General features: G+C 26.2%; 5 protein-coding genes across 5 annotated transcripts; 4 read left to right on the top strand and 1 right to left on the bottom strand.

The window, feature by feature from the left end:
* Positions 1–1,032: 1,032 nt before the first annotated feature.
* Positions 1,033–24,986, bottom strand: LOC145833072 (cyclic nucleotide-gated channel alpha-3-like). The gene is made up of 18 exons (XM_082940271.1): positions 24,702–24,986; positions 24,381–24,548; positions 23,787–23,923; positions 23,148–23,289; positions 21,038–21,177; positions 19,565–19,702; positions 16,848–16,984; positions 14,311–14,461; positions 12,882–12,940; positions 12,221–12,282; positions 9,438–9,629; positions 7,971–8,125; positions 6,108–6,283; positions 5,578–5,671; positions 4,829–5,043; positions 3,493–3,584; positions 2,617–2,757; positions 1,033–1,146 (listed from the first exon to the last, which is right to left on the bottom strand). Exons 1-18 carry the CDS (start codon positions 24,984–24,986, stop codon positions 1,033–1,035), a joined length of 2,598 nt encoding a protein of 865 aa, XP_082796397.1.
* Positions 24,987–48,634: 23,648 nt separating this feature from the next.
* Positions 48,635–50,105, top strand: LOC145835258 (M-phase phosphoprotein 6-like). Its single transcript, XM_082942830.1, has one exon. The coding sequence runs from the start codon at positions 48,655–48,657 to the stop codon at positions 49,126–49,128; it is 474 nt and encodes a 157-aa protein (XP_082798956.1). The 5' UTR covers positions 48,635–48,654; the 3' UTR covers positions 49,129–50,105.
* A 3-nt stretch (positions 50,106–50,108) lies between these two features.
* Positions 50,109–57,172, top strand: LOC145835257 (U3 small nucleolar ribonucleoprotein IMP4-like). The gene is made up of 8 exons (XM_082942829.1): positions 50,109–50,163; positions 50,701–50,818; positions 51,726–51,840; positions 52,682–52,760; positions 54,140–54,272; positions 54,819–54,976; positions 55,798–55,966; positions 56,870–57,172. Exons 1-8 carry the CDS (start codon positions 50,161–50,163, stop codon positions 56,983–56,985), a joined length of 891 nt encoding a protein of 296 aa, XP_082798955.1. The 5' UTR covers positions 50,109–50,160; the 3' UTR covers positions 56,986–57,172.
* Positions 57,173–68,347: 11,175 nt separating this feature from the next.
* On the top strand, positions 68,348–70,101 carry LOC145833071 (uncharacterized). The gene is made up of 2 exons (XM_082940270.1): positions 68,348–68,694; positions 68,973–70,101. The coding sequence occupies exons 1-2, from the start codon at positions 68,360–68,362 to the stop codon at positions 70,099–70,101; spliced, it is 1,464 nt and encodes a 487-aa protein (XP_082796396.1). The 5' UTR covers positions 68,348–68,359.
* Positions 70,102–70,849: 748 nt separating this feature from the next.
* On the top strand, positions 70,850–138,672 carry LOC145833070 (calcineurin-binding protein cabin-1-like). Its single transcript, XM_082940269.1, has 48 exons — positions 70,850–70,904; positions 71,699–71,764; positions 71,979–72,092; positions 72,396–72,548; positions 73,328–73,508; positions 74,072–74,201; positions 74,457–74,505; positions 74,851–74,952; positions 75,369–75,519; positions 77,996–78,229; positions 78,455–78,545; positions 78,778–78,850; positions 79,868–79,991; positions 80,280–80,473; positions 81,000–81,112; positions 81,398–81,474; positions 81,795–82,019; positions 82,527–82,647; positions 82,903–83,155; positions 83,387–83,471; positions 84,442–84,522; positions 84,788–84,947; positions 85,353–85,450; positions 85,984–86,059; positions 86,295–86,420; positions 86,889–87,045; positions 87,593–87,837; positions 88,084–88,174; positions 88,627–88,778; positions 89,157–89,373; positions 89,800–89,939; positions 90,147–90,325; positions 90,514–90,593; positions 91,133–91,256; positions 91,583–91,708; positions 93,014–93,168; positions 95,643–95,791; positions 96,998–97,126; positions 101,420–101,539; positions 102,014–102,153; positions 105,664–105,710; positions 130,286–130,525; positions 131,772–131,879; positions 135,282–135,467; positions 136,886–136,997; positions 137,267–137,390; positions 137,637–137,698; positions 137,952–138,672. Exons 1-48 carry the CDS (start codon positions 70,902–70,904, stop codon positions 138,182–138,184), a joined length of 6,396 nt encoding a protein of 2,131 aa, XP_082796395.1. The 5' UTR covers positions 70,850–70,901; the 3' UTR covers positions 138,185–138,672.
* The last annotated feature ends 5,507 nt before the right edge of the window (positions 138,673–144,179 follow it).

Genomic DNA, 144,179 nt, shown 5'->3' with positions numbered 1-144,179 from the left:
AACAAACTGTATTTGTTGTGACAGGCCACATCTACTAAACGTAAAGTGTACATTACCAGACGATACTTGCATGCTCGCTTAGATTAGTAACCAGTTGACTCTCTGTACAGTTCACTTTTGTATCAGTTACTTTAACATTAGTGTTAAGAATTTTAGATTGTTCTCGTTTAGATCGCATATATTAAGTTCTTCAGTTTATATTAAGTAAAAGCAATTTAGGAAAGTACTCAGACTATTAAAAAAAAGACACTAATCTTTTGCTTCAGTAGCACAGTTAGCAAGGACTTTTGTAAACATTTTAGTAATATAAATGATGATTTTGAAGTTTTAGTTGATAAATGAATGAATAAAGTTTGTTTTTATTTAACTCAACTACTTGTGTATTAAAAATGTTTAAATTGCAGCTAATTAGTGTATCGTAAGTAAATTCTCATTTTTAATACAGAATTTTTTTTTCAATCAACTTACTTTACTTAGTATGTAACTTTAACTAGCACTCTAGCTCAAAATTTTTCAAATACTCAAGTTTTTTAGAGTGTAAATTTAGTTTTGATACAGCTTAGATACAGGTTTTTATATAGAAATAGTTTTGAAATTTTATTAAAAAGCGTAAAAAAGCAGAATATTTACATATGATTTACACAGTTTCACTGCCATCTCTAAAAGTAATCACATAAAAAAATATTATAAAGTTGATAAAAACAAGAAAAGTAAAAACAATTTGGACAGTATAAAAAAGCTGTAAAAATTTCAAAACGGTAGAGCACATACGTATAAAGAATCAAAAAACAATTAAAACACATGGTTCATACTTTCAAAACAAAAGTTTTCAATTAGTACGTTATAATTACTTAAAACGATTCTTTAAAACAGTAGAAAATATCGTTTCATTTTGGAGCGTGGCATAATTAAAACACAGCTTTGTTTAACAATGAAGAATTACTTGTAACTTTTCTTAAAGTCGTAACAGCCAAATACACCTTTTCATCTCAAAAAATCTTCAAAATATCAATTTGGTACTGTGTTTTTACTTTAAACAGGCAACACAGACGGCTTTCTGTTTCCGTTGGTCTTCGAAGATCTTTTGTAAACTGATCGGTTCCCGCTCTTTTCAGGATTCAGGTTCATCGCTTCGTGCAGTTTGTCCTAAAAAATAGTTTAACTAGAAAATAACAATAGTAAGCAAAATATTGGTGAGTAATTTTAAGAAAAAAAAAAGTAATACAAAAAATTAAAAACCTAACATAAGTTCAAACTAAATTTAATACTTATTTTTGTTTCTAAAAGCATATGATTGTCAATTAACTCCTTTTGTTGATAAGTGTTTTATTCTTGGTAATGGTTTTTGCTTGGTAAGGATAAAACGTAGAATAAATACGATAATCAATCATAATGTACTTCATAACGAATGCTCATAATGAAGCACAAATAACGTAATTCAAGTTTATTTATTTATTTCCAATTTGAATTACCTTGGAGTATCTTTTTCAATAGCGCATATGTTCACTATTTGAAAAAGATTGTAACATAGATTGACTAATTCCAAACCCACATAACGGTAGAACACAGTAAAATATATGTTTGTGAAATTGATATACACGTTTATAATCTATTGACACTTATATGATTTTTGACTTTTTATTTGATTACCTAAATGCTCATAAAACGACCACAAATGTTTGAAATCACACTTAATATCTTACTTAATTTATTGTCCTGTAGCTTAATATATATTTAAGATAGTTTTAAGTAAGAATGCTTATTAACTGATTTCTAATGCAATTTTTGATGAATACTCAAGTTTGGTTAGTTGCCAGTTTAAAAAAACTTTAATTCTCGCTTTATTGGATACTTCCAATAACTTTATACAATATATTTTTTTAAGTTTTGAAATAGAAAGCAACACATGTCTATGATGTTAAAATGATACATTGTGAAATATTAGAACCTTGATTAAAACTTGAGAGCTGTTTTCTTCACGGACTACTTCGTTTAATGCCTGGTTAAAGTGTTTATTTTAATTTCTATTATTGTCGACATAAAAGAAAACAATATTTAAAAAAAATTATCCGCTTGAACACCAGTAATGTACTGTTTTATGTTCTTTTATACCTTTTAAAATCAAATAAAAAGTTTCATCAAAACTAAGTTTTTCTATTTTTAATATCAAAACAACTATCTCAACAGTCTAGCTTTGAAAACGCAACTAACACATCCAGTGTTTACAAAATATATACCAAACACAAAACAAAATTAAAAATTAATTTTATAAAACAAGTTCGTACTTATACTGAATAGAAGTATATGTTTTGATTAATCGAAAAATAATAAAAAGATTTCAACTTCCAGAGGAGAAATAATATTCATTAAACTCTTTCAAGACGTTTCAAAGCAGACTCAGTTCAAACTGCCTAAAAGTTAAAACTGAGTCTGTTTCGAAACATCTTGAAAGAGTTTAATAAATTCAAATAATGCAAAAATACGCACCATAAACTAAAACGTTTGAAAACGCAACTAACACATCCAATGTTTACAAAATATATACCAAATACAAAACAAAATTGAGTATTAGCTTTATAAAAGAAGTTATTATTTGCTTCCAAACAATGTGAAAACACGCACCACCAACAGCTTGATGTCGTCCTTCAGGGTCTCGATCGTCTCCTCCCGCTCCTTCAGCTCCTCCTGCATCCTCTCCACCTCGTGGTTGTGCTTCGCCGTGATGCTCGCCAGCTCGTGGTTCCTCTCCATCTTGAACTGTGGGCAAGTTTGTAGGTTTGAAACAGAGATAAAAACTGAAAAACTAATTTGTTTGAAACTTAACGAACAGCGTTTTGAACTGTGGAATATTGAACCGTTTAAAGTTGATAGCGTCTATCTATAACTTATTAAAATAAGTAAACCGAGATGCAAAAATAGTTGGACGATAGTACTTTCGTTGGTAGTTGACAGTAAAGTGCGTTGTTTTAAACGGTTTATTTCGATTTGAAGTTTGTTCGGTCGACTTTCAATCTAATTTCGTGTAGATTAAGTTTGATATTTTACTCCACTGCTAAACCTCACATGTGCGAACATATTTGGTGAAGTTCAATCATTATTTTTTAAAAGTTTTAGAGTAAGAAGGTTCGTTGAGCTCCGTTTTTGCTCTAAACCAGGGTTTCCCAAACTTTTTTCAAGTGGCCCCCTTTAAGGAAATTAAAAAAGCTATGACCTTCTCCGACGAGATTCCTCAAAAAACTACCGTTAAAAACGCCTAAAACTTTTTTTTTTTTGCTTCTCATCATCAACACCAGAATATCTAGAGTAAGTTTCAAATTACAACTTCACGGCCCCACAAGGGGGTCACTCGGTCCGCTTTGGGAAACCCTGCTCCAAACGCGCAGGTAGTGAAGTTTAGCAAAATATTGAGACTTTTATTTTTTAATAGACCGAGTTGTTTCGAACGGTCGATACTTGTTCGGTTACTTTAGTAGCGTTGTAAGACAAACTCACCTCTTTGTTGCTGTCTGGCGATTTGAACACATCGTCCGTCATGATTGAGCTTTCGGTTGTCAAACTCGACTTCGGTATTTGCTGACAGCTACCTAAAAGCATGAGTTTAACTGTTTAAAAAGCCATGTAGCAAAAAATGATTTAGGCTTTTACAAAACCTTTTATAACTATGATTGAATTCTTATTTCTCAAAAGTAAAGAAAACAGTATTTACCACTCACTGTTTAAGCACATGTCTTTAAATATTCAGTTGTCAAAAAATTCATTTATTATTTATATCTTAGGTCTTTAAAATAAAGATGTGCAAATTGAATATTTTAGTTACAACAAAGGTTCGGTGGCAAAAAATTGCGACCTTTTTAAGTATAATAAAATAATAAAATTCTATTTTATTATACTTAAAAAGGTCGCAATTTTTTGCCACCGAAACTTGGTTGTAAATAAAATATTAAATTTGCACATCTTAATTTAAATAAGCTCTTTAAATTTCAGTTAATTGAGCAACCTTTTTTAGTTAAGAAAAATAATTATATATCATAGGTTATTGTAAAAGCTTTAAAAATTTAGTAAAACTGGTTGAAACGCATATTACTAAAGCAAAGTTTCTGCTTAACTAGAATGTTTTTGAAATCTTAATTAACTATCTAAAGTTTTAATTTCTAACCAATCACCTTGTTAACTACTTACAAAAACTACAATACACAAGTATATTAATGATTTCGTTCATTAAATTGAGTTAAAAATCATCAGAATCGAATAATTTTACATCGCGAATGACGGTTTTAACAAAACACAAAATAATGTTTAGGATATATCAAAAACGTTCGCATATCTCTATAATATGTTGATACTAACATGCATACTAGTAAATAGATTGGTTCTTATAAGTTATTTACAAAAAATAATACAAAAGCAAACAAACAAGAATATTAAATAAAATAAAGTTTTCCTCTTAACTGTTTTTTTAATCAACAAAATTCAGGTACTAACCTACATTTTAGCAAATATTAAAAAAAAGAACAAGATATTTAAAAGCTGTTTATAAATATAGTTCTCGAAACAAGAAAAAAATGTTTTAAAAGCTAATTTTGATGATAGCGTAAACTTCATTAGCTAGATTGTTTACAAAATATAAACACTAAAACTAAAATAAATTAACAATATTGAAAAAGACAGTACCCATTATCCTCTTAATTTTTTCTATATTAATATTGAAAAAAGCGCCGTCTGAAAACTAATTCTGATATCAACCTAAATTCCAGCAACCAGATAAAAATAAGCCAACTGTTACCTTTTTAATTATTTTTTTCTTAAAATATTAGTAGAAACTACCAACCGTTTTGCTCCTTCATTTCATTTTCCAACCGCTGGGTGGCATCTTGCTGCTGCAAAGTGGCGGGAATGAAGTCCAGCCCGCACTGCGACATCACCGACGCGATCGACGACGGGGTATTTTCCCCATTCTGAGAAGTTTTGAAGGAGTTCTGGTTGGAGGAGTTGAGGGACTTGATGCGCAACGATCTGCTGTATATCGACGACGTCCGTGACGACCTGCGATTTTGGCTTTTTAATAGAAGAATATACTTAACTGTGCTTAATGCTGCTAAGTATGATGTTTAGTTTATTGTTAATATTTAGCTTGTTAAGTCAAACTTAGTTTCATAAAATAGTGTATGTATATTCCTACCTAAATTCAATATTAATTATGGTTTTTTTTGACTTTTGTAGAACATAGTTTCCTAATTCATTTCATAAAATCATATACTTATAACTTAGGGGAGGTACTTATTAGCGCCCCCACTCACTACAATTTCCAGAATATCTAACGTAAGTTTCAAACCTCCCGTAAATTGTGTCTATGAACTTTTTTTTTACTCTCATCACAAACCTTGAATGTTTAACGTAGGTTTCGACTATTTTATGAAATGTATTAAAGTACTTCCCTATGATACGGCCAGGTATCTGCACTATGCTCCTTTTGCAGCTTATCGGCCCCTAACCTGCTAAGATGGCCCATTTTGGGAAACTGTGACGTAAAACTTAATTTATTATTACCTCTTTACTTAACACTTTTAAACGACTCACTTGGACAGTCTTGAGTTTTTGTTTAGTTCTCTCAGTTTGTGCGACGATTTCAGAAGCCTCTGTCTCCCATACAGCAGTAGCAGATCTTTCGCTTCTACAAAGCATAAGTATTTGTACTGTGTTCTACTTACGTTTACGTAGTAAGAAAACAAGTAGTTTAATGATGTGATAAAGCTTGTTGCGTTATAAATTTCAGGTGATTAAATAAAATTGTATGCAGTTGTATTTGTTATATTTCAGCTGAATGTGAATGAAACGTGTAAGTGCTGGGTAACCAACAGAACATACGGGGAAGTAAATATTTTAACGGAAACAGTCAAAGTAGTTCGTAGATCTGTAAATAGAGTAAGGCGATGTGAAGTATGGTATTTTCAAAATTAAATGTTGAATAAAATTATAAAAAGATCCTTAAATTGTTTCAAAACAACTTTTTTTAAACAAATATTATTCTCCCAAATGAACACATCGAAAATTTCAACGACCTCTGCAAGTAGTCAAATTTTTTTGTTCTACTTAAAACATCCACCTACCCGGGTAATACTCCATGGCCTGCAGAACGTGTTCTCTGCTCAGGGAAAACACCTCGGAGTAGCCGACGCTCCGAACGTTCGCCATCCTCTTGTTGAACCCCTTGTCGTAGTTCAGTATTCCGATCTCCCCGAAAAAATCCCCCGAGTTGAGCTGCGCTATCACCGCCCCCGAGTCGCTGTGAAAATAAAAAATGTATTTGCCATACTAATGAAAGCATTTTTGTTTTATTGTTTATAGATACGCTATGAATAAGAGTTTTAAATCAATATAAAGTTTTGCAGTTTAGTTTGTATCACTGTTTTCAAACTAGTAACTTTGTTTGATAGTTTTTATTTTGTTTTTAAAAGACTGAAAATGAAATAAAAACTACGTGCATGTTTAATAAAACTAACTGTAACAGCAATCAGGGTGGCTATCATTGTAAGTTAAAAATAATTTTCAGTTTACAACTACTCATAATATATGATTTTTAAAGAATGCTCAATTCAACGACCATGCCTGAGTCGTTGTTTGAAACTTTAAAATTCAAAATAAGTGAAAGTTAGAAAACAAACTGATTCGTATTGCTTTGCAAAAAATGTATTTGAACTTGACGTTAAAAAGCATATATTTATACAAATATAATACATAAATGTTTTTTGTACTAGTTGTAAATCAGTGTTTGTTTGTTCGTAGCACATTTGGTCGTGTATTTTAGTTTAAAAAAAAAAAGCTTATAGCAAAACTATACCAAAAGTTGTGAATTTTTGCTAACAAATTTAAAGCTTCTCAAAATTAATTGTAAGTTTTTATTTTAGTAAACTTATGATGAACACTGAAAAAACTAAAAATATATTTCTTTAAGCTTTAAACTAAAACAGATTTTTTTCACTGTTGTTTTACTTCTCAAACTTACATAACCTTAAAAGTAAAATATTTATATGAATGAAATTGATTTTTAATTTTGATCAGTACTTACGTCATAAGAAATTTAATTTAAAAAATCCGAATAACAAAACCACTCATTTTTGATAAGTAATGTATTTAAAATTTACATATAGTAGCTTATGTGTGCATTAGTTCAGTAGTTCCCAAAGTTCCAAAAATACTATTTTATATGAGTCATTACGTAGCTATATTTTCCTATTTATTAAATTAGTATATGTGCCACATTTGCACTAAGTTTCTACTGTTATAAAATAAACAAAAATAACTTCTTGCTGGAACTATGCTATTATATAATCCATTTGTTTATATAACTTTATAACCGTTAAAAATACTACCTTAAATGCTGTAACCTTGAACAAAAACGCTTATAAATTTGAGTAAATGGGTATTAATTTTCCTTGCGCATTGTTTAGCAATATGAGTTTAACACAACGATTAGTATTTAGTATTTTATATTTTATGGTTTTTAATTTTTTGTTTAGTATTTGTATTAGTACATTAGTCAATGTGATTTTTTCTATTCGATAAACTAGAAACTTTTTTTTTTTTAATTTACTTACACTAAGTAAAATGTATTGAAGTGGTTAAAAAAATACAAAAGCTACGAATTCTACCACTCTGTTTCTGAATGCTATCAGTTGAAAGTATGCGATTCCTAATAAACTTTCAACAAGTAAAGCATACACTAAAACCAAAACATTTTGTAATTTTTTTAACGACTGTTCTATATGTTACAATGCACAAGAAACACTGCTTTTTTTTTCTTAGAAAAAAAGTTTACAGTTGTCAATCAAAGCTTAAACTTAGCAAAAAAAATTAATTAATTTTCAAATCTCGAACGTAATATTGTGTGACGTGAACACACTTCTGCCTACGGTCGTTGTCATGTATAGAACTAGCAAATTTAAAAAAACATTAAAAAAACAGCTTCCAACCTGACAACTTCGAGGACCCCGTGGTTGATGATGTACATCTCCCTGGCAACCTCTCCCTGACGACAGACCAGGTCCCCGGGAGTGAAGATGAAGGATTTCAGGTGGAGGACCAAGTGATAGAGGAATTCAGGTTGGACCAACCTGAATATTGATACCTGAAAAGTTTTACAAGGTTGAACTTTTTGTTTCAACTTGAGTATAGTTCATTTTGACATTGTTGGAAACACATGGTAGTCTTAATTTAGTTGTTATTGACAAAAACATAATATCGGAAAAACATCCGGCATGCCAAAACATTTAATTCAATGACATAACTTATAGAAAAAAGCTATTTCCTACCATAAAAAAAAAAGATTATAAGCTCTTATTTTGACATTAATTAAAACTAAGTTTAAAACTTTTTACAAATATTTTACAAACTATGACCGTAAAGACACCTAATTTTATTTTAACAGTTTGAAATAACTATAATAAGTAATTAAAGTTTTATGTAACTTTCAAAAAGTTTAATGCACAAATCGCTAGTAATTTAAACTAACGCTTCCCAAAACAAAGACTATTAAGTTTTTGTGAACTTTTAATTACAATAAAATTAAAACTGTTTATTGTAGTTACAAAAAAATACACTAAACAAAAAATTCTTCCCTCCCTTTCTAACTATTTAGATTCATCATACTACGATTTTGACATTCAACGTTCACTCAGTAAAAAAGTATACAAAGTTATTCACTAAAATTATACAACTTTTACCTTTTTCAACTTTTTTTGTTACTTTTGTCAATTTGACATTCTACGCTTTTATATGCTAGATAAGCAGTTATACAAAATTCAACGCTAACTAAAAAACTTTAAACCTTTATTAACATCACTTGTTTTAAGACTTCGACATTCAAAATTAATATATATATATATATATACATATGTATATATCTATTAAAACAACTGTTCTACTAATTTTCTTTTAATTGTTTAGATACTTTTTTCAGTGTAGACGAAGCTTACAAAACTAATTAACATAAGACAACTTTGTAAATTTAAAATTTTTCAAGACTTAAATTTTACAGAGCTAAGGATTGCTTTTCAATAAGTAAGCCTTGATAAACCTTACCAAGTTTTAATTAAAATAGACAGCATCATTTCTTTAAAACTCGCGTTTTAATAAACTTAAAAGTTGCTGTATTTACATTTATATTTTTTTTCATAATTAAGCAAAACATTTAAATTAAACTCAAACATCATTAACCTTTCCCAGTGTATTTAGACTAGTTTTTATTACAAATCCAACATTAAATGTATATTTATACTTCATAAACAACTTTACAAAATTAAATACTAAAACACACAACGCTTTTCTCAGAAAATGAGGCTTATGTGTGTTGGCTGAAAATAACTTCAATACAGTTTATGGAGCTAGTTTTTTTAAAAAAGGGTTTTTTTTTCTACTGATTAACAAAACAATCATCTCACCTTTCTCAGCGTGTTCAGGTTCATGTGAATCGCCAGCTCGACCTTCAAGGTTTCGGGCATCATCCCCAGGTTGCTCACGTCGTTGATGCCCCGGATGGTGCCGTGGGACCACGAGTAGTCGTACCACCTCAACACGCGGTTCTGCATCTCCGCGGGGATGCTCTTCGCCTTCATGAATGTCTTCGCTTGGTCCTGGTGTGGAGTGGTTGTTAGTTCGGAAATGATAGTTCGAACAGTTGTGTTTCATGCACTCACGCTTGCTCAAGTTTTTACATGCTGACTTATACTTGCCGTACATGGTTTTCACGAGCGATTTGTTAAGTTTTGCGGTAATAAAAAAAAAAGATAATTACAAGCAACCTTGACTTTGCCAGAATTTTATAACAAACTGAAATAATGTTAAACCTGCCTGGGTTAGTCTGAGTGGCACAGAAATTTAAAACAAAAAAAAAATAAACAGTATTTATTTTTTTGTCTTTGTTGTTTCATATGGTTGCTTTCAGGGGCGAAACACAGTAGGCGGTATTAAGAAATTTAAACATTCTAGAATGCAATTGGTTTTTATATTAGTTTATGGCAGCTGTGTAAAAACCGCCAAAAAAAAAAAGAGCATTTAAGTATGTGACAACTGCTTTTTTAAGTTTATGACGCTTTGATGACGTCATCGCTCGTCGCCACTGACTGCTTCAGTTTTTGTGAACTGATCAGTATTTGCATTGACGAACGTTTTGGTGAACTAAGAGCTATTTGAGAAGAGTTTTAATGAAAGATATCATGTGTTTATTAAATGGCTAAAGATTTCAAATAACAGAAAAACATTGAGAAGAAATGTATAGGAATTACAGTATTAATTTATTGTTTATATGCTACTTAATTTTTTTTAGTAGCAAATTATGCTTTTTACTTTTAATTCTGCTTCTTTTAAACTGTACATAAATGTTTTATAAGAATCTAACTGTTAGTTAAAAAAAAACTCTTAAACAGTTACCCAGATTTTGAAGAGCTGTTTTAGATTTTGTTATACTACAACTTTTAAAATCAAGATGACTTGACACACTTCAATTTTATCAGCTAGGCAAGCTAATCTGTATTTGTTACTAAAACAGCAATAAACAACGTTGATATTAACTTTTTTCTATTTTTGTTTTTATGTTCAATGGTAAAACCAATATCCTAATAAACACAAAAGGTAAGCTAGTTGTTGGTTTGTTTTAATTAAACAAAGATTGCTCTTAATTTGTCACTAAATTTTCCTGTTGCTCGTAAATCTGATATTTTCAAAGATATGGTAGTTTTAAAACACGATTATTTGTTGGTACTTCATTAGTAGATTGAAATAGTCTCAAAATTTCAAAAACAAATCTATATGTATGGTCAGTTATGGTTTTTATATTTCATAAGGTATTGATTTAGAGTATACAAATATTAGAAAGCTTGGGAAATTTATAAACATTTCTATTTAATTTATAGTTAATTGAAAGCAATTAGTTTTATAAAAATTTATGTTAACTATTGAAACATTTACAGATAAAAAAAAAACAATTAAGTAGTTACAGTTTTTATTTCATTAATATATAAACTTATTTTAACTAAACTAGTTTTTACAACTAAAACTAAATTTATTTCAAAGTTACTTTAATAGGTTGGTTATGTATTTGAAAAAGATATTTCATTGATAAAAACTACAACTAGACGAGATAAACTTTTTTACACTTTAATTATCGATTGGTGATTAGTTGTAAATGAATTCAGCGTGAAAATTGAAAGAATATAGTAATACAATGAACTCAATAGGTTCTTAGTAGTCGAAGTTAGTAATGTTAATTTAAAGTACTAACTTCAAAACTGTTGCAGTTTACCTTAAAAATACAAACTAAGTATATGATGTCTTTTTTTTTTTTTTTTCGTGTGTTTAAAAAATTTTTGTTTTGTTTTTTGTTTTTTAGTATAAAATTAGTATTTGTTTAAACACAAAAACAGTAAAAAAACTTTTTTATAAAAAACAAGCTAAAGTTAGTCTATCCAACGTATTAATAATTTTAAAAGATTTAAAATTTAAGAAGTTTAGAATAACCTCTAGACAGTTTAAAAAAATCAAAAGCAAAACTTAGTTAGGTTTTAGTTTGTAAGGAAAAAAATAAGTAGATTATATACAAATTTGACGCAAAAAGTTCTCATGGGGCTTTCAAAACCTTAACTTGTATCAAGCACAATTTTATTAGCAAAAGTTAAGTTTCGTTTGTTCAAATTTTGTTTCTGAAGTTATATAACTTTTAAAGTTGCTCTTTACAATACAATGATATATAAAAGATAGAAAAAGTTTGTTTTGTTTTTCAATATATTAAATTAATGCTGTGTAGACAACACAACTTTGAGTTTAACCGTATTAATCGTAGTCTTTTGTATATTTTTGTAAGAAGCTAGAATTAAAACTTAAAAAGTATGTTTTAGCAAGTGTTTTTTAGTATATTGTTTAACAACTATGAATACAAAATATAATTTATTTACCGATCAGTTAATTATACTTACTGAGTTGTCTATAACATTTACACTGCGAAATTGCTTAATTACTTATATTTCTAATTTTGTGTAGTAACTAATTACATTTCTTTTTTTTTTCTACCAATACAACAGATAAACTATTTTTCTATAGGCAAACTTTGCCTGCTACAAGTTAAATGATTAATTAAATTTAAAAAATCGAAACTACAGTTTCAACATTGATTAAGCACTATCAGTACTGGCAGATTTTTTATTTAAGTTTTTTCAATCAATACACTCACCACCATTTTCTCGTACTCCAGTCTTTCTGTGTTCTTGTTTGCAATAACGTTTCCCACTTGGCCTGAAAGCATAAATAAGCTTCAGTTCTAGTTAAACACTGTAATACTGTATAGGAATTTGTTTGTAAGTTTATTGATTGTTTCAAGAATAAAAAATTTCATGTGAATTGCTGGTTTTAGCTAAAAAAAGCTAGTTTGTTTAAGAAAATACAAAGTTAAAAACTAGCTTAATGGTAGTAAGAACAAGTAGAGTATGTACTTAAAAACTTTTATTTGACCGTTTTTCTTGTTATGTTTAAACATAGCTAACATAAAAAAAAACTTTGTATACAAAATATTGATCTTTGAACGGAAAATTTTCCTAAAACAAATAATTTGAAACAAATGTTTAAATCCTTTTATAGTATGAGAATAAAAAAAAGTTGTTAGTTACGAAAAAGCGTTTTTAGTTCAGCTAATTTGGGGTTTGTAATGAACAAAAAACTGACAAAGTTTGCTTTAAAATAGAAATTACTTGCCGAGTAAAACAAAGAAAACAATTTCTTATCATAAAAATGACTGTCTAGCAAGTTAACATGAGTTTTTGACAAATTGACCAAGCGAGCATCGCACTCTAAAAGTTTTAGTTTTAATTAATTTTTTGTATATAAAACAAACTAACCGACAACGGTGGCAAACGCGAATATTCCGAGGAAGTAAGCGAATAAGGTGCACAGGTATCTGTTTGCATAAACAAAAAGTTAACAGGTAAAAACAAAAAATGACAAGCTTTTAGCGGGTTTAATACTGGTGTAAGCAAACGTGATTGAAACACCGAAAGTTTATTCGGGTTTATGAGTGATTTTCCGACTGGAAAAGTCAGATTAGTCAGCAAAACTCGAATTTTGAGTGAAATTTGTCACAAAGTTTTTGTTTAGTCTACAAGCTTAGTGAGTAAAGAAAAGTTTAAGTGAGTTTGTTTGAATATTTAGACACTGACTCAACAGGCTTAAGTTTCTAGCTGGATGAAAAATAGTTAGTTCAATTCATATAATGATGTATATCAGTCTTGTTTGTTTTTTTTTTGTCGATGTTCTTATTATTAAAAAAAAAGTATTCTTTTGACTATGTAACGAAACAACTAGCAGTGAATAAAATTTTATTTTAAAAGTTAAAACTATTGGACAGGTTATGTTATTGTTAAATGAAAAATTAATAAAAATTATAAACTAAGAAATTTTAAAGTAACCTTGGCGGTTTACTTAAGATGTTTTATTGCGTGAAAATACAATTATGAGAAGTTTGCCTCATAAAGGCGCTACTTGTTTAAAGAGCTTACATTAATAAACCACTAGAAATAAACTTTAACTAACTTTTATTAATCAAATTTTACTTTAAAGTATGTATGTTTGTGAACTGACATTTTTATAAAAAAACACCAAGTAACTTTATAAGATTAATATAAGTATTTTAAACAACTCAACAATAAAATATTAACTACTAATAAAAACTATACTAGTTACATAAGAAATGGGCAAAGTATAAAGTTTGAAGGTTTTAAGTTTTACTCAGATAGCTAATAATGTTTTTCTGGTTTTTCTGTCAACTTGTCTAAAATATTTTTAGCTCAAAATTAGATGTAGTGTAATAATAAAAAACTTAACATTAAGATGTCACTACTTTTTCAACAGCATTAATTTTACAAAAACTTTTATTATCACGTAAAAATACTCCCCTAACTTTGCATGCCAACTTTTACACAAATAAGTAATCCAGTACTACTAAAAGTTAGCAAGGAATTTTTTACACGCCAACCAGTTGTTTAAAATTGTCAAGGAAGAAAAAGTTAGTCGAAAAAGCCTGTTTATGGCAATTGTACAAGTGAAAATAAAGTTGTAAGAAAAATTTAAAAAAGTATATTCATTACGACAAAAAATTTAATTGTTAGTACCAATATCACATTAAAGTTAATTAACTTAAAACAAAACAACAAAATAAATTATTTAAAAAAACAAAATAAAATATTTCAAATTAAATTTGAATTACTGCATACCAACGTGTAATAATTCAAATAATAGTTTAAATATTAAAATAAAATATTTCAAGCTCACTGCAGGTCGGTTTGTGGCGACTGCTTCTCGCCGATGGTGGTCAGGGTCAGGCAGGCCCAGTACACGGAATGGAGGTACTTCCTCCTCAAACTCGACCACTCCCCGCCGGAGGAGTTTCGGGGCAGGGGGTAGGCCCATCCCCTCGTTCCATCTGTTTGCATGGCAACAATTTTTTTTTCATGTTTTAACCTTTCAGGAATGTATTTTTCGTATTTAAAATTTTTTGTGCAAATTATTTAATGTTTATTATGTTGGGTTTTTTTTTAGGATAATTTAAAAATTGCAAATGTATGGGCGAAATATGTTTTTAGCGTTTGTTATGTTTGAAACATTTTCAGAAAAGTTTTTATTTTTTTCAACAAACAGGGCCAGTTTGTATTTATTGTGTTTTTTAATAAATAAGACGAATTTGTATTCGAAAGCGGTTTTTTTGTAGTTGTTAGCTTTACAATCCACATATTAAAGTGTATATCAAAGTGTTTTAAAACACATTTATTGCTAAAATGTTAAGATTTCAATGTTGAAAAATAGTATGGCAAAATATTTTTCTAACTTTTTTATACTTAATCGATTAACTGTAACATTTATCATTGCTGAGTAAGACAACTTCTAAAATAACCTAGTTTTTGACTCAAATGTGATAGCTGTTGAAAAAACTTTGACCACTTTTAAAATAATTTCGTAAACTAAAATTAATTGCATAAGGACAACCAAATTAAATTATTTAATATTTTTGTTTTATTACAGAGCAATATTTTAGTTTGTATGTTTTAAGATTTTATTTTAAAAGGGTATCTGGTTTTGTAAGCAACAAAAAAATAGTGTATTTTCATATAAGTAAACTTTTTGCTTAATTTACTGAACAACTTACTCTTGTTCAAAACTAGTTTGTTTAAGTATAGCAATATTAATACTTAATTTTTTGTTTTGCGAAAGTAAAAACTTATCAGTTTTATCAAATGTTAGAATGTTTACACTTGTGACTTTTCTGAAAACACTTTATTTCGTTTTTACTTTAATCTACATTTACACCGTGAATTAAGCGCGTTAACACCAAAACTAATTGTTTATCATTTTTCAATTAAGTTTTGTTTCTTTTTTGTTAATTATAGATTTTACTCAAAATCAGCAAAAACTCTTTATCTGTTCAACTCAATTAATTTTTGTCGGTGATTCTTATGATTCGCTCCTTTTTCCAGCAAATCGGTTTATGCTTGGTATTTCTCGATTAAAATTTTAAAGAAGTGTTGCATTATTGATGCGCATATGTGCACTTTATTTCCCATAAAACCAACCTTTTTATGCTGATGCGTTTTGCTAAAACTTAATTGGTCGCATCTTAAGGTGAAAAATCGTCTGATTGCATGTTTTAACAAGGAAAAGTTTAATTTTTTTAGAAATAAGTGTTCATAATGTTTATTTTGTTTAACTCAAGGTAAATAAATTTTTCTGTTTTACAAAATAAATGCCCAAATTTCAAAAAAAACTTAATTGCCCACATTTTATCAGTTAAGTTTTTGATTGTTACAAGTGAGCAAGATAGAGTTTTCAAAATTAAATAAACTTTAATAGGACTTCTATAAACTTAAATTTAATATAACTTTTATCACTTAAAAGAAATTTAAATGTTTTTCAATCAACAAAACGTAAAAATTTTAATTCAATCGGATAAAAATGTTAGTATTTTTATTTAAAATTCTTCTGCAAATTTAAAATGATGTCAGTTTTGTTGTAGTTTAGAAGCACAGTTTTAGCGATATACAGATAAATAACACAAACAAATATTAAAATGTTTGTCTAACTTATGTGACTTTTTTTTAATTTGATTCTTTCGTATTTTCGTCAAACAACATATTTTACTTTTCAATGTGCTAAATAACTTCTATAAAATCTGTTTCGACTCCATTCTCTAAACGTCCCTACTCAAGAAAGAAGGACAGTCAAGTCACGTGGTCTATTTGCACGTGACAAGCTTCCATTGCAGACGAGTTTGCTGCAATGGCAACAAAAAGCAACACAATGGTGTACGCACAAAAGTGTGCGTAACTTCTCAGCTTGATTTTTCAGCTTTTCTGTCCGGATGAACTATATTGATTAATCAAGTTTGATACGTATTAAATTTGATTACGTAAAAAAATTTCCATGATATTTTCATTCATATTTATCAAATTTTATGGCATGTGGTTTGTCTTTTGAGTTAGCTGGAGCTAATCATGCTGAATAAAGTGAGACATTGTTATAAAAACAGCTACTTTTATTCAAATGCTAGTTTTTCAACAATAACTTTTTTTTTTGAGTAACTTTTAATAATCAAAGTATATGAAAAAACTTTCGGTCGTACGTTATTTTTCAATTCTCACTTAACTTTAGTGCCAAGAATCATTATATTTTACTTTTATGTAATCACGAATACATATAAATGTGTAAGTTTTATATCTAAAACAAATCAAGGTAAATAACATACAAACAACCAAGCTGCACAAAATTAAAGATACACGGTAGCTATTGCAAAGGAAATATTTAGAATTCAAACTGACTGGGTCCGGTTTTGAAGTCTTCAATTTCGGATATCATGTAGTAGAAGCAGGCGAACCAGTGCATCAGCAGCAGCATGGCTTGGCACAACGCGATGACACGCCACATGTTCGGGTATGACGTCATAGACTCCATTTTCCTGTTTGAAACGACGACTTGATAAACAAAGGTGGTTGCTGAACATAGTATGAGGTAAGAACTAATACGCATATACACTTTACGTATGCATTAGTTCGTTTGTTTTAAGTTTATAAAATACTTTCTTCAATATAATGTAGTTTTTTTTTTTGAATTTAGAGCGAACTAAGTTAAAAATTCAACTGCTATAAAAGTTTTATTAAAAACTAGTACTCAAGCTTTTAAGTCTAAAAGCTTAATCAGGAGTTAACTCAAATAAATTCACATAATAATAGTAAAGAGAAAGTTGAACTTAAAATATATATAGAAGTGTAGTGATAGACTTTACATGCTTAATTCGAATAGGTTTTGTGAAAGAGACTTTATTAAATTTTTAAAATATGAATTAAAAATGATATTGAAATTTAAAAATTTAAAATATGACTTTATGAATACATCATAAGTCTTCGGGTACTTAAAATATGTGATTGCCATAAAAATATATTATTTCAATGATGTAATTGTTTACTAGCGGTTTCAACCTTTTTATTTTATTTCAAAGTAAAGCACGAGTCACAATCTAGTATTTTGATGTTATTTAATTCGTTTTTCGTTCTTTTAAGTTTCAATCAATTGGTATACGTTAAACAAACACAGTGTGTTTATACGATATTATACATCACAATTTAGATGAATACGTAGTATTATTTGAAAATAAGTTGAGTCATATATGCGTTTTTAAAAGGGGAATATATTCTCTATTCTTAGAAAAACACAGAAACATTAGGTTTACAAAACAATTTAAAAAGTTAATTTTGTTGATTCGAGGAAAAAATCTAAATGAAATTACTAATAAGTGCTTGTTTAGTTTTCTTTTTCATTTAAAATACTACTTTTAGTGGTTTAGGAAACTGTTGTACTTTGTTTGAAAGTAAACATAAACTATTTTCCAATAAAATTGGATTTTGTGTACACTAACACGAAATTCTTAACCCGCTTTCGTTTGTTAGAGAAAAGTTCTGTACGGGTATTAAAGAGCAGACTGCTAAATAAAACTTTACAAACTTGATCTTGACTTTAAATAAAACATTCTACTATTTACACTCTCACTTTCTCTCAGTATATTTACGTGTTTAACAGTAAGAAAAAGTCTAGTCAGCAGTGTTTGGTTAAGATAAAGGATTTTTAATTAGATTTCGCTGTAAACTGGTTAAAATACTTTTATGCTTAAAATTAAATAAAAATTACTTTTTTTAAGTAATTTTTGGCTTGGTGAATACATGCAGAAGAAAACAAGTACGAGAAAAAATTTATAAAATTCATTCAGAGAAATTTATAATAAAATTGAATAAATCTTGTTTGTAAGAAATAGGAGATGCTCATTTTCACTTAATAAATATTTTTGAATTTTAATATTAATTGAATCGAATTTTTAGCAGTTTTGTTTAGATTTTAAATTATTTCAAACTATTTCGGAAAAAAATTTATCTTAGTTTATTAATAGTTTTATTTAACTAAATGAACAAGTATTTTTAGGATAAAAGCAACCCAAGTTTAAACTACTTTAAAATAAGCTAATTTTATTAGATTAACTTATTTCTATCAACCTATTTTTATAAAGCTTACACGCAACACAACAAAACCTTTCAAACACCTTGGAAGCAACAATTATTTTCCAAACAGTTAAAATTCCGAAGAAAACAACAAAACTTCAACTCGACTAATGACTGATTTGTGAAAAAAACAACTATCAGAGCATTGCGTGTTTTAAAATTTGTTTGTTAAAAATTAAAACCGTGTTTTAACAGCTCAGTAAAACTGAGGTCACTGTAACGCACACGACCTACGTAGTGCTGTTTAAATTTTCATTTTGTTTCTGACCCATTTATTGATTTGCAATTTTGATCGAACTAATTTTCGTGCGCTAACCAATTTGTGGTGTGCACTTAATCGTTAGCTTTTTGACGTTGTTGAATTGTTTCATACAGATGCATGCAATACTTGTAGGCTTGTACTTAGGCAAGCAATTAGCTCAAGTATTTGAAAAAACAAATTTGGTTGCAATGCTGAGAAATTTTCTGAAAATTTTTCTTGTTTGTTTTGTTTAGAAATTAAAACTAGTTTTTTTTACTACTTGGTTTTTTTAACTGTAACTACTAGAATAATGTTTTTAAATAGATCGAAATATTAAGTAGCTTTATACAAGTTAGTTTTTGTATATGCTTATAAACTACTAAAACTTAAAATAAAAAACTACTATAACTTAAAAAAAGCTTTTTTTTGAGCTTTAATTTTTTTTTATTTAATTAATTTCACACTACTTAGGATATTGTTGATAATTTGAATGTAAAAAAAAACAAACACATTATGCCAACTAAAATAAAAGCTATCACTACAGCTAATGATGAAATTGTACTTTGTACATTAAATAAAAACTAAAATTGCTACTTTATAAGGCCTATATCTTAATTCCGAAAATTCTAGTTTAAACCTCTCTATTTATATAGTTTAATACAGTTATCCACAAGCTTTTCATGTTTGGAGTGTTCACAATACAACAAATTACAATTATTTTACGACTTGTTTCATCGTTCAAACTTACCGGTAGAACTTTTTTGCGCGGTAAATTTTGAGAAATCTGGCGGCAAAACACAACGGTTGGCTGGTCACGGATTTGCCCGTTGCTAGGAGGTACACGATGTCTCCTGGGAACAACGATGCCACGTCCAATACAAAGTTCCTGTTAAAATATAAACAAGTTTACAAAGTTTACAAAGTTTCTGCAGAAAAAATCATGAATTTTACAGCAACTATTTGGAAGGAAATAAAATATATGACAACTTTTAACACTGAACTAATGTCATATGTAAAATTTCTGTAAAAAAAATTTAATACAAAAAATTTAAGATTTTAAATATTTTTTTGTTGTTTCTAAATTTTTTTCATTTTTTAATTTAAACTGCAAAAGTTCTTGTAAAATAGATATAAGGTGTCAACAGTGTTATGACGAAAAAGTGAAACTTTTAAACTTTTGAGGTGTTTTAAAAAATGTGGTAACTTATTGATCTTAAACTTGAAGACAAAAAATTATTTTGCTTTATGTTTATACTTAACTTTTGTATTAAAAACTTATGCAATTTAAAGTGACTTGAATAGATACTACTTTTATTGATATAACGAAAACTTGGCATAACTTGACAATATATTTTGTTTAAGGTTATTCTAGAATGAATTATTTCTGTAGGTTTACTTGGCCAGTGGTTAATATAGCATTTTAAATTATGCTTTACTGCATTAAAGTATAAAACACAACTTTTTAAAATATTGAAAAAATAAGATAGATACAAAAAAAAGTTAATTTAGCTAAAGTTAAAAAACAAAAAGTAGTTTTATTAAAAATTGAAAATCAAAGTAGTTTTCAATAATTGATTTGAAAATGTTCCATAGTAAAACTAGCGAGTCAAGAGCAGTCAAGATATTAATCGGATTAAATAGTCTGTGCTTTGAGTAAATTCAAATTGAAATAAATATAATTTGACTGCTGTTGTTAAGTGTTTGCTATATTTGAGCAGTATTCAAAAAATGTACATACATATGTTCATCTTTTTTTAAGTATTGTTGAGTAAGGTTAAGTTTAATATGTAAACTACAATAGTTCAAGTATCCCATGTGGATATATACAGTTTACCTAGGAATACTATTAAACTACATAAAGCAAAACACTCATATTAAGTAAAAATTTAATGTAAAAATAAGTTTTAGTTTTATCATTTAAACATTCAAAAAACGTCAAATCTCCGAAAGCTTAGAGTTTAACAAATAAATAAGTTTAAAAAGTAGTGGCAAAAATGTATTTTTAAAATGAAAACAATAAAAATATTAATACTTATGTAAAATTAGACTTATAAGTTCCGGATTGTTTTTAAATCTAAAGAGATTTTGTAACTGTATTTTTCTTTAGTGTTTCTTATAAGAGCTTTTTGTTCAAAAAATACTCTTAAAAAAAGTTAAAAGTCATACATGTTTTTATATTTTAACAAAGACATTCCAAAAAAAGGCTTTATTAAAACACTACCTTGAAAATATGTAATTTTTGAGAAGTTTTTTGGAATTGAAGACGAGCAAACCGTTATCGAGGAATCCGGTTCTCAGCTGCACAACAATATCCAGTATGAATACGAAAACACACAAGTAGTCGAAAGCAAACCATATTCCCTGGTAATAAACAAGTAATAGTTATTATTATCTGATTAAGTAATTATTCTCCGGTAAAAAAAAAATTAGTTGCTTTTTCCTGGTAAACACAAATTAGTTTTTTTATTCCCTGGTAATAAAAAGGTATTATTTACTATTCCTTCAAATAAAAAGTAGTTTTATTATTTTTAGTTTTTATTCCCTAGTAATAGTTAAGTTACGGTCAATATTCCCTAAAATAAGTTTAGTTTTAATTTTATTATCTTCATATTTACCCTAAAATACAGAAGCTTTTATTAGTTTCAACATAAAATTTTACTCATGCTTTATTACTGGTTAGCCCATTAAATTTATCCAATTATTCGCTGACTACAAGCTGTTTGAAACAAAAACTTTTTCTTGGTAGAGATTATATTAAAAAATAGTTTTGTTTTATTTAGCTTCTTTGGCAGTAGAATGTTTGCCTCGCTTAAAAAAGTTTTTATTTGAGTTTAAATCAACTTCAAGTTCAAAACTGCAGCTTTTAGTCTCATTACATTTTTACTACTTTGTGTGTAATTAAGCATGTTAGAAAAATAACAACCAGCTTAAACGGATTTAATTAGAAAACATGCAATAAGTCTCAAAGTTTTTTCTTCAAGTGTACTCTTGTTTTTTTAAGTAATCTGTAATACAATAGTCCTTACGTTTATCGAACATTTTGACCTTAGTTAAGTTTGTTTTTACTTTTTCTTATTAGTTTGTTTGTTACTACTACAAAAAACGCAAACTTTTTCAACCTAGTTTCCAACAACTGTTAGTGTTTATATTGCACAAAAAAAAACAAACAAAATTCCTCGTATTGAAAGTAATCTTTCTGATGTTGGGAAGGATTTTATTATCAATCATACTCAATTTTGAGCTTACTGCTAAATAAACAGTGTGTTTAATTTCAAAACAAAATTACATTTTAAAGTTTTACAACTTTTAAATATGTTTTTTTTTATTAAAAAAAAAATATTTATACAACAAAGTTTTGTTTAAATACCTCTTTAAAGACTTTTTCTAGTAATATTGTGCCAAATAAAAGACAGTAAAATTCTTAAAAATCAAAAAAAAAATTTCAACAAATAAAATATTCAATGCAAGACTTAAGTTTTCAGTACTTTGTTGCAGTTATATTTTGTAAAACTTAAAGGAAGTTACATTTCGGTACTTAAATCTAAAAAAGGACTGAAAACGTGTTACTTTACACGAGTATGTTGAAAGTAGTTTTATTTAACGAAACCCCATGAAGATGTAGGTTTTTAGTTTTAGTGTAAAACTAAACTTTTCCCGCGTAAACCGTCAAAACTTTGAATTGTGACGCGTAAAACTTGTTTGTGTGAGCTCCCCACGTCAGACATTACTGTCAGAAGAAAAAAATTCAAGCTCTTTCAGTCGAATTCGACTTGTTAGTCGAATTTATTCTATTCATAGCTAAAAAAGGAAGTGGTGTGCAGCTTTTGTCTTTTAATTTTCTAATTTTTTGACACTAAACGTTTGTTTTGTTTTTGTTGCGATTGCTTTAACTTCTTAAAAAATAGTCAGAAGCAAAACATTGGTATTTTGGATGTGCTCTAACGGGAAGCAAGGCAATACAAAAGTCTCGTCGAATTAATCTTAAAATGTTCCAAAACAAAACGTCAAGAATTTGAATTTACGTAACATTTTCCACAAAATAAATTTACCCATTCAAAACAACAGTTGACTAAAAAATATAATCTCGTATTTAAAATTCCATTTTTGTTGGCTTTATCGCAAAAAGGTAAAATTACTTGATGATTTTCAAAACTTATACTTTACTACGTACTCTTGGTCAATTAAAAATATAATTTGTTGAAAAGTTCAATAAAGAACAATTACCTTGTATGAACCTTTTGAAAAATTTAAATTACGTATTTTTACACAATGAAAAGTGGATTTTTGTTACAACAAAAACAACAAGTCAAACAACAAAGTTGTAAACCAACCGGTGACTTCTCGTTGAGCTCTTCGAAGGCCTGCCTGACTATCAGGCTCCAAACGTTGTACAGCCAGGCAATGGTGACCACCCCCAACCACATGAACAGAACGTTGCTCTCAGGGTTGATCACTATCTTGTAGCAACCGTGTCTGTGTTTTAATATCAAGATTGTCAGTGAAGAGTTTTAAAGTCATGAATCTTCTCTACTATATTCATAGTTTGTTGAACGATAAGAAATACGCTCAAAATATTTGGTCGTAGGACCTGGTGAATTGTCGGTCTTAGTTATCGGGTCGCACACCACATGGTTTGCTTTTTAAACGTACACTTTTTAAACATATAGTTTGCTTTGTCAACCACGACTATAATGAAAAGGTAAATAAATTTACAAACTGTTTCAAAAGTAAGATTTTATGCGATTAAAAACTTGTAAGCGTAGTTATAAGAATTTATATTCTGACTTAGGTTTGTTCTTGAAATTATTCTGTAGCTATACTTCATTTTTCAAAGTTTATAAGTCCTTTATATGATACCAAAAAGTCTTATACAGTGACAACTTTCACAGTTTACTTTTTATCTAAACACAAAATATTAATTTAATATTTTAATGTGTGTTTGTTATTTTTATTCAAAACTTGAAACTAACGCGTCCATGTCGTTCTCATTGATGGGGAAACCCCTAGAAAGATCAAACTTCTGCTTCTTGTACTTGGCAACCGGGTCTCCGTCTCCATGGTGATCTTGGGCGATGGGTAGTTGCCGTAGCTTCTCGAGAAGGCAATCCTGCGAGGTTTTTAAAATAATTAATGAAGCATGTCGCTTTATTTTCAAGGTAAGGTTTACGAGTGTACTTCAGTTAAGAGTTGAAGAACAAATTAAAAAAAAAAACTTTTTAAAATCTTAGTGTTTGAAAGTATTCTACAAAGTACTATAAAGACTGCAACGCGTTTAATTATAAGTCAAATTGATATGTATTTTAAATTAAGAAGTATTTTATAAGATAAATTTTTCTCAGAAGTTAATTTTTTGCACATGTCTTTGTTTTATGCATTTTTAAAAACTTTAAAAATGTTTTTTAAGATAAAAAAAAACTTTTTGATCAACAAATGGTAAAAGTTAACCGATATTTAACTTTGTGAATATTCGTGCATCAAATTTTTTAAAGACAAATTATATACAGTACTTTTTATCTTACTAACCGACCAATTTTATCCTAATAATTTTCAACTAATCGACATACCGGTTTAATCATGGACTGCTTTCTTTCGTGCTTTGTAGACCCGAAGTGCTTTCCGTTGGGCAGCTTTCCATTCGTGTTGTTGTGCGAATTGTTGGAAGTTTGATTGTCAGATGTGCACTGGTCTCTACTGCTGTTGTTGGAACCAACTGGCAGGATCTTTTGCGTTGCCTGAAACATGACAAGTTTTAAATAAAAAGTCGGAACAAAACCTTTTGTTGTTTGAATTTGAATTGGAAGGTATTTGACATTTAAAATCATTTAAAAACATTCTAGTTTTTATGCTGTTGTTGAGATAAAAAGTCTAAATTACAAATTTCCGACCCGCCACACGTTGGTGATCTTCTTCCACTTTTTTGCGGCGGGCGACATGAGCTTCGGGGTGACGATCAGCTCCTCGCTCTCCTCCTTGCACTCCGTCGTCTTTATGACGTCACAGCTCTTCGCGTCGCTTTTCTTTACGACGTCACGACCGATCGCGTCGCCGTTCTTCGTCGCGTCGCAACCCTGCCGCTCGAAGGTCTCCATCGCGAGCTCCTCCTCCTCGACCCGGACCTCCTCGATCGGTTCCTCCTCCTCCAGCACGTCGGGCAGCCCTCCGGATTGCATCGTTTCAGTGATGAGTATTTATTAATTAAATTAAATAAATTTTACGGAAGAAATTTAAACTTTTTTCTGCGGATACTAATTGTTAGTTTTTCGAAAGAGAGAAAAAGTATAAAAATTTTAGTAAAAATGTTGTTTGTTTTAGTAATCTTAATAAACATATTATCAGCATTTAGTTGTTAGTTGTGGAAAAAACATATGTCTGTTTAGATAAAACAAAAACTAAATCCTGATTTTTTTTTTCTATTCGATACTTTTAAAAAGTAAGTCAAGCTCAATATTTGTTAATAAAACTAAATTGATGGTTTTTTGTTTAGTAATAAAACTAAGGACTGTTTGATTAATCTATACGATTTTTATATTACTTTAACTTGTTTAAAAATCAAGCAAAAGCAGTTTTTATAAATAACATTATGTTTGATAGGTTTATAATTACAGTTTTCAGCAGAATCTATTTGGTTTGAAACGTTTGTAACTTAGTGAAAAGCCTAGTTCTAAACTTTCGCATATAGATGTCAGAATAAACCACTTAACTTATGAAGAAAACATGTAGAAACAATTATAAATTCAGTTAGAATCCATTTATGACTTATTAGATATGTGGTTCCAAAAGTTTAAAAGGTAACTTTGAGTACCTATCAAGTTTTATAGTAAAGTAAAGTTGTGTTTATGTTTATTAGTTTGTAATAAATCACATCATATTCCTTTAACCGTTTTACAAGAAGAGCTTTGATATTTTTAATAAGCCAGATAAAACAAAAGTAAATTAATAAAACTAGTTGTAGTACTTTATGAGTTTCTAAAACAACTTGAATAAACATTTGAAAAAGTATAATTTTAACTAAACACATTTTACTACGTAACTCAATATAATTTTAACACTATTTCATACTTTTATTTTTTTAAATGCTTTAAAACACTTACTAACTTTAGGACTCTAGTTGAACTTAAACTTCACTTTATCCAATACTATCGCTTGCAAGTAAGATTTTAAAAGGCTCTAAGCACTTTTATTTAAAGAAGCCTCACAGACAAAATGTCAATAAAGAGATTGAGCAGATTTAAAGCTCGATGACTCTGACCACTGTTGTTCTTCTGAGTAGCAGTATTTATACACAACTAGAAATTATAAAAAAATTGAGTTTTCTTCGCAAAAAATGTGCTAAATATCTCCAGCTAGGAAAATTCCGTAAAATTTATTTAAAATATGAAAACTATCACAAAATTCGGTATCATGAACATGCTAATTTTTAAAGATTTTGGAACAAAAGTAACTCAACTTTAATTTTTTTACAAGTCTCTTAAAACTTAAGTCTGTATAAGCCTTACCATTTGTTAACCACTAATTATGTCTATCTTTTTAACAACCTTATGCAGAAGTTTAGTGCTATATATATTTTTTTCAATCTTTAAAAAACGTGGGTACTTATCTTACAAAGTCAACATTATCTCTGAAAAGTAGTTGTTAAGCTGTATAGTTTGGTAATAATTATGGCTTGAACTTTAGGCTCATGTAGCCGTCAATATTCGCCTTTTAATTATTCAAAGCGTTTCGCAGATGAACGCGTTATAGACCTAAGATATAAACAATAAGCTTTTGTTTGAGTTATGCTGATAAATAATACATGATGAAGGCTGCGGTTTTTAAATTAGCATTCAGCTCAAACAGTTTAGACTGCTTAAGGAAATTAAGCTTAACAATTTAAAATCAGTATAGCACGCGTCCAACAAAATAAAAAACAGTAACAACTGTTTTGAAGCAAAATAAAGTTTTTAAAAGTAAATGAAAATTTGGTGTTGAAGGAGTTTATCCAAACATTATAATTTATAAACTTTTAAAAAATTTTATAACGTTTTCTAATTTAAATTCAAGTTAGTTATGATAGTAATAGAAATAAAGAAAAAAATATTACTTAAAAAAAAAGTTGGAACACTATAAAAGTAAGAATAATAGTACTTAATACTGAAGTTTATAAATTTATAATTAAAAATTCAAGTTACCCAACATACATAAACAATAGGTGTTTTTGTTAGAAAAACCAAGTAGTTATTTTTTTTTAACTAAAAACATCGACGATGTTTGTTGTGACTTAAATAAAAATAAAAAAAATTTAAAAAATTATAAAAAATTTAAACTGTCAATTGAAAAATTCCAAGGTTTTTAATTGACAGTTTAAATGACAGAAAAAACATTTGGAAGTTTTACGAACGTAGATGTACGATCTGAAAGTTTAATTTAAACATTATGCTATTTTTCGTTTCAATTATTTTTTTATTTGGTCATAAAACTATTTGGTTGCTGTTTGCACAAATTGTGAAGTTAAAAATATCAACTATATTTTAATTGGTCAATGTTCATATTTATATTAGTAGATTTCTGATATAATATAACAAATTTATACAGATTTTTCATAGCTTTTGAGTACAACTTTTAATAAAGCTAGGTTTAAAGTAGCCTACAAAGTTTTGTATAAAGCTTTTGTTTTTCCCAAAGGTAAGGTCTTTATATTGATCATATTTTTTTATTTGGTTGCTTAAGTAAAATAACATGCTAAAGAATCAAATCAATCACTGAAATTGCCCTTTGAAAGCACAATACACCGTTAGATGATTGAATTTATAAAACAAAAACAAATGATTGATAACCGCTAGTCAAAAAAGATTAATTGTTAGTGATCTAAATAAAAAATTCAAAGTAAGCACCTTAGACAAAATTTGCATAAAGCGCCGAACTTGAGAGTTTTGTATAAACTAATTTTAGGCGTATAACTTTTATTATAAATCGATAAGCACACTTTATTTTTTAATTTTTAAGTATTTTTATTTATCCTAATTAAGCCATAATGTATCAACTGATTGTAGAGAAAGTAGTACAAATAATTTTTTTTAATTTAACATTTTAGTGAAACTCCTTTTACTTTAATATATTTAAACTAAAGACAATTCAAACTAAAACTAAAACTAAAAATTCAAGCAATTATTTTATAATTTTATATCACATGTTTTTCAACAGTATACCTTTTAAAAGCAGTTCAAATTTTCATAAATCCATGCGAATATCACAAGCTTAAGCAGTGCTTTTCACACAAAGTTGAAATTCATATAAATAAACATATGTCTCGGTAGATATTGCAAAATTTTTGTGACTGGGAGAAACATAAAGTTTTAAATTCAATCAGCCTTATGTCGTTCGAACTTGCATAAAACTGTGTTTGAAGCGAAATCGTTTTATTGAAATATGTATATATGTTTTCGGTGTTTTAACTTGTTTTGTTGTGGCTTTTAATTTTTTTATTTTATTTTCTTATGATGTTGAAATTTCACCTAATTTTCAGAGATTTCGGTTTTAACTTAATATTAAAATTAAGCTAAATTTGACTTTCTATTTAATTTAAACTCTGACGCAACTATGATGTTACAAAAATTTTAAATTTTTCATAATTTATAACTGAAATTTTTTTTTTTTCTGAACAATATATCTAAATTTTATTGTACGTTCAAATTATACATACATACTTTTTTTTTATTAGGTAGTATTGTAGCTTCAAAACTTGTTTACGTTTACTACTTAATAAAGTATATCATACACTCTTAAACTACTATTCAAACAAAACTTAAGTTAAAGCTTGGCTACTGTTAAACCTAAACTTATTTTATTAGTTTAAAATAGTCATAGCTTTATCGGTATTAAAATAGTGTTTCTAAATTTTAAATAAAATACTTGAACAGCTGTTTTTTAAATCAAAATAAATCATGTATTTTTTGTTGGGCGCAGACTATTTAAGTATTCTTTTGATAAAAAAAAAATCTTACGCCTGTTACTTAAGTATGGTTTTACAGGTAATGATAAAACCTTATGAAAAAACAGTTTCAGTTCTTTTATAAAAACAAAAAAACAACAGGTACAAATATCTTTCGTTTATTGTATAAACATTTTCAATGCTTATTTGCAGTTTCATTACCTGAAGGTTACAATTTTCAATACTGTCCAATCTCAACTATAAAAAAGGCAGGCTACCTCCAAAAAATTCTTTTTAAATATGATTTTAATATTTTTTGGCAAATTAGTTTCTTTGATATAAAATACAGACCGAAAGAACTTTGAAATCTATCATTGTAACTATTAATGTATGTGGCATTCACAGATCGATTAAATATTCACGTGAGAAACTACCTAGCGACAATGGTACACAAGATGGACTTACAACAGTGTCACTTTAGCGTGACAAAAATAACATATTGATCGGTAGTTTGTAAATGTTGATACACTTTTTACAAATGTCAATATTAAAAAATAACTAAAACTGTGTTTTGGAATCGATATAGCAGACGCAACATAAATGTATAGACATATATTGTCAGTTATGTTAACCTATTAGTAGCTTTTTTGAAAGTTTTTAGTTTTTGTAATGTTACGTTTATTTTGCTTTTTGACGTTTTCCCAGTTAAAAAGACAGCTAATGGTTGATAAAGTATTTTTATACAATACATTTTAACTTATCAAAATAACAAAAACAGTTATAAAGCTTAACTTGGCTTACAACCACAAAAATAAGTTTTGATAAATGTGTACAAAATTTATTTAATATTTTACAAAAACAAATATAAAAACTTTGGTTTTGTAGAAAAAGCTTTTACTCTACAATTTGTGTCCAGTAGTACATTTATTTAGCTGAGAAATTTTGATAACTATAGAATAACATTATTACTTTGTTTATGTTAATTTAAGTTAAGCTTTTACTAAGATTACTGTAAAGTTTTACAGAAAAAAAGAAGAAGATTATAACGATATATATATATTAACGTTTGTATTATACTTTATATATTTGAGAATGTAAAAACTTACTCAGGAACAGAACACTTTTATTTTTATTGACTACGTTTGCTTAAAAAACTTTAATTCAACATAATTCGAAGAAAGCTAAAACAAAAGCTTTATTTAAAGTATTCTTGATTATAATTCTACTGCCATAACCAAACAATACTTACGTTTTTAACTAATCCATTCCAAACAACAACAAAAAAAAACTTTGTCTCATCTACCCTTAAACCTTAAACTTAAACCTTAAACTATTGTTTTTCTACATTGAAGTTAGCTGGACAGCATACTATTGTAATAAAAACAACAAAATTCAATCAGCGTTCAATGTCATTGTCAACAGTAATTTCGCATATTAACGACGCTATAGTAGCTTGCTTTATAAGTTTTTATGACACATTTTAATTGTTAATTACTCTTCAAATTTCAAAATCGACTATTGTTGTCAAATTTCGCACTTAGCCTTTATAGCACTAATATTTTGAATGATTTTTAAAACGCTTTTTAAATTTTACCGAAATTTAGTAACAAAAACCTATGTTTTCTTTATAGTATATACTTTTTTTGTTTCACTTGTTTTATTCTAGATATTTAAAAATAATCACTATAATTCAAACTCGTTTAAGTATAAAAATTATATTAAACAATGCTTACAGTTTAATATTTAATACTATTAATTTTAAATATTCCTGAAAACTAATTTTAATTCATAATTAAATTAGTAGTTTGGGGTAAACTACTAAGAAATATTTTTAGTTTGTTTAGTTGTTTTGTTCAACTAAAAATAATTAAAATAAAATATCACAAGTTAACAATAATGAGAACATATAAATATTTGTTAATATTTTCTTATTTCACTAAGATTCTGTGCACAGTAAACAATACTATACGTACTTTAAAAGCCTGTAAAACCTACTTTTTTAATTTTAATCTTTAACCAAGCAAAAGATTGATTTTGTTTTAGTTCTTAACCAGAAGTTTTCCATGCCAGTTTGGACTGACTCATTAACTATTTTTGAAGCGGTAACTAGTTTAAACGCTTTTTACGTAGATATCAGACAATAAGAATAATAATTATTTTTCAAACTCAAGTAGTACAAAAACTATGTCTGAAAAACAACAAGCTGACTGCAAACTGAACTGAGCTAGCATCTACTATTTGTTAACGCCAAGCACAACTAGAACTAAAATGAAACAGCTTAACCTAAATAACTTGCTTTGCATGCAAACAAGAAGTGACTAAACTGGCCGAACTTGAATCTGGCTTCTGACCAACAATTGCTGCTCACAACTCAACTCTTTCTGAAAAACGTTGTAAATAAAACTGCTTGAATTCGAATGACTTGATTCGAGAGATGCTTGATTGCGTACAAAAAAAGTGCGCAATTTTTTCAGCAGCAAGATTTTTTCCTAATTTTTTTTTGAACTTGACTAAATTAAAATTTTTTAGATTCTATTTGTAATTTTTCTTGCGGAGTTTTAATTTTTAATTCTTTTTGATTAATACACGATGACTCATAAAATTACAAATACAAAAAGTCCTACTATTAAGTATCAAAAATACGTATCTAAAATCAAAATATATTTATTTTTTGATGATTTACAAGTCTTTCTAAACTATGACTACATGAACTAAACTTATAAAAACAAAATTTATTTTAAATGAACAAAATTTTTATTCTAGTAATCAGCTATTTATGAATTTAGATTGATTTTAAAGGTGACTGTGTCAGTTTTTTTCTGTCCCAATATTTTCCCTTAATTTTCTATCAAACTTCACACTTTTAAGTTTGTTTGTTTATTTACGTTTTGAAACAATCAACAAAATCTGTAAAGTTAAAATGTTTTAAAACTTAAATTAACTGTCTTTTTAAGTACTTTTTCAAAGTTTGTCTACTTGCTTTTAATATGCAAACTTTATGAGATATGCATCAAGTTATGACCTTTAAATCTTTCGTTAGTGTTAATTCATAAATGTATTTTATTTAAGCTTACAACCAAATGCTATTTATTTTGGCTTTAGTTTGTGAATAAAATAAAGAAATTGAATATTGAAGTTTTGCTACGTTTATAAATTTATTAGAAGCAATACAAACATTTAAAACAATTGTATTTCAAGTTATAACTTTGTAAGCATAATTTTAATAGATATTGAAGTTGAATCTTTAAACTTTTAAATTATCTTTTTCAATAATAACAAAAGTTTTAACTTAATATTATAATTTTAGTAAAGCAAAACTAAAGAATCGTGTTTAGCTATTAATATTTCTGCGATGTAAACAAAAATGACTATTAGCTTTGAATAAAAATGTAAAAATGATTTCTAAGTATCGATTTAGGACTTGTTTATTAATAGCAATTTAAGGAAGCTTCGACAAACCACTATTGTGATGTCATAATGCTGAGTTTGTACGACGTCATAGAATGAAATTGAACTTGAAGATGTTTCAAACTAATTTTTGTTACTGTTACAATTTATCTTTTGATCGGGTAATTTTTCATTTATAGTAATACTTTTATTGAATCTTTTAAAATAATTCAACTTTATTTCAAACATCTTAACACTATTTATTTGATTCTTAATGTTACATTTCAATTTTTGGCCACTATTTTCTCATTTAAATTTTCAAGTTTGAAAAAAAATTTAAGTGTTAAGTTATTTGTCGCTGCATTTCACTTAATTTTTTTTATACACTTAACCACATATGTGATGCACTAAAACTTTATTAAAACTTTATATTCTATTTATAAATTAAAAGGCTACAAAATATTTTACTTAAAAGAAGTATTAAAAATAAAAGTTTAAATCGTAAATCTATAAACCTGCAGAAAGTATTAGTTAAACAGTAATGTTTTTTATAAAACCTTGTTTATTATTTTAAAACTTTATCAGACTGAAATACTGTATAACAAACATGTTTTGTTAAATTACATTATAACTGTCTCTGTTTTTATTTTTTGGGTTATTTTGATGTTTTGTAGGCTTACAATGCAGTAAACCTTTATTTAAATAGTGTTGACTATATCAAATATCTTCAATAAAATGGACCAAAACTATAATAATAAAAATAACAGTATATTCAACAATAAATATGTTTTTGAAGGAAAGGAAGCATTAGTGATGAATTTAATTTACTTCAATCGCAGAAATATAGAACCTTTTCATCATCGAAACTGTATTTATTAGGTTGTTTAGATCTATGAAAGATAGGCTAAAACACACAATAATTAACTTGTAGTAAGCTAAGTAACTATTAAAAAGTTTTAGTACATTTTGTTAGCTTTTTTTTGCATTTTTTTCATACGCTTCTTTTCAGACACTAAAAAAATTAAACAATAGACGTAAGATGCGAAACAAATAAATAAACATTTTTTTTTAATTACCTCGACTTAGTTATCTAAGGTAATCACATCAAAAGTTAGACTTATAATAGTCTACAACTGTAGAGCTCACTAAAGCTATGCTTAGTAGTATATATCTATATTAGAGGTTTTTTTTATGGATTTTGATCTCGAAGCCAAGTTTACTCAAGTGAACATAAAATCAAAAAAAAAGAAAATTAATTTAAAAAAAGAACGTGTCAAATCATAAAAAACTAACGTCGAGTTTTCAACGTAAAATTAAATTGTTTTTGTTTTCTGATTTTCTAAATTTTTAAACACTTTTAAACAGTTTTGTAGTTAATTAAAGTTGATTAGAGCATCATAAATTAAACCAGCAAAATTTTTAAAACTATAGTACTTAAAAAACGATTGATTCTCTCAATTAATTTTTTGAAGAGGTATAACTTAATTTAGTAGAAATAAGAAAAAAAAAACATTAAAGTTAATTATTGAAACACTTAAAATCTATGAATCTCTTAAATTTTAGTTTTAAACATTCAGTTTTGTTTGCTTTTTGCATCTTATAAGTTTAATTACAATTAAAAGCATACGAATTTCTATTTAATATTTCTAAGGTGCTGAAACTATGTAACATACACTTCTTACTGTACTTTAAATTAGTTGATATACACTGTAATCTTTTAAGTAAAACAAATAAAGCTTTGTTCAGCGAGATTACTAAATGAGTTGAAAGAAAATTAGTATGATTATTCCAACATTTTTTTTGTTTTAAAGATATCAGCTGTAGTTAAATCACATATTTTTAATTGTTACTTTTACCAACGTGTAGAAATCCCTATAATTACTGACGATTCATTTCCAATAGTTTAAGAACATTTTTGTTTTGGGATAAAGGTTTTGTTAAAAACTATTTTTGAATTTTGATAGAAAAATTTTCGGATCAATATTTACAAAATATTTGTTATTTAACAGTTGCGACGTCTAAACGTAATTAAAAAATTATTTTGCCATGTTAAACAGACATTTATTTAAGATGCGTGAAAATAGGTTTTATATGGTATTTTATATATAACTTTTTTTTTATTAGGTTAATAACCCCTGAGAACTATCTAACTATACTATTCACTCTATAATAATAGTTGTATGTTCTTTTTTTTATACATTAAGACTGTAACTGTCATTTTTTACTTTAAATATATACAACAAAACATCTATTTAGTACTGAAATAAAAAACAATAAACTAAACCACCGGGGTGTAATAAAACAGTTAGAGTAAAATTATAAATAGTTCAAAAGTTAACGTTTTCCACCAACCAATAAAACATGTGTACTTGGCTTTTGACAAGAAAATTTGCTAATGTCTTATTTTTGTAAGAAACTTGTTCAATTTTTTTTTACTTTGTTTTGAAACTTTTAAAGGTAAAACTATCTTTCTATATTTTTAACTATACTAAAAATGAGTATTAAAACATTATTATAATTTCAATTTTTTTACCAGTTTGAAATAACCTAAATCGTGATGAATCGAATTACACAAATACTTTTCAGGTAACTTAAACAGTAATAGTAATTCTTTACATGTTTGTAACACAAGCTCTCTAAGCTAAACTTCTAAGTACTTTTCAAAAAAAATATTTACTAAAAGAAGACAAAGTTTGTACTAATTAGATACTAAAATTGGTTTTAAAATAGAAGATTTACTTAGAGCTAGTAAAATTCATGACATGATCATTCAATATTAAACACTACAATGCTGTTGTATACACAGAATTTGTTTACAAAAAATAATATTAATAGTTTGTCAGGTTTACTTAATCTTTTAATATAACTATAAACTAGTACAGCAGTATTAGATATCAAAAGCTTTTACCAGTATTCTTATAATTATATTTTTAATATCTTTTACAAAACAAAACACTTTACTCAATCAGAACAATCAAATAAAAATTTTCAACATTAAAATACAATGAAAACTAAGTAATTTAACAATAAGTAATATCAAAAAACTTTTTCGCTAGTCTAAACATTTTTTACACTTAGTAAAATTTTTAAAAGTTATTATGGTTTATTTATTTTTTAGGTGTTATAACAGTCGATACATAAGTTTGAAAAAAAAAACTGTAGTGATTTATTAGTTGTATATTAACTATAAAATTTATAGCTATGTGCTAATCAAGTGGTAAGGTAAATAACAAGGCGAAAATCTGCAGCCTGCGATCTACTTTTTAAGAAGAAACAAATTTTTTTTTATTAAATTAATAAAAAGTTTTCGAGGTTAAAACTTATATTTAAATACTTAATTCATCAAGTACTATTTACTAGTGCTTTATAGTTTGACTTATTTGTTTACTAGACTATTTTGTTGCATTTTTGTTTTAAATTATTTTTTAGTTGGTTACTAAAAATAATTTAAATAAGTTTAGCCTAAAAAAAACGTTTTTCTATAGAACGCGGCTTGCAAACAACTAATATTCTGGGAAATTTTGCCTGTTACTTATAAAAGGCTGCCGAGTGCCGACCCCTGAGTCAATCATTAGATATAGAACTTTCTAACTTAACATTGTATATTTAGGTATTTGTTAAAAATTGTAAAAATTAAGTAACAAGTTTTGATAATTTCAATACTAGTACAGCTAAAAGTACAAAAAGTTAAGTAATTGTTACAATAATCTGGGGTAAATTTACCATTGGGGGTAAACTCCAAAATTGAACAATGTTTTGTATATTGGCGGTAAAATTGCTAATTATTTTCCAAAAAGAGGTAAAATTGGTAATAAATATCCAAAAAGGGGTAAAACATGAACAAAAAGGTTAAGAACCGCTGCTCTAAAGGAATTAAAGTATTTTATACTTTATTGTTTATTCTTATTTTTGAGCTATTCATTTTTGTAAAGGAAATAAAACATATGAACAAGTTAACCAAAATAAGTAAATAAACACTTTTGAGATAATAAAACAATCTAAAGCTAAAATAAATTATATCACTAAAAGAACTGTTTAAAAAAAGGTGTCGGTATAAGTAGACGTTATAATTTTTTTTTCCCGTTAATTTTAGAATTTCTTAGAATTGTTGTTGCTTTTTATTTTATTTTTAGAGGTTAAACAAAGTTTGTATGTAAGTTCAACTATTTTTTTTAAATATAAGTGTTGGAGTTTTATATATACTCACTCAGATATAACGTATTTTGACTTGAGTTTATTTTTTTTTGCAATGTTTATTTTTACTTTTTTTAAACATTGTATGTAAAAAAGAGTAAATGTTACATTTTACGATTGTCAAGTAGTAGGTACATTAACAAACTCATGACTAGTACAATGCAAAAAATTTTTTAATAAATATTGCAATATCTATAGTAATCACATTTTAATATGTTTTGGTAAAACTATGACTTTTAATTGAGTAATAATAAGATTAGGATATATTTTATAAATTATTTTTACTTCAATTTAAGCTTTTTATTTTTACAGTACAAATAATATACATAAAATAATAACAAACCTTAGTGAACCAAAATAACTAAACAAAAACTTTTTAAGACTACAAAAGAATGTAAAATTTAAAAAAAAACAATATGTCTAGATTTTTATTATCATTTATGAGTGGTTGGGAATAGTAACAATTTACAAATTTTTTTCTAATAGTTATCTTTAATTTTTATAATTTGTTTTACGTGCATAAAGATATTTGATGCAAAGTTTTTAAAATAATGTACTGATCATTATTTATTATTATACAGTATTCTATTTTAACTTTAAGATTTTTCGAAATTTTAAATAGTTAATATTATAATATTAATACTAATATAACGCGAAAAACAACTTTAAGTAATTGTCTTATGTAAAACAATCAAAGTATTTACAAGTTTTGTCAATTATATTTTGTACTGTGTAATTCAAAAGGAGTAAAATTTGTAAAATCAAAAAGGAGTAAAACATGAAAAACAGGTTAAGAACCGCTATTTTAAAGCAAATACAGTATTTCATACGTTTTAGTTTAACAATTCCTTTTTTCAAACTAATACTACAGTATTTTATTTATTACTCTTAATTTTTAGCTATATATTTTTGTTAAAAAAATAAAACATACGAACAAGTAAACCAAAACACGTAAATAAAAATTTTTGAGATAATAAAACAATCTAAAGCTTAAAAAAATTATACTACTAAAAAACTGTTTTAAAAAAGGTGTCGGCATAAGTAGACGTTATAAATTTTCTTAACGTTAATTTTAGAATTTCTTAGAATTGTTGTTGCTTTTTTTTATTTTTAGAGGTTAAACAAAGTTTTTATGCAAGTTCAATTGATTTTTTTAAATATAAGTGTTTGAGTTTTATATTACTCACTCAGATATAACGTATTTAATTTGAGTTTAATATTTTTTGCAATATTTATTTTTACTTTTTTTAAACATTGTATGTAAAAAAGAGTAAATGTTACATTTTACGATTGTCAAGTAGTAGGTACATTAACAGACTCATGACTAGTACAATGCAAAAATTTTTCTTTTAATAAATGTTGCAATATCTACAGCAATCACATTTTAATATATGTTGGTAAGACTATTACTATCTATTGTGTAATAATAAGATTAGGATATATTTTATAATTTTTTTTTTTTAATTTAAGCTTTTTATTTCTACAATACAAATAATATACATTAAAAAAATAACAAACTTTAGTGAACCAAAATAACTAAACAAAAACTTTTTATGACTACAAAAGAATGTAAAACTAAAAAAAAACAATATTTTTAGATTTTTATTAACATTTATGAGTGGTTGGGAATAGTTACAATTTACAAAAGTTTTTCCAATAATTATTTTTAATTTATTATAACTTGTTTAAGGTGCATAAAGATATTTGATGCAAAGTTTTTAAAATAATGTACTGATCATTATTTTAAAAATAAGCTTTAACTTTGAAGTTCTATGTTATTTATTACTATACAGTATTCTATTTAAATTTTAAGATTTTTTGCAATTTTCTATAGTTAATATTATAATATTAATACCAATATAACGCGAAAAACAACTTTAAGTAATTGTCTTATGTAAAACAATCAAAATATTTACAAGTTTTGTCAATAAGATTTTGTACTGTGTAATTATGGTTATAATATTTAATCAGTTTCTCAAAAAAGCTACTTGAACAGTATAATTTAAACTGGAGTTAAAAAGCGGTTAGTAACAAATCAATGTTTTTAAATAATAACTTTTATGGATATCGAGTTTTGAACTAAGAAAAATGTTTGTTATTACATATTAGAGATTCAAGCAAAACAATCAAAAAAATTTGTGTAATGGCAGGACACCACTTACTTACCTTAAAAATATAGGCATAGGTAAAGTATGAGTGAAAAATCTTTTTTTCATTTAGTCAATTAACACATCTGACTTTAAAATTTTTCCAACAATGATATTTACTAAAAAGATAATTATGGCGAGGTCGTTTTTTCTAACCAGTAAGAATGCTTGTTTTATACATTTATCTTAGTTGTTTTTATTATAGGATTAAAAAAAATTGCAAATATCGTGATATTGTTTAAATAGTTTGTATCAAGATTATAATTAAAACGACATTTATGTTTTTTGGGAATTTAATTAATAATTGCAGATGAGCTTTTTAAATGTTTGTCAATAAAAAGTATAACCAAAAGAACTAAATAAAAACTTGTATGATAATGATTATAATTGATATAATAATGTACTGATTACTCTTTTAAAACTAAGATTTAACTTTTAAGTTCTATGTTACTTACTAATATATAGCACTCTAACTTAAATTTAAGATTTTTTGAAATTTTTTAAAGTTAATATTAAAAAGGTCAATAAAAATATAATTTTAGGTAATTGTCTTACATAAAGCAAATAAATTTGTTCACAAGTTTTAGCAAGAATATTTTGTACTGTGTGATTGTGGCTATAATAATAATCAGTTCTTTTTTCTATGCAAACAAAAACAAATCACAATTAACAGCCTCAAAAAAAGTATTTGAACAATATAATTTAAACTGGAGTTAAAAAGCGATTAGTAACAAACTAATTTTTTTCAAATAATAACTTTTATGGATATCGAGTGTTAAACTAAGTAAAATGTTTGTTATTACATATTAAAGAAGCAAGCAAAACAATCAACAAAATTTGTGTCAAGGCAGGATACCACTTACTTACCCTTAAAATAAAAGTATAAGTAAAGTATAGTGAAACCGTTCCACATTTTTTGTTGATTTAATTACCGTCTAACACATCTGAGTTTTTTATATTATGAGCAATAGTATATACTAAAATGATTATTATAGCGAGGTCGATGTTTTTAAGCAATAAGAATGCTTGTTTTATACTTTTTTTGAGTATTTATTATGGTATAAAAAAAACTTTAAAAATATCGTGATATTGTTTTAATAATTTGTTTTAAGATTATTATTGAAACGACATTTATATATTTTTTCGAGTTTAATTAATAATTACAGATGAGATGTTCATAAAAAGTACAAGCCTCATTGACAGAAATATATGCATCTGGTTTTAAAGTATGAATAAATAAATAAATCAACTCCATCACTGGATTTGCTTTTTACAGAATAAAACTTATAACGCGATACAAATACACATAAGTTTGTTAAGAGTCTTGAAGTGAAGAATCCAACATTGCGCTATTATAATTGTTGTAATACTTATAAATGTTACAGAACCTACATATGCTAAACCACGCAGCTCCGAAAAATAATTTGTTATAGAAAAATGCATCTATTATAAGCCGCTTGCACAACTAAAATAATTTCATTATATTGAAGCCATCCTTAATTAAGATCTACAAAAATATAAGTTTGCTTTATCTAACTCTACGAAGCAATTTTTCATTATAAGATTTAATGATTAACATGATTTATTCGAGCATGAAGTTGTAAGTTTAAAAAACAAAAGTTAATTAAGTAGTCAGTAAGTATAGTTAATATTAAACATTCTATATTTATATACTATTAGTTTGTTCCAATAGTAACAATCCAAAACTTCCACAACAAAATTAAAGTTTTAATGACAAATATACACCGACTTTAGTATATCTTCGTCTAACGCAGTTTTAAATTTTTCACCTGTAGTTTTTACTTGTATTATTTTATTATTAATAGTTTATAAACTCTCAGTTCAACTTGATTTTCTGTTAATATTTTTTAGATTTAAGGTAAAAATTCCAAATTAACTTTGTAGCTAAAATTTGTTTGTTAGCGATCACTTAGTTTTTTTTAATCTCATTACCTAGGTTTATTCAATATATTTTTAACAGTTTTTTTAAAGTATTATTAAGTGTAGATTTATTAACGTTTAAGCATTTTATAGTTATATCAAACTTTGCCACAGTTTTAATAAATATTTTTGATATTAAATTAATGCTTTTTTTATATGTTTGTAGTTACTAGATAATTTTTTTTATGAGTTTTTATTTAGTTTTAAGTATCTTATTTTAAATCTTTAATAAATTTCTTCAAATAGTTTTAACTGTAGTTTATTAAAACTTTCTAACCAGTTTCCGTTAGTTCTTTATGCTGTGTTAAATACAACTTGTAAACGTAAGCTAAGTCTTAATGTCTTAATAAAGGTTTGTTTTGATCTTTAGAAGCTTATTGTAAGTGACGATAACATTAATCTCTTTAATTTGTTAAACAAGCTAGTTTTATTAACACATTTGTCAGTGAATAAGTTTGTAACATTCTATATATATTTTATGTAAAAAGTATGCTCTTACTTATAAACAATATACAATAGATTAAATAAAAACCTATGATAGTATTTCCTTAACTTTTTTTAAAATGGCCCCTTTAAAGAAATAAAAAATCATGACACCTTCCAACAAGATTACTCAAACAACTACCATTAAAATCACCTATAACTTTTTTTTCTTGCTTTTCATCATTAACTCCAGAACATATAGTGTAAGTTTTAAAACTACTACTATATACACCTAAGACCTTTTATTTTTGCTCTTCATTATTAACTCCAAAATATCCAATGTAAGTTTTCATGGCTTCCCTATATCTATTTTGCTGCTCATGACCCCCTAAATTTCTGTCATTGACCACTTTGGGCCAATTTAAAACCTGCGCCCACGTTTTCATTGGTTTCTTTAAATAATTTCATTTTTGTTACTTTAAATCAAAGTTGTGTTGGGATATTGTACTTTTGAATCAATCTAAGGCAGCTGAGCTGAATAAATTGCTAAGACAGCAATCAACTTTGTTTTTTATGATATTTAGAATTTTAGTTGTCAAAACTTTATTTTTAAATAATTTTATATGTTTGGCTAAAGTCGTTTAGGGATAAAGTTATGAAAAAAAATAAAACTTTTAAAATGTTTATAATTTTTTTTTTCAACTTATATTGACCTTTAAATATATTTTCCGTTGTGAAGAGTAAATTTGGTCGAAGAAATTATAACTTAAAATAGATGCGATAATTTTTGATAATTTTACTATTTTGAAAAATATTTACGATAGAAAAATTTCATAACATCAGTAATAACAGCAGTAAAAACTGCAAAAAATTGTTTTCTTTAATTAAGTATGTTTTTTTTAGTAAAACTATAGTGTTTTTAAAAATTATCTTAATATAACTTCTTATAGTTTAACCACAATTAAAAATAAGTTTTTTAGCAAGTAAAGGTTTGGTAGAAAAAAAAACAAAGATAATTTTAAAAATTTAATAGTTTTTAGATTATGTAATTTTTTCTAGAAGACCACAAACAGTTTTATTTCTTTGGACTTCTCCAGTTCTACTATCTACAAAACAACCCTGGTTTGTAATTAAGCATTATAAGCCTTGCATGTTTTGAATGTTGAGCTTAGAACCTACATGAGTGCAATTTTCACAGAATAGGATTAAAAAAGCATTAAACAATTAAAAACATTAAACTAGTGTTTCTAAAAAAAGGTGAAAATTGAATTTAATTTAAAAATACAAAGAAGTAATCACAAGTATTTAGTTGTTAGGATAGTTTATTGTAAAGCATCATGAAAAAATGGCCTGTTGGCATAGGGCTTTAACAACCAAATCCAAGTGGGTTGATTCTTAGACAAGAATAAGACTCTATCTTATGTATCTTATGGCTTATAGTGTTTACCAATTGAATAACTAATACTTGTAATTAAGTAATGATTATGTAATGCTTGAAATATTTTGTTGTTATTATTCTTAAAACTTTTGTTTTTATCACTGTAAAATTGAATATATTTCAAAACAGTGTTTACAAAGCAAATGCTGACCATCAAGTTTTTTTCCACATCAATGCATTGGTTGTAGTTGTAAGTGTTCATTCTTTTTTATATAATTTAGTTATTTAAAGATTTATATAAATTAAGTAGTAATTTACTTAAAAGGATGTTTTATTTTCTTTATTATTGTTTATTTCTTAAATACTATTTTTTTCCTACCAAGATTTTTAGTCAATATGGTCTTAAATTCCTGGCTTATCAAGGCTACAAGCTATTAATTGAAATAGCCTTTAAAGACTAGAACCATTTTGGAATTTTTGAGGTTGTTCAACTGATATTTTACTTATTAGCCAATTGAATAAGAAAAATAAATTTAGTTTGCAAATGGATATTATTTTAGTGTGCATTTGGGCATTAAGGGCATAGGTGGTCCACCTTGATTTATAGTTGATATAAATTTTACAAGTTGATCTTATTTTATTGAGTTTTATCTGAGCTATCAGACATTTTTAACCACTTGAAAAAGTTCAAAATAATTTTTGACATATGAGTGATCAAAGTGACTGACCTCAATAGGTTCCTAATAAATGGTACAAACTAAAAGCGCAAAAAAGGCCTTTTCACTATAAATCTATCTCCTCCTTCATTTTTAAGCAATCATCTTTAAGTTTTTACATAAAGTGTATAATCAAATTTTTAAAAGATTGAATGCATGAATTTTTTTAATTTTGAAATATAACTTTTTATTAAAAAAAAAAACCACCTATTTTTTTGGTTTTTTTTATCTGAAATTTTTATTTTTTATATTTTTAGAATTTCAACATTCAAAGTCTTTTAAACTATAAAAGGAACATATCCTAAAAGTTTGAAGTCTCTAGCTCAAAAAATGAAGAAGAGGATAGATATTAATAAAAATTTTAAATTTGCTAGAAAATTGACTCTGAAAAATGTCAGGTCTATACGTTTGTATTGAAATTATATTATAAAAATTACAATGTCTCTAAAGTTAAATAAGACTTATTAATTCTATAAAAACTGGCTTGTAGTTTGTACTTCAAGCTTTTATATAAAATTCAATGTTATTTTTAGTAAAAAAATGTCTGACTCCCCTTATGCTCTAAGTATAGGTACTTTAATGTTTGTGGCTAATTTATGAAAGTAAAGTTGATTGCAATGGTTTTGGTCCAGTTTAGGATGTAGTTATATTTTATTTTTGATTGGTTGTAGAAAACTTTATTTAATGCTCGATAAACCTTTCATGTAAAAGAAGTATAAAAATACCTCTTAAAAAAAATTGTATTTATACATCTGCTTAAGTTTGCAAATAAAATTTGGTAATCTTCTATTTTAGGATCACATGTTTTACTCATTAAGTTTATTATTTTTAGAGATAGTCTTTGATATTATATTAATTTTTTTATATTACAGCCTGCTATATATTATTATAATATAGCTACACCCTGCTAATATTTACAATTATTATCAAACTTATTAAATTTTTTTATTTTGTTTGTTTATTAATTTTACTTTTTTATAATTTTTTTTATTAACACTATTACCCCTCACCCTACCCTTGATTACTCGGTGGGTACCTTATTAAGATTATTTTTATATAATTTTTTTTAGTTATTATTTGTATTTAATATTTTATTTAACTATCACTGTTACCCTTACCCTTGGTCGGTAGCTTTTTTATTTATTTATTATTATTTACTTTTCTTGTTTATTTTATAATAATTATTATTAGTTATTTTTGACTTTTATTTTTACTGTCACCTGAACCCTTACCCTCGGTCGTTAGCTTTTATTCTTTTTTATTTATTTTTCTTGTTTTTATAATAATAATTTTTTTTATTAAGTTTTATAAATTGGTAGCCCTGCTAATATATAAAATTGAATATAATGTAGAAAAGTACCTCTGAAAATGATAAAGTTAGTCAGTATAGTACATTTTACTATACCAGAAGATAACCTAAAATTGTATATTGTTTATTGAACAACAAAAAAATAGGCACTCAAAGATTTGGTGTACAAAACCCTTAAATTATTGAGTCATACTCCATAAAGGTATAGTTTGATGTCTTGTCCAGGACAAAGTAGTAGTTGTAATTTAGCTTGTTGGTTTTTTTTTGTAGTTTTTTATCTAAGATACCTGATACATTTTACAAAATACTAGGTTAACAAAATTCAAGTTAGTTTTAATGAAACAAGGCGTCAAAGTTGGTAAAATTAATATGTACTGTATAGAAGGTATTTATAAGGAATAAAAAACAAGACATTTCTGTTTGTAATTTATCTTCTCCGAATCTTACCAATCTGCTACAAGTTTTAAAATGTATCTTTAAATTAATATTCTAAGATGTAAAAGTTAAAAAAGAGTTCAGAAAATTTTGGTAAATTAAAAAAAAATCCAACATCAAAAAGTTTTATTAATTAAACAGGTTAGCCATTTCATCTGTTTTTTAAGTTGGTCAAAAAGTCAGAAATTTGATAGTTTTTTAAAAAGTTAGAAAATTTTAAACAGACTTGTACTTCAAAAATCTGAAAATACATCAATAAACCTGAATATATTTCCAAAATTAAACAATTTGATTGAACAAGTATTGCTTGAAGTTTGAACTCTCTAGCTCAAAAAGTAAAAAGTATATATTTTTTAAAGAAAATTTTAATTTTAAGGAAAATAAAAATAAAAAATTGTAGGCCATGTGTTTATATTGATAAGTTCTTACAAAATTCACATGTCTCAAAAGTTAATTGAAGTTTCATATTTTCAACAAATGACTTATAATTTCTGATTTCATTTCAGACTGGGTGTTAATTTTTTCTAAATATGTGCTTCCTAAGCAGGGTTGGCCAACATTTCCAAAATAAATAATCTTGAATACTGAATAAACATTTTTTGTTTTGTAAATTATCATACTAGAGTATTTTTGATTTATAGCCACTCTTGCATCTATGTCCCTAATTTCTTGTTTTCAAATTAAAAAAAAAATAAAGTAAAGGATTAATTATTTTTTAATATATGTATAAAAAAAGATTTATTGCTTCATCCGGTTTCTGAAAATAAAGTTTCAACTTTAATTTTTTTTCAACTTAAACCTTTTTATTGAACTTATACCCCTACCCCAGAGGTAAAGCTGAATGATAATGAGGGAATGTAAAATGAAAAACTGTTGAACATTGTGCATAAATTGCATGATTTTATGGTGATTTTTCAAAAATCAAAAGGTTCTTTCCGAAGATAAAAGTATATGGGAATTTTATTAATTTATTAAGCTTAAACATATTTTAGTGATAAACTTTATGACTTGATTTTTTTTTATGAATTAAGAATTCTACATACATTTCTGCTAAATATACTTAAAAATTTACTTAATTCAAATTTTTGCATTTTATATTTTAAAGTCTTCTTTTCTGTTAAGAAATACTTCAGTATCTTTAATTAGTATAATTAGTGTTTACAGAGGTAAAACGTCTCAAGAAAATTTTAAGTAGTTTCAACAGTGATGGACTTTAAGTTAACTTGATTTTTTTATATATAACACAAAAAAATTATTTTCCCACACAGGGTTTTTTAATTTTAATATATATTTTATTAAATTTGGTTGGAATGTAAAAATATAAGAAGTTAATAATATTTTTTTACAAGCCAGAGCAGTTTATTAAAACTTTAAGAAAGTTTTAAAATTTATGATTTGGTTCTGTTGGTATGATCAGTAGTAAACATTTTAAATTGGAATCCTTAAAGAATAAAATAATATACAATTTTTCTTACGTTAAGAAGATTAGTAAAAGAAAAAAGTTGTGTTTCATTTTATTTAAATATTACAAAAATAAATTCAGTGTCAGTTTTTAACTTAAGAAGACTTTACCAAGAGACTTAATTTTTTGATTATTATTTTTTAGGTAGTTAAAGTTTTCACTATTTTATGTTTAAAAAAACTAAGCATTTTAAAGTGACAATAATTATTTTGTTAAAAGGTTTGCCACATAATCAAAATACTCAAGGTAACTCAGGATATTTTAAAGTTTTTGAAAATTTTATGGTATTTAAAAACTTTTAAACTTAAGCTGACTCAGGATAGTTTTTTTAACTCAGGATAATTTTATAATAAAATAAAAACTTAGGACAGTTTTTGTATGTTTTAAATGAGATTTAGTTGCAGTATTTTATTGTTTTATAACCAAATTTATTATTTTTTATTTGTTTTTAAAAGTTAAACACTTTTTAAGGTTTTTAAAAAGCATTAGGATGAGTTTTGACAATTTTTGGTCACTGAATGAGTGGCAACCCTGTATGGAAGAAGTTATCTAATTAACAATTTTTACTAAATTAACTATATTTTTAAATTTTTTAAACCTTAAAAATAATTCTCATAAAGAGGTAAATGTTTCTTATCAAAAAACTCTTTATAAAAAGTTAACTAAATTAAAATAATAAAAAAACTACAAAAAAATATTATTCTATACTTTTCAAATTGTTGTATAACATAGGAAAAACTAAATGTGTACAATTATTTTAAAAAATTATTTAACTTCATGAAAATTTTTATTTTGCAATGAGCTCATTTAATTACTAAGTTATGTATTAATAAAAGAACTTAAATGTAAACATATAAATATGTTTACATAATATTTTACAAAAAATAACAAACTTAAAAAATTAAAGTAAAGTTTTTAACTTTGTATAGTTTTTTCATTGCAAATACTATTTTATTATTTAATTTAATAAGTTAGAAATCACACAAAACTTAATTGTTTTTTGATTCTGATATAAATAGGTTGAAAAATAATTAGGTTCATATATTACTGTTATGTATTTTAATCCAAGCGTTTTTCAAAAGTTTTTTTTAACAAAATATAATGATAAAAGCAAAGTGTGATGCTAAGTATTTGTGGAACTTAACAATATCATTTAATTCTGTAACAATAAAATATAAATTATGTGTGTTTTTTACCACCATGCAATTTTGCATTTTATTCTGAGTAAGCAATAATCATGTAAATTTATAAAAACCTCACTAATTAAAATTTTTATACTACATCTAATATACAAAACTTTTCTATTACATAACAGTTTTTATTAATACTTGAATATGTGTTAGCAATAATAATTTTAAAGTGCATAAAAGTCTATTTATTACAAGCTATATAAACCAGTGATCTTTAACTTTTTCAAAAGCTTTGCATTCTAAATTACTTGTAAATGTGTTCTGTGCACAGTAGACTATAAAAAATTGTAAAGTTTTAAAGAATACTATTTTTATGTTTTGATTGCCAAAGTATATAAATAACAATTTAAAACTGTTATTGGATGTTATAACTAGCTTTTTTCTATAAATATAGACAGAACAAACGTCATCTAAAATTATTTATTCACCTTACTAAGTGCACAGTAAATTAAATTCTATTCACACTAGTGTGCACAGGTGCACACTTTGAGGACGACTGATTTAAATAACACTTTGACAAATAGTATAAAATATAAGTAAAAACTTCATGAAAATGAACATTAATCTATTCATAATGTTTTTGTTCATTTATTGGTACTAAAAAGTTACTATTTACAAATTTTTTTTACTAAAAATTAATTATAAATCTAAAGTTCTAAGTTTTTGTATAATTAAGATTAAAGAAAATTACTAAAATTTAGAAAAAAAAAACAAAGTCATCATAGTTATACTTAAAATTCACTTATTAACCAGATTTAAACAAAACCTTATTACTACTACTTCAATTAACTACTTGGATAGTTAATTATTAGATTTTGTTTGCATAAACCAAAAATGATTTTTGAAATTAAAAAAACTATAAAAAATGTTATAAGTAGTTAAGCGTAATGAACTAAAGAAGCATTATCATGGAATATACTGTGCATATTGTGCTTATGCTAAGTATTCTGTGTATCCAAACATAGAACTTGTTAAAATTAATTGTTGCTATTAAAAATATCATATGATAAATGTGTCAAGTAAATGTGTAAATTAGCCAAATTTGTGTTTAAAATATACATTATCATTATAGTTATCTTTAAATATATTAGCATTGTATAAAAACTGTATAAGAAAGCTTTATGATGCTATAACTGGGTTAAAAAGATAAAGTTTTTTATTAAATTTTTGTAAAAACCTGGCTTATATAAGGTATAACATATAGTTCAAATACGGTTTTCATATTTTTTATTATATAAATATGTTACGTTAAATCTACTCAAATATGAAGCAGCTCAACATAAATAACGTACATTATTGAAAAAAAAGTATCCTTTTAAAAACAGCAATTATATAAAAAAATATTGAAAATGTCAAACGTGCGCGTGAGGGAGCTTTCAAAGAACGTGTGCGCCATGAAGTTCATGATGCAGCGCGAGAACAAGCACGCTAAGGAAGACAAGCAGGAGGAGGAGTTTCAGGGGGAGGAGTGGTACCTGCAGATTCAGCCCATACCTGAGATAATCAGCAAGTACTCAACGTTTGCAACCTTCTATGAGAGCCACGACCTCAGGTACGGCAGGATGTCCTACGGGGGGTTCAACGACAAGCTGGAAAAGATGCTGAAGGAAAAGGAGGGGTCAGATGAGGAGGATCAGGATGGGAAAGACGTGGGTGACCTGGAGATGGCGGAGCGGCTGGGAGGGCTGAGCAAGACGGTTGGAAATAAATTGAAGAGGAAGAGTGACAAGATTGTTATTAGCAGCGATGAGGAGGGAGAAGAAGCAGCTAAGAAGCGGAGGATCTTGGAAACAGGGTCCAAGTTCAAGAAGCCAAAGTATTAGAATGAGACTTTAGTATGGAATTTTAGTCAAATGCAGTTTAGAACAATATGATTAGACACTCTTTTATTAATTATTATAATGTGTTATTAGCATGTGCATTTCAAGCTTATTATGGCTATTTTTAATAGGCTCTATTTAATGTGTATGCTTTTTAAGTAAATATTTTTGTACAATGACAACAGTACTAATTTAAGTATATTATGTTTACTTTTTTTTTTGATACTGGTTATTATTTTTAGCATAATTTTACAAATATTTCATTTAGTAACAAGTATTAGTTTTTGTAAACAATTTGTTAAACTTTTGAAAATAACTAGTTACTACAAGTTGCTTAGTATTAAGAAAAAACTTTGTTGAGTAGTTGAACTGCTTAGTTATTTGCTTAATATATATGTAAGCTTTGAGAACCCAAGTTTTTAAGCATGGTGGTTTCCAAGTTTTGAAAAGTTTTAGAATTACAAAGACTGCTTTAACCTTAAAACAACCTGTATGAATATATAACCTTTTTAAACATCTTAACCAGACAAATTTATTATAAAAAACTTAGAAACTTAAAAAGGGCATTACAAGAAATGTTAAGTTATATCAAACAAATAATTATCTATTGGTCTTATTGACTTTTTTGTTATTAAAATATTACTAGCTAGCACCTGATTTAAGACTTTTATAAGTTTTAATTGAGGATGCAATCTACTGCTAAGTACATTTCAACTTCAGTATATGGTTTACATTAAGTTACATGTTGATATGTTTATACATTATATTATCCATAGCTAGGATTTATAAAGGTATTTGGTAGTTCAACTAATGTAGATCAAAAGATTAGAAGTAGTGTTTTAAGAATAGTTATTTAATGTCTTGGGTTAAAGTGTTAGAATGAAAAAAAGTTTTTTAGTTTATAGTTTTTAATTACATATACACTTTCTTATAATATCCTTATAAACATCACACTAGATTAAAGCTGTTACTTAACACATTGCAGAAGGTATTGTAAAAAATTAAAATCTTGTTTTTCTTAAGCAAAGTCCAAATATGGTTAGTTGTTTGTTTTGTCATTTGTTTTAAACTTTGATAAAGTGATTGTATATTTAAAAATAAGTAAGTATAAAAGCTATTTTTAAAAAAAGTATTATATGATTAAAAAAGTATTTTTTCTTTTGGTTACTCATAAAATTAATGTGATTAAGATCGTGTTAGTTTTATTTTTTTTAATGAAACATTAAGTACACTTTTTATAATTTAGATAGATATAAATTTTCAGTTTTAAATTAATATTTTTAATTTTTGATTACTTTGATTGAGTCAGTACTCAATTTCTTATACAAAAACAAGTACAGATATTTAATTTTATTAATAAAACTTAAAATTATCAAAATAATTATACAGATTTTAATAGATTCCAAAATTTTTTGTGAAGTTCTTAGAGTTTCTAACATTTAAGTTATAATAAATTTTATTAGATACATCATGCTTAACAAATAACAATATATATAATGATTTTTATTTTTTTTATAGTATATATAGCTTTTTGTTAATATTGTAACTAAAAAGAAATTAACAAAATTTCAAAAGGTGTTCGTAAATAGAAAGCAGAATCGCCTGGAAAAGGAATATATTTACAGAAAAACAAAAGAAAATGAGGCCAGAAAAGTAAAGCAACAGAAAGAAAGAATTAAGCATGCACTAGCTAGTCAGTTTTACTAAATTGGGTATGATTAAATTAAACTTTTTCTAAATAAGAAACATAAATTTGTGAAAACAGTCATAACTGTTTTATAGCAAAAGTTAAATAGCTAATTATATCTAATTTTTATAAAATAAAGTAGTCAATTTGTAATATGAAATTTCTGTTTCTTGTTTGTTGAATTAGTTTGATAAAAACTTACTTTTGTCAGCTAGTATGCTGTTGTATTTAAAGTTAATTATATTAAAAAAATAAAAAAGTTGGAATGATTTTAAATATTTGGTAAAATAAATATTAGAATGCATTTATATAGAGTTTGTACAGGTGTACTCCTTATAGTATAGTTTAAGTAATTTTAATTAAAACTTCATACCAGTTCATAATCAAAATTTACCAATTTTTAAGTACTAATATCTTATTTTTTTAATAAAGTTAGTAGTAGTTTTTATTATTTATGTTTTATTAACTTTTTAGCTTTCTATTCTTTTAGTTTAGTCATTTAAAATTTTCAACAACAACTTACACTAGCTATACTAGAAGTTTTTTAATTACTTGCAAATCAAATGTTTAACAAGTAATCTTATCATAATTTTTCCTATCTCCATTTTACTCGTGTAATATGCTTGTAATTTCTTTTTATTTATTCGTTAAGCACTTTATATTTAGCTAAAAACTTAAGTTTTACTTTGAAAATATTGCTAAGTTCTTTTAGTCAAAATAAATAAATGTCCTTCAGTTTTATAAACTTTTATAACACAACTCCTAAACAATTAATTAAATTGTTTAAAAAATCCTCATTGCCTTTGCAAGATAAACTAAATAAAAAATCAAGCAAATGGATAAACATTCTTATAACATAATATAAGTTAGTTTTCAAGTCTTCAAGCTAATTGACAACAAAATATCTCAACAGACAACACAAGGGTCCCGAGCGACTTGAGGGGAAAAGCGTTGGAGCTGCAACGTCAAGCTGATTTCGATGACGCCGGTGGTGAGGGCGTGACGTCATCAATCGATGACGAGTACAGGTTTGATTTTTACTAGATTTACGGTTAAAAATTTTATTTTGTTTGTATACTTTGCATTAGTTGACCAATACTACTAATTCCACATTGTAATTCATGGGAGTTGTTGATAATAAAGTTAAAATATTTTTTTTTGCTAATTTGCAAAGGGTATTTATGCATTTTATTTGATGTTTTTTTTTAATTGACATTATCTGTTAGTAACAAATTTTGGTCTGGATATTTAGGATTTAACTCCATTATGCTAGTTTCTGGTTATATATTGTATACACACGGGGTTGCCAAAAAACCTATAATTTTAAATAATTTTTACATGTTAAGTAGCAAAATATCGATTTGACGCAAAAAGTCTATCATATAGATAAACATTTTTTGTCATCATCAGAAATTTTATTATTAAAAGCACATTTTAAATAGTTTTACAGTATCTTTTCAATTTTTATAAAATTAAACACAGTTTTTTACCTTAAACTTAACTTTAAACAAAAATAGACCCAAAAACGTGTACTTTTAAAGACCGGGATAAAATTTTGAAAACCTGGAAAAAATCTGTCAAAAGCATTTGGCAACCCTTATACAATAGTAACTGTTATAATTAGTACACAATCTAAAATATTTATTTTTTTATAAACTATTTTAAGCGGGTTTTACATTGTATATGCATTTAAAAGTATATGTACATGGTATTACAGATAATTGTTGTGTTTTTTAAGCAGTTTGATTTTTTTTTAATTTACTTTTATTATTACAGGTTGGTATTATATGTTATATACAATCTGAAATGCTATATTATACAGTTGGATAAAATATTTGTATACAATCTGAAATATTTTAAATATTACAGGTGGGTAGGTGTCGAAGACCCTAACATACTGATTACTACAAGTAGAAGTCCTAGCAGTAAATTGCAAGAATTCATTAAGGTTTGTTGAAATAAAAACTATATTTCAGTTTTAATTATGACATTATTGTGTTGTGAAAATCCATATAAGTTCTGCTATATTTTAACTACTACTTTAATTTGTGATAGTTTTTATTCTTTTTGTTCATTTTATAAACTTGAAACAAAATTATCAACTAAATTTTTTTATTTGCGGCTATCTCTACTCGAATTTCTAATTTATATAAATTTGATATATAATGCTAAATTATTACTTAAATGAGTTTCTGGAATATTTTATGTACTTAAAAGTTTAACTTTTGTTAAATTGTTTAAACTTTAAGTAATTAAGCCATTTCTAGTCATTTTGCAAATTTTGGTAAGTAGTTAAGTTGTTAGTAAATCGTAGAAGTTTATTTTGTATATTTTAAATACTCGCCCAATAAATAAAGTTTCTAATATGTGTAAAGAACTTTTGGTATAAAACTTTTGATTTATTAAATTTTCGGAATAATGTATACAAGTGCACCAGAGAACAATGGTTTTAAGTGGGTTTTAAGTGCTTGCAAAACATGCTTGAATTTTTGTTTACGGATGCAAAATAATCTATAAAATGCCACACTTAATTTTTGTAAAATAAACTATTTAAACTTATATAAAACCTTTACCAGTAATATCTTTTCTTGTCTACTATGTTAACAATATTTCTCAAACACTAAGAAATCTATTTGTTTCAATATATTAGGTAGAACTATTATGTGTTATACTTGTACAACTAACATAAAATTTGAGTATTTTTTTTGACTTTTTTAGTTTATTTTTTTGTTGGAAAATACTTTAATATTTAAAGCCTCAAATGTTGAAATTTTAAGTACTTTCAGAAATATTTGATACTTTAGCTATTTCTCTAAAAATCGATTTATAAGTATATAAAAGTTTAATCATTGTAAAGATTACTATGTTAAGATAGTTATAAATATAAAATAAGTTTTATAACTTGACTAAATTAAAAGCACATGTAGCAGGATTTTTATAAAAAAATGTGACCTTAAAGTTTATAGATAAAAATTGTTTTACATCTGGCAATTATCACAAAAACAAGTTGTGCAAAATTTTAAAGGAAATGAAGAAAGCTTCACGGATGCAATTCTTCATTATTCAAAATACTTTAAAAATAACAAAATAAAAAATTAAAGAAAATAAAAAAGCCCCCGTGAAACTTTTATAAAATCCTTTTAAATTCTAAGCAATGTGCTTTTTTTTTTGCCACATGTGATACAATTTTCAGCTGAAAACACAAAAGTCGCATTTTAAAAGCAACTTAGTTATCCAGGTAAGTTCAATTTTCACAATAAAGATCATTTTATCATTCTAAATCTTCTATTTACATACACACAGCTTATTTATTAATATTGTTCACAGGAGTTCTCTTTACTGCTACCCAACGGACAGCGCATGAACAGAGGAAACGCGGATTTGAAGCAGCTCATCAGGTCTTGCAGAGCGAACAATGTGACTGATTTCATCGTAATCGAAGAAGTCAGGGGAGAACCTGGTACGTTTTAATTAGATAAAAGTTGATAAGATAAATAAAACTAGTTAAACTAACCCTTGATGAACTCTTATAAGTATTAAAATATGCGCAGTTAAATCTAATTGTTTGTATCAGGGTTTTAAAATGAATATTAATAAGATAGATAAACGATTTTTAATAAAGAAAAGTCAGGGTAAAACCAAGTTTGTTGTGATTAAATTAAATGCATAGACCTTGGGCTGTTGTATCAAATTGTTTTTATAGTACTAAATAATGATAAGTTAGATCATTAGTATTCAATTTTTAAACTAATTTATATATAAAGTTAACAAGTTATACGTTGTTGCAGATTACTCTTGGGTAATGATAAAGTGTTTTATTTTTTAATTGAAAAGTCTTCCTTAAAATACGCTGGTTGCTTCACTTCAAATAAGTTATAATAAAAAACATACGAACCCGGTGTCATTAGACATACTTATTTTACTGGATTTTAAAAACTTGAGAAAATAAATGTCTATTGGTAGAAAGCCACAGTTTTTGAAAATTATTAATCAAACAAACTTACAGTTGGATTGAAGATTTGCCACCTTCCATACGGTCCGACCGCCTACTTCAACTTGAGCGACGTTATATCGAGGCACAGCATACCCGGTGTTAAGAACATGAGTGAGGCGAAACCCAACCTGATATTTCACAACTTCGGCACAGCTGAGCTGCCTAAGAGGGTTTGTATTTGAAATACTTAAAGTTTAATTTGATTTTTATTGAAACTGATCAAAATTATGACGTGAAAATTTTAAGTCTATTTCTATAAGCCTTTAATAGTTTTTTAAATGAACTTTATTTTTTTAACGCAATATGTATATACATATATATGTTTAAAATTTATGATGCTGTTTTAAAATTACATGACTGGTTATAAACTAAAAGGTTGTGCAAACTGTATCACTAAGATTTTTGAACAAAAAGTATTTTAAATTTAAGATACTGCGAGCTAAGCTGAAATAGAATTTTGTAAATTTATTGTAAAACAAACAACAGCTAGCCAAGCAGAACGTTTAGCAGCCTTTTTATTCAATGGTTTTATGTACAGTACTCTTTTATTTTTATTGGAACTTGTATTGTAACATAAAATGACTTGTGTTTAAACATGTCCACGTACTTTAAAAAAAAGTATAAAGCGTACATTTGAAGTCGCATTTATTATTAGAAAGGCTTAAGCGTTCTTCCCAAACAGGTGGTACGAATTTTGCAAGTGTTGTTCATAAAACGTTTCGTTTGAGTTTTATTATTTTTGAATAGTACATTTTCACACGTACTTAGTGTTTGTATATTTATACACTTGAATAATTTCTATACGTACTTCCCACTTACAGGTGAAGCAGATATTACAAGTGTTGTTAATATAATATTATTTTTGGATTTTATAATATATATGTTGTATATTTTCACACAGAAAAAGCAGTTATTGCATTACATACCAACATATTGTATTTTTGTTTTTATATATATAAGACTTCAATTAATTTTTTTCTCCCACACACAGGTGAAGCAAATATTGCAAGCGCTGTTCCCAGTACCGCCTGAAACTTCGAAGCGAGTGATGGCGTTTGCAAACGTGGACGACCACATCGCGTTCAGGCATTACACGTACGTCAAACCGGACCACAAGACCGTCGAACTGGACGAAGCCGGTCCCAGGTTCACTTTGAAGCGTTAGTCGTTTGTTTGTAGGATAAACATTTACATAGCTGGGTCACTTTTGCACGAGCGTCATTTATACACGAAGTTTCATCTTTGCTCAAGCTTTAAATATTTTATTTAAGAATTTTTAAGAAATAAAACTTTTTTCTTTAAAACCTTTTTTCGCAATAAGTAAAAAAATAGTTTGCTGATTCATTCTAAAATTGAAAAACTTTGACTAAAATAAAGTCTCTCCGTGCATATCTGACACCTACCTAATTAGTTACCTATGTCTAAGGTTAATCATAAATATAATTGTTTTACCCAATAGTGAATTTACTAACTCAAGTAGAGATGGTTAGGTTTGCTTTGAAATTTAAGTAATCATATGTAAATAATAAAGTTGATTATTATGGGTTTGTATGTTAATTAAATTTGTTTCAATACACATACTTGAACAAGGCCGATCCCATATACATTATAAAACAGTTTATTTTCGATTTGTTAATTTATAGAGTGTATCTCGTCACGTTTAGCTAAATGGCCTAGCAAAAAATAAAACTTTATAGCAATTTACATTAGTATTATGTATCAAAAGTAAGAATTAAAAATTAAAATGAGCTATTCAACTTGTTTTGACTAACATAAATAATAATAAAAATTAAATAAAACAAGATCTTCGGAAAAATTAAAACTATTAAATGCATTAAGCCACTATGTTCAGATTTTTTTAACTGGAAATTCCTCTACTACAACTAAAAAAGTCTAAAAGCCATGAATTAAGTATATTTAAGATTATAAAACTTTTAAGCTTGTATTGAAGTTTATGTTTAATTTAAAAAAAAATGAAACTAAATTAATAACAGTTACAAAAAAGTAAATAGGCCTAATAAGTTTAAATTACTTAAACTTGTTTATGTATAATATTATGACAGCATACAAGATCATTCGAGGAACATTAGATGAGGAAGCGACAGCCGATGTTGAGTGGCAGATGTCCAACTTCACAAACACCGCTGCTAAGAGGCAGTATCTCAACAAGATGGAGTGAATAATTATATCACATGTTTGTGTAAATTGATCGTGAATTTTAACTACTTTTAATATTTAGGTGAATTGATTTTGTTAAAATGAACACATAGCTTCAAAACCCATTTAGTTTTTATTTAACAAAATAATTTTGCACTAGCAAATTTACTTAGTTTAAATTTTGTTTTTATCAAAATATTTTTTGAACTTTACAGTACAAACATTTTTACAGTAGTTTAAATTTTCTTTTACTTGAATGAATGTTTAAAAACAGTTTTTAGAACCTTTCGTTAGGAATAAATTTTTAAAATGAATGTTCATTTTTTATGATAAATTAAGTAGAACATTATTTGGCTTTGAGATTTTTGAAAACTTTTTTTTTACAGATATGAATATGTTAGTTTAAGTGAATATGCTTTTATAAAAACTAGTGCTTATTTTGAAGTGATTGGGTAATTTTGTTATGATTTTTTTAAAGAAGTTAATGTTGATTAACAGTATTTTATACTTCGGCTGTTACAATTTTTCTTAAAGATTTTAGATCAGGGCGAGTAAATTTGATAAAGTAAGTATTTTTACGTCAAATTTTATACCTTGTGATATGTACAGTTTAAAAAAAAATTATGGTTTTAATTCAATTGGTAATACGTATTTTTAAAATGATACTTAATAACACTAGTGAGCATAGGCAGTCCAAACGATGGAATCAAAACGTTGGTATTGATAAAAATTTCAATCACATATGATATCATTAGACAGTTTTTTAATTCTTGCTCAGGATATTTTCTTTCTGAAAAAGTTTAAGGGTCAATCGCTGGAGTTTTGACATTTGATAGTTAAAAGTTAGTACCCTAAATTATGGTATTTTTCATAAGAGCCTAAAAAACATCAGCAATTAAATTTATTTTTATTAAAAATTTTGTTATCAATGAGTCTGTACGACTTTTTCACAAATTGATAATGTATAGATTAGATGTATTGAAATTTAAATGTTAAAAGGTTATGACAAAAATACAAATGTATTCAAATAAAATTTGAATCTTATATTTTTAATCAATTAAACTCAGGTAACAGTCTAAATACTTAGACTTCTTTAAATTGTATACGTATTTACCAAAACAAAACTCTGTAAGCACTATCAGTTAAAAGACAGTTATAGAATTAACTTTTGTAAGCAAATAAATTAATTAGATAGAAAGCAATCAACTTTTCAACTTCACTGCAAGAAGAATTATTAAGTTGTTTACTTTATGAAAGTTAAAACATTTTAAAGCCATCTGATTTTTAAATCTTTAAAATAATGATTACGTATATTTACTATAACTCTTAATAAAATATTATGGTTAACTTTATTCACTTTTGTACCGTGAAAACATATAGTTTTATTAATATGTTAATAAAATAAAACTAAATTGTAGTTCATTTGTTGATAATTACTAAAATTAATAAAATTATTGCAGCAATAGTATTGAAAAAAAGTTTAATAACTTTTTTACAAAAACATAGCTTGTAAAAGGAAACATGCTTTAGTAGACAAATTTAGTAAAAAAAAAGAAGTCTGTCACAACATTAATTTAGTTGTTTAGCATTTAAAACAAATTAACTAGATTTATACTTTTTTATATAACTGACCAATACTACATTTAACAAAACATAAACTTCAAACCAGATTTTTTTTCTAAATTCCAAAGTTGCAATGTTTACCATTAAATGTGGTGTCGTAAAAACTTAGCATATTTTCCAATGTTTTTTTATTTAGTATCAATTTACAGAAGCAATTAATAACTTGCCACAACTTAACACAAGCAGTTATAATCTTCAGCTGTTTACAAAATGTCTCAGTTTGATAAGAGCGAGTTGGTCAATCGCTGGAGTTTTGACATTTGATAGTTAAAAGTTAGTACCCTAAAATATAGTACTTTTCATATGAGCCTGATAAACATCAACAATTAAATTTGTTTTTATTAATAAATTTTGTTATCAATGAATCTGTACTACTTTTTCACAAAATAATGTATAGATTATATATACAGTAGACTACCGCTTAAGTACGCAAATTGAACCCGACCAAAAAGTGCGTACTTAGCACGGGTAGTGCGTACTTTTTGACGACATAGTGTAATATAAAATTTAGTTGTTTGTTTTCTTTTTTACAACTAGCCACCAAATAAACAAGTCTTTTTATTTTAAATAACACTTAATACATAACTATAATCTGCAAAATTTTTATATAGAGGTTGGAGTTAAAAAGGTTGGAGATCAATAACCACCTTGAAAGGAAAAATATACTTAGTAAGTTTTATCTTGAAAAAGCCTTTATGTTAGTGAAGGTGCAATTATAAAAATTTGGCAGAACCGAGATGAGATTAAAAGACGATCTGCTGACATGTCTGAGAAAAGAAAAAGCAAAAAGCTAAGATTTTCTTCTGCTAAGTACCCTGAGTTAGAGTCTCAGCTTTATGACTGGATTTCAGTGATCAGGAAAGCAAATTTGCCAATTTACCTTCGATCATAATTGCAAGAGCCAACGAGATTGCAAATAATCTTTCTTTGGAAGATTTCAAAGCATCATGGATGTGGCTTTTCAGATTTCGCGATAGGAAAGAGCTTCAAGGAGTTTACCTTCACGGTGAAGGTGGTGAAGTGAACAAAGAAGACCCAGCTTTGCTCGAACAATTGAACAAGCTGTATGATGAAATCAAAACATATGATGCTGACAGAATTTATAACATGGATGAAACTGGAATCTTCTTTAGAATGATTTCCAACTACACCTACATTTTGCCTAATGAAGATGTTAAAACAGCACGTGGTCGCAAAAAGGCAAAAGAGAGAGTTTCTTTGATTATTTGCTCGAACGCAACAGGAAGCCACAAATTGCAATGATCAATCATTTTTTGTTTATTCTGATTAGATAGCTAGTCAAGCTAAATTTAATTTTGTATTTTAGTACTTAAAACCATCAGGGAACTTCTTAGGATTTTCAATGCTGAAATGAGAATGGATTCTCGATTTTGTCTTTCTGGATAAGTGCGTACTTAAGGCGGGGTGCGTACCAAAAAAAGTGCGTACTTAAGCGGTAGTCTACTATATTAGCATTATAAATGTTAATAGGTTATGACAAAAATAAATAAAAAAGATCATTTTTTATATCTTAATTTCAGAGTTGCCACAAAGTCAATAAATCTGATACAAAAATTTTCTTTATAAGAAAATTTATCATCACTAAAAACTCCATTTTGCTAAAGTTATTATCAGAAAGTGTTGCAATTTATATTTTTTCAGGGCCTAATTGAATTTTTGGAATAGATTAAAATTTATTGTTAACTGTATTTTTTTTAAGTAATTGGTAATGAAAATTTGTTTAGGTTTTAAATAAAAAATTCAAAGTCTGAATTTTTTGTTCAGCTTGATCTGTGTCAACCCTGTAAGTTTTAAATTTTAGATTTAACTTGAATGTTTTTACCAGTAGATGAATCGTAGTTTTATTTTTTTCTAAAATAGAATTACTAGTAAACGTACGATTTAAAACTTTCTGTTGATAACTAGAAAAGTTTTGTTTATATTTTACTATTTTGAACGTAAGTTTATTTTATTGTAATTATTATAAAATTAAAAATAAGATTAGTCACAGTAGAAATAACGTTCCATAACACGAATAAATTTTAATAGCAACAATGTAAAGAGTACTAAGTATACAAAACCCATCAACTGTGATATATGTATTATTCTAGAAGGACTTTTAAGAAAATTAAGCGTAACGATGCAAAGTGTAGAAAGTTTTAGAGTATTTTGTATAAAATAAAAGGTACAAGTGTACAGAAAAAAAAAATTATCGTCAACTTTAAACGCTTCTCCAGTTTATATATTTTAATACGTTGTAATATTATCTTTAAAAAAAAATCTTTTCACCAGGAACTTGAAGCTGAACTCGACACAAAATAAAAATTTGACATCAACTTTGATCTCAATGACGTCACAGTATACCATTTTAACAAACATCGTTTTAAATAAAACGTATGAATAACACATTCCTGCCTCTTAGACGCTTTTTTTTTCTCAATCCCACTTTTGGCTTTCAATAAAAGTTTTTGACGTCAGACCGTTTAGTTTTAGGGAACAACCTTTTTTCTTCAAGACTAGAAACGCAACTGATTAACATTTAAAATTGCTTTGCTACAGTACATGTTAAACTTAAAATCACGATAAATAGAAACAGTGTGAATATAATCAGTACTGGTAAAAAGTTTACATTAAAGTAATAATTATCATTATAAAAGCAACTATATAATAATTAAACAAAAAACTATATTCACAATATATTCAAAAAAATATATTAAATTCTATCCCTATAGAAACACTACAACTACTAAAAAAAGTTTTTTTTTAATTTCATTTGGTGTAAATTAAATTTAACTACTGTCACTGAACTAATTTAAAACTAAGCGATTTAAAAACCATTAAATGCAAAATGTCTAATGATAAAATATTTTATATAGTAATTATAATTTGTTTGAAAACTTTTTACAAAATTTCAACTGAACTTAAAATAAAATATTAGGTAAAGTCTCTTATTTAGCTTAATTAGGACTAATTAATATTTAATTACTTTAATGAAAGTCATTGAGAACTATGCTAACTTACTCTTGTCTAACCTCTTATATACATTTAAAAATGTTTTTTTAATACTGTGATTATTTGATACTTAGTACTTTGTGATTTTGCATATTTCTAATTGAGCTCATACGCATTCTATACAACTGAAAACACAAAGATTTAAATTTTAACCTTTTAGTTATACTAAAAAAAATTGTTAATAAAGTTGTCATTTAGCAGGTAATTGGCAGTCATTAACTTACTTTATTAATTAGCACTAAACTTAACATCTTACTTTTACAGTTGAGGCTTTTATTTGTGATGAATCAAGTTATTGACAAAATCATCGTTCACAATCAAAACCTCGTTATCAATGAAAAGGTTTAAAAATTAATTTACTTCCATTAAATCCATTAAAAGTCATATGCAATAACCTAAAACTTTATTAATAAGATATTTTCCTGAAATATCTTTTTGAGTCTTTTTATAAAAATGTTAACAACTTATCATCTAAAATGTCCTGGACATGACGTTAGAAGGTATCCAAGTGGTGTGCGACTCGATAACCGAAAAAAAAATTTCGTGCACCAGGTCCTAGTACCAAACATCCTGATAGCTCTTTTTTTTTGTCCTTCAATAAACAAACAATAAAATTATTTTTTTAGAGAAGGTTAAAATTAAAGAATAGTTTTACTATTTACTAATTTAAGTATTTTTGTTTAAAAATATACTCTTTAGTAGATATACAGACGAAAGTTGTAATTCTTAATGCAAAATAATAACAAAACTGAAAAATCTGATATTCTGTAGAAAAATATAAAAGAAGGTGCCAAATTTTTTAGATTTGAAGAAACTAAAACAACTTTCGATTGAAAACAAGAAAACTGTAATGTATAACTTCAAACAATCTTATGCAAAAATTTGTGCATTGATTGCAATTATTACTTATTTATCGCTGAGACCAGATTTTTTTACAGACATAGTTTAAAAATTGTTTAGTTAGCAAATATTACGAAGCACCAGTTTATTATAGCTTATTGAACGACAAGAAAAAAGACTCTCAATAATATTAGGTTCTAGATTGTGTGCACGATGAACCGTTCGGACTTTAGTAATAATAAAATAGACCAATAAAGTTCTATAAGTTAAAGGGTTATTATTTGATACAAAAAACAGTTTTTGCAAGATCGTTTAGAAATAGTGTTTTTTTTTCTTTCGTTTTTAAAAATTCTTTCTGACAAAGAAAGCTTGTTACAATTTTTATGAAAGAAGTACGTTCACAGGTATCATTCTAGCTTTTATCAGTTTTGGTGATTGTATGATAAGCTATATTTATAACTTGTATGATCCTCTGAGTCAGCGGCTCTTCATATTTTTTCATGTTCACCCCTTTTTCGCAGGTTTTTATCAAATTTTGCCCTTTTTTGTAAAGTAATTACCAAATTTACCTCTAATATACAAAATGATGTTTAATTTTGGGAAAAAAACTTTTTTTTATGAATTGTAAGCTTATCAAATTTACAAAAACCTGTAATTTAAAAGTTTATTTCACTTAAAAATTACAGTAAAATACTAACTCATAAACTAAAAAGAAAACTACTAAACATTAATTTACATAACTTGTAATAAAGAAAAGTTACCCCTTAAAATATGACAATTTAAACTTAGTAGTAAACATACCCGAGCCATGCTTAATTTTAGAAAGTTTGTACGCCTTGATTATAAATATTGAATTTATTATTAAACATGTGTATATCACAATAAACTCATTATTATATTTTTGCAGCATTTTATACCTAATAATAATTAAGTAAAGAGTAGATGTTTTTTTTTTCAGATTTAAATGTGCAATCAGTTATGCTGTAGTTTTCTACGTCAAATAAATATATCACTAACTAATAAAAAGTTTAATTAATACATTTTAAATAATCTTAATAAACAAAAGCTGTATTAGTCGAACTTTTTTTACATTTTTGTATTTTAGTTTAATTTTTCAGAAATAATGGTGAAGTGAAAAATTAGTAGAAATTTTAAACTACAAGTTATTAAAGATAACTAAACAGTGAGATGTATATGATCTTCTATTAAGCTTAAGTATGTTTTTATTGGTACAAGAAATATTAAAAGTAGTTATTCTAGATATCTTCAGCACATCTGAGAATTCTTTACAACATCATTCAATAAGTGTAAGAAACTTCAAAATTTTTGATAACTTAATGTAAAAGTTGTTCTAGTTTATTTTACTGATTTACCTACAACTGACTAAGCATAAACTTTACATATAATTTAATTTCTCTACAACAAGCGATTTTATTAATTTTTAGAATGAGTTATCAATTTGTAAAATAATTAATACTCTAAAATAAACTTCAGTATGTCATAAGGTGAATGAACCGCTGACAGTGGTAGCCAACAATAAAAACAAAAAGTTTTCAATACTGTTTTCTATGTGCGCAACTGGACTGTTCTGACAATTTTTTTATTTTTGATTGTTTAGATTTAAAAAAGTTACTCAATTAAGAAGTTTAAATGAAGAATTATTAATTAAGTCTCCAGTTTTTAGTTGGCATAGCTTTCTACTGCTGACAATATACATTTCAGAATTGCCACTCTTTGGGTCAAAAAATCTTACCTGAGTAACCTTAAACTTCCCTAAGTTTCCCTAATTTTTTTTTAAATTTCTTAAAAATGTTATAATTTATAAAAAATTACAATGTTAATTCTAAGAATAATAAAGAGCTAGCCGCAAGGCTTATAAATTTTTAATAAGCACTTAAAAATAAATAATATTAACTGTTTTGATCTAGATATAGAAAAGAAGTCCCTGAGATTAATAAAAAAAATATTAAAATTTCCCTGCAATTTTTAGAAAAAGCTGAAACTGCCCTGAGTTTCCCTGAGTTAAAAAAAGAATTAAAATTCCCTGAGTCTCCCTGAGTTCCCTGAGTGTGTTGCAACCCTGATATTTACAACTATAAAATCAAACTAAAAAAAAGAACTATAGTCAGATCTTTTTTTTTTTTAATGTTTATTAAACGTGACCTTATCGTTATTAATTTAAAGTTTGTTTAATTTTTAAAGGCTTATAAGTGAAATTAAACCTTAGAATATCTAACTAATGCACTTTAAAAGTATACATTTATGCTTATAAACATTTATTTAAAGTTTTTTTTTATATCATAGACAAATATAAATGTTAAAAGTAATATTTTACTACTAAACTAACAAGTTTAAGTGATTAGTAATCAAAAAATATTCAAACTATATAATTTTTTGCTTAATTATCTCTAATCTTACAAAGTTATACTTGTTATGTTCAACAAATTTCTCGTACAATGATAAATAAACTAAAATTAAATAGTAAGTTGTTAACATTTAATTCTGTAACTAGAACTGTAAAGATTTACAATAATCAAATATTTCTAAATTTTGAAAAAGTTCTACATTTGAAAAATTATAGTTATAGAATTGTGTTGTTTATTAATTTTGAAAGTTTTTTTGATAAAAAATATTTTTAAATTTGTTTTCTAGAATGAAAAGTAACATAAAAAGTTTACTTAATTATGTATAAAGTAAGGATATATAAACAAATATAAGTTTCATGTATTCCATATTTTAAAACATTTTAACTCAATTTTTCAACGAAGTCATAATTTAAACCGCTATACTAATTGTCAGTATGTAATTAACATGTAAGTATTAATCCGTTTCGAAGACAATCTGTATAATATATACATGTTTTTATAATAAAAAACTTAAACTGTTTTGTCACGTTTAAAGTTAACTCTTTTTCATTCAACTACATACATCATTTAAATTTTAATAAGATAAATATACTTTCAGAACATTAAAATTAACAAAACGATTAAATAGAAATATCTACAAAACACGATGAAAACATTTTACTAATCCGTTCAGTTCATCAAGTTACAACAAACTTAATTTTCTAACAACTTTTTTAATTAATGAAATTTAGAAAAAAATTTTTAGAGAAGTACTTTGATGTCTTACTTATAATATAATAAAAAAGTTTTGTTTTATGCATGCTTTGTCCACAAATGATAGTTGTAAATTAATAGGCTGCAGTTTTCTATAAAAAAGGACTAAGTAGTATAAATTTGTGGTTATGATATAAATTAAAGGTTCTAATTTTGAAAAAAAAAAAGATTGTTTTTCGAATCATTTTGAATATCTTCATAGTGAGAAAAACAACGTTGAGGCATAAAATTAATTATCATAACTGTTTTGTAAAAGTTTACTTATCTTAGAGATTAAAAAAATCCTACTGCCAGGGATTTTTTGATAGTGATTTATTCAACTTGCACTGCATTTTACCGTCCTTGCCTTAGGTTAAGAATCGCTGGTCTAACTAAGCAGAGTATATAGTTTATTGAACGACAAAAATACCATCAAAATATTTGATCCTAGGACCTGGTGCACGAAAAAACTTTTCGGTTATCGAATCGCACACCACGGATACCTCAATGTCTTGTCCAGGAGTAAGGGATTACATTAGAATTGAAATTGAAAATAAAAGTTTAGTTGTTGGTGTTATACCACACCATAATTAATGTAAAATCTGTAATAATTCTATCGGTCATGAATGTACAGTAATTAAGTAAACCAAAAAGTTTAATGTTCTAAAGCCTTATATAAAGATATAAACAACTGTAGGCATAAATTCAAGAAATTTAAAACCTCTGAAATTAATTGTTACTAATATTTTTTTAATCTGGAAAGCAGAATATTTTTTACTACTTTATCTCATGTAATTATATTAAAGTAATATACAATAAACATAAACTTACACAAATAAATTTAAGAATAATGATTTTTTCTAAAAAAAAAATAAATTTATGTTTAATACTGTATTTAGAATATAATTTACAAAAAATAAAACTCTTATCTAAACTAAAGGCTTGTATCTATCGAAGTCTTAAATTAATTTCATTTTCAGGTCATAAAAAAAAACTTTTTAATTAAACAGGAAAATTTATATCTCATAAGAGTTTCAATTTCAACTATGTAGTTAAATTAAAAATAGTAGTTTATATTTATTCTGAACTTATACTTAATCAAAAATGTTAGTAATACGTTTGGGGAATTTAAACTAAAAAGTAGCAAACTCAAAAAATTATGCAGCAGATAGCTAATTTAAATATGTACTACCAAAAAATAAAACTTTTATGATGCAACAATACTATCATATATAGGATTTCCATAAAGATAAAAGTATAACCTTTTTAAGTAAGAAAAAAATTCAAATAATTCTGTTAAAAGTTAGTCACCACTTTAGTTTTTTATTGATATTAAAATTTTTTTAAGTTTTTTATGGTAAAAAAATATCAGACTTACTCTTCTCTTTACAACAATAATTATTTTTAAAAGTCAAGCAAGCAATTCTTCATAGTCTGTAGTTTTACCTCAAAGTTTTTATTAACAATTTACTGAAGTATAAACTAGGTATTTTTACATTCTCTAATTTAAAATTTTGAGGGTTTAATTTTTTGAATGTTTTCAAAATCATCTGCTGTCATCAGTTTTTTATAAAGTTTAAGATTAAAAAAAAACTGATAAACAATTTTCAATCTGCAAATCAAAAAATGTTTTACTTCATGCCCAGTTTTACTAAACTTTGTTATCAAAAATCATTCATATTTAGTTAGAAGCCAAGTTTTTAACTTAATAAATAATCTAATTTGAAAAAATATATAACTTGAAGCTTACTATTAAAAAACAAACTCTACTAGTATCATCTTTTCACCATGTGGCCTAATTGTGTAAGGGTCTTAATTATTGTCTTGAAAAGGCCTGAATTGACTATGCTAGATTACAACCCATGGCCAAAACATATATGATAGGTGTTTATATATTAAATCACATAATATGTGCGTACACTTTGATTCAATTTACTTTTTTTAAAGTTTTTCAGCTTTATTTTAAATAATTTTCAGATGTTTTTCAAATTAAAAACATTACCAGGGGTTTGCTTTGCTAATTATTACTAAAGTGTTCAAAAGTAGATGCATTATTTAGTATATACAAACAATATCACTAAAAGTAAACAAAATATTTGAAGTGACTCATTGTTGAAACAACACTATTATTAACAGTCGAAGAGACTTCTATATTTTTAGCTAAAATTTCGTTGAGTTACACATGTTTTATTTTATTTAAAAAAATAAAAATAAAAAAATTATTGAAAATAAAGCTGAAAAATTCTTGTAAACTGAATCAAAGAATGCCTACATAAAACTAAGGATAATCATAAAGGACAAAAAAAATTTATTTTAAAAAGCCTGGATGCTAACAACAAAGCTTGAATAAAATATTAAAGAAGCCAATGGCCGCCCTATTTGTGTATTTTCACTAAAAACAGATAGTGTAATGTCACATTATTGATTAAGGGCATTGGGGCTAAGGTCCATTTTTATATGTTGTTTTTGTTTTGACAATTTCAACTAAGTTAGCAGTTGATTTTTAAGGTTTTTTTTTCTTAAGTTTATTTAATATATTACTTATATGAGTACATATCAGAGAGAACAATAGGTTCATCACAAAAATTCTGAATTAAAAATGCAGAAAAGTACTATTTTGAATAAGTTGATTTTTCTGCCACAGTTTTAAGCAATAGTTTTTAAACTTATTTGTTTTATTTTATCTTGATGAAAAACAATTCTATAACAGGAATGTTAAACTGTTTAAATAAAATACATTTTTTCTAAAAAAAAAACTGTTCTTTTTTAGGTCATAGAAATCTCATTTATATTTTTTCAACTTATTTTAATTAGATTTTGTGAATGCCTCAGTACAAATCTGCCACCAGTTTAAAACAGTCCTGTATCCAATGCATTGCAAAAAACCTTCCCTTCTACTGGAAAATATTTTCAGCAGGAAATAAAAAATTGTTCAACAAACCTACAAAATGTGAGAGATCAGTCCAGTTTATATTGGGACTGTTCGACCAGTTACCCCCAGAGGCAGCCCAGCAGCTGTTCGACTGCGTTTGCAAGTCAAAACTGCATGTGAGCTATCAAAAGCTGCTCATGATACTGAGCATCAGATTGAAGAAAGTTGATTTGAGCAGCCTCACTGGCTTGCAATCGTGGAAGATAAGACATGCTCTTGTGTCTAGGTAAATGTGATTTTGTTCTTTTGTTGTACTGGTCTTGAAAATTAATAAACTTAATTTCCAATAGTTTTTAAATTAAGAAAAAGAGGTTTCATTCATAAGAAAATAAAAAACATGTTTTTGAAAAAAACATAAGTATAAGCATTTATTTTTATAAATACTTTTGTCACAATATGTTTTTTATTTCAAGGTGTTAACTTTTAATACATACCTCAATAATAAAAATACTCAAAAATCAAAATTTTTTGAAAATATTCAGCAACCATAAGTATTTTTTTCAGGTGTGTGAATCTCACTGAAATTTACTTCTCACCCAACCTTGAAATGCAAGAAAAACACCTGATCAGCATCATAAATGAGTTTGGCTGCAACTTGAAAGTCCTCGACTTGTCAGACCACTGCAGCAACAAAGTGCTTGCTGAGGTGTCCAAAACATGCCGCCAGCTGGAAAGTTTCTCTGGCAGCAATGAGAACTGCGATTTCGCAATTCTCTTTCAACGCAAGGGTGGAAAACCCACTCGTATCTGCAGGACTGTAAGGCACTTTCAAACTGAAAACAGCCTTGCTTTTGAATTCATAGACTCACTGCTGTTCAAGTGGGCTTTGAACTTGGAAACTTTTTTGTTTTGGAGTGATATGAAGACATTTTTTGACGTCATCAACAACAGGTCAACCCAGCTCAAACTGAAAAGAATTCCAGAGCTGAAGGTACATCATTATAAAACATGGAAAAATATGCTGCATTTGCTTCCTTGCATAGAGCAAATTCACTTGGCACCTTCCGTAGCAAAAACAGTTGAAACTTTCCATATATTTGAGTCTTTAAACAAAAACCTGACCTGCTTGACTCTGTCAAGCCATTGCCCTCTAGACTGGCTGTTTCTAGTTGGCAAGCTGTTTACAAACTTAAAGAGCTTAAGTTTGATAATAAGTTCTTGCCAAAACAGCGAAAATGAAAATGCTCTGCTGACCCAATACTACCAAAACACTGATGTGGATCGTTCCGAAATTTTCAACAAATTGAAGGAGTTTAAGTTTCATGTTCAGAATGATGATTACAACACTCACATGCATTTGTATTTTCAAGGGGTTACAACTCATATCAACAGAATTGTGACAAACTCTGCAGGTTCACTGGAATGTTTTGAGATGAATAACTACAGAATGGCAAGTGTGAATGATATAATTGGCAACTTTATTAGCTTGAATGACAAACTGAAGTTGAAACGTGTTAGTTTCAACAGCTGCCACAAGCTTAATACTGATAAAATATCTGAGCTGGTTTCACTGAGGAACCCCATTGAGGTTTTAAAAGTGGAAAACTGTTTTAGTGCCAACACACACAGACTTTTTCAAATCAAAAAGTACATTGATGATAATAATTTAAATGTTGATTTTATTTATTCCTAGGTAAAATAAATTCAGTTCTGCAATGTATTTTGTGTAGTTGTTGTACTAAAAATTCTTACAAATTTAAAACTAAAATATTGGGAAAAATGTTAATATCAATAATTGTTTTCAAAAGCTTGCTTAATTTGAAGTATTTTTTTTTTGATTATTTATTTGTTATTTTTAATTTAAAGTTCAGCAATCCTTTCATACTTTATTTACAATTAAATAGACATTGTGTAGTGCAATTGATATGGAACATTTAATGACTTATTTTGATTTAAGTTTTAAGCTGTGTTATAAAGCGTTTAGTAATTAACTTTTAACGTTTTCCAATTAATCTTATAGTACACTTTAATTTTCTATTTATAGTACAAAAGTGTTATTATTTTTTTCATCTTATAAGTTTTTCTGTTAATAATGTCTGAACTTAATGTTTATATTTGTTGTTTTACACCAAAAATAAAACAGTTAAGCATATGCAAATAAGCCTTTCCACTGTCTTTAAGTATATGCCAAACTGTTTTTATTTTGCTTAGAAATTTTTACAATGAAATATACTCGATCGTTTATTTTTTTCAAGTTAATACTTTCTTGAGTGGATAACAAGGTGTAAAGTTGAAATCATGTTAACATTTAATTCTTTGAAGTTTTATGAAATGATATTTCAATTGAAAATAGAGCATTGTGCTTAAGGTTGAATAAACTAAAGTTGTTTCTTAGTTGTTTATTCAATAATAAATTTTTAGTCTAACAAAAAATGTTGTTTAGATACTTATTAACAGTTTTGAAGCAATTAAAGTTTTCTGCTGTCAACAATCATGGTAAGTTGTTGTATGTTATTTAATTTGTAACTTAAATAACTTATAAGTTGATTACGTTGACTAACTTTGGTTTAAAAAATAAGAGCGTTTGTTTTCATTCTTTGTCATAAAAGTTTATGAGTTAATTTAAAATATCAAAACTATCATGTTATATATAAACAACTACAGTTAAATGTATAGCTTCATATAATTTTTACTCGATTTACCAAAATAGTTTCTGTAGCATTTATTATTTAATAAAGATTAAAAAGTAAAGTTTTGACAAAGTAGATGTTGTAAGTAGTGAGTGTTCAGAACAAAAGTGGTCAAAATGTTTAAAATAACATTATGTCTAATATGAGTACTTAAAGTATGATTTATAAGACATTTTTTCAAGACTATAAAATCTTTTATTACCTTTTGAGATATTGTCTGTTTTGTAGAATGTTTTCAATATAGACACAAGGATTGCAATTTTCAATGTCAATTGTTTAGGAAATTTAAAAGTTAACTGAAATTTTATCTACCTTTTTTGCTTTTCAAGATCAAAACCATAAATTTCTAGGATGGATTTTAAAAAAATGAATTTCAGTGTTGAGTTTTTAAAACTATTAGAATTTATTATGATTTTCAAATCACAGAAATAAAGTTTTTGTACAACAACTAAAATATTATTTTTGTAGTTAATGGATTTACTTTTAAACTCTACAAAAGGGTTTTGTTGTAAATTAGCGCTTGAACTAGACTAAAAAGTCCTAATTAAGTTAGATAATATATACTAACATAATATTTTTAAAACAAGTTATAATAAACAGTTGAACATTCGTGCATTGAATGAAACACAAAAAGATAACGAACAAAGAAAAACTAAAGAAGCCTTGGTGAGTTTTAAAAACTATAATAAACGTTTACAACTTCTACTTGATCTTAGTAATTTGTTTTGTGTTTCTAATTAAATTTTTTATCTTCAACATAAAAGTAATCGAAAATAACTAATAATATTCAAAAAAAAAATCCAAAAATATTTAAATTACATTTAAAACATTTTTTTTTCAATTCTATAAAATGATTATTCTGAACACTAAACTTTACCAGGAAAGTCATGCTAGGAATTTGTATACAAAAGGCCTGGGATACATGCAGAAAAATGAAATAGAACTAGCTGCCGAAACTTTCAACAAAGTTCTCAAGACTTCACTGGTTACTGAAGTAAGTTGAAAAAAAGTTGAAGAATATTTGATTAATTAGATATGAAAATTATACTTGTTGCTATTTTTATGATTCTTAAGTATAAAAGCTTGGTTATCAATAGTTTGTTCTAAATGTACTTAATATTTATTCTGAAGTGTTTTTAAAAATCGAAAAATAAAAATTTTAAAATGTATAATGTATTTATTGTTTTATACGCAGTACACTAAGTGTTTAACAACCTAGAGAAGTTGTAGAAAAACTACTAGTACAATTATTAATTAATGATGTAGCAACAACTGTTATAACCAATTAAACTTACAGGCTGTAGAATCACATTTAGATGAATCAGGTGAAGCAATAGAAGAGCCACTAGTGACTCCCGGACTCATAATAAAATACTCAACTCACAAAAACCTGGCAAGCATCGACATGCTGAAGGGAAATAAGAAGCAAGCCATGCATCATTACTTGGACGTGAGTCGTATTGATATTTGTATGATTATGTTATGTAATGTTGGAAAATAATAATAAATGATTACTTAGATATGGGTTGCATTGCAATTTATTTGTATGAGTATGATATGTTATGCTATAAAAACATCCATAGTTAGATGTGGGTAAAAAAAGTGAAAAATAAAAGTATAAACAGCAGATTGTTTAAACTTTTTTATTATTTGAATTGTGATATCGGTTTAATAATGTGAGTTCTTATGAAACAAATTCGTACTGCTTAGTGTATTCGATTGATTAAATTTTGTTTAGTTTTAAGTATACTAAAACATAAAAAAAGTTTATATCAAAGAGCACAAACGTAACAATTATATTTGTCGTAACTGTTTAAAATATTGTTAAGAAATTTATAAAAAAAGCAATATTTCTTCTTTATAACTTTAATTGCACATGCCAATATTTATTTGCTATAATTTAATCATGTTAAGTTCTGAACAAGGTAGAAAAGAATACAAAAAATAAATTCAATTTCAAGTTTTTGAAATTGCACTTAAATAATACAATTTTTAAAATATACTTCTTAATAAGTACGGTGTATATTTACTTTAAATCTTAAATAAACCAAAGAGCTCAAAACTAACAACGTTTTTAATTGTTGTGTAGAATGTTGCTAAAAAGTTATAAATAATTTTTTTATAGCAATTTATTTTTTCTCAGGATATAAAAGTGGGATTAAGTTCATGAAACTTAAAGAATAAATACCAAACATTAATTCAAGTTATAAATTTTACTGATATTTTCAGGCGGTGAAGTTGGACCGCACAGACGTGACATTGTGGCTGACGATAGGCGAGCTCGCTATGAAGCTGGGCAAGCTGTACTGCGCCAGGAACGCTTTATCATTTGGACTGCAGAAGAACATTCATCACTGGGGAATACTGGACAACCTCATATCAGTTTTGTACGTCATGAACAATTTCGAATGTTAGTTGTTGTTGTTTTTATATTGTTATCAATTCGATGTATTCTGTGTATTATGAAATACTTGGAAATTTTAGATAATCTGATATCTGTTTTATATGTCATGGACTAATTTCGAATGTTAGTCATTATTGTATTGTGTCAAATAAAATACTGGACAATCCCATATCGGTTTTATATGTCATGGACTTATTTAGAATGTTTGCTTTTGCTTTTGTTTATATTGTATAAACAACAAACTGGGTCATTTTTAAAGATGTTTAATTAATTTATCAAGTATTGTAAAATAATTGCTATGATATTTTTTATTATTTTAATGATTATAATGTAAGTAATAAAAAACTGAGAAGTTTGTTATTAATCTCACATAACTTTTTGATGTTAAAATGATTTCAAGTGTTAATTAAAGATTGTCTTTATTTTTATGTTTGTACTTTTTACATTGTATAACACTCTTTTAAGCTTATTAGAAAGCAAACATTTTGTACATAATTAAGCCCTACGTACTTTCAAACAATTCATAGAATGGTTTTGAATTTCAATTTGTTAATTATATTTTACCACAGCTTGTCTGAAACTGATAGCAATATGCCTGAAGAGAGAACCGGGTTATATAAAAGCGTACGTCTACAGAGACCTCATTTTCAAATATTCACCAAATCTGAAAAGAGAAGAGTATAAGTATTTCAAGGAATGGTTGGTTTAAAACTTTCGTTTCTTTATCATCAATTTTTGAGCTAAAAGCCTGTAACTTTTTGTAAATTGTATAGCTTAAAAATTCAATTATTTACTGAATTAAATAATAACAGTCTCTCAATATTATTAATTTCTGACTGAAACTTTTGTATTTAAGCAAAATAACTGTAGTAAATGCCATTTAGAACAAGTTATAACGCAGTTAAAACACAAAACAAAATAGTAACAATTGATGAAAAAATAAACATTTTACAGCCCAGATTGCATTTATGATGTTGAGATTAGCGACGAAGACGCGAAAGAGGTTCGAATAAATTGATAAAATAGTTTATTTAAAATTAAATATATTACTGCGAAAGAGTTTTGAGTTTAACTATTTTTATTTTTTAAACTAGGTTGAAGTAATAGATTTCAAAACATAAGTTGTACGTCTAACGTATAAGTTATAAAATATACTTAACATATATTTTTACCGTAAAAGTTCAGTAAACTGGGTTACTTTTGACGATGTCATACCAGTTTATTTGTCAATAACAATTTTAAATGATAGCATAAAAAATGTTGTATTTTATTGATTTATTAAATATCTTAAAGTAATCACTGTTTTATTTTTTTTTATTTCTATATTTTAATGAGTACATCATCTCAGTACATCGACGAGGCACGCCAGTTGAGGGAACGTCACCTCGAAGCCATGAAAGTTCCCCCTCCCAATGACGTCATAGTGGACAATTTGCCGCGTCTCACCTGGGTTCGTTTGATCTTTTCAATTAAAATATTGGTTCATTTTGTTTTTATATTTTATGGTGTAATTTACATCTAGTTTTTTATGTTTGTAAGTTGCAAGTAGTGTTTATACTGTTAAATATTATATTTTTGTATATTTTTCACGTCTCACTAGGGTTTGTTTTTTGTTTTTAATACTTTCAAATCAAAAGTTGGTTTTCATTAGTGTATTACTTGTAAGCAGAAAGTAATGGTAATTCTAAAGAAATTCATATTTTACACTGTTAAGTTCAACAAGGATAAATTTTATATTATAAAAAAAGTAATGTTTGTCAAAACTTAAAAAAAAAACTTTTTAAAATATTTATTTTTTAGCGAGTTGTAACTTAAATAAGAGCTTATTTCTCAACTTATTAATAATTTCCACCTTCATCCATACAGAAATGTCTCGGAAACAAATTATTGGAGTTGCACGATCACATACTGATACACCCGCCTGACGAACTGACCACTCAACAATCGAAAATTAAATTCAACATCGACCTTCAGTCCATGATGGACCAGACTATAGAAGACGTTGCTGCTTCTAAAGGTAATTTTGTTAGCTTCCTACATTATATAGTTAGTTGTCTGTTTTTGAAATTTATAATTTACTTAGTCAAGTTTGTAATTGTAAATTCAATGTTTGAACGTTTAAAGATAGTTTTATTAGCACCTATAAAATAAATGACATAATAAAACATAGTTGATTGTCTCTTTTAAAATTAGTCATTTATGTAACATGATTTGTAAAGAAAAAATCGAGTTGTTTTCACTTTTGTTTAACTGTTTTACAAGTTTTGATTTTAATTTGTTTTATTTATATTTAAGCTATATAGAAACCTTGTAAACCTTATGTATTTTATCTGGTTTTAAGTATTTATCACACTGATTAAGTTAGTCATGTTTTTTATCATTGAAATAAACATTTTATTGCCTGTATTCTTTGTAAAATTGCAGCATTTTTTCACTTGAGTTCTTTATTTAAATTTTATTTCTAATAGCAATATACAATTCATTTAGGTTTATTTTTTTAACAACGAAGGACAATATGTTACTTAATTGTTTTATTTATTTTTATGTTTTTAAATTAAATTTAAATTTTAACAAGTTTGGAGTTATATTTTAATATAATTTTTTATTATTTTTATCTTGAACAAAGTGAAATATAAATAAAGTTTTGATATTCTGCTTAAAGTCATTATTAAACTAACAAATGAATTTTTTTATTGATTATAGTGAAAACTGTTTTTTGCAATTAGTTGATGTGTTAAAGAAAAGTTTAGTTTATTTAAAATTTTATAATATTTGTAAGATATGTGAGATAAGTGCATTTGAAATAACTTTTAGGACAGTTTGAAATTTTTAGGAAAACTGTTTTTTCTAAACTATATGTTTATTTAGCAACAAAATTAAGTTTTTACCCAATTTAGTTTAATAGCTCAAATATTCGGTAAGTTATGTATGTATGTAGATTTGAAGAATAAGACTTTAAAGATCTTTACAAAATTATGACGTCTTTCACCACAAACTATAGCTTAAGTTTATAGTTCAAAATAAAGTTGGATTTAAGTGAAGCAAACAAGAAGAAAAGAATATAATTTGTGGGGCAAATTAACCCTAACACACTCTATGTTAACAAACATCGAGTTATTAAGTTTACAGAACATGTTTTATCTTCAAAATTTTTTTTTATTGAAAAGCTCTAGCTTTGCATAGGAATATTTGGTCAATGCTTAAGAAAGCAAAAACATCAAATTTAGTAAATGTTATGCTTAATATATTATATTTTATTTGTCTAACAGTAAACTTTGCATATTAGTAAATGCATTATAGTTGAGTTTTAATATTTTGAATATTTATAAAGTCGAAGAAAACAAAATACTCAGTTTTGAACACAACGACTTTTACTTCTTATTAAAACTAGTCTGCTACTTTAGTTTATTTTTAAAACTTGTTTAGTAAATTCCTATAATTTAATTAAGATTAATTTATGTATTTTTGTTTTTATGTTATCAATGTTTGATAATTTTGATTAAAACTTTGTTTTACAAAATGCTAGTGGGAATCTAACTGTTCAATATTATTTCTAGTCTATTTTTTTGCAAGTTAAAACATAGTTTCAGTTTTTTTAAATCTCATACTTAGATTCGAAGAAATAGCTTAAATAGATAAATGTAATAGTATTCATTGTAACAGTAATAATTATAATAAAAAGTAATTGTCAAAGTTTTTTTAGTGTTTACTTTCACTAAAGAAATACAATAATTTATTACTTTTTTACTAGTTTTGTAGGTTTTGAAGTAAGTAGTGTTTTTAGTTTTAGCAATGTGTTTTATTTACTTACGAATACGAATTTTATAAATTTGGGTTGTTATGTGAAAATTTATGATATACTTGATCGTATGTGGATTTATAAAATCCTTGAGAATTTTTTAGATACATAACTTGTTTTACCACAAACTCTAGCTTACATTTTGAGTATATAAAAAGTTCGCAATTTGAGTTCCTGGAAGCTGTTTTTTTTTTCTAATTTTGAGATCTACCCTCCTACAACATATATTTTACAACTTACCAGAATTAAACATTAGAGCATGTTTTATGGTCAGGAATTTTTTGAAAAGCTGTTACACGGTGAGGGTGGGTACATATGGTCAACGCTTAAGAAGGAACATGTGTTAATTTTTTTTTTGTTATTTTGTAAACTTTTTTATTTGTCTAAAACTGTTTGAATGTAATTTACATACTTTATGTTCAAAAATAAATTTTTTCTGTTACCACCTTTTCTAATTTTCGTACCTAGATTTTAACAATTGCTTAATTATAATTAAAAAAAAATAGTTGCAAAAAAAAGACTATAATAAAAAAAATCTCGATTGTATTTAGGACAAAACATAGTATGTTTGAAATTATGTTTTATGCAACTTCTTTAATTCTTGTCAACTTAATTAATATATTTAGTGGTGTTATCACTATATTAAAGCATATTTTTTACATTAGTTGTTCTAACTTTTAATATTTTTTTATAGAAAAACCTCCCGGTTCTGCGTTGAGACAAAATTCTTCGTTTTTCGAAAACAAAAACGTCACGTTCGATCTCAGTGGCAACAGTGACGTCGCACAAGATGTTAATGACGTCATGGACGATATGCTGTGCAAGCTGGTTGCCATGGATACGGACGCGGAGGAAGTGGTTGCCAGGGAAGTGGTTGACAAGCTGGTCACTGACGTTGTGAACGAGCAGCTCAGATCAACTGCTACTTGTTTGTTTATTATTGTTTTAAATTTTTACTGCTTTTATTTGTTTTGTTCCTTGTTTTTTAATTAAAAAATGAAATTTAAAACGTTCAGATTGTTTAATTTTTCAGAAATTAAACATCTGACTGTCTGTATGTAAGCAGTTAAGTCGCCATGTTACATGTGAATTTTTCTAAACTTAGATTAAATTAGTCAGCTTTTAAAATTATCAAATAATTCATTTTTTCCAGCTCCCGCACTGACCATCAGCGATTGTGAGGAAGGCAAGAAAGAAAATAGCAAGAAAAGAGGGATGAAGAGAAAATTGAAACAATTAAACAGGTAGTTTATATCGTTACATTATTCAGATAAAAAAAAAGTCATTGAGTATGTTAAAATAGTTTGATAAGTTTAAGAAACAACACAAAACAAACTTGTTTTGTGTTTATTGTTTAGTTTCTTACTTGGAAAAAAATGGAATGTAAAAACTATCTTAAATCAGATCTAACACAATTTATTTACACTATTCAACATAATGTTGATGAGATTTTTATTACTTATTATATATCTACAGAGACGACAGTAACAAAAGGAGATCAGCAAGAAACAAAACAAAAGCTCCCAAATTCATATTTGATAAAAATCAAGTTCGTATCAAAGTTTGATTGATTTTTGAAATGAAGAAATGTACTTAAAAATGAAAAAGAGTTAAAAATTATAAAAATAATTGTTGTGAAATGCTTTACTTACAAGTTCACTTTTGCATGCTACTAACAGGGTTACCACTTTACCTGGAAACCTGGAATTTGACAGTTTAGGAAAAAAAACCTGTAAAATCCTGGAATTTGAGAAATTTTGAAAAAAACCTTTTGAAAAAAACTTTAACAATTTTAACATGTCAAGTAGTAACATTTCGTTTTAACACAAAAAATCTATCATATAGATAAACATTTTTTGTCATCATCAAAAATTTTTTTAAATAATAAACACATTTAAAATAGCTTAATAGTATCTTTTTAATGTTTTTATACTACTTAACACAGTTTCTTTCCTTAAACTTAACTTTAAACAAAAAATAAACCCAAAAATGTGTACTTTAAAAACCTGGTGGAAATTTGGAAAATCTGGAAAGATTTTGAAAAAACGAGTGGCAACCCTGTACTAAGTAAAATATGTTTTTGATTCTTGTAAAACTAGTTGAAATAAAAAAAAAACCTTATCACAAAAAAAAATCAAAGTTCACATTTGACAACTTTTAAGTATACACTTTAGAAATCAGCAATAAATCAAAACGTAATTAAACTAGTTACAATTCAATTTTTTTTTCAACTAACAAATGAATTCAGCTAAATTCAGTTTTCTGTATTTTTTTATATGATAACGAAACTATTACAAAACTAACTTTGTTATTAATTTTATGTAGACGCTTTAACAAACTCAACTTACAATGCACGAAAACATTATTTACCGAAGATTTTTTATTTGCACTTTTTTTATTCATTTTTATTTGTACTTTGTATTAGTGGATATTACTAAACATTTTTATTTTTGTTGTTTGTACTAGTGAATATTACTAGTTTTTTTTTGTATTTTGTTATATTAGTGAATAACACTATTTTTCTTGTATTTCTTGTTCATATCAGTGGATATCACCTTTAACAAAGGTGGAATTCGAAGACGACGTCAGCAAAACGGAATCCAGCAGCAAGTGTTACGTCACAATGATGAAGGAAGCCGGTTGTGACGAAATGATAAAGTTGTACGACGCGTCACAATACACTGACGCTGGTTTGTTTTATTGAATATGTGATATTTATTTTTAAATTCTTAAAATACTGGTATTTTTTATTGGACTGATTTTAATTTGTCCATCTTTTATTACTTTTAATTCAACATATCACTATTTACTGTTAGTATATAGATTAAAAAAGTAACCTTAATAAATCAATTTTTGTTTATTTTTCAATTAGTCTTTTAGCTTAAAACTTGATCAAGTTTTAAAACCACATATTAAGGTCATAATAAACTACAAGAGTATAAAAATCCATCTATTGAAAAAATGCTTACAAAAAACAGCAATAAACAAGGCGAAAGAAGCAATTGCGTCAAAAAAGAGCAAAAATGCAGAAGACAGCAAACAAGTTTCGGAAGACAAAGCTGATTATGACGTAGTAAAGACGGCAAGTGATGTGAAACGGTTTATTGAAATGAACCAATCAAAAGGAATATTCGAATTGGTGCACAATTACACTGATGAACTTGGTGACAAGGTGAATGTACTTGAAATTTTTAGTTAAGTATGAAAGTTTTTGTAACTAAATTGTTTGCTCATCTTAAAGACAATTAAAATATTGTGCACAGTTTATCTAGGTCAACAAGTCAAATAAAAAAGTTACTTAAACAATAAAAATTTGTATAAAAATATGCTGTATAAATATTCAACTGTTACAAACTTTCTTAAACATTTACTAACAAAGTCCTGTATGTTTTATTTGTCTATGTTTATGTATTTATTAATTACACGATCGAAAATGATAAGTTTGTAAATGCTTTCAATTTTCATTAAGCATAAAACAATTACTGAAGCCTTGATCTATTTAAAGTATATCGGAATATCTGTTTTACTTTTTTTTAAACTTATTATATGGGAGCTAAATAATTTCTTTGAACTTTTTACTGAATCGTATTTAACAAAATAGGTAAATTTAATAAATATTTTGATGTTGTGTTGTTATATTTTTTTTTTGCTTATGTAGATTATATTTTCTGATAGTTTAATGTTACCTATATGTTCAGACTGGTGATATTTGGGAAGACGGGTTAAAAGAAGTTCTAGTTAAAATGACGAACACCAGACTTGAAAGTGAAGGACATATCAACATAGATGAGATTAAACCTGAGTATTATGAGTATGTGTTGATTAATAACTTTTAGTTATCAGTAGTAGTTAATATATAACAAAAAAAAATCTTAAAAAGTTAAGCATTTTAAAGGTGTTGGCACATTTTGAGTGCTGTCGTTTTCATTTTTAGATGTTAAGTTTTAAGTTTTAACCAAATATGTTATTAATAAAAAATCTCACAGGAACACAATGAATATTGTAAACGCATTTTTAGTTGTTGAAAGGTTTTTAATATATATTTTTAGATTTTAATTATTAAATTAGTTAAAGTTTATAAATGAAAAATTGACAGACAGCATAAGAAGTACCAAATAAGGAAACTTTTGTGGGTGGAAACACAAGTAGACATATCGTGCAGCACTAAACCAGGTGGTGTGACGTCATAATAAGTAAAATAACGTAATAATAGTCTACCATTGATTCTAAATTCTTCAACACACAGTGTGAAGCTTTAACTGAATGATGCTAAATATGTAAAAAAGTTAAATTAATTTTACCACAGCTTTAAAGTAGTGGTAGCCCTATCATTCAAATATGAAAAATAAACTCTTGTACACTTTCGATTCGATACTTCACTTAATAGTAATAGACTTAAAGTATAGAAAGTTACTGTTTACAATGAAATATATTTAAAGTTTTGTACTCAACGTATTGAGAGCTTACCTTAAAACTGAAACTCTTTGTACCAGGAAACGTCAACTTTCTTATGTCGAACAAGCTGGACAATTTGCGAGCTTACAGTTGCAACTTGCCGTTGTTCGGAGTGACACAACTTACGAACGTTGATGACAACGTCGACAACGTGGAAACCTACTTCAACTTCATGTTGAGAATGCAGTGGTGCAACATAAAGTACGAGATGGTTTGCTGCAATGACAAGGACAGTGCTGTATGCCTGCTCAATAACATGAAAGGTATTTTGTTTGCTAGTATTTATTGTTAGTGTTGAATATGTGTTAAAGATCTGTAGATGGTTTGTTATTTTGTTAAGGAAAACCTAAAAGAAGGGTTGTGATAAAACCTGGAACCATTGGCATTTGAAAATTTAGGCAAAAAAACCTAAAATAACCTGTAATTAAAAAAATTTAGAAAAACATGGAATTTTGAACAAAAACAACTATTTTCACAGGTTAGAAGGTTAAAAAACTTGGAAAAAAATCAAAACCTTTTGTGACTTTTAATGTTGTTTGGAAAGAAAGATCTGTTATGTCAATTAAATATTTTCTAAGAAAAAAAATTGAAAAAAAAACTTTCAAAAACTCTTCAAGTTTTTAAACTTTTTTAGATAGTTGGCTTAAAATAGATCGTTAAGAAAATAGGTTTAGCATGTTTAAAAATATTAGAGATTACTACTTTTTAAATTATTTTGATTCAATTCATTTTTTTTCTAAAACACTATATATTGTTTTTCCTTTTTATAGGTATGCTTGCATTATATGAGAAGCTGTTGAAGAAAAAGTTTCAGTTGAAGTTGTTGAATCACAAAGTTTATCCGGAAATATCTGAAGATGTGATTAACAAAGTACTGGATCAATATGAACGGTATTATTATTTTCGTTATATTTAGTAATTTTACAATTTGTTTTTTTATTTGTTAGAACGTAGGCTACAGAGCTGTAAAATATGCTAATTAAGTCATAAATTTTACTTTAAAATTAGAAATTTAAGACATATAACACCAAACTGTAAGATTTCGAATATACAAAGCTAAAAATAAAAGTTTCAGGACTTGTTCGTCCGACAATGTCCACAAAAAATAAACTTGGTAAAAATATATAAAACAAAATCAATTTTCAGTTCTCAACTGTTGGACGACGTCAACATGCTGTTCCGCATCGAAAAATACCCGGATGTAGTGAAACTGCTGAAACCAATGGTGACCAGTGATGTGGAACGTCTTTTGGCGGCGAGTTTGAAGCGCAACGAAGCGCGACCGAAGCAGATGAGGCAGCTGGTCTTTTCGCTGACGAAAGTGGACGATTGTGACGTCACTGAAGCCATGACGTGCGTGGCGGGAGTTTTGAACGAAACCGTCTACAGACTTTTCAAGGTTTGAAGTAATTTAGTTTTACGGTATAGTTTTTTGATGCTAGTTTAAGAAAAAAATATTTAAATATTTTGAAATCTATGAATAAAAGTTATAAAAAAGTGGATTAATCCTAATAAACAAAGTTTCATATATGAAATAATTTTTGTGAAAGTATTTACTTAACAAGTTTTTAGGTATCTAACGTTTTACTTATCTTCAGTTTTAAAATAAATTTTTAATTAATTACAACAGCAAAACAATTTCAACAATGATGAACAAAACACAAGTCAGCAAAATAAAAAAGAATGGAAGTCAACGTTATCTGCTGTTTTGGAAAGTTGGTATTTGTTTTTGCTTATTCTTATAAGTTCTCCACCCTTTTATAATCTAATATTTTCATTACTTGAAATAAATCGAGTTTAAAAAATTCTAAATCTAGGTAAACAAGTACAGTAACCTCTCGCTTATTTACGCACATTGTGTCCACAGAAAAAGTGCGTAAAGATATGAGAGATCGTAAAGAAACGAGAGGTACCAAATATACTTACTACAATGTTTTTTTTTTTTATTGCTTCTAGTTAAAAGCAGACAGGGCATTTTTCGACTTTTAACTATTTGTTTACTTTATTTATAAATATGAAAACAACAGATAAAACTGAACATATATTAAAAAAAAAGGATTTAATTTCTATAAAATAATAATACGAGTAGAAATAGTTTTACTACTTTAATAATAAGTAGAAACTATCTTTATCTTTATTTATATGTGACATTTATATTCTATTCTACTTAGCAAATTCAATTTATAATTAAGCATTTCTTTACAATTATAAAATGGTGTTTATTAATATAAAGGGCAAGACTGATGTATTATTTCTTTGTGTTTTAAACTCTCATTATTTCATTATACATTCATTATTAAACACAGTCATGTTTATTTCAGAATTTTGATTTAATCTCTTATTGTTAACAAAATTTCTGATATACTGAGGTATAACTAAATATTTATCAATTAGTCAAGGAACATAAATTAACAAAGTCAAAAGATATAGAGAGGTGTGTTAGCATTTAAAGACATATTTTTATTTAAAAATATACAATAAACCTAATTTATGCAATATTAAAAAAAATGAAAATTTTTATTTTCTGAATTTTATAGAATTCTGAAATGCGTAACTAAACGAGAGTGCGTAACGTCACGAGTGCGTAAAGATCCGAGAGGTTACTGTAGCTAAATTGTGCTTGTATTATTTACCTTGCTATTATGGTTGATAAAGTATAATAAATAAGTAAATTAAAAAACACAGGTTTAGATGCATATTTGGTCCGAATCGGAGAAGAAAAATTTTTGAAAAGCAAATCAAAAGTCATCGATTTAACAGAAGAAGGTTAGTATTAATCAAATCTGACATCTTATTAGATAGTATATGTTTTTGAAAAAATTGAAAATAAAGTTAAATATAGGATAGGTGTCTGAGTAACTTAAAATATTGATAAAAAATTAAAATGATTGGGTATTTAGCATTTTATTTACATTAAATATAAATAGTTCTGAACTCAGATATTGATGAACAAAAAACATCTGAAAAAAATTTATTTATACCATACTAAAGCCGACTAAGAACATTTAAAATTATTCTTTTCGACCCACAGCTCCTGCTGAACCCGACACGTTGAAGCTGATTGATTTAGGGAAAACCCCCTTGTTATCAGACGTAATCCACGGCGTCTGTGACGTGATAAACAATCTGATGCGTCATAATGCGAGGGAGGAAGCGTCGCTGGTTGTTGCCGCTTGTATCTGCTTTTACAGGTTGAAAATAATTAATAAATTAATCTTGCTACATTAATTTTTTTTTGTTTTTAACTTTTTTGGTTTGTTTTAAAATTGTTTTACTTGTATATGCTTTGCGCGTGAGTTATTTTTTATTCGGTTCTACAGATTTTATGAAAAGTAGTAACTATATTATTATCTTAATAAATAACTTATTGTCTTATGTTCATAAATATTATGTGTTATCTCGTTTCAATTGTTATTAATGAACTTAATAAAAGTTTATTTTATGTTTGTAACAAATTCACTCATTCAATTTCAAATCATTTACTTACTACTGATTTTGGTCAAACTTAATTATAATTACATTTTATGTTTGCAATACATTTCTTCATTCAATCTTGAACCAGCCTGTCTCCTACTGATTCCAATTTAATATTACAGGATATCAGACATGTTGAAAGAGACCTCAGCAGATGAAGACAGGTATGATTACAGAGCCACATTGCTGTCAACTATTCACGACTGGCTAGGAGAAAAACGTGTGTTGTGATTTTAAATCTTAGTGTAAATAAAAAATTAGTTAACTTATCCTCAAAAAACATCTAAATATTTCAAAGTACCAATAATTTTTTTCTTTTGAAAAAGTTGTAGTTGGTCATTGTATTTATCAAATGAACATTTTCAAACCACAACCAAGAATGTATTAGAAATATAAAAGCCAAACCATTTGGATAGCTTGTGCAAGATTATAAAACATGATAACTGTACTTGAAAACAAAAGTCAATATATCTAGAAAGTAATTAACCGACAACAAAATAGAACTTACAAAATAGATAGACAAACAACTCACAACAAAATAGATAAATAAACAAGTCACAACAAAATAGATAAATAAACAACTCACAACAAAATAGATAGACAAACAAGTTACAACAAAATAGATAGACAAACAACTTACAACAAAATAGATAAATAAACAACCTACAACAAAATAGATAGACAAACAACTTACAACAAAATAGATAAATAAACAACCTACAACAAAATAGATAAATAAACAACTCACAACAGGACTGTGCTGTTCAAAAGACGGATCTTTCCTCCGACTGATTTTCAAGGAGCTCAGTCTTCCAACTTCCAAAGACGCGTTAGTGTTTATTTGTTTTGTAATTACGATTTAAGTTGGTATGAATATAAATGTTTTTACACTAAGATTCTGGTACTATATTATGATAGATTTAAAAATTGCAATAAATAATAAGTATTCATAATAGTAAAACTTAATAACAATCTTAATACAAAGACTAATAGTTATCTTTGATAATAGTTAAACTGGTTTGTTACTAAAATAATATTACTCTCAATTTCTTATAAATCTCCAGCTGTGGATACTTGTTCGACATGAAAATGTCTGAGGAAGTGCAGAGATGTTTGGAGCAGTGCATATACTGCATGTTCTGTTACCCCACCAAGACGAGAATGAACAAATTTGTTGATCATCACACCAAGTTTGAGTTATATGATGTTGTTAATGCAGCTTTTAATGAAAATCATAAAAAAATTCTTAAAATTGTATTTCGAATAGAAGGTTTATATAGAAGAAAATTTTATAGTGTGTAACTGATTACGTAACGATGGCTAATTAGAAATTAGATTATGTTTCTGTTGTCTTTTAACTGTAGTAGTTCAGAGCTCCTTTTAGTTTGAAACGCGTTTACCAATAACTTTAAAATGTTTAGTTTCATCAGCCCATGTTTTTATTATCATTTACATAGCAGTTTAGAAACAAAATAAAATTGCCAACATGTAAGTGTTCGTTTCCTTCTTGTTTACCACCTTTGTTTTGATGTTCAATTCCGCCAACACATACTTTTCATCATCATTTATTAGTTTTACACCAAAAAAATATTGCCGACAATAATATAATTTTCTTCTCTTGTTTACCACCTCGTGTGTAGATCGCATTTCGAAATCAGGTTGAAGCGGATGACGTGGCTGGATTACGTCACGATGTTCAACTACTCGGTGGGGCGGTACGATCCGCGCTGGGACGAGGTGAAGACGAAGAGCATCTCGCAGGATCTGTTCAAGCAGGCGCAGAACGCTATCAAGTTGGTGCCGCAAAATATAACGGTGAGTTGAGTTTTTTAAATAGAAGTTTTATGGAGAGTTGATAACATTTCTTAAATTAATTTGTCATAAATTGTTTTCAGAAAAATATACTTTTTTTATTAAAAGGAATTATGATTTAATTTATTATAAAAATTTGATATACTTGTGCAGTGTTTTGAATTTTATTTTTACATGCTTGATATGTTGAAAAGCTGACTCCGGGTTTAAAAAGAACTTTTATGGAGAGTTAGTATTTTTTTTTGAATAAATTTATCAGAAATTGTTTTTAGAAAAAACACTGTTTTAAATTAAAAGCAGTAGTAGTTTATTTTATTACAAAAAATTGATATACTGCTGCAGTGTTTTGAATTTTATTTTTACATGCTTGAAAAGCTAAATCCGGGTTTTGTTTTCGTTTCAATTGATACGCAATCATAATGCTGTCGGGTAAAATATTAACAAAAAAAAAATTATATAACCTGTAAGCCGGCAAAATTTTTTTCACTATAGCCTGTTTAAAAAAAGACTTTATCACGATAAAGTACATCTAAAGTACATCTCGTTGCAGGCTGTAATGAAGTCGAACATAGCCAAGCTGAAAAAGTTCTTCCAAGAAAACTGCTACAGGTCCGAGTTCGACCACGACGAGGTGGTACTCGACGATTATGACGTCACAACGGCGGTGAAGCGTCACGAGCTGAAGTCGATACAGATGATCCACTACGTCAGCGGGGACTACTGCTACAAGGCGAGCCAGGACTTGGAGAGCGCCATCCGCAGCTACATGTGCAGCCTCGCCCTGAAAAACAACAGGTTTTGTTTGAATGAATTGTTATTTTTATCTTTTATTATTTCTTATTGAACACTGTTTTTACTATAACAAAAAGTGTTTACCTCAACACTTGAATATGCAATTTGGCATTGAAAAATTGGTTAAATTAAAAAATGGCCTGTTAAAATATTATAACTTTTTACTTGGTTTATTAAATATGGGTTTAATATAATCCTTGTCAACAAAACACTAACATTTTTTTATTTTTTATCAAGTTTCAAATACAGGGTGGACGTTTGGGCCGGTATGGCTTCATGCAAGTGCCAGCAGTGCGAAATTACCGTGAGGGGGTGCGAGATGAAAGTCGGAAACAATAAGGTGTGACGTCATAATTGGTTGTGTGTGTATTCACGTAAAAGTGTTAAAAATTTATCTGATATTCAGAGATTAAGTTTTAAAAAGTTGTCTTAATATGTATATTTTTTTGTATTGAATATTATAAAAAGGTAGTTTTTTCTTAAACATGTTTTACTACAAAACTACGACTTGAATAAAACTTTTACGAGTTAATTTAACAAATAAATCTTATTTATATTTTAGGATTTTTTTTTTTCCAATAAGTCATATTTTTTATACCTTTATTTGAAGTTTTAAAGTATTGTTTATAACAAAAGCTTAAAATATTTGTAACATAATATCAGATTCTCATCTACTTTTTAGAACTTTTTTTTCTAAAAACCTATTTTTTTAAATCTGAATTTAAAAATTCAAACAAGTGTTTGTAACAAACGCTCAAAACGCTTGTAACTTACAAAATAATAAATTTCAAGTGGGCGAAAGCCTTGCCATGGGATGGAATGCTGAGTAGAGCGCATATCGCACTGCACTGTTACAAGCAGGCGCTCAAAATTGATCCGCTATGTTACGTTCTGCTGATCGAATGCGGTTCCATGGTTTACTGGCTTCACTCCGTTTATTCGAGGTTTGTGACATTTAAATACTGCTCATTTATTTTATGAGTTGCATCTTCTAATAAACTGTTGTAGTTTTGTTTATGATTAGAATAACAATACTTTTTTTTTCAAAGAAAAAGCTTAGTAACAAGCATATACTATGCATAAAAATATGAAAATTCGAGCTTTTTGTAACTTAAGTATTGATTCTTTGTTAGAAAACTAGCCCAAATTATTAAAAACTTAACTACCAAAACGGACATGTCATGCAATTGAAATCATGACCAATACGAGGCCGTGGAATTAAGCATAACTTCTGGCCTGTCTAAAAATTCAACTTCAATTTAAAGCAACTGCAGTGTTATCCGATTATTTTTTAAGTAATATAAAGTTGTTTTCACCGCCAGGCAAGTGCTGAAGAGAAGGATAGACCTCGCCATGCCGCGCCGCCAGTATTTGGACCAATACCGTGGCGAGGAGGACGAGGAATTGGACCAATCGGCGTGCTCGAAAATTGGCGATGACGTCACGAGGGTTCTGAGGGACCAGCAGGAGGTTTTCGTGAGGAGAAAATTAGAATGCCTGGAGTTTTCGGCTGAGTGCTTCGGAACCGCGATCAAACTGGTTTGTGACGTCATATTCACTTTGAATTACTTTTTTTATATATTTTTTTTCTGGGTTTGGTCACCACTCAGCACAACGGGAGCAATTTGCACGAAAGGTCATTTTTGCACGAGAGTAAAAAAAATACCGACCAAGGGTAACAATAATAGTAAAAAAAAAATGAATTTTTTTTTTAAGTTTTGCAAAAGTGTCTTCGTGCAAAATTTTCACTTCGTGTATTTTTGACACCTACTCGAGCAGAACAATAGTAAATATAAAACTGAATGTTTTTTCAAACTAAGAAATGTGTATACAAAAATATTCCATTTCTGATTCGTACTAACATTTATAGTTTTTTAGCTATCTTGTAAGTATGGCAATGGTTTAATTTTAAAAAATAACTAAGAGATAATATACTTTTCACAATTTTATATATGTTTGTAACAGCGAGCAGATGTGGAATTCCACAAGGAAGAATGGCTGGTGAATTACATGGAGGGAAAGTGCAGCGAAAAATTAAATAAAAATATTAAAGAAACATTAGAACATTACCAGAAGTTTGCTAAAAACGTGCACAAAAAGTCCAAGTTGGTTTTTAAAGTGTTGTTTTGTTAGTAAAAAGTGAAAAAAACTTTAAGAAATATCTAATAAGTTTTATTGATGCAGTTTTAAACTCAATAACTGTTTTTTATAAGAACAAATAATAATATTAATCATAGTTTTTTTAAATTCCAGTCACAAACTGATAATAAACAATAAACTTTTAAGATAATAAATACAAGTATTCTTTTCAGATATCCGAAGAAGATTTTGCACAGGGCTGCAACCAGCAGAGACTTTCCGACGCTTCCGCCACTGGAGGCGTACTTCCGCACCCACTGCGTTGCCATGACGTTCGTCGAGAAGCACGTTGCCATGGTGAAGGAGGGCAAGACGGATGGGGGGCTTGTTGGAGAATTGAAGTGGCTGAAAGGTTGGTTTGGTGGTTTTTATATATTTTTTTAATTAAGATTAAACTATCTTGATTGTAGTATATTTGATGATAAGCATTGAGATATTTTAGTTTTGACATTATTGTGTGTGTTTATGATATAATAAATATTTAAAATATGTATTTTCACAACTTATTGTAATGTTCTTAAATACATATTTTTTTTACAGAACGTGTTAAAGAGGCAATGACAAGTCCGTTTGTAACTCGATCAGAATGTCCGAAATCGCCTAAAGAGGAAGACAACAAGGTTTTACTTCAATTTTAACTTGTTTAACAATTACAATGTTGTTAACAACTTTAAAAAGTGAAAATAATTTTAAAAGTTTTTGAAAGTCACAGCTATAATGTTCTTAATGAAATTTTAATGATTTTCACCAAATCTAAATTTTACAATCAAACAACTTGAGATAAATGTTTATAAATACGTTAAAGTACTTACTTTGGTAACTACTAAAAATAAGCGTTTGTTTATAATTTTTTCCAATCAGAGTTGTCTGGGAACAAGTTTTAAAATGGCTCCTTTTAGCGAGCTAAAACTAAGTTGCAACAATTTGACTTTTTGTAGACCCAGCTGTTTTAAACACTATTGGTTCTTACTTTTTGGTCGACCATTTTTGACGAATTGAGTCAAAAAAGTATAAGTTTTGCAGACTAGACGTAGAAAAGGTTTATTTATAATGGCTCTGGTTTGCAAAAAAAATATATATAAAAAATGTTACAATTTGGCCATGAATTTGTGGGCATCCCTGAAAAGCCGTAATTCTGAGAACAAATATTTTTTTCCAGCAGCCATCGAGCAAATTGAGCGGGGGCGTTAAAGGTTCGGAACACTTCAACGTGGGAGCTTTAGTGCCCGATAACATGCACGATATCGTGGACAAGTATGTGGAAAAACAAGAAAGCACCGGAGGTTTGTTTTATTATTGAGTTAAATGTTAGCTTTTATCACAACTGGTAGTATTTATACGAGTTAATGAAAGGATTGTAAATTTCCTAAACCTAAACAGTGTCTTGCAAATCAACCTTATATGTTGTTAAAATTGATTTTTAGATCTTATAATATGTACTTGTTGTGCTTACTAAACAGCAAACTAGTTCTTAAATATTACTTAAAGTAAAAAATACCTATTGTTATCAAACTTATTGAATAAGTTTGTTTAAAAATTTTGAACCTGTGATTAAAGCAACAAGTAACAGAACTTTCACATGCACATTTTTAATTAAAACTTGAAACAGACGAAAATTCTCAAGAGAGTAGTGGCAATATTTTATCCGCCGGAGAGCGCAGTGGAGACGTTGCTGAAGATGATGACAAAATGGATGTTTGCAAAACTGGATCTGGAATTAATGAAAATTATGAAGGTTTATAATGTTAATCTTTAAAAATACCTTCTATAGACCTGATATAGAAATGAGACTAGTTTGATTTTTAACCTTAAAAACTTGATAATTCAAAGCCCTTAATGATACTATCTTTAAATTAAACAAAAAAAAAGATTTCACTATCTTATAACGGCGTTATCTATTATTTGTTTTATTTTTAAAGTGTTTTATTTTAAAAACAATGTTTTATATCTTCTGTAAATACTAAATTTCAATATATAAATTAGAACATTTCGCTTGCAATACACCCTTAAGTGCGTAAGTGCAATTAATGTGTTTATTTTTAGCAAGCTTTTTAGTTGGATTGGATTTTCAACTTTCAAGCCCCCTTTTCCACTGTAAACGGTTTTTAATTGAAATTTTACGACTTCAATGCTTTTTCACAATTCTAATTGATAATTGGTTTTCAATGGCGGTTAAGTCTAAAAATAGCAGTAATTCGCTTACCAAACAAACAAGAATTAGTTTTCACATTAGCAATTACCAAACTAAAGTTTCGCACTAACTTTCAAACTTATGTGTTTAGTTAATTTAGATTTAAAATTGTCATTAAGTAGAGATTTTCTACTTAACTTTATTATGCTTATGAACACAAAAATCGACTATTGCTTATTTGAATAACTTTAAGAAATTAGTTAATTGAGTAAGCTTTTTTTGGTCGTTAAAGATAAAATTTAAACTAAGCTTTAGCTTCTCTTAAACTATGCCATTGAAAGTTTAAATAATCTTGGCACCTTTTGATTTTAATAGCATTTACATAAAATGTAATCTAAGCTAATTGTTTTAATCATTTGTAGTCTTAATTAATGGTAAGATAATTCAATTTTCTTGTCAATTAAACACTTAAACTGATATTTAAATCCCAACTTCTTGACAACTTCTTGTTTATATTAAATATTTTTTTACTAACCAGAGATGTTAATTTGCTACGCGTCAAAAAATTAAAAAGTTAATTTTAAAGTTATAACTTTTAGTTATCGTTTTACATAAAAAGTTTCTAAATTTATATATTTTTTTTGCAATTAATATATAATGTTTGTAATTTTAACAAAAAAAATTATTGTCAAAGAAAGTAAATGAAGCTATATACTATATTTAATTTTGTTAAGATTTAGTTTCAACTACAAAATTTAATTTTAGTTTATTAAAATTTATTATTAGAAAACATAAAACTCTAATTACTTTTATATTTAGTTTTTGTTTAAATTAAATTATAGAATGATCACAGCTATGAAAGTGTTAATACATGTGTTTTTGTTTTACAAAACAAACATAATCCATCAGACAAGCAAGTATCAAAAGAAGAGTTGCTGCAAGACATCAAATGGATAGTGGACAAATGCGAGGACGCTTTCAGGTTGTGCTTGCAGAGGTACCCCGTGCATTACAAGTCCGTGTACAGGCTCGCTAGGATGTACGTTACCTGGAAGCACAAATACGTTAGTTCCACTTTGATGTAGTTTGTTAGGTTGTTGCAAAATATTATGTTGTTTGAGTTGAACTCACGGAATGTAATCAAGATTGAGTTAAGTCTGCTGTTGACATTGCATAGTTTTTTGAGGTAAAACATGAAAATTTTTTGGCGTTGAGTTTTAATAGAATACAAAAGTATAGAATTTCAAGTACAAAAGTATTCAATTCATTGAAACATTGAATTACTTTATTGACAAAATGTGGTGGGAAACCTTAACACAAAAATTAGCTAACCAAGATAACAAAAATCAATAAGCCGTCTGCAAAGTGAGCACAAAAACATTTCGTCTTGAGAAAAATGTATCACGTTATCTCATGGTGATGTTTGAAAAGCGACATAAGCTTTCTAAATGAATCAAAAATTAAGAAATTTTGGGTTGAAATTTTGCTCGATGCAAACAAAAAATTTACAGTACCTACTTGATATAATAATTTAAGTATGTATACTTTAAAAGTATACTTATAACTCACACAACAAAAAAGTCTTAGTTGCTTATAAAAATCAAAGAAAAAAAATATGTTTCCAGCAAACTACATACTTTAAATACAGCAACACGTCCATACGAAAACTAATAAGTTAGTTTAAAAATTCATTAACAATGTTTAAACAAGTTATTTATTATATACATGGCAGTGTTTAGCGTCAGCGTATTAATAAGAAATAAAAACAAGAAAACAAGGAAACAAGCTGGTTAAAAGTCAAATCATCCTGAAATGTTAAGTCTGAAATCATTAAATCAGTTTGAAAATCAACGGAAAAGACCTAGGCACGTTTATAACAACGTGTCTCGATGAAATCATTGCAATAAATGTTAAACCCACGCTTATAACGAAACAAACAAGAAACAAAAATTGAAGGTCAATACTCGTATCGATTTGAGGCGACTCGGTTACATCTTCTTGATATCGATCTTCTGCATTATTACGTCATAATGGGCATTATTCACTGACACTCGATTCGATTGTTGACTGCCATTGATTTTATTTTTTATTATTCAAAGGTTTACAGTAAAAAGTACTACGCGAAGAAATGTTGAACAAATCGGTTTACAATTGATTTAAAGGTTTCTTTAAAGACCTTGTCTATTTGTTAATTTATTATTTGGTTCCTGTGTTTGTTTTGGAAGGAAAAATAAAAATAAATGTTTTGCTGTTTTATCAGAAAATATACATTTATCATAAATGTTTTTCTTTGTCAATTATATGAAAACAAAACTATATCAAATTACTATTAACTGAAATAAAATGTCTTTACTTAACAATTGTCTATGTCAAGTGATAAACCCAAAATTTTCAGATCTTAAAAAGTCTTCATTTGGTGAGTGAATTAAAAATTTACACTAAAAAGTATACCGAATTATTTACTACTTACTTTTTATACTTTTACAGCAAAATTGTTTTTAGCTACTATTGTATTTATTCTCAAGTTTTACGTTTCTCTTTCGTTTTAACTTTGGATAGATTAAAAGGATAATTAATTAATTAAAGTAGAATGTATAATTGTCATTTGCATACCAATAAAATTTTAAAAGAGCTCAAACCGAATTTTTTTTTTTTAATTATTTTTAGTTGACAATAAATTTAAAGGTGTTTGGTTTTTCCCAATAAAAGTAGCTTTAAATTTATTTGTATTTAATTGCAAAACTGGAAACAAAATATTTTGTATAGATAAAAAAGCGTTTTTGTGATTTCTATTATAAGTTAAACTTATAAATTTTCCTTACGTGAAGTTTAAAAGCTTTATTTATTAATTTTCATGTTAAATAGTAAATCTAAAGACTATTGTTTTATAAATTTAAGGTATAAAGGTTGGAAGTATAGCAATGGATACACACCAAGATTTTAATTCGGCAAGTAGAATTCACTTTGTATAAATTTATAACCCAATAGCAGAGTCGAAATAGCAGTATAAAAAGTCAATAAACAAGACTTTCCCATGAACAAAATTTATGTGTAAATTGTGGACTTTGTACAAAAAGTTTTAAATTTTATGAAAAAACTAAACATTTTATCAGTTGGCTTGTAAGATTAAATTTTATTAAAACTCCCCTTTTTAAAAGATAATAAAGAAAACCAGGCCACACATGTAAGTCTTGTGATAAAATTTATTAGATTTATTGAGCATTGTAAATCATTTTTATTACCTGAACAAAAAAATTTTATTATGGAAATCTTAATTTAAAAATATACTTTCCCACCGTTTTTTAACTAACAGGACTTTTTTGTGTAAGTTTATTTATAAATTGTAATTTAAGACAATTTATACTTTCTTAAGCTAGCTTGCAATGGTGTACCGTAAGGTTGCCATTTTAAACCAGTTTGATTTACAAAAAAAATACTCAGTCGTAAATTTTAAGTTAAACAAACAAACACTTATAAAGATTCACTGTCAAGAATTTTTTATTTATTGCATACTTAATAAAATAACTTTTTCTAACAGAACTTGCAGTGGTGTAGGGACCTGTTGTGGGGCACCAAGCTACCATGGCAACAGGCGTGGCACATGCCGTTCCCCGGGTTGCTGAGCGAGAGGAACAAGACCAATTTGTTCAACGGGGTGTGGAGGATAGTCCACGATGACATTGACAGGTTTTTGTTAAAATTGATAAAAACTTTTGAGAATTTGTTAATGTTGCATGGAAAATAAATCTTTATACTAAAATTATGCATAACTGAAGATTGAAGTATAAAGTGTGAAATTAAAGCTAACCAACAACGACAGCTTGAGTAAAAAAAAAATTGTAATTTATATTTTTTTGATGCATTAAATATAAATGTTGTTTTGATACGTACTGTTTATAATTTTATTTGAAGAAGAGGTTTTTTAACTGCTCATTCAATTCAATAATAGAGTTTAGTATCAAAACAAATGTTACATAGAAATATTTATATTACTCAAGTTGTTTATACACAAAGTTTAAACGGTATTTTCCGTGTTTTTAAGATATTGAACAACTTACAAAAATAAACTTTTTGTTTACTTTAAATAGTTTAAAAAATTTTAACAACGTATTTTTATTTTGTAATTTAGATGTGACCAAAAAATACATAAATAGGTTATAGACAGAAATCTAATTTTCAGTAGTTGTTTGTAAACATTCATATAAAACCGAGTATTTTTCTTTACTTTAAAAGTTTATTAAACAAGCAACAAATTTAATCAGTGTAAGATAATGAATTAAACTTATATTTAAAAGGTTTGATTTAAAAACTTCAGCTCTTTATAAGTCAATTAAAATATAAAACACAACTTTTTGTGCTCAATAACAAAATTAAAGTTTATGAATATTTTCAGACCAGCTTCTATGTATTGAAATACTTAATTGGGCTCTAAAACACAATAATTGTTTTTTCCCATCAGGTTGTTCCCCCTTCTCACATACAATATATGTTTTTTAACACTAGGTAGCTTTCCCTACTTCAATTACATTAAGTATATTTCAGAGCGGGTAGTTTCAGTATGGACTGTAGAAAGTCGTTTTGACCGGTAATTTTCTTTCTTTAATACGAATATTTTTTCACATCCTGGTAATTTTCTTTCTTAAATACGAATATTTTTTCACGGAGCCGGTAATTTTCCGTTTTTAAATAACTATTTGTCGTAAATACAACAAATATTTTTTCAGATCTGGTAGTTTTCCCTACTTCAAAAAAAAAAAAAAACAATTTCAGCCGTTGTAGTTTTCCTTCTTAAATATTAATTTTTGTTTCAGACCTGGTAGTTTTCCCTACTTAAAAAAAAAAAAACTTCAGCTTTTGTGGTTTTCCCTTATAAAAATACAATTTTTGTTTCAGACCAGGTAGTTTCCCCTGCCACCTGTACAGATGCACCCTGCTGCTGACTCACGTTTTGTTCCGGCTGCACGACGACAAGTCCCTCCTGCACATCCACAACCTGCTCAGCAAGAACACGGATCAGCAGAGGTGGGTGAAAGTTTACATTAATTAAGTAATATAATTTATTAGACATATCAATAAGTATCATGTGTGAATGTGTATTAGTTTGAAAATTAAAATCTAGTCATAAAATTTTTTTTAAAAACTTTTTTAGGCTTTATGAAATTTTTTTAGTGAGCTCAACTATTTTCTTTTAAGTGGGTGAAAGTTTATATTAATTAGATGAGTTTAGTTTTGCAAATAAAAATCTTGAATATTTAATCTTGTACATTTTTCTCCTTAGTTTTGAACAAGTTGAGAACTATTGTTGTTCAATTTAGAACCTCAAATATAAATCTATTAATTTAATGATATATTATATGAGAAGTAGACACTTTTATAAAAAAATTTATCCATGTGCAAATGTGTACTAGTTTGAAAATTTATAAAAACTAGTCATAAAGAAAAAAAAAATTAACATTTTTAGGCTTTATGAAAATTTTTTAGTGAACTCAACTATTTTCTTTTAAGTGTTCGCAAAGTTTGTTCACACTTATTTTATGTAATATTTATTCATGCTGTTAATTTGCTTATGAAAAGTGTGATAAACTTTTAACATAACAATTCACGGTTGTCATTTAACCTGGAACCCTGGAATTTTAAAATTTTGGCTAAAAAACCTAGAAAAGTCTTGAGTTAGATATTTTTTGTAAAAAACCTGAAAATTAAAGAGAAAAATCACTAAAATCCTGGAGTTACATTGAAAATGATGAAATTTAGGTTATATACAAAATATTTATCATACACAATAATTTTTATTTTCTATTTAGAATTGTAAAATTATATAGCTAGCAGTGCAGTACGTTTAAAATATATTTCATACTTTTTAAACATTTTTCACCTTTAATTTAGTTTTATACTAAAGATTTTCAAGAAAAAATTGTACTTTGAATTAACCTGGGAGAAATTAGAAAAACCTGGAAAAAATCTAAGACAACTAGTCGTCAGCCTAATGCTTATCAATCTTTTGTTGAACAAAAGTTGAGATGTAAAGATTTATTTATTTGACAACCATAACAAATTATGGTAAAATTTAAACACGATCTCGGTAATAAACATGAAAAAAGTACATATATGTGTTTATTATTAAGGCAAGGCTTCTTAAAATATACTTTGGTGGTTATTTGCTGTCATTATATTGTAAATAATTTAAGTTTTTTAAATTATTTCAAGTACATAATTTTAATTAATATATAATTAAAAATAAATATAATGTTTTCGAGTAAACAAAAAAATAATGCCAAAATCTACTATTTTAAAATGAAAGTTTAACTTAATTATAAAATTAAATATTTGTTGAGTTTTTATTTTCTGTGGGTATATGTAGGTTGTAAATTTAAATCAATTTTACATTTAATTTTTTTTTCTTATTTTTATGATGGTAGTTTTAGATTTTTCTTTACAAAGGTATGTGTGCTAAATACATACCTTTTTAAAACATTAGGAACTAAAATCTAAAATTACTAATTTCACACTCTTTTTCAACATTGTGTGAAGTTTTAATATTCTTCCAAACAATATAAATAAGATTCAATTTTTCAGAACAAAAAATATTTCATGCTTCTTTCGTCAGTTGTATACTAAGCAATAAAAATAAAATTTCAAATCTAACTTATATAGTTAAAATGCAATCAACGTAATTAATAATAGTAAAATTGAAACTAAATAAAAATGGCTATCCACAAGAACTTATTAATAAAATTATAAATTTACATCTTAAAAGTTTGAATAAAATAAAGCCAGCAGGGCCGGAGAAATGCTTGATTCCTTTAGTATTGCCTTATGTCAATAAGAACTCAGGAGTTTTAGAAAGAGAGATTTGTCAATTAGTAAGTAGGACTTATCATTCGGCAAAGCCGATTGTTATTTTCGTATCCAAACCAATGTGCAGACCTGGAGAAAAAGATCCGATAGCAGAATTTAAACAAAGTATGGTAGTTTACCAGTTTAACTGCTTCTGTGAAGCTAGTTATGTCGGGATGACCTAAGACAATTTGGCAAAAGAATAAAGGAACATATTCCAAAAAGTATCGATGAATTTTGTAAGAGTAATATGAAAACTACGTCTATTAGAGTAATAAATGCTTCAAAAAGATCTGCTATTGCTGAACACTTAGTAAATAACCTTGATTGTGCTAGTAATTATAATTAAAAATTTTTAAAATTGTTAAAAGTTGTTTTCACATTTCGGATTTAGTTAAACTTGAAGCTGTTTGTATTTTGATAAAAAAACCTAAGTTGTGTAAACATAAAGATTTTGATTATACTGTTTAGTTTTTTTCTTAAATTGTTTTCTTAAGTTGTTGCTTTGTTTTATTGTTTTTTTTTAGTTGCATTGAAATTAGACGTATTTATGTATTGTTAATTACTCTTTGCTTTATTATTATTAATTACGTTGATTGCATTTTCACTATATAAGTTAGATTTGAAATTTATTTTTATTGCTTAGTATTCAACTGACGAAAGAAGCATGAATTATATTTTGTTCTGAAAAATTGAGTCTTATTTATATTGTTTGAAAGAATATATTTTAGTGTCAAATAATGTTTAGTTATCTAAAGTTTTAATATTACAATTATTATGAAAATAAAGTTATTTTAAAACTTTTCTTTATGTTATTGTGACACACCTCTTTTAGTCGCTTAAAATTTTATGACAGTCAAACGTTTTTTTTCATCAAACTCATTAAAACGGTTTATTTTTAATTAATTAAACTTGTTTACAAAACGCCAAGTGTTTTTTCATATTAAACTCAATTTTCAAAATTTTACTGAAGACAAAACTTTTCATTAAATTTTACATGCAAAGCAACCTTGAAATTTATTTAAAAATAGGATAATTCTTTAATATCAAACGAAACAAAATTCTAATACAATTTAAGTGTCAGCACGTATTTTTAATAGTTTTTTTTCCAAGGTCGCAATTTTGAAAACAAGAAAAACAGCATTCAGTTTCAATAAAAATACAGTTTAATTATACTTGTTTTTCCTTTGCCTTGCACCTTTTTGTTTTAGTTTGTTAACTCGAAAATAAACATTGCTCTTATTTTTACATAAATTTTATTATATTAAAAAAAATCTATTTACACATTTTAGTTTTTTGTCGTATTAAAAATATATCACGGACTTGATCAAATGTTCTTTTTGTCTGTGCTTAAATTTTTTCTTATTATCTGCATGTTAAAATTAATAAAAATATTTTACTTTTTATTAAAAAAAAAATTTTTTATTAAAACTAAATGCTGTTTTTCTTGTTTAGAAAAATGCGACCTTGAAAAAGAGGTATTAAAAGTCCGTGCTGACACTTAAGTTGTATAAACATTTTGTTTTATTTTATATTAAAAAATTATCTTATTTGTTTTTTAAAAGTTTCAAGGTCGCTTTACATGTAACTTTAATGAAAAGTTTTGTCTCCAGTAACGTAGATTTAAACTTAAATGGCTTTTTTATTGTTACGTGAAGTTTTCAATCATATCTCGATTATGATAAATTAAGTTTTTAATATTAAAAAGTATAAGTATTAAACATTATCTATTTAACTTAATATTTTAAGTTAGATATTTTATAAAAGTGGATATGTAGTTATGCGCACAGTTTTAACAATTTATACTTAACTTAAAGTTAGCATTAAAGTAGTAATAATAATAATAACGAAGTAGAAATTATACTCAAGTACTTTAAGACCTTTTTTGTTATCAAAAGTTTAGTAAGTAAAACATTTCAAGTTGGTTTTATGGTTTAAATTTTAATTTAAAAAATTTCTAATCTTAATTAATACACAACATCAATAGAAAGTTTTGCTAAGTGTAAAATATTTTAATCGGATTGGAAATAAATTGTTCTATATTTAGTAAAGCTGACAGATTTAGATAAATACGTTTGATTAAAACTATTGTCAGCACTTTATTTGGTTTTAAGCTTTAAGTGTTTTCAAGAGTTTGATATTTTTGCACTAAAGTTTATAAGTAATTTTTATTTGAATACCTTTTGTAAACCTATAAAAGTTTATGAAAACAATTTTTTTAATATATCCTTACATATTCTTTAGAGACAAACAATTTATAAAAAATGATAATAAACATTAAGATAAGTAGAAGTTTTATTATTTTAAATGCTTTTAATATAACAAATACAATAATGATAAATTTGAATAAACAAAAAACTAACAAAAAAAAAATATCGTAAAGGTAAACATTAAGATAAAAATGTATATTTAATAAATTAAATTGCAACAAAAAATAACAAAAAAGTTCTTTTTTATTGTTAGTGAATCACACTACAGGCATTACTTTCGCGACGAATATCGGATCAAATTATCGAGACGGTGTGTCGTATATGCGAGGTGCATCATACTCAGTAAAACGAGGTATTTATCCGGAACCCACATGCCTACCGCTTTCAGGTAGCTATAAGTTTGACAGTTTGCAATATTATAACAAACATTTTATTTTAAATTTTACAATGTGAATTCGAGTCCTAAACAGTTTAAGAAATGTTGGTATATAAACCATGATGATTTTCACATTTTATGATTTTATATGAAATAAACAAAATTTTTAAACTTAGACAATTTGTAAACTTCAACTAAATGTCAAAACAGATTTTTTTTTGCACACTAAATTCTTTTAAACTTTTAATGATTATTCCAAAGTACAGTATTCGAGAATTGAACAGTTTAAACAGTTTGTTGATATATAAACCCTAATGGTTTTCACATTTTATAATTTTTTAGTTTCCCAAGACTAGAATAAACAAGTTTTCCTAACTTCTACAGTTTGTAAAGAGTCAACTGAATGTCAAAACAGATTATTTTTTCATATAGTAAATTCTTTTAAACTGTAAATGATTAAACTTAAGTGCATTCTTTTTAATTAAGTGACATGGCGGAAACTACACTGAGTTGTAGTGAGGACGACAACATTGACAGCAGCATCGACGTTTACAAAAAACTTGACGACGACTACAACGTCTCCAAACAGGACAGAAACAACGATCTGATCAAGTTGTACGATTCATGTTAGTACTTTGTTCGTAGTTTCATTAAATTTACTTCAGTAAATACATAAATGAATTAAATATAGAGTTTTTTTATTAAAATAATTTAAGTACGTCCAAGGTAATTTATAATACACGTGAGTATGTTATTTGTATTGGTATAAATTCAGTGTTAAAATATGAAATATATATGAGTAAACTGTGTGAAATGTTTTAATTTTTAATATAATTTACTATTTAGGTTATTTGAAAATAACTTAGTTAAATTTTGAATAATTAAATTAAGTTACAAACAATCAAGATTAACATTCGAACAAATTGTTTAGTACAAGCTAGTTTGTGTATTTGTAGCTGTTTAACTCGTAATCATAGAAATAAATAAGCAGTTTAACAATTAAATCTATTTCACATTGCTGTTTGATATAATGACGAACTCAGTGATCAAACAAAGCTAGTTCTTAAGAATAATTGTATTTTAGTGTCAAGCACAAATTTTATTAAAATTCACCGTTTTTTACCCAGCTAAAATTTTATTTTATAGCCTTTTTGTTGTAAGTTTTTATTATAGTTTGAATTGCCAACAAAACACTGTTGAAACTTGATATCAGAAAGAAAGCTGTGAGAATTTTCTTGCAAATTGTTTCGAAGTTCTTTTCAAGTTTTTGGTGTGAATTTTTACAACCCACCACCTAGTACACCTACACACTTCTGAATTTGCATCCAGAAAGATTAAAAGTTTAAATTCAAGAGAAATTTTAGGGTTTTTGTATAACTTGTAACTCTAGGGGTAATATGTAATTTTGTTCTTCTGCTGCATTTGTGGTTTTTGTATCACGAAAGTTGCAGCAAACTTTTTCTTGTTTAAATACAGATAAGATGAAAGTCTTAGGTTATCAAAAGTTGCATGGACTTTTGTTGGTGTTTGTAGTTTAAAAAGTGGGCTGTTTGAAAATTTGCTTTGAAAATATATTTGAATACCATGAAAAGCGTAAAAAGATGCGTGTCCCTTTGTAAAAATAAACAATAGTTAATAAAAAGTTTTATGATAATATCTTTTAAGAAAATTACTTTTAATAAAAATTGAAAAAAAAAATTTTTGCTCAGTTTTAAAGATGTTTCAAATGTTTTTTTTAATTTAGATCTTTTCAACTTTCATTTTTAGTATAAATGTTTATATATCTAATTTTTTAAACATTCATTAATGCTACTGCTAATTTTTAACAGCAAGTGCTTTTGTTTATCATTCAAAAAGCCTTATATATTTTTACTATATATAAAGAACAGAACAAAACCAAACTGTAAAGTATACTTTATGCAGTTGAGTTAGGCAATAAAAACAGTTTAACAAGAAGAAAAAAGACTTGAAATAAAAATCAATAGGAAGTTTATATTGACGTTTAATCTGATTATTTGCCCGAACTTATTGAGCCCTTGCCAATTCTAACACTCTTTAAATTTTGCGCTAATTTAACCTTGAAGCTACCGCAATTTGTTTACTCGTTTGCATTTGTTGAGAAAAATATCAAGCTTGTAAATTAAGAAATAAATTGTTTTTCTCTGAACGAATTTTGGAAATATTTTATATCTAAAACGTTAGTATCAACATTTAAAGATATAATTACATATTTTTTTTTTGTGTACTTTAGCTTTAAAGATAGATAAGTGAACATTTTACCCTGTTAATTATTCATGCATTGTTGTATTTATGGTTTAATTTGGAAGTTTTTTACAAGTAAAAAATAGCTATTACAAAAATAATCCTTACTTGTGACAGCTAAATCAATCAAAAATTTATTAATATAAAATAAACAAACAAACAAAATCGATTACAGCTTTTCTTTAAGAAAATTTAAATGCATACAATTCTAGAAAATTAAATTATTTCATTTTACTTTCATCAATAACAATCTTGCTTTTATCGTTTATTTTTACGTTTAAACTTTACTTAGATAAGATTAAAAACATGGTTTGAAGAAAATATAACAAAATTTTTATCGTTGATATTAAGTAAACTTAAAACTGTTTACAGTCAACTTGAAGTATTCACACAACTACAAAACATTTTTATATTGGTTAAAATTTTTTATTTTTTTTCGAAATTGTATGTTTTAAATACAGTTTAAATACTTTATTTCATACAATAAATTGAAACAAGTATTTTCTACTGTTTTATTGGAACAATCTTTACACTGCATTTTTAATAAAACTTTTTTGTTTTGGATTTTTTAATAATATATTGTCTTATGGCATTATAAAACTCAAGGAAAATTAGATTTCATGTTCCGTTTAAGTTTTTATACATTATTGTTTGTGATTTTTTAGTAAAGTAGTCAATGTACAGTGTTTTAACAAAACTAATTAAACTTTTTGTGATAACATTAACAAGAACTTCAACTGTTCTAAAATGTTAAAAGTATTTTTTAAAGTGCGTTTGTTGTTTTAATCACTATTGTAAAAAAAACTTTCATAATATTATATTCCATTTGATACATTGGGTTTCCTTTAAGACAAGTATTCGAAAAAAAACATAAATAAAAACTTAATACTTATTTAAAGCAGAACTTAAGTTTTAAATTATTCATATTCTTTTTAGTTGCTTTTCTAGCAAAGTTAAAAGTTACTGTGTTTTTTACCGAACCATGATAATTTTTTGTGAACTTTTATATACTAGCCTACACCATTTCTGATAAATACAATACATATAAGTGATATATTTTTTCATGGTGCTTATTTTAACCGGTACAGCCTTAATGCGGCGTAAAAAGTGAACAAAAGTTTATTTTCTATAAATAGAACGTCTCCTTTGTTGTTAGATAATAGAAAATATCGTCTTTTTTAAAATAAATAATAACTGATGGATGGCCTGTCTGTCTGGATATATTCTTTTTATTGATTATTGAAAATTTTATAAATGATTTAGTTCAAAACACCACTAAATTAATTTTGTTTTATAACTGTTAAAAAGTAAATGTTTAAAACTAAATTTAATGATACAAAATAAAGACAAACCAATAAGTCATTAACATCTACTTAAAAGCCACAACTTAAATTAAAAAAACAAAATGTTCATCTTTGGAAGCCTGGTTCGAAGAAATTATAATTTAAAAAATAATTTTTTTAGACTTAAACTTTCGAATTTTGCTAATGTCAGTTCTTTTAATAGCAGTAAAAACATGTTTTGTTCTGTAAAACTCATGAGATTCAAAATGTTTTAAATGCCTTATGTATGAAGCATAAAATTTGAAGTGTTTTTTGAGTTTAAGCTGTAAACATTTTTAAATGTCTGCTTATCAAGTCATAAATATTTTGTGCCATTCCAGTTAGTATAAGTGTATTACGCAAGATAAATCGTTCCTAAGTTTTGCTTTAGATGTTTAATTTTGTATTGCTATAGGTTTAATGGTTAAATAAACCTGTATTTATAAACATTCTATACTAAACCAAATAACTTTGCGAATACTTAACATAATAAGAATACATTTTAGCTTTAATATGTAGTAAATTGAATAAATAATATTATTTAATCTACAGTGATGATGAAAAAAGTTGAAACAGAAAGTGTGCAGACCTTTGACCAGGTTTGTTTTTTGAAATATTTTTTAATTTATAAAATTTCTTATATTATTATAAAAAAAAGCTTTGTAGTTATAAATTAGTTGAAAGTGTTGGAAACTAATTAATTGAGTATGTATGCAGTGTGGCTAGATAAATTTAGTTTGAAACATTTTAATTTATGTAAGCTAGTTATTGAATGTAATTAGAATTTTTTAAAAGCTTTTTTCAAGCTTAGATTAGAGAATATAATTTTTAGAAGGAACGTCAATCATTTATAATTCAGCTGTTAGTTTTAAAATTTATTTATTATTTATCGTTTAAAACAATTAGTTTAAATTTCCACTCACTAAGTTAGAAACTGACTTGAGGATTTATAAACAATTACATTGTATAATTATGTAATAAGTTGGCAGTGATAAGTTATTCAATACATACTGTTTAAGTGCATTTTTAACAAAGTTTTTTAATTTAAATTTGTTATTGTGTTTAAATTTAAATAAAACACAAGTTATTTGTCGTGTTATAAATTTTTTGTATACTTTTTTAAACAATAATTTGAACTTAAAGTTATGACGATAAAGTTTGGATAAATAGTAGCTTTGTGTTTATAAAGCTGTTTTGGTTGGTAGAATAAGTTTCAATTGGAAAACTATCAAAAGATGCAACAAAGCTTGTATTAAATTTTGAATGATCGAGCTGTTTAGTTTTGTTTTTATTTCTGCAAACCAAACAATGTGTTGACAGCTATGACAAACACTTTTTACCACAAACTCAATGAAAGGAACTGCCTGACAAGTAACAAGCTTCTTACAGCTATTGTAACTTGAAATAACAATTTTTTGACACTAAGGTTTTCCTTGCAATGGTTACATGACAAGTCAAAAACTCTTGGTTAATTTTTTGTTGGAGTGATTAAAAAGTCCACAGTTATGTAACTGACATTAAATTGTAACTTTTTAACAAAACCAAATTGATAAATGTTAGTTGAACTATGTAAAAAAAATTATTCGGTGAGTTTTGTCATCTGAAACTAATTAAAAATGTTTACAAATAAATTAAAAGCAAACAATAAGAGAAGAAATATGGTGCAGTTAATTTTTTTTTGTGAAATTTGTGTTTTTCAGGTTTATCTGTAGTAATTCAGTGTAATTAAAATTGTTTTATAAATAAAAGCACTTATTAAAATCTTAACAGAGAGCATAATTTTTAGAAAGAGCGGCAATTAATAATAAATTACGCAGTTCTTTTAAAACTTTACTTTTAAAAGTATATTTAAAGAAATAAAAACGTTTGGCATCGAAGTATCAATGAAATGATTACCATAGAACCAAGCTAGTTTTCAAATTACTTTTTAAGAGATTTCACCATTTCTATGTATTCAAAACCATTTCTTAAAACTTTTTGGCCTCCTAGCTTTTAATTGAAGTAAATGCAATTGTTTTATGGTTGGTTTAAAGTTTCAACAAAACGATTTTATATTTTAGTCACATCATTTCAATGAGAATACGTGATTATAAAAATCACCTTCCAAAGTTTTCCTTTTAGTTGAAAAAAAAAATTTGCGGTTTTTCATTTTAGAAACTTTTTATAAAATTAATTGTATCTGTCTAAATGAATAATGTAATTTTTAAAAAGTGGTTTCCTTATCTTAAAACAAACTGTTTACTCACAAACGTTACTAGTACTTACCTTGCAGTGAAGTTGCAAAAAAAAAAAATTAAACAAATTTTGCAACAACTATTGAAAAATTTTAAAAAAATACCTCATTTAAAAATTTTTATTGTCACTTTTACAAACGGCTTCCCTATTGCAGAACATTATAGTTACTCATCCAAAGAAAGGGAAGATGGTTTTTAATTATTTGTAATAATTTGCTAGGTTATTTAATTATTTACCCACGTGATGTTACTATTAAAAAATAGTTTCCGTATTATACTAACTAAAAATTAAAACCTAATCATTTGTGCTTCAAAAAAAATAAAGAACTACTTCCTATATAAAAATGATATTCTTTGCAACTTTTTGATTTCTCACCAAATTAAAACAGTTAGCAGTTTTTAGTTGAAGAGTTTTTTCACTACCAACGAAAATTTCAGTTTCTATATGTTGCAACTGTTTTCTTATTTTTAACATTTATTTCAAACTTATATGGAAATGTTTTTTATTGGTGAGTTTGAGCACTCAGAAAAATATACCGGCGTTGGCAAACCTATTTTTAACACGAAACATTATACATGGTGAAACATTTTACCAAATTTGTACATTTATGCTGTTGGTGTAGTTGTGAGCGAGCAGTTTTGATTAAATAGATCTTGTTTCGATACTAAATACAGTTTTTGTTTTGTAGTTTACTTTAAAAAAAATGAAGCGGTCAGTTAAAGTCTTTATTCTAAAACCCTGGCTAGTTATTTTGAAAACTGCTACCCTCTAGTAAAACTGTATAGTATTTAAACTTTGTTTGTTTGATGTATGGTTTATGTACCGAAAATTTTTTACAGTTTTTGTTCTTTTTGTGAAAAATATACTGAATTTATCTCTGTAAATTTCAATAAAGTTGTCAAAATTAACAAAATTTTAAATGTAAGTGATTTTTTTGTGAGTTCAAGCGTTATTGTGAAATATGTTTAAATGAAATCTTAAAATCTCTTTGATGTGCCGAAATTCACACGGAAGTTTTATCGAATTTTTCACGTGAAAAGTTTGCGTGGGAGTGAGAAATATTTTTTAATCAAATTTTCAGTTTTGAACTTAAAATCCTTCTCAATGCTTGATTTCATGAGTTTCATTTATTATAAATCTTTGAACTAAAGTTTTTGTACAGTTGGTGAAAATAATTACTTAAACAGATCACAATTTTCTTGTTGTATTAGAAAAAAAAGTAAGGCTCATTAAAGGCGGGTTTTTAACTACTAAAAAACTACATTTGAAATTTTATATACTTTTTCTTAATCTTAAGTATTGCATAAAAGATTAGAATAATTATAAAAAACTTAAGTCTAATTGCTGTATTTGAACATAATGATGCTTTATGTTACTTCGGTATAAAATAGTTTAGTATTTAGCAAATGAAGAAAAATAAGATTAAAGATATCATCATATAAAATTTTGCTACTAATACAATTAAATTTAAAACCCTAAAGTTTTATACCTTCTTTACACTTATAAAGACTTCTAAAAGGCAGATAAAAATTTTACCCTCGAAATTGTTTAACAACAAATTGCTTTTTACCCACAACAATACATATTTACAATTAAAAAATATAAGAGGTAATAGGATTAATATCAAACATGAATAATGAATAAAATTTAGCGGCTTTTGGAACGCGTTTAAACTCTTGTCCTCAAAATGCTTGAAACAACAAGAGCAGCAACCAGTAATTATTTTGTGCTATTTATAATTTGAAGTGGTGCTTGGAAAGTGTTAACAAAATATTGTTTTAATGCATTATGCAAACAATTGTTAGAAAAAGTGTAACTTAAATCTCGACTTTTTGGTATTTGTTATCATATTTTCCAGTTTGTGTGTGTTTATGGTTTGTACATCCTGTTTTTGTTTTTTTAAATAGAGTTTATAATCAGTTCATAAAGTCCGTAACCCTTTGCTTCGGTAGACTTACTTACATTTAAGTATAATTATAAAAGTTAAGTGTTGGTTTAATATCTCTTGTTTTAAGACTTCCTTTTTTAAAAATCATTTTTTAGTTTTTGTTTATAACTGTTTTAAAAAACACACTTAAATCAGTAAAGTAAAATTATTTCTACTTAGAAATACTTGGGTAGCTATGATTTTTTAAAAAATAATTTTTAATCTTAATAGTGATGAAAACAATTTGTTCTTATTTTTAATTGCAACCGTCGCTTTGCAACTACACAACAATTTTCACATTAAATACCTGAAGCGGTTTTGTTAAGCGTCTTTTCCAAACTAGCTGCAGTAAAAACTTTCTTAGATTCGATTGGACAATAATCGTCACGGGCGAGTGATTTCGTCACGGTTGATTTCACGCACTTGACCGTGTTTACAGTTTGGTGAAAATTCGCGTGAAATGTTTCGCCTGAACTTTTTACGGATGTTAAAATTTGGTCGATGAAAGTTTTTTTTTAATTTTCATTAAAGTCTGTTCTGTATAATTTTTGGAAAAAGGTTAAAGTTATACAAAAGTTATACTAATCGGTTTTTTTTATGAAATTTTTAACTTTTAATGTTTACTTAAAATTCATTTCATTTAAAAGATTTATAAAGATTTCATAAACTGTATTTTTAGTCAGACTCTTAGAATAGATAGAAGCTTACTACGTCAGAAAACTTTTCTGCATGTAGTTTTTGTTTAATTTTTTTTTTTGGTGTATTTATTCTTTTATTTACATCTGATGTTTATTTTTAGAGATTCGTTCGGGTATTTTTCATCTTTCATATTGGTTTTATCTTTATTCGGAAATTTTATTTCTTTAATGAAGCAGTTTGTCTTAGGATGTTTTTTTTTGAAAGATGATTTATTACTCTATAAACAAACAAAACTGGTTTTCAATTAGTTATTGTTGTTCACATAAAATTAAAGAAAATTAGATTTCACTCATTTATTTTAATTTGGATTTTTTAGCAAGCAATGAATTTTAAAGCTAAAGTTTCACAGCAAAAATAAAGTTGTAATTTAAGCATGCGATTTTACTTCTCCAAGTTTAGTTAAAAATATTTTTTTTATTACTTATATTTTAAGCTATTTAAATTTAATAGTAATACTTTTGTACTTAAACCTAAGTTGAGTGTCCACAATTTCACACAAACTACTATTAAACTAACGTTTTATTTTGATATAAAAAGTATAAAAAGGTTAGTTTTAATGTGAATTACTGTTAACTTATTTCACGAGCTATTAAAATAAATATATATTCGAGCAGTAAATCATTGAAAGGTCAGTTTTTATAAGAAAATAAAATTTTTACAGTGACCTTTCCGCCTTCTTATATCGAGGTTTTTGTTTCGTTTAACATTAAAAGTCGTGAAATGAGCGTTCTGTAAACAAAAGGTTGATTTGGATTTAGTATTTACTCACTTTTTAATCACTTTCAAAATAAATCAGGCACTAAATAAAGTAATCATATTTTGCAGTTTTAAATGCAAAATTTCAAAAACAGCATGTGAATTTTAAGGTCATGTAACGCATTGGTCTTTACACTTAAGTTCAAACAATCAATATTAAATGTTTTTCTATGAAGTTTAACTCACTTTTATTACAAATAGCTGTTAAATTAGTAGCTTAGATTATAGAAATAATAATAAAATACAACAAAAGTTAAACGTTGGTTTTTTCAAAGTTACAGATACTACAAACGGTAATGTTGTTAATTAACTCATGTTGTTTGTTTCAAATATAAATTAAATTAGTATTTTTTAAATCTTGAATATTTTAATTTTCATTGAAAATTTTTTGCGCAGCAATGTTTGAACTGAACGTGTATTTTCAATTTTTTAATTTTTTAAAGAGGTTGTTTAGCTTACCACCAAGCAAGCAGTAGTAATTCAAGCACTTGAAAATATATTTTTCATAGAATTTGAACAAAATAATGACCATATTAGTCACAAAGTTTTTTTTTATGAGAAAAAAAATTGCGAATTTTACTTTGTTTTCAAATCATGTTATTAGTAAGTTAGATTGTTACCGAAAACTTGCACAATACTTTGTAAGAACACCAGTTATTGCAAAATGTTATTTTGAAGAAACAACAAAGTGAAAAGCTATCACGTTTAATAAAAACATTTGTTTTTATTTTCCTAGCTGTTTGAAAACTACATTAAAATTTAAAAAAAACAAGCTGTTTTAAATTTTAAATCTTTATCTGTCTTATCACGATTTATTTTCGTATATTGCTGAAATCATTTCGATCAGCTTTTGAATTAAAACAAGCATTGTTGTTTTTTCTTTTATTTCAATTTGTATAACAAAAGCAATAGTTTAATATTAGTATTTTGTGAGCATACGAAAAAATCAAGTTTAAAAATTTTTATGAGCTAAATAAAGTTACAAATGATTTTATTGTGATTAGCTTTATTTGTTTTGTTCAAATTGAGGTAGCTTAAATTTTTAACAATCTAGAAATGTTTAAATTTTAAAAATGATAACGTTTTAAATGAAATATATGTCAACTGAATTCTTACTTTTAGAAAGAAAAAAAAGTATATACCTTTTATAAGCACCTAAATTCTATTACGCCGAAGTTTGTTTATTTAATCCTATCTTTATGTGTTGTCAGTACGAATACTGTTATTCTGGTTTATCAGCTTTTTTGTGTTTATTCAAGATAACACGATGTTATTTTTAGCACATTTATCATGTTTTTCATTAGCGTTTTGAGATACAGCTACAGTACAATCAGTAAAAGACTAATTTGTATGTCTAACTTCTGCAAGGCTATTTTTGTAAGCCGATTAAAATTTAGCTTACTAAGCACCATATTTTTTCATTTACAATGAAATATACTTATATAGCTTAAAAAAAGCGTTTTAAATGTACATATGTACTGCAAAAAGTTTTAATAATTAGTTTAAATCATACTTAAAGCCTACAACGCTTGGTTTTATGTGCAAGCTACTTATGTGGCGATTAGTCTGACTTACCAACTTTTCATATAATGAAAAATTGTTTGTGTTATGATAATGGCAAGTTATTTTTAGAAGTGCATTGTAACACCACCTGCAAAATATTTTGTTTTCTTTTTTAGTAATTACTTTTTAACATTTTCCGGTCTGTGAACTTTTGACTGCTAACAACGTTTAATTATATTTTATGTTTTGACATTAGTCTGTTAGATTATATTTTATAGTTTCTTTGTGATTTACTTTAACTGTAAGTTAAAATCAATCTTGATGAAGAAATAGAATTATGTTTTATGTAAATCAAAAGAATCAAAAAAAAAATTCAACGCATGTATGTTTCAGCAGACCTTTATAAATTTGAAATGTAAACATTGAAAGTGCTTGCTAGTGAATTGCTGAACAACAAATCTGGTTTTAAATTTATGAATTAGATTAGTTTTGTAAAATACAGCTCTTCATAAATACTACATGTTATTTTATGTTTTGCAAAGAAATATATTGTCTCAAAATCACAGCAAAACTGATTTATTTTATTTATGATTTTTGTCAACTGAATCGAGTTAAACAAGTATTCTACGCCTCATGCTTTGTTACAAAATTAAAAAACAATATTTGATGAGTTTTTCGACTTTTAATAGTAGTATTACTAGTTTGACACAATTAAATAGTTATAAATTTATGAGTCATAATTATAGTCAGCTTAAAAAGTAGCCAATTTTTTTTTCGCTATTAAGCTGTTTTATTTTACTGTTTGAAATGTTCGACTTATAAAAAGGTTGAAAAATAATTACAAATAAACTTACTATATATGAAGCAGAATCCAAAATAAATTAATAAGTATTTTTACAATAATAAGTAGTTATCTAACTTATTTTTTTTCAAAAACACTGAACGCAAACATTACGTGTTTTGAACAAGATTTTAGAAATTAATGTTAATACATGATGTTGCCTTTTAAAATATCAAACGTTTCACCAAAAACATTTAAAAAACATGTTTTGCTACCAGAAAAATAAAAAAGCTGAAAAAAGCTGAAATGAAAAAGATAAATAACTTTTAATTGTTTTATTACTTTTACGCAACGCTTGATGCATTAATCAATTTGTATTTTCAAAGCTCCCCACCCCTTTAATTTACATGCTAGTTCATCACGATACTTTTTAATTGGGTAATTTCAAGGGCTTTTTCTGTTGCATTAACTTTTATAACGGTCTGTAATGTTTTTTTTTATGTTTTCAGAATTGAGTTTTTTTTTGCTCTTTTCAGTTGTTTTGATAGTTTGATGTATTATATATTTTTGTTTTTATCAGTAGTCACATTTATTTTATACTTATTTCAGGGTTGCCACTTTACCTGGAAAAACCTGGAATTCGACAATTTAGGCAAAAATAACCTGGAAAAACCTGGAATTTGAGAAATTTTGAAAAAAAAAACCTGAAAAAAACCTGGAATTTTGATCAAAAAACCTGGAATTTTTAATAATTTTAACATTTTCACTTTCAGTACTAAAATTTCAATTTGACTCAAAAAATCTATCATATAAATAAGACTTTTTTCTCATCATCAAAAAATTTTTTTATTAAAAAACACATTTAAAGTAACTTTACAGCATCTTTTAAATGTTTTTGTACTATTTAACACAGTTTCTTTTATAGAAATTAACTTATAACTAAAAATAGACCAACAATGTTTACTTTTTAAAACCTAGAAGAAATTTGGAAAACCTGGCAAAAATTTAGAAAAAACGAGTGGCAAGCCTATTATTTTTCCAATTTAAAATGTTTGTAGAACGAAATTTTGATGCAAAATATAGTCACTTTTTGAACTGTTCTCTGATGTAAATTAAGTTTTTATTGATTTTTACTTATTTCAAAATGTTTTGTTTACTAACTTAATTGTGTTGAAATTAATTTAATTTTTTTCATTAAACTTCTGCCAAAAAAAGTTATTTTATTTTAATTAAAGTAACGTACTAATTTATGGGGAAATTCTTAAATATGATGAAATGCATCAAAATATGCAGAATAAAAATGCTATATGGTTTTTAGACGAAATTTATTCAAAAATGCCAAAAATAACTAGACTTATACAAATATTTATATTGAGAAATGAAAAGTTTTTATTTCGAGTTAAAACGAACAGACAGTTTTCACGGGCAATTAAGCTTGCTAATAAACGCGATTATTCTATCCGTACTCTGTTGATTTTACCCGAATATTTTTCATATGTGCTCGCGCATGCATATTTGTGCTAAAAAGGCGGAAAGTTAAGTTTTTAGATATTTCTAGTGATTGAGTTGAATGAGCAGTTTTATCGAAGTTTTATTGGTTAATTTGTCGTGACAAAAACTTGTTGTGTTATATTTCAAACTATTGCTTTATTTTCAGATCTAATGTTTACTTTAAAAAGAACTACATAAGTTTTACTTTTATCAGAAATTTTTCAAAAAGTTTAAAATAAGTTTAGCTGATTATTATTCTTTTTGAATTTTAGTTCTAAAGATATTGAATTTTTTTATTTGAAAAGATATTAAAACTAAATTTTACTTTCAATGCAGGCTTTAAATAATGACAGGTACATCCTCTAAATTTTTTATAACTAGCCTGTAATCAATATATAAATATATTTTTTAGTTCAATGGTCTACCTTAACTTATTGTTATACAAAGCAGTAGCTTTTGTGTAATTTTATATAACAATAAAAACTCTATTAATAGGACAATGAATATTTTAAACTTGATCTATACTAATTTGGTTTATAATTTAATATTTTACCTACCCTACACTGATTTTTTTTGAATTAATTTAAATAGGCTGTCTTTATTGTTCTTATACTAACTTGCTGTTTTAGTTTTAAAAGGACAATGAAAATTTAACTTAAGTTTCTAAGAATAGCACGGCATATATAGTAACCTATTTTTCAAAGGTATTGTGCCTATGGCACGTTTAAATTTTATACAATTCAATATCTATTGTAAAATCATCTTATATAAAGTTTTAACTTCTACAAAACTTTATATAATTTCATGTATAAAGATAAATAAAGAAAATGAATATTTTATAAGTTCATATGACTAAGCATAGTAACGGGTCTTTTATAACCAAATACATTTAGTTTAGTATTTGTTTTACAGTTGATCTATTGAAACAAATAATTCTGAAAAAGAATCATGTTAAATTTTTTCCTATAATTTAAGTTTAAGCTGCAGGATTTTTGGTTTAAAGCCATTGTTAATGGTTAAGTTTAACAAAACGAAATGTTAATTAATTTAGATTGAGTGTTAGGTTTTTATTTTTTATAAAATGCTTTACTGTTGCGTAGTTGCCAAAGCTTGTAAAAGTTTTTCTGCCAAAAAGTTAATGTCAAGTATTTAGATTTAAAGTTCATCGTTGTAATTAACAGTTCGCAAAACTAATTAAAAAATATTTAAAATGTATTTATCAAAAAATGGTTAACTGATAATAAAAAAAAATGTCGAAATACAAATGTGTATTTAATTTAAATTTGATCTAATTTTTTGGTCTTTTGAAATCATAGTATTTTTTTTTTCCTTTATTCAATAATAAGTCTAATTGTTTTTCTGATCTTTGTAAACTTCCAGGAAACTTATTCTTTATTAAGTTGCTGACCATACTAGTACTTTTAATACTCAAAAAAAAAAAAAAAAAACGTTTTCAGAGTTATTAAACATAAAGTAGTTTTGCAAGTACTTGTTAAAACTATGTTAAAATTAATTATAGAATCGGATTACACAAAAATTTGAAGGTACCAATAGTAATAGTTGTTTATAAACAAACTTATAAATCGTAATAGTTTTTTTGTAAACATAACTATATGTCTTTAGTCTTTTTTAAAATTTTATTAATGTCATAAATTATTTATCTTAAAGTGAGTTATATTTTTGATTATAGATTCAGTGAATAAGGAAATATTTTAAGTTTTGATCATTTTACTAGTTTCACGAATGAAAATGTGTTTCTACTGGGTATTTACTTATAAGTTGAAATAGGTTTGATCGTGATAAAAACAACTTATTTATATATATATATATTTATTTATTTATTTATTGATTGATTTATTACAAACCAAAATGTGGAACCTAAGTCAAATTATTTTAATATTTTTCTAAATAAAATATTTTTTTTTACCACTTTAACACGAATAAAGTTTTTTTTTAGACTGAATCAAAAACCGAATATGTATTTAAATTTTTCCTGTCAAATTGGTTGTGATTATAACAAAAATTTTACACTTCAAAGCAAAATTTAGTTTCAAGTCTTATAATTTAATTAAAAATAACAACAAACAAAATTTTACACCGCTCTATCACGAAGACATGACAATCTTGGCTATTTTCTTATACAAATCAAACATTCATGGGTTCCAACCTTATTTTCTTGGGCTCACTACATTCCTATATATATATGATATATATATAATGTTTAATAGGTGTAACTTGTCATTGTGTGTTTGTGCATTTATGCCTAAAAGTTCAACTAATGAGCGTGGCGATTGAAATCTAATTTTATTTTTAAACTTTATTGATATGTTTTAAAAGCTTCAAGTTTATAAAGCTAACATGGGCATTGAACATGGGGCTTAGATTTTTTTGATCAAACTGTGCCATACAAAGCATTAAGTGAAGCAAAATGATCTGCGCACGATAGCAGATGAAGTTTTGAACGCTTTTTGTTTACGTTGAAACTTTTTGAACTTTTTCGTATCTCGCCGATGCGTCTCCGCAGGCTCGAGATGTTTTCTCCAGATATATCTTCCCAGCGCTCCGAATTTTTCTCTTTCGATTTTCCGCGCCGTTCTATAAATAACCCACTTTCCGCACGAAGGTTTCTGCCGAATTTTCACCAAGTTTGATGTTTCAGTCTTTTTTTTTTTTCGTGCAGATTTCAAGCAAACTCTTACTTTTTGTTTGCTTTGCAGTTTGGTTTCATAGTTTGCGTTGATTAAAATTCAAGCTTCACAGTTGTGTATTTCGCGTTAAAACTCAGAAAATAAAAATAAAAAACTTACCAAAAAATAGCCGCTAGATGGCGCTAAAGATCGCTGCCGACAGGGAAAAAGGCATTGTAGCTACAAGCTGTAATTTTGCATGAAAATATTAAAACTACGAGCGGTGGTTGATAATTGTGAGTCACAAATTTACGCTTTTCCGCTTTGAAAACCGCTGCTGGTTTTTGTTAGTTTTTTTCTTTAAATTCAAGTTGTTTTCAGTGTTTCTTTAATAATTTTAATTAAAAAAAGTAGTTTGTTTTTACGTGTTAGTCTGTGTGCAGTTGCTTGAGTTGATTAGAAGTTAACAGTTTTATTTTTTAGTTTAGGGTTATGTTTGTGGTTGTTTTTTAATTTTTTATCAAGATTGAGTTAGGAATAAAAAGTAAATTTAACAAGTTTTTAAATTTGTTATAAAAAACATGTTTATTGTGCTTATTTAAAAAAAAAGTATTCAGTTTAAAGTGACAAAATATGAAGTTTTAATTAAAATTAGATTTGAAAATACTGTCTGAAAATTCTTATGTTATTATAAAATTGTGAGCAAAATTCAGCAAGGCTTGAAATTCAAACAAAAAAGCACAAATCCCAATACAAATGGGACAAAAGAAAAGGTTTTCAACAAAAGCAGTCTTTTTGTAGTGAGCAGAAATAAATCTTTTTGTTTGCATTGTGGCTGTTAAAAAGAGGTTTACACAAAAAACTGGTTGAAATTTCTATCTCCGCAAACTTCAACCGACTTTTAAATAAACTTTTTCGTAGATTAAACAGTTTTCGCGCTTTCAAAAGGCGCTTAATTTCAATTTGACGCTTTCGAGTTTTCAAACAGGAGTTTATACCAACACAATTTAAAATTTAAATAAACTTTTTTAAGCTGATTTCTTTTTACTGTAACTCATTATGCTTAAAACGCAAAAAAAAATTATGAATAAATTATTAGTTGAAAAGAAAACTTCAGAATTAAAAATTAAGTTTCATAACAGAATACAAAACAGAGAATAACCTTTTCGGTGGTATTTAATATGCCTTTTTAGTTTTAAAATTTGACTAACTTTACTTAATTGTTTACATAAAACTAAAGACCACAATCTTACTGGTACGATGGATTTCATTTAGACCGAATTCAACAATTTAAACAAAAGTTGTTATTGTAAAAATTATAAGCTTTTTGTTGATGAATGTTAAAGCGTCTTATTTTGCGTATAAATGCCAACTTGAATGTTAAAATCAGCTTGAAAAGCCTCACGTGCAAGGTAAAACTCTGGTTTTAATGTCAAAAAGGTTTTTGTTACAAACAAAATTTGCTTTCAAGTTGAATTTGATTTGTTAAATTGTTTATTTTTTTATCTGCAACCCAAGCTAGAGGAGTTAAAACGAAAATCTGGTATAATTTTTAATTTTTGCACCAAATGTTTTGTATATTGCAAAACCAACAAAATTATTCTATATTATTTTTGTTGTATATTTAATTATAAGTTAATTTTTAAATATTTTTGTGTGTTTTAAAAAAGTGAAGTGAGTGTTAAGAAAAAATGTTTAATTTTTAAAATCATAGAATTTTTTAAATATATAAAGTAAATTAACTAACAATATATAGAATTATGCATTTTAAATTATTTAGTACAAAGATATTAAGTTAAAAGAATAATAATGACACTTATTTAACCAAACATTTAAAAATATTAAAATGGTGTTTAATCAAAATACTTAGTGTGAGGGTCCTACCCGGTTTAGTTAGTTGGTTGTTATTTGGACTACAACGTTTAATCAAAAAAGCTTAACTAATCAAGGTTTCTTATTTGTTTCAACATGTTTTTAAAAAATTAAAGTTGCTAACAGAATTTTTTATATTACAAATGGCAATACAGACACGTCTTGAAATTATTAAAACAAATAAAAAAAATCTTTTTCATGTGCTTTTAAAAGGCGATAATACTTAAGTTTCATTGAATGCTTATAAACTTTTTGACAGAGTATACACAACAGAAAGCAAAACCAACAAGTTTTTGTTTGTAATTTTTAACAAACTTTTTGGATTTACAAGTACTTATTTTATAAACACTTTTTGTGCATTTATGTAAAGAAAGGTATTTGAAAGGGGTTTTATTTTTCAACTGTAAGTTTGCAAAGTACACAAAACAGATTACAAAAATCAACAGAAATCTTTTCAGTTTGTTTACATTATGAAACTTTTTATAAGCTTACGAAAGCTTGTTTACATTATAATTAAGCGCACTTTTACTACTTGTACTACAGTAACTTTCATTGTAAAACTGAATTTTAAATCTCACCTAAGAGGTTGTTTTTATAAAATTAATTTTATTTTTGTTGATGGAAAGTATCAAAGTGATTTGGTATCTCTCATTTTGACGAATGCTTAAGCGTCTTTTTTTTAATACAAATGCCAACTTGATTATATTTTGTTTTTTACTTGAAATTTATGTGAAAATTGAGTATTGCTAAATGTTAAAGTTGTAATTTAATGTGTATTCAATTTACTGAAGTCTATTAAATCTAAATCTCTTTCTTCATTTAAGATTTCTATAATTTTTCTGCAACAAAATATTAGTTTTACAAACTTTGAGTTTCAAACTAAATGTTAGTTTTTTTTCAGTAGTATGTATTTAAAGTTTCATATTTTTTAAGTTTAAAGAAACTTGAAGCTGATCAAAAATTTTAGAACATCTTTTTAAATATACATTGTTTAAAATAGTTGCTTAGATTTTAAATTTATATAAAATGCTCCTACTAACAAAACAAATAAATTTTAAGCGTTTGTAAATAGTTTACTACAAACAAACTTACATGTTGGATAGCTTAATTAGTTGACGATGTAATGATAATGTATTTATCAAACAAGACTTAATTGTATCAAAAGAAAATTTGTTTCTTTTAAAACAAATTAAAATACTTTTAATTTAGTCTTTTTGATAATATAAGCAATTAAAGAAAATTTATGATTGAAGTGAATTAATTTGTGACAATAAATAAATTATTTTGTTTAAGTGCAATTTACTATTTTGTTAATTGTTCGACAAGGTCAAAATTTTTCTCACTGAAGCCAATAGAAAATAGTAAACTAGCACTTTGTTTTTGAAATAAGCTAAAAAAAAATATTTAATGGTCTGTACAAACTAATGAAAATTGTGCAAAACTTGATTGAGATCCTTCATTTATATAAAACAAATTGTTTTTTTTTTTCTTTCTGTTAGGTTTAAAAACGCCTTAAATAAGTATAATTATAACGTTAAGTGAAATTATTAAAAGATGATATTTTTATTTTAAAAATATGCCTTGAGAAAATTAATTGCATTTATTTTTAAAGAGAAAACTTGAAAAAATAGATAACTTTAGATAAAAGAAAAAAAATCTTGAATAAAAACGGATAAGATAAGAATAATAATGGACTCTTAATTTGCCATCATAACTAACAATAACGTTCAATATCAAATATTTTTCTAGCTTTTAAAATATATGTAACAACTTCGCTAAATATTTTTTTGTAATAAAACTATATTACTACGATTAACATCATACAATAAAATAGCACACATATTAAACTAAGATATGATATCAAGTTCGTTATAAGAGTAATGTAAGAAAATTTATTGATCTTTTGCACACATTAACCTTATTCCTCAGTATTATACTTATTCCTCAATATTATACTTCTCAATGTCTCTGTTATCGAATTTCGATATATTACTCGCTGTTTGTGGGAACTCTTACCATTTTACAGAATTTTATTTTCTGTTTGTTTTTTTTGTTTAACATTTTACTTCATAACAGATGAATTTGAAATTTTAGCTGATAAATATTTTTGGCTAACTTTTATTAAATTTATTTGTATTATTTTTGTGGCAATTAGTTTTATATTTATTTTTTTACACAAATACTTTTAATCCTACTTTGTAATCTCTTTAATGAAGTTTCTTTTATGTTAAAAATAGTACCTATTTCATATATAAGTTTTTTTATGTTGATATACATACTTAATTTAAATAGTAAAAGCTTTATTTCAATATTTAATTTAATCCTTGTAGGTTTGCAGAGCTATATAAGTTTAAATTAAAACTTAAATAATCTGTTACTTTAAGTTTAATGATAAGCATTAAGCTATATATTTTTAGTTAGTTATTTCTTTGATGAAACTGACTAATCTTTCTCTGAAATTGTTGCATCAAAATTCTTTTTATGCATTCAAATTCGCTTGATAAGTTCGGTTCCAGCTAATCCTGTGTGACGAGGTGATACAAAACTCAAAGTTATTTTTACACACTTCCATCCTGTAGTGTTTAGTTGCAAACTCTCACAAACAGTATCAAATTTACTTTCGTTTACTGGTGAATTCGGTGCAACTTGGTCTCTTCTTACTAGAAAATGTCATGTTAACCTCGAAACTCGACATGTGTCATGTTACTATTTAAACGGAGTGCACACACTAGTTTGTGTAACCGGAAAACTTGATTTGAATACAATTTCTACTATTTTTGTGGTCTTTCGGGTAAATCCGTCCCAGTGTAGAGTGATTAGTTTCACTTTACTTTGATCAGAATACAATATATGTCTTTGAAAGAAAAATATTAAGTTACTGCCTAAAGTGTTATAAAATAAACAAAAATTTTTTTTAAGTATTACATTTTTTTATATTATGTAAAGACTTTAAGCATAGCTATATATATTGAGTATAAAATCAAAAATGAGGTTGTTTTTAAAAACTAAATAGCATTTAAAATCCTTTTAGAATTTTGAGCTTGAGTTATATATTTTTTTTACTTACTATACTTTAATGGTTTTATGTCCGTAACATGCAAAATAAACATTTTTTAAATATTTATAACTGTTTTGCCACATGCGTTTTTATAATCTTCTTTTTGTATACTTACTTGTGAAATCATTATGTCTTCATATGATTCATATATTTGACTCATGATATCAGCTGCCTCACAAAAACATATTCAACTGAATACTGCCAGTTGTTTTAATATAATCAGTACTAAAAGTGTATTTTATGTTAAAAAATTAATTTCTTTATTCATATATTTTATCTTTTTTTCTCGTTGATTAACCAAGAAACAAGACTTTTGATACTTTGAATAGACTTTGTTATTTATTGATTGGAATTCATTTTTTTATTTTTTTATTGTTATTTTTTACTGCTTTGGAATGTTGATGAAGATAATAAATACACTTTAAACTGCGCAGTCGACCAAAAACATTGTTCAAAAGTTTAATTGGCTTATAAAAGTCAGTTCATAAATTTGTATCAATGTATTTCTTTATTTTTATCTCTAGCAAGCTCTTCCGTTTAAATTCACCAAGTTTTTGGCTGGATTTTATTGGTCTTAAATTTTACTTTTTTTTTCTCTACTAAACAAGGCATTTATTTTTGGTGGGTAAACTTCCAACAAAATTAAATTTTCCGGAATTTATACCACGGCCAATTTGGCAGAGATTTCATATCGGATTCTGTGATTAATTCGCGAATTTATTTATAGATTTTTCAATTCCCAGTTGCTCGATTAGTTGTTGTGTAATTTGTTGTGTAATTCCGTCTCAAATTCCCATACAATTTTCCAGCGGTCTTCGTACCAGAGTATTAAAAAGCATTTTTCACGTTGTTACGAATTTAAGCGTACTCTTGAATTTTTTTTATAAAAACTCAAATACTAAAGCCAAAGAGATGTATAAGGCTTTACATGTATAACTACAGATTTTCGTTTTTAGACAACTTATTAAAATTGTTAAATAAAACAAATTGGACATTGCAGAAATTTTAGTTTTATGGGAGTAGATATAAAAGAGTTTGTTTTTTACTTTCACTTGTTTCTGAAATTCAAAGAATTTTAATTAAAGTAACCTTTTTTGTGGATAGCAAGTTATTTAATTTTTGTCACAAAAATTGTTTAGATTTTAATAGAAGTAATTTAATTAATTTCCAAAACATAAATGTTTTAGATTTTTAAAGTTTGTATTGTGTTTATAAAAATAAAACAACTTGTTTGAAACAAAAAGTTCTTTTTTCAAAATAAATAACAAAGTATAATACTCTAATGAGAAACAGGAAATAAGGTACAAAAATATTTTTAATAATAATTTCTCAGCCCACTTTAAAACTATTTTTAGTTTTTCAATTCCCTTTAGAAGAAAAACTGTTGTTGAAAATTATTTATAGCTAGAAAGCTCCAATGCTTCATCTATTATTAAGTAACTATTTCCAGTATAAGATTAAAGTTGAAACTTTGTACCAAAATAACCTGATTTTGATTTGTTTCGGATTCATTGGTAAAAAAAGTTTCTAAACATGCCAGTCCAATGTTGTTCTCAGAAGTTAGGATTAAAACTTGCTGTTATTAAAGCTTATATAACATAACATTATGTGTTTAAAAACTTTTAGTAGGGAAATATCTGGATATTTCTCACTCTCTAAAGTATTGGTATTAAGATAATCGTTGTATGTTTGTGTGGTTAAAACTGAAAGCTGTAAAAAATTGTAACAATTACCAAATTCTTTAAAAGTTTTATTTTCTTCTCAAGTATAGATATGTCTATTTTTGGGAGTGTTTGACAGTTTACAACAAGTTTTGATTTTTTTTTTTGAAAAAATAATTGCACGTTTATGTATTGAGTATTTGCATCGAAACAAGCGACTTTTTATAGACTGTAAAGTTCACGAAATTCATTTGTTTATTGTGTTTCACAAAATATTGCGGTTTGCATATTTGTTACTAAAATTAAACACTTCCATTGTTATAACATACAACAAAGCGTAAGAATTAAAGTTTGGTTTTGTGTTTGGTCTATATTTATTTTGTAAAACTGTTAAGACGGTGCAAAAAAAAAAAATCTTATTATGTAAAGTTTATGTTTATAAAGTTCTGTGTAAGTTGATTTTTTTGGGATACGCAAATCAAGTTTAAATAGTTTTAAAACTAAAATAAAAACAGATTAATCAAATCGTTATAGTAAGTTTAATTTATAGAATTTTTGTTTAACCAAAATTTTTATGTTTATTTCATTATAGTAAACAAAACACTTATAAAGTCTTTATTAAGAGTACATGTTAGTCTCATCAGTCATATCTTTTAGTTATAAATAAAATTTAGACAATCAAGCTTTTATACTTTTCGTAACAAAACTATACGTTCATCATTATCAACGTTCAAATAATAAAATGAAAAACCAACGAAAAAACGTAACGCAGATAAATAGAATTATTTTTGTACTTTATCGTTTAATAATCAAGTTTCTTATCTACTCTAAAACATAATTTTCAACCGCTGTATTTACCTTACAGTTTATAAATAGCATCATGGTGTTTGTGCAGTTTAGCACAAAGCACTCGATTAAACTTTGAAAAATTCTCCTTTTTGTTTTCGGACGCTTCCTTTACAACTGCCCTGCGTGTAAAGCGTTGCAATTTGTATTTCTCATCAGTCTTATCAGGAAAAGTCACAAGGTTTGTATTGCAATCACTTTACTTTCCCACCTTTTTTTTGCTATTTTAGGTGTTTTTGGATGGTTTGTATTTTATGAGAAAATATTTTAAGGGTAAATTATTATTTTTTACTTATAAGTAAGTTAGAGAACAAATCATAAGGTTTTGAGAATCTTTTTCGAATACATAAAGACTATTTAGTGAGTTTCAGTTTATAAGTGTGATATTTTTGTTTGTTTAAGATTTTTAAATAGTTGATTGTAGTTGTAACTATTTAAACTGTATTTGAAAAAAAATATTTAGAGTTCTGCAAAATTTAGTCAGAAAACATTCAAGATAGTTGTATTTTAAGCTGAAGTAGCATTTTATAAAATGGTAAAAACAAAAAATCTCGTACTAATTTCTCACGACTTTGAAATATAAAGATCAAACTTCCTCAACACATTTCCTTTAAAGTTCGATTTCAAGTAAAACAAATATCATATGGCAAATTATTTTGTTTTAATAGGAAGTTTGTGTATTAAATATCCCGTTAAAAAGTATGAGAAAAAGTGAGAGCGTTCGTATTTACACAGAGTAGACTTGCTTGCAAAATCGCAATTTGGTGAAAGTTTGTTTATTTTTCTTCTGATGAATAATTCAAGCTCCTTTGTTGCCGAGCTTGTTTTGCAAGGGAGCTTTTTTCTTGAGTTTTCCAACAAAAACGAGCTTTTTTACTTGTTTATTTCAGTGTTGACAAGCCAGTCATGTTTTTTTCTTTGGTTTTTAATAAAAAAATCAATACTTTTTGCTTGCAGTGAGTTTAAGTTTAGCATTACTTAAAATTTTTTCATGTTTTTTTAGTTTTAAAGTTGGAAAAAAGTTATATACGAAACTTGTTTTTGAGAAAGTTCTTGGTTTGTTTTTACTTACTAAAAATAGTTTTAAATTAATTTACCAAGTATGCAGGTGAAAAGTTGAAAATTGCTATTTATAGTCTACTTGTTTAAAATATGTATAATTGTATATACAGTGTTAATAATTGCTGACTTTGGATATTTATTTATATTTTCGCTACTGTGCACTATTAGTTTTTTGTAAGCTATTTTGTTTTCTATATATAAGTTTTTGCACATTTGCGCTGAAAAACATTAATAAATAATAAGTATACTCACACAGTATAAACATACACCACTGTATATAATTAGCTCACTCAAAGCTATAAATTTAGTATTTTTAAAGTATTTCTAGATTCATTTTAAATAGTTGATGTGATGTTATTATATTTTCAAATTTATTATATTTAGTACTATCAGTTTAAAATTTTTGGATAGAATTTTGTAAATTTTTTTTTTTAATAAATAAAAAAATAAGTTGGCAACGTTTTAAATTTTGAGAGTTTCACACCGGAAACTGAATAAAGAGAAAGATTTTTTTAAATAAATGGCAAAATATTTGTGATGAAAACTTTAATTTTTAAGCTGCTTTTAGAGATTTAGTTTTCGTTTAACTTTAAATTCAATTTTCTAGTCAGTTGCTTGATTTTTATTAAAAGTTGTAGAAGCAAGTTGATATGAATTAACTTCATTTTATTTTAAGCTTGAAGTTCATAAAAACAAAATATATAAATCAGATTATTTTAAGAAAACATTTAAAATGTTTATAATTAATTATTTTAAAGTTTTTGCATTTTTAATTTTGAGTTTTATCCAAACTTAGTAAAACACTCTAACTTAAAACCCAAAAATAAATACTTCAAATAAAAAAAGTTTGAGTGAAAAAAAATGTTCTGTTTTCTCAAAGCTAATGCTTTTAACTTTAATTAACCGGATTTAAAGCATAAAATTAAAAGATTCTGGTTTTTTTAAAGGTCAAAGTTTAAACTTAAAACATCTTAATTTATTTATGTAAAAATTTCATGCTTTTTTTAAGTAAACAGAAAACCTTAAAATTAAGTTTAAAACAACAACCAGAATTGTTAAATTGTACAAAATGCAAGTTGAACTTTTAATGGCCTCACAAGACATTACTGCGTTTTAATAAAGTCGCCTGTTTCTTATCTTTGTTATGACTCAACAATGCAATTTTGTTGAAATCGTCCTGTTTCCAGCAATATGTCTGCAGCCGGTCTACGCAATTGAAATAAGGATTCAACCAAGCTTTTCTGTCACTTCAAAGCCTTTTGATATCTTGCAGCTTTTTTAAATCTTGAGAAAAATATAAATGCATCAGTTTCGCAAAGATTCAAAATTTTCTGTTTAGGCTCGACTATTTGTAGAGCTACAACTAGTTTATCTTATAATAAAGCCTGCATGTTTTTTATGAGTCATAGGTGCTGACAAAATCTTGTTTGCTGACAAAATCTTGTTTTATATTTAGAAGTATGATAATCGTTTTCAGATAAAAGTTAAGGTGACTCAACCCTTAAATATTGTATAGTTTTAACTGCAGCTATAAAATAAATTATCTTCTTTTAAAATGTAATAAGGGAGTAGGTCAGTCTTGCTTACGCTTTATTGTTGATAAAAATAAGAATAAAGGGTTTTATATTCAAGTAAAAAGTTTTGTCAAATGTATATTTTTATATATACAAAGTCCAAATTAACTTTATGGATGTTGAGATAAATTTTTATTGAGTATACCATTTATATTTAAATTTCAATTGCTCATAAGTTTTTCTTAATTCATAACTATGATAATTTGTTTTTATATTGTAGTTATATATAAATACTAAAATTGAAAGACTTATTCAACTCAGATTAAGTTGAACTTTATTAACTTGAAATTGAGTTTTAAATGATATGTTTAAACTTATTTTGAATTTTTTAAGCCGTTTTTATGACTTAAAATTAACAATAGATACACGAGTTGCATTCAGATCAATAAACTTATGTTTTCAGTTCTTATTTCTCATTGAATTTTACAGTGACTTTTGAGTTTCAAACCACCAAGGGTTAAAATGCGTTTAATAAATTATTCTTAGGGTTCGAAGAAAACTTTTGCATAATACATTTGAAATGCGTTTAAATCGATTTTTCACAATGAAGCATTGTTAAGTTGAATTCAAACAGAGAGTTTATCCATTTGAAGTCGAAGGTATAAATAAACCGGCCATTAGTATTTTGCTTTATAAAGTGTTTATATTAAATGAAACGTTAAATTCATTTTTCATTGAAACAGTTATAAAGCAAAATATAACACTTTCTATCGTTAGGAAAAATTTTCTAAACCGCTCATATATACTAATGTGTCAATAATGACCGTACCAATGACCTTGAAAATTTTATATTAAAATTGACAACCGTACAAAGAACAAGTAAAAAGTCATTAATTGTAAGTAGCTCAAGTAAACGGGTAATGTTATATTTATCTTTTGTATAATCTTAAAATTTAGCCTTGCACTGTAGCAAACTCGTTTAAAGTAGATATGTATAATAAACGATTTGATAATTATTAAAGAAAAACAGCTATTGACAAACATGTTATTATGTTGCTTACACAAAAACTAATTTGACAATATGATGATCTGCTATGTACAACTTAATATATATTTAAATATAGGAAGACAGACTTTATTGTCTATAGTAGTCAAAACTTCTTAAAAGAGCTAACCATAAATAACCTTGCATTATAGTTCTGCTAATATTACCAAGGTAAGAAGATTATTGACAAAAAGCCGCTTTTAAGAGCCTTGTTTTCAGTAAACAACCGTGAAGATTGACCCCGGATTTAGAAAACATCAACAATCATTCAGCAGCAGATTCTTACCTGTTTCACAATTACTTCTACTTTGTAGTTTTCTTTGCAGTTTTCTTGTAGCAGCAAATTAGTGCACACGAAATTAGTCAGCGGCAAAATTACCCATCTTGTTTGTAGTATGAGGGCTAGTATATATGGGTCATGTGGGTACAATGTGTAGAAAATGTGTTTGGTAAATATTTACTTTTTTGTTTTTTCTCTTAGTTTTTCAAATTGAACAGATCCTAGTTCTGCTTGTTTTAAATATGAAAAGGTTATTTGATAAGTGATTAGATAATTGTTTATCTATACGCAGTAAAAGCTTAATAGCTGTTTTTGGTTTTTGAACGACGTTTCACGTTATTATGACACTAAAGTAAAGTTCAACTAGGTACTGATTTATGGTTGAGCCAGTTTTTTACTCAAGTCATTTTTTTATCACCGTTGGCTGATTAGATTTTTTTCTCAAATTTTTTATTTATAATTTTTTCAGACAAGTTTTTGCGACCGTCTTGCTAGCTTCTTGATACATTTCTTTTAAAGAAGTGCGTTTCTTAGTCTAGTCATTAGATACTTTTTGTCTATTTACTTTTACTGCATAAGTCTGAACTTTAGAAGACGATGATTTGAACATGTTTTTTTCCCATAGTTAGACTTTTTCAACAAAATTTTAAAAACAAAAACATCAATTGAGAAACAAGTTTTGTAGCTTGTTTTCTTCCACAAATTGTTTGAAGTCAGTTCATGCGGGTTTCCATACCGGTGTGTGTTTAAGTAATGTCAATTCCACGTCAGTCTGTCTGCCTTGTTTACAATATGAAGTTTATTTTTACCCCTTTTTGTAATTACATTTGAAATTTGCCAAGCGAAGTATATGATGAGTGAGGTAAAAGGAATTTAAATAAAATAATTGTCCATCTAACGCCTAAATGTTCAGAAACCTTTATACCAATATTTTTATTTCTATTTATAAAATGTTTTTGATTACTCATTTGCTCACTACAATGGAGCTTTTTTTTTCTTTTGTGATTTCATTTATTTCCTCCTTATAATTTGTTTGAATGCCTTTTTTCGATGGCACTTGAATTTATTTTAAGCACAGGGCAGTATTAAGAGCCAGTTTGAATTTGAATTGCTTTATTTTCTAACCAAGTTGTTTTTGAAAGGATTTTAAAAACAGTTGAATTATTATTTTATTTAAAGTAAAGGCTTAAAGATTAAATATTTTGATTTTTTTATAAAAGCCCGCAAAATTTTTTGTTGAATAAATTAAATAAACTCTTATGTTTATAAATGAGCACAAACTATATTTATGTAGAAGTTTTTCTGTGACTATAAGTGTTCATTGTAATAAGCATTTACATGTAGGTTGAAGTTTAGTTTCAGCTTATTTATAGAATTAAAGTACCACTTATTAGAAGGTTTTTATTTGTTTATGGTTAGTGGTTATTGCAATTAATGTAAAGTACTTGTAATTTTTAAAAACATTTAAGATTTTTTGAGTTTTTTGTTTTTAAAAAGTTTAACGAAACTTAACATTTATTAAGTAGCTTGTTTTGTGTAGCTTACAAATTTTTAGAAATTAAGTCAAATTTTGGTTATATAGTTAATTTTTTATTTATAACCTTTTAAAGCTAATTATTTGAAATTACAAAAAAAGATTAAACAAGATGTTTTTTATTTATTTTATAAATTTTTTTTAAGAATTTATTGATCAAATAAAAAAACAATTATGTCAAAATTAAACCTTGAAAAAATACAAGTGATCTTTAATGTTAACATGAATTACCACTGAAGTTAACTTGAAAACAGAATTTTTTATTTAAATATTCAAAAAACAGCAAGTAGCAAATCAAATGTCGTCGAAATCGCCGGAGCGTGACGAAACCCAGCAGCCAATCAGCAAGTCGGAAAAGCTGGAGAAGCTGGAACGCGTCATGCTGGACGCTTACAAGCTGTACCAGGACACCAACAAGCACCACCAGGTCACGACCAGGTGTGACGTCAACAGGTGCGGCGATGACGTCACACATCAGCGGTTGCTCGCGGAAAGTTACCACAACTACTTCGAATTTGCTAATGTTTGTTTTTATTTCTTAATAGGTTACTATAATTACTTTGAATTTGATTTTTTTATTGAAATTTTAACACAATTACTGAAATTTGCCAATGTTAGTTATTTTATTTAATAATAGTTACAATTTACAATAACTACTTCGAATTGTTTAAAGTCGGTGTTTTTTTTAAGACCTAAAAATTAACAAAAATGCTTTTAATTATATATTATAAAACAAGTTTATTCCAAACATTGAAAAAAATATTTTGAGTTTAAACATTTGAGAAAAAAAAGTTGGCTCCATATATGTTAAAAGTTTAAAATTTTTCTTTAATCAGCACATCAGTATAATGCAGTTTTTTTCCAATGCTAAAATTCTACTTCATTAATAATTTACATATTTCATGCCAAAATCCTAAGTATGAATTTCATGTGATATCTCTGTATGAGAGCTTGAACTAAGTAATTATTTTTCACTTTTTATCTGAACATTACTTGTCACATTTATTTATTAGAGATTATTTAGTGTTAATTTGAGTATTCAAATATATGTTTGTGAATTTAAGATGATTAGTATCTTTTGTTGAAAACGTCTTTTGTCACATCTCCATATTATAAGTAGTTGAGGATTTTCAAAAAAAAATTATCAGAGCTTTTGACTACATTTGGAGCTTTTCTAAATTCATTTACAAAAAGTTTATAAAAAAGTCTTACTGTAGTTTACAATTTAGGATTCAATACGTTTGAATTACTATTTTTACTAAGAATAAATAAAAAGCATAAGTTTTTTTAAAACTAAAAGTATAAAAACTTAAAACATTACATAATTTTTTTTTCAAGATTTTATTTCCTTGTTACTAGGAAAAATTCTTTCATCTATTTATAATGCATTAAAAATAACTTTTTTATAAAAACCTTATGATAAGTTGCATGTATTTTTCAAAAAAACATGATAAATATTGTTATTAAAGTATTTTTTCAACAACAACTATATTAGGCTACAAATGTTCCATACTGTTAAACTATTTGAAAAGTTATTTATTCAGCAACATAAAAACCTATTTTTTAAGTTTGTATAACAAAGCTTAAAGATTTTTTTCCAACTATTGATTTGTAGTACTTTTAAATTATTACTAGAACTTCTTTTATTAAGGTCAACTGTAGTTAATTAAACTGATAAACAGGATGTTTTTCTTTGTTAAGTTCAACATTCTCATATCAAAACAAACAACTTTTAAAAGCACGTGACTAAAACTAAAACCACATTACAGGGCAAGGAAAACGGTGTTCCCCCCGTGGTGAAAGTAGAAACTATCACCGATAGTCAGGTCCCCAGTTTGCTGGATAAAGCCATCAAGTTCTGCCAGATGAAAATTAAGGTTGGTATATTTAAAAAAAAAATTCATGTAACTTAATTAGTTAGCTAAACATATATGGACAAATAGATAAATATAGTCTATATTTTGTAAAAATTAAACATTAGGTCTTGTATGTTCTATGCCAATTTCAAACTTAGCTTAATTAAAATAATAAAGTACTGTAATAAAGCATTTTCGTCTTCAATAATGAAAAGATAAAAATAATTTACGACGCGAAATTTTCCACTTAGTCGAAATGAAAACCCGATATGTATTTTTCAATTAATTCAAGAGACCGCGCACGTCAATGAATGGTGGATTATTTATGAGATTTGAGAATGTTGAACTACACGGCATATGGTTTACAACCGAGAATTCTATTTTAAACCTTTCTGGTTAATGATTAATGGCGTTTTGGATTGTAAACCTTAGAAACGTTTAATCTTGACTTTTGTCAGTTGAAAAAAAAATTCTAGCAAAATTTTTTAAATTAAATTAGCTGTTGTTTTATATTATGTCGTAAATAATTTAATTTTTTGTATTTAGTTTTACTTAAATTGTAAAATTCTGATATCAACAGCTTTAAAGACAATGATCAGAAAACTCTACATAGTTTGTATTTAAACAAAAAATTAAAAATATTTTTATTTAAATCAGTGCTTCTTGTATTAGTTAGATGTTATAAAAACTCATATAACAAAACTAGTAATTAAAAATGGTAAAATGAGTAGATATTTAAAAAAAAACATTCGATTTACTAAATAGTTTAACAAAACAAGAAAATTTCATTAGTTGATAAAATTATGTTTTCCACTAAAAATTTAATATGTAACAAAAATCAGTATAAAAATACTTGAGTTTTTGCATATATTTGAACATGATTTATTTTACAAGCAGGAAATTTTTAAAGGCCTTACAATATTGTTGCAGTTGCAAATGCAGTTTTTTTGATAAACCGCTCATTTTTATTAAAGTGTAAATGTAACATATTTTAAATATATAAACTTTTTTATGTAACGTATTTGTAACAACGTTATGTCAATTTGCAACCTTGAAAACTGACGTTTATTTTACAAGAACATTTTTTGTAAATCGTGAAAAAATTTACGTTGTTCTGAATACTCGAAATATTTTAACAACTAGTAATTTGTACGCATTCTTTTACGTTGTATATTATTTATTAAGTGTAAAACTTTTAAGTTTTATACATTTTATTTAGTTTTATATTTAACTGTGTTAATATTTTATATCCATTGTTTTTGCAATACCATAATTATTATATTTTTCTTTTTTTTTTTCTTGTTTTATCCAGATAAAGTCTGGATCTTTATTCGGGAAAAAGAAGTCTAGTTCAAAATTATCAAAAAAGAGTGGAAATTGAAATAATTTTGTCAAAATTTAATATGCTAACTTTATTTAGTGAAAAATTCAATTTATACTTGGCCACTTTGATCTAGCATATTGTAATGTGTTGTTTTGTTAAGTTTGTTTGTAAAAACTACAGCCATGTTTTGTGTTAAAAGTTCAACTAATAAGTTTTTGTTTAGAATATTTTGTCAATTACATTAAAATTTGTACTTATAATTGTTGTAGTCTTTTCGTTTTGTTTTTCTTCCATATTTAAATGCTAGCTGTACTTATATAAGATTTTTTTTTACTTTTATTTAAGATTTTAATAAATTTTCATAAAATAGACATTTTTGTACTTAACATAACTGAAATTCAATAAAATTAACATTAATAAAATGGTTGTTGTAGTTTTTATTTTGTTTACATGTTTTATATGTGTTAGTTATAATTAGACGTTATAAATCATAATTATATTGTCAAAACAGTTTTAATTAAGCCTTAATGTTCGGTTTATACTATATGAAAATCATAACCACTAACTTATTTTATCGATTGAATTTTTCATATGAATAGTATATAGATTAATAATTAAAAAACAAACATTTGAAAAAACGCCTGAAATAAAAGTTTTTAGCTTTATATTTTTTCATCAAATTTAAAGTTTAAAAAGTTATATAAAAGCATTGTAAGCATCATAGTATTTTTTCTATCAAACTTGTTTTGTTTTAAATTCATTTGAAGAAAATCTATTATAAAAAGTACTTTTATATATGAAAATTTAAAATACAAATTTAGGTATAAAAGTACACTTAGGTAAAAAACCTTTATTAAGTATTTAGTGTCAAATAATTTTTATACATAGATATAAAACTTCAACTAAGTATTTAAAAAACTTAAAGTAGTCATCTATCACATGAAGTACTTTTTATTAATCTATCTTTAGTTTTGTTCCTCTTACCCGAAATAACACTCTTAAAATAACCAGAAAGCTCAATTTCAAGAAATTTTTGCTTGGAAAATTTAGTTTTGTGTATTTATAGCGCTCCAAAGGTTAATTCAACGTCTTTTTATAGCAGCTCTTGCATGGGCAACACAAAAATAGAAGTTCCCTACGCGCTTCTAAAGACACTTCTAAAATTAACAACGATGATTGAATTTAAAATCTGTTTTTAGCTTTTAAATTTGGCTAAGATTACAATTAAAAATGAGGCTTTGTTTTTAGGGCTTTTAAGAAAATAGAATGATTTATATCGAGACAAAAAACGTTTCAGTTGATAAGCATAAGTAAGAAATTTAAACTGTTGTTTTACTTTTGCTAAAAAATATTACTGTTGATGTTTTCATATAAAGTATTTTCTTGTGTTGTTTTTTTTTGTATAAAATGCTTGGTTTTTTAAGGATTTTAGCTAATTTTTTCAATTTGTTCGGTACTATTTATTACTATTAATAACAAATGCCGTTATTTACAGACAAAAGATTACTTTTGTAACTAAAAAGATATTATATGTCCACTATAATAGTTTTCAACATAATAGTTCAATTAATTAAGTAATTAAAACTTACTTAAAAACAAAAACTTTAGATTAAAATTTTGTAAAGAATATTATTATTTACAATAAAAAAATTACTTCTAATGATTTCAAAAAACTATTTGTTATATATTTTTTATCAATACACTAATAGAATCTTATAAGTTCTAAAATAAGTTTAAGTCCTTCAAAAATGCAATAAATAACTAATGAATTCTGCAGTTTTACAAATAAATAAATTTTATAATTGAGTAAAATTATTTTTTTTATCAAAGCATTTTATACTGTTGAACTTAAGGTTTTAAAAACTAGTAAGACCTCGTTTAAAAAACTTCTTCACCAACCTTATTAAGCTTAAATTTTAATAAAAACAATAATCTTTTAACTTCAAAAAAAAACTTATCTTTTTTAAAAAGTTTCATTTAATATAAAACAGTTTTGTCAATAACTTTAATACAACGATGTTTTTTAAACAAATAAGATCTTTTTTAACTAATAATAATTATTTTAGAAAAATATTTAACAATCATTTATGACGTAACAGAAAGACAAACCGTCACAATCGTCAGCTGTTGCGTCACAAACCACGAATCAGGAAGCATCCAATCAGAAGAAGCCTTTGGTGAAATTGACCCCGAAACCCAAGATAGTGCTGACGACGTCGCCACCTGGCGGAAATAAAAGCGCGTTCCACCAGTTCAAGGGGGTGAGCCACCAACAGACGGGTGGGGTGGGTTCACTTGTTTAGATTTAACTTATGTTGTTTTTGATCAATTTTTATTTAATTAAAACTTACTATAATATATTGATAGACCAGTGGGGCGAATGAGATTGTTTTTATTAGTTTAAATTTGATCAATTTACCTTAGTTTTTTATAAAATTGCTGTTTTGTTACAACTTTTATATTGAATTGCAACAAATAGAATTTTTTTAATTGTATTGAAGTTTTAGAAATAATTTTGGTCATTTAAATATTTTTTTACGAACTTTAGTTGACTTTTTCGATTTTTTTTATAAAAGAAATTTACTTGATGTTCAAAAAAGATAAGTATTTTATGATTTATTTATATCATTAGGCAGTTGATCAAATTTTTTAATTAAATTTAACATAAACTAACAATTAAGTTTGCAAGTTTTGTTGTTAATATTATTTTAAACAACGGTACTGATCATTTTTAGCACAGTTTAAAATTTTCAACAAAATGTTTACATGAGTTTTAATTTTTACTCATTTTATTTAGTAGCTAAATCAATCTTATTCAAAAGTATTAAAATACCTACTTATTGCAGACAACACAATCAATCTAAGTAACGTTCATTTTCAGTTTACAAAGTTTAAAGAGTAATTAACTATTTTTGCACATCTAAAAACCTTATAGCTTTATATTTTGTTTGATATTTTTTTCTTTTAACTGGTTATTAGGTATTGGAAGAATAAAATAATACCTCAATACTTAAATCAATTCCAACTAAAATACTCGTACTTATTTAAAATATCCAAACTAATCTGATTATTTTTAATCTTGTCTGAATTTTTGGTGGTTTACTTTTAAGTGAATTAATTTTCGATTACCAGTGTTTTCTATAAAAAGAACTTAGTGCAATTTTAAATAATATAAATTAACATTTCCAGCAATTAGTCTTTTGATTTTCTCATACTATTTATTAAAGTTATATTTTTTGGCAGTATAAATATGATTTCCTTAGTTAATTAGTTGTTCAAGCAGTAAAAGAATTTTTAACATACATGTCTATTTTTTTATTACTATCATTTTAGTAACAAAACCTTTTTATGCAAAACTTTATGCACGTAAAATATTTTAATTTATATGCTGTTTTATAAATTATATGAAAAAGTTAAGTATTTTATGTTATAATAATGTAATAAGATTACCACAAATAAAAATAAGACGCTTTTCAACGAATAAAACGTTATGATAAAAAATAAATGGACCCATTTTGAATGACAGTGTATTTAAAGTATTGGTTTTACCTAGTATAAAAAATTTGTTAAACTTAATTTCAAAAGTTAACAACACTTAATAGTGTTATGGTTGTGTCATTACACAAAACAGAAAATTGATTTAAAATGATAATTTTCGTAACATTTTTTAAGAGATAGTGTTTAACTTGAAGCCTTCAAACAGGTGATGTTAGTTCAGAAGGAAGGCCAGAAACCTTACACCAAAATCACTTCCTCAGTAAAACCTCCTCTGAAAAGACAGAACTTCGACAACCTCAAAATACCTGAGCACCACGGTTTGTTACGTCATAATGTAAAATGTTTCTCATATTGTATGTTACAGCACAAACACTTCGAGTTAAAGATTATTTAGAAGATTACTTAAGTAATACATTTGATAAAAAAAATTTCAAAGGTTTGTAGTGAGTATAATTTTCAACTTATAGTTATTTGAGGAATAAAAAAGATAGTTTTTCAATTTAGCATAACAATTAGTGTCATTCGTAAGCCATTTGAAGATTTTATGCTTTTAAATTTTTTAATCATATTCCAATCATTCTTATAGGATTAGAAGGAATGATAAGAAATGAGCTCAGGAGAAGTTCAAGCGTTCCATCAAACAAACAGAACAACAAACAGAAATTGTTCAGAACAGGAAGTCAGATGGTTGCTGGTAGCACTCTCTACAGGTTTGTGTATAAACTTCTTTATGTTTGTTTGTTTCTTTTTGTGTAGTGTGTTTAAAAATAACACAAAGTAAAATAAAATGCAACCATTGTACGGAAAATGTATTGTACAAAGTTTTTCGTGATGCAACTATTTCATAAACATTTTTTTTTTAGTTACAATACGCTTAAATTCAAAATACAATTTTAAATAGTGGTGTGACACGGTGTATTTGTACGGAAAAGTCACTTATAAGTACAACTTTTTAGACTGAAAACGTCAATAAGAAACGGAACTTCTGCAGCTCTCATCAGAAAACCCAGTATTACCGGTTTGTTTTAATTTAATAAACATAAAATGTGATAATGTGGAAAATAAACTTTAACTTTTTAAGACTTTATAAACTTCTCAATTCTATCTGTTTCATTCTTATTCAATTTTTGTTAATTGTTTTATGCATATGCTGTTTTAATATCAATACTTTAAGAAAATAATTTAATTTTGTTAACGTTTTGCTACGTACTTTATACTATGTCATCACTATGTATATACATTATTTTTTATTTCAAATATAAAACAAACAGATCAGGAAATCATTCAAATTTCCGACGAAAACTCCGACTCCTCCGATTCCGACTTCAGCGACTCGGAAGACTCAGTCAATGACGTCACCAATTTCAACTATGACGTCACAAACCGGCCCTCCACCTCCGCTTTAGTCCCGCCTCCTTGCAAAAAATCGAAGCCGCCGACGCTGGACACCCAAACTTCCCCCACCGCTACCCTGAAGGTCGTCATGACAACCGCAGCCACCTAGTGAGAGTTGTGTGGCGCCACTTGGCGGTAGAATTTTTTTGGAAAATGTTTTCGGGGATGAGTTATAAGAAAGGAAATTATTCAAAAGGGTTTTTGTTCCCTTTTTGAACTTTATTTTTTGTTTTTTTTTTTAATATGGATTATGAGTAAAAAATTTTATGACCTAAAAAATTTGTTGTATAACGGGAATATAAAAAAGTGGTTTTTTTCTTCGTTTAACAGTTTTTGATGTTGTTTTATTGTCTGATTTTTATGCGGCTTTTTTCGTTCCATTTTTCGACTCTCAGTGCAGTTTTTTTTATCGTAAATACGTTCTGTTAATAATGTAAACTAAGTTGAAAAAGTTTTAGTTTTCACATTCCTGTAGTACTGTAAAACATCAGATTTATTTTTTGTACATTGCCTTGTATTACATAGAGTTTAAAAAGTAGAAGTTTAAAATTATGTATTAGATAAATATTCCGAGTTTATTTTTTATTATATTACTCTGCTAGCAGTTTTTTTTTGTGGAAATAAGATTATGTTACTTAAATTTGTTGTAGTTTTTTTTCGAATATTATTATTTTTGTTAATAAACCATACTTTTTATTTTGTTACATATCCAGACAACAAGTTTTTATAAAGATGTAAGAGAATAAATAAAGTATACTAAAAGTTTAATTTGAATAAGTTTTATTTAAATAAAAGATATTTTCAAGTCCTCATAAAACCAAAAAATTTATTAATTTTTCATTTTTTATTTCAAAAAATTAGTACTTAAATTTCAACTTTCACATTTTTAAGATGAAGAGCAAATATTCGAATTAATTTTTAATTAACTTAAGTAGTTTTTGGTAACTTATAAGTGCCTTAACTTTTTTTGCGTAATTCAGTAAAAATATTTATTTAAGACAAGTATTTATAATGATTTGCAAGTTACAAAATTATTCAAGCATTACATAAGTATAAAATAGATCGTGATCAATATTTTAATTGCTTGCAATTCTTTTTAAAATATTAATTTCAGTTTATTTGAGGTTCAAGAATAACTATTTTGTTACTATTATTTAATCGTCACGATTATCTTGGGTCAAAAGCTTTTTACTCGAAACGATCAAGACTTCCTGAAAAAAAGTTAATCTCAGATTTTTTTATAATAACCTTAAACGTGGTTCATACACGCCCGGCGAAATCATCTATTTTGGAAATTTAGCAAATTTTTAATTCAAATGTTTGAAAATTTGTTAATTTTTTTTGAACATGTTATTTGGTGAACCATTAAATTGTGAATCTTAAACTCAATAAGTATCTGTTTTTTCTAAGTAATATGCCAAATATAAATTTTTTTAAAAGAATTTGAGAATCTTTTTTTGAGTTGGCATTATAATCTTTCCTGCCAGCTAGCTTTCTATTGACTCGTTCAAGAGATCTATAACAAAAGCTTTTACAGTACAGCTTGGTACTTCAAGTTTTATAATTCCTAGTATAACTTATGCTTACCATAACAACTTTTTTATACCGTTGTTTGACATAAGAAGGAACAAAGAAATGCAAAGGTCGCTAATTTTTTTAAATTTGTCCATTGAAATTCTTTGCACTTTAATCAAACTTTTTTGTAAAAGTACTTAAAATTTAGTAGTATCTGTCACTACCTGACATAATGAAATTAAATATCAAAACACATATTTGGTATAAGGAGTGATAATGAGTATATATATTTGTAATAGCTTTGTTTAATAGTTGAACTACTTGTAAAAATTATGATGCACAGTAACTTCATTTTTTGTAAACTACTACATACAGATGATTTAAAATTTTTTACATAAATTGTTTATACCATGTTTTAGTTGGTTAACTGTGTTTCTTATTATGTAGTGGTTTAAAATTTCTTAGCAGCTGTTTCATTATTAAAACTATTGTGCAATGCACAATTTGCGTACAAATAAAATTTTTTAGAACCCTTTTTAAACAGATCAACACATTAAAACACATAAATACTTGAAAAAAAATTTAATAATAAACAATAAATTAGTTTGTTCACCGTATATGCACGCACTCTTAGTATAAACTTCAATGATGCTTTTTCGAGATATATCATTAAATCAGTATAAATTTATCTATTAATTTAATATCTTTGAATGCAACAATAGTTAAAGTTTGAACACAAAGCTATTAGAAACAAAGAATAAGAAAACTCAAAATACTACAAATTATAATGTTACATATGTATTGTTTATTGAACGATAAAAAAGCGCTCATAAAGTTTGGTCTAAGGACCTGGTGTACGGAAAAAAAATTCGGTTATAAAGTCATACACCACATGGTTAAACAATATCTTACAAGCTAAAAAATTAAAAATTTTTACTCTGACATTTTAAATCTAAAAGAAATAAAGCAATCAATAGAATGAAAAAACTTAAACAAATATTTAACGAAAATTAAAACATTTATATTTTTACTTAAAAGTTTTATTCATAATGTACTCAAAAACTTGTCTAATAAAAGTCTAAAACTTAAAAGAATAAACATAGAATACAAGTAAAAAACATTTATAGACTTAAAATTTTAACTAAAACTTAATTTATAAAACGAGATAAACAATACTAACAGCAGACATGGAAACATTTGAGAAAAGGTCATAACTTTTTAAATAAGATAAAATTGTAAAAAGCTGAATAACTTTTACGTTGAATTATATCAGTATTTTATGCTAAAAGTTTAAGTTCTTTATTTTTAATAATAATTTTACTATTAATTGGTTGAAACACTAAAAGAAGTTAATACTTGGTTAAAACAAAATTAAAATATGTATTACAAAATTTTCATTATATTATAAAGAATAAAATTTTACTATAAACCGAATATAACTTTTATAAATCAGTACCAAACTCTACCATTGGCACCGCTTTGCAATTTTTATAAGCTTTTACAATTTTTACAAAATAAATAATTAAAATTTACCAATATTGTTACAGAACGTTTATTTAAAAATACCTTGAATTAAAAGTATTTTTCTCAAAATTCATAGGAAATAAAAACAGAAAAACAACACTTCTTTTTTACTTAAAAAAGAACTTACTAAAATTAATTTAAAGAATTTAAAAAACTTACTTTTTGAACTGCCTACCCCTAAGCTTCAACTAATAACGAGTACTAGTGACCTATAATAAAAAAAAATGTTTTAGTGATATAACTTATTTTATTTTTTTACTAATACATTTTTCTAAGTAAACATGTTTAAATGCATACTGTACATAAACTTTTTTGCATGTTTTTTTCCTAGAGAGCAAATCAGAACTATTTATGATTTTAGGTCAAAAAAACATTTATAAACCAGTTATAGGCTAATTTTTCATTAAAAACAAAAAAAAAAAGTTTAATCAAAAACACTTGATAACCATTTCAATTATTTAAAATATTTTTTTAGCTTAATTTACCCTAAACTAAAAACTATATCTACTTTTTTGGGTATTAGTCGTTAACACTGATAAGTTGTTAAACATGTTCAAAAAACTTAAACTGTTATAATGTAATGTACTACAATATTTTAGTAAATACACTAATAAAAATTCTGATCAACCTAAGTTTGTTTTTATCTATGATGTTTTTATCTATATGATCATTAGCAAGATTTCTTGCACTGTTTTTTTCACAAAGGATAAGTTAAATATACATAGTTTATTTTAATTACCAGTTCCGCGTAGTAAAAAAGTCACTTAATTAAGTTATCTTTTTATAATAATGTGAAATACTTAGACTTTAAGGATGTAAAAGTTATAAATCAACTGCATATCGTTAACAGCTTTTAAAAATTCTCAATTTTTTTTTAAGCGAATAGTTTATTTATAAATTAAAAATACTTAGATTTTGATAAGCTCAGACTTTTATTAAGCTTAAGCAAAATGATAAATCTAAACATGTATTAACTTAATGATAGAAAAAGATTAGTTTAATTCAACTGATTATAGAGTTACAGAATTTATTTTTGTCTAAAGGTTGTTAATTTAGACCTTTATCAATAAATCAATTAATTAGTTTTAACTTAAATCTTATTTGTTTTTGAACACAGAGTAATTATTCTTTTTATTTTAATAGTTAGAGAGAACTGTTTAAAGGTCATATAAGCATGAAACTTTTGGTAACTATATATGTTGTTTTTATTTTTATCTGTGGAAGCAATGCTATTAAAAGTAAGTTTAATTTATTTTGAGGATAAATTTCAACATATTTTATTAAAAGTTAATAAAGGTTTTTCGTTCTATATATAAACATTACAAACTAAATTAATTAATTTACATTATTATATGATGTTTTGAATGTCTGTAACTAGTTTTACTTCTTGGTGTGTTTGACTAAACGCATAAGCTAAGAAAAGTTAAATTATTAGATATCCTGCAAGAAACTTTTAAGTGTGAGTAAAACAAAATTTGTCTGTAAATAGATAATAACTTATTACAAAGTTTGTTATATTTTTTAAAATATAATAACAACATAAAATAACTTAACCAAAAAATGTTTGCTAATTTCTACGTTCGTTATTTTAAAACAAACGAGAACAAAAACCTAAAGTAAATATTTTTTCAATATACACAAATTACTTATCTAAATCTTTAGCCATTTAACTTATTTTAAAACTAGCATTCTAAGTTGCAATAAACGCTTTTAAAGTACGCTTTAGATAAAAGGCATTTTCTTCTAGTTAAAATCCCGAAAATTAAGAAATTCTCAGCTAAAAAAAAATAAAGTTTGTTTGAATTTATAAGCTCTTTTTTTTTAAGTCTGGTACTACTTTAATGTCAAAATAAAAACTGATGACGTTGTGACATCTAAAAAAGTCTTTTAATATTAAGTATATTTAAATTAAATACTATCCATAAACATTAATCTAACTAAGAAGTTTAGTAAACTGTTTATACAGTAAAATATTTTATTAAATCTATAGTTAAAACGGGTTTAACACAGAAACCAATTCAAACTTAATTAAAATATATTGAAAAACATATCTATCACAAAATCTGGCAGTTACTCAGTTTAACCAGTATACTGTTTATTAAACAATAAAAAAGCGCTAAGGTTTGGTCTAACGACCTGGTGTACGAAAAAACCTTTCAGTTATCGAGTCGTACACTACATATGATCAAACTACTAATATTCTTATTTAAATCTATTTTGATTAGAACCGCAACTTGATAATCCGCTCAGCGGTGAAACTGAATAACTACCGGAATTCGTGATAAACATATTTTAAAATAATAATTTTTTACTAATCTGTATTTCATTAATCAGTACCACAATTTTTTCTTTAACTAAGTTTGAAAACATATAGAGTGCGTCAAAGGTACTAATGAAGTCTGCACTCCTTTCAAATACAAAAGTGTTGAGCATCATGACTGTGAATATAAAGTCCCCTTACTTAAGGATCCTTACTATTGGTGTTTAACAAAGAAACAACAAAGCTCAATTTTAGCTGGGTCCTTTGGAACATGGAGCTACTGTGGTGAATGTAAGGACAAGAATGAAACCAAATCGACTAAATCTTTTGTTTTTGCTACAACAAATGGTTATAATAACACTTATTCTACTGTGAAAAACACCAATTCTACACCAACTTCTAAAAATCATACATTAGTAAGCTCAACAGAGAGTAGTAAGACAAGTGCAAAAATTCAACCTAAAAATTCAACTACACTGATAATGAAGATTGCAAAACAACATACTGAAAAGAAAAATACTACAACAAATGCTAAGACTGAAACTACTAACGTCACAACTAATTTTCCAATGAGCTCATCTGAAAGACAAACACACAAGGACACTACATTGCAATCAATATACCATAGTTCTACAACTTTAAAAACTCCAACTACGACAGAGACCACTAAAAGTTAGTTTTTAGATACTGTGTATTTCATTTATTACATAATAAATAAAATAAAAATCACTCTCGCTTACAAAGTATGGAAATATATATGAATAAACAATAGTTTTTAACTAATTTTGTTTATAAAACTACCAGT

This window comes from Thalia democratica, chromosome 4 (assembly GCF_965202585.1).
Source record: "Thalia democratica chromosome 4, ktThaDemo2.hap1.1, whole genome shotgun sequence".
Classification (NCBI taxonomy): domain Eukaryota; kingdom Metazoa; phylum Chordata; class Thaliacea; order Salpida; family Salpidae; genus Thalia; species Thalia democratica.
Note: the sequence above shows the minus strand (reverse complement) of the source record. Positions and strands in the feature narration are given on the sequence as shown.

Coding starts and splice junctions, on each gene's coding strand:
- LOC145835257 (XM_082942829.1), top strand. Junction 52,761..54,139: donor AATTGCAAGAATTCATTAAG/GTTTGTTGAAAT, acceptor TATTGTTCACAG/GAGTTCTCTTTACTGCTACC. Junction 54,273..54,818: donor AGAAGTCAGGGGAGAACCTG/GTACGTTTTAAT, acceptor ACAAACTTACAG/TTGGATTGAAGATTTGCCAC.
- LOC145835258 (XM_082942830.1), top strand. CDS start 48,655: ATGTCAAACGTGCGCGTGAGGGAGCTTTCAAAGAACGTGTGCGCCATG.
- LOC145833070 (XM_082940269.1), top strand. Junction 73,509..74,071: donor CGTCATGAACAATTTCGAAT/GTTAGTTGTTGT, acceptor ATTTTACCACAG/CTTGTCTGAAACTGATAGCA. Junction 78,546..78,777: donor AAATTGAAACAATTAAACAG/GTAGTTTATATC, acceptor ATATATCTACAG/AGACGACAGTAACAAAAGGA.
- LOC145833071 (XM_082940270.1), top strand. CDS start 68,360: ATGCCTCAGTACAAATCTGCCACCAGTTTAAAACAGTCCTGTATCCAA. Junction 68,695..68,972: donor AGACATGCTCTTGTGTCTAG/GTAAATGTGATT, acceptor TATTTTTTTCAG/GTGTGTGAATCTCACTGAAA.
- LOC145833072 (XM_082940271.1), bottom strand. CDS start 24,986: ATGCAATCCGGAGGGCTGCCCGACGTGCTGGAGGAGGAGGAACCGATC. Junction 23,290..23,786: donor AATGAGAACGACATGGACGC/GTTAGTTTCAAG, acceptor ATTAAAACACAG/ACACGGTTGCTACAAGATAG. Junction 6,284..7,970: donor GGGGTCCTCGAAGTTGTCAG/GTTGGAAGCTGT, acceptor TTATTTTCACAG/CGACTCGGGGGCGGTGATAG.